Source organism: Apus apus, chromosome 1 (assembly GCF_020740795.1).
Source record: "Apus apus isolate bApuApu2 chromosome 1, bApuApu2.pri.cur, whole genome shotgun sequence".
NCBI lineage: Eukaryota > Metazoa > Chordata > Aves > Apodiformes > Apodidae > Apus > Apus apus.
Genome location: NC_067282.1, coordinates 110,738,252 through 110,882,430, shown reverse-complemented (window position 1 = coordinate 110,882,430; position 144,179 = coordinate 110,738,252). Strand labels below are relative to the sequence as shown.

The window sequence follows — 144,179 nt, the reverse complement described above, 5'->3', positions numbered from 1 at the left end:
TTTTGTAGCTTGTGGATGAACATAGTCCAGTCCACAAAATCAAGACAAAGATGGCTCCACAGTCATCAGGGTAAGATACTTGGGCATTCAGTGCCTTACCAAGTACATCAACTTTGGAACCAGAAGTATAAGTGTTAGCTTATCTGGAGCAATTTGTGTATTTCTTGTAATAAATTAATTAAAAGTCAAGTAAATCACTGATTAATTTCTGAATCAATACCTTGCACCTGATCAAATATCAGGCTGGTGCCTTCTTGTTAACAAGAAATCAATTGATTTATATTCAAAAATTCATTGTAATGAAAGAAACTAGGAAATATTTCATATCTAGAAAATAAAAGCTAGAAAATAATTCCTATTTCTAATATTCATTTATTGTCCTGAAAGCCACAGGTATATGGTAAAGATGTGAAGACAGATCCAACCTATATTCCTGGAAAGCTTAATCACTAAGTAACTCTTGGACAAATATTTGATCAACCAATTACATTAAGACCATTTTTGCCCTGGCACCTCTCTTTCACACACACTTCTAAATAGAAGAAATGTGTATGAATTGAAAGAGAGTAATTGAAAAGTTTCTAAAGGATATTAGCTGCATATGTCATAACTGTCAGGGAGATGATGTTAAATGGCATTTCTTTCACAGCACAAAGACTAGGAGTGAAATGTAACTGAAGAGGATGAAGTTAAACTCATGCGTAAATGCTTGCTGCACAGAAGCCTGGGCCAACACACAGAGGTGGTCACTGACACAGCTGGAGACAGTTACTTCTTGTCTCTCAAATATGGGAGAGTTCACTACAGTAGAATCGAGCAGAATTACAAGTATAAAATGAACATGTGTCTTGAGTTCAAAACTTACCTTGTCAGGCAGTTTTGAATTTCTATGCCTATGTCTGCCATCTTAAGGTATTTTTCAGTCTCTCTTTCAGTGTCAATCCTCCGATCTTGTTTCATCTCTTCAGTTTTTGCTTCTCCTGTCAAATTGCAGGGAGGCTATGGACTGTTCTGCTCTTTGAGTTTGCTTCCAATCAGACAATTACTGTCTCCCTTATACTAACTTCTTCGGCAAAAGGCAAATAATTACGACGCATCTCTCCAAGTCTCTTCCAGACCACACCATGTGTGGTAACAAGGGGTGTGGTTCCATTAGGCTCTGCACATGCTCTGCAGCAAGCCTGGAAATGATTTTTCAGTCTCTTATAATTTGTACTTTAAATGTTATTTAAATGTTTTTTCATCCTGAGGCCAAGTGATGCACACCCTTTTCAGTCAGTAGTATGTGCCTGCCAACTTTAAGAATTATCCAGCATCTGCCTCAGCCCTGTTCTGATCTGATCTGATTTGATTTATTTTGTTTTGAAGCATGGATTATTCTATGTTTGGGTGTTCCTTACTCACCAAAATCAGAGCACCCACGGTGACTCTTTCAAACTTCTAAATGAAGAAGTGAAGAACAGACAATTTTTGGTGTTAAGCCCCTCCTGTTACTTTAGATCTAAAAGAGGCTTGTTACAGTGTAAATCAGATGTCACCAGTCTGTTGCAAACAGCTCAAATGTAGACCCTGGGTTAAGCCTACATGACTTTACTGAGCTAGCACCAATTTATTCAAATCCTCAGCTCAAGGAGAAAAGCCTCAGAGTCTGTGAGGCGGTACCCTGGGTCTCCCACCCAAACACATTAATTTGTGGGGTGCAGCTTTAAAGAGAGGTGTTGCAATGTGGATGTATGGGGAAAAGAAGAGGTCTGGAAACTAAGAGTGACACAGTTACAAGTTGTTTGTGCCGCTGGCTGCTTTATTTTGCCCAAGGAACTTTCTAAATAGCTCACCCTCAGCTGGTAAAAGCAACTGTTGATAAAATGCTAGCAGAGTGACCTAGAGACTTCTGGCACAGTGGAGAATGGGCAGCACTCAGAGGAGTGTTTTCTGTTTCATTTTATGGAGTTCATCACTATGGAAATTACACTTGTTGGTATTGCTAAAGGGTGACAGTTTTGGTGAGGGAATAGTTTGTATTCAGTTATTTACGGTATGCTTTCTAGTGAGAGAACAGAAGGAACTGAAAGGGAAGACATGAATCCCCTGATCCCCTGTAAGGGGGGCGGCAGAGCTAATTTCTCAGTACATAAGGAAAGAATAAAAAGCAAATCGTAAAAACCCATGTTCTCACCACAACAGATAGCACTTTATGTTGATTTTTATCAAAACAGGGATATAAGCTTTAAAAAGAAGCTCCAAACAGCTTTTAGTAATGGCAAAATCAGATTTATCACCTGAAAATATAGCCAGTATCTTGCTTCTCCATTGTACGCAATATTACATTTCCATTTGGATCTTCTGAAAATATGGAAGAATGAGATAGAAATCCGTGACATACCTGGTACTGATCCTTTTCAGCCTATTTCAGGCATTTTTAGATGTAGGACTGAGATAGCCTGAAGCTGTATTCAAGGTTTATGGAGCAGAAATAACTGAGAGGCTGACTTCTCTCTGTGGTAACCCAGATATTAAAATTCAATGATTTGGACCATTTGTATGTGGAATGTACCCACTGCCACAGGCCAATATATATTAATGTGGCAAAAAAACACTGACAAAAACTTTTGCTGGTGATGCAAAGAAGAGAGCTTAAGAAATATTGAGAAAACATTGTTTTTAATAGAAAAGAACTGGCAAAGGTAACAACACCTCTTCTTTCCTGGCATTTTCATTCCTCAGCTAAACACAGCCCTGTCTGTTTCCCCTTCACGGAAATTAAGTTACACACTCCAGCAGCATTTGGATCCTTAAGCTAGAAGTACCATAGATTTCACAGTATCTCTGTTAATGCACCTTTCTGGCTCTCCCCACTTGGTGCTCTGGATTACAACACCAACATGACAAACAAAAAGTTTTGTAATGGTATCAAAATTCCAATTTATGTCTTTATTAGGTAAAATGACAAAAGTACAAATTAGACAATATTATAAATAACTGCATGTATGTCTGCTCCATGCCATTCTCATAAATCCTTTTCTCAGCATCCTCTCAGGATTTTTTTTTCCATACTTGCCTTCCCCATTGATTCACAAACTCATAAACAGCAGGGCTGAAATTAACATAAAACCATCTGGGGTACTTTGGCCTGAAGTAATACCAAATGCACCTAAATCCTTCTGAATCATGTTTTTTTTTTTACATCCCTTGAAGTATACAATACTATTCAAGCAAAATATTCCAGTTCTTCAGTATTCTTGCTACTAGAAAGATTGTCCATGTGTCTGACTTACAATTCCATTCCTGTGAGTCTGTTGCTCTTATGCAGAAGAAATATATAGAAGATGTTATCATTTTTCTTTTATATATTCAGACACTTTTATCATGTGTCTCTCATCTTCTCCTTCCTAAATTGAGTCATTTTTCTCTTCTCTCCTGTGAGGCTCTTAGAGTTCATCTAATCCACTACCTGAACCAAGGGATGTTCTCCAATATTTAAGTCAATGTAACTGACTATCTCTGTCCACATGCTTCTCACTGTGTTTCACAGAAGATGTGAAGTTCCCTTGTGGCCAAAGAAGATACAACAGCAGGTGCCAGTTGCTTTTAATGTCATTTATAAACACTTCTGAAGTTAATATAGTATTTTATCTTTGGTCCATTTCAGAAGCCATGCAGACTGCTTTTCCCCCTCTCTAACAGAGCTCTGCAACATTACACTGTGGTATTTAAAGCAAAGTGGACTTTATGTTTAGTGGTACAAACCAAATTTCAATGCTTTTGAAAATACTCCACAATGAGTTTTGCTGTAACTTACGGTTATGCAAAAAAAGCATGATAGTAATGTGTGACGCATTGTGCCCTTTCAGGATGATCCATGGAATTGACAGGTGGCTTTACCATTCTTCTCACATGTACAGCCCTAAAACAGAGACACTAACACAACATTTCATGTATAAACCCTGCTTAGAGCCTCCAGTGCCTTTCTGGTAACTGGAAACTATAATGAGAGGGACATACACTGTCCTGCGGCAAGAAGTGAGAAAATAAACTAAGCATCGTTAACATTGAGTCATCTACAGTAATAAAACATAAAATAATACAATCTAGAGAGGGAAAAGATCTATTAAGTAATCCACTCCATCTCCTGCCAAGTCAGGCTTCTTTTCTGCCATATATTATTAAGTGCTTTCTCCAGTCTAGTTTTAAATTATTCAAGCAATTTGATTTCCGCTATTTCCTTTGGGAGACTACCATTCAGTTCAGAAGGATGTTTATTTATCCCTTGCTATTTAAGATTTTCTTTGCCTACCTTCACTACTTTAAAGAATATTTTTCAAAATCCTTTTTTAAAATTTTAGTTTATTACTCTTGGATCTGTAGCATAAAATGGGTGATGGAGAGGACTTTGGATGAAACAAAGATACTAGGTTATTTTGGGAAAGTAAATAAAGGAAACATGTTTTCTCTTGGGTTGGGTTGTTTTTTTTTAAATCTCACACCATATCTTCATACACCTCACAAACCAGAGCAAAATATAATAGTAGCCTTTACACACTGTTGAACAACTTCTCCTCCTCCTGCTGGTAATCGTCTTGTGATAGTAACTATTCCAAATGGTTGTGGAGGAGACAGCATGGGGGTCATGCCCCAGAGGAGGAAGGGAGGGATGGCCACACAGCTCCCTGTCAAGACAGTGTGCCTCCACAGAGCTGCCCAAGGGGTGGTGTGGGCTGGACCCAAATGGGAAGGTGTTTCTAAACCTCCTAGGCTGCTCAGGCAAGTCCTGCTTACTCCAGAACTTCACTGGCTTCTGCATGTCTCTGGGTGGGCTGTTTCGAGGGGAAAGACTAAGTGCTAAATGTTCAAGACAGCAGAAAACATGGGTAAATTATTACAAGGAACAGTTAAAAGGCATGTGCATGGCATAAAAGAGTAAATAGTAAAGAAAGAAATCCTTAATCCCAGTTGTTCAGCTGTGCCTTGTCAAGTGCTTCAGCAAGCTCTTCCCCAACCCTATGCTCCAATACACTTTACAAGGAGTATTCAGGTAATGGGAGTTTAAAAATTAACTGGTGCGCCCCGTGCTGTACACTCAGTGGGCAGTGCTCTTTGAAGTGGGTAGAAAAATCTCCACCAATTTCAAAGGGCTTTGAAGCAGGGCCTGAGCACAAGGAGACAGTAGTTAATTTTACACTCAGACACAAAGACGCCCTGGAAGTGTGTGGGGTGGTGGTGGGGACAGAGAAAGGCCTGAGCCCCAGGGGTGCGAGTGGCTGCAGGGAGGCAGGGTGGGGCAGAGCCAGGGCACAGCCGCCTGGTGCCAGCACAGCATCCAGGCTGCAGCCGTGCCTCTGGTCAGCTAGGTTAAGTCAATGCAGAAGGATACGGGGAAAAAAATTATCTGTCCTTCCTCTCAGAGATTGCAAATGTTCGGCCTTGGGAAGAGCAGCAACTGCAAAGTAATCCCCTGAGAATCTACCTTTGCTTGGCAATAGGAAATGGAGAGGAAGGTACACATAATACAGGGACAGCTGAAATTCCTGTGAGTAGCAAGAAACACATTGAAGTGTGAAAGAGCCTGGATCTTGGAGTAAAGCACACATAATGTGAGAGCAGACTGATGTGTTCCCATTTTCGCAAGAAAAGAAAGGACCCCTTTGTGCACTCATAAGGAAAACTCCAGGGTTAGGTGGAAGCCAAGAGCAGAGGCTCCTTTGTTTAGAGCTCCTTTTCCTACCTTCTGACGATGAAGAAGAGATGGCCCTGTGCTTGGCGGAACCAAAAGTAAAAAATCTCACTACTGAGTATCTAGAGGGCACTGCAGAAGACAAAATCAGTTTCCCAGCCGGGGTGGAGGGGCAGGCACAGCAAGCTACCTTCTAACCTGGCTGCCAGCCCACCCTGCCCTATTGCCAGCCCAGGGCCTGCCTACCTCAGCAGCTTCCCTGGGGACAAGGCAGAGGGGGGCACCCGATTGCTGAGATACCCCAGCCTCCACACGGTGAGTCTGGGGGAGAAGGGCATCAAGGGCTTCTCCCACATCAGCCTGTCCAGGGCTCGCTCCCCACACTGCTGGGGCTCAGCCCTGGCTCCATGTCTATGGGGCGGGCCTGACTCCAGCTTGGCAACACCACCGAGATGCACAATGCCAGCTCAAAGGTGCTGGTGAGGGACAAAACAAGGCCAGGGAGTAATGCCTGAGCATCAACATGTGGATATCAGATTTGGATTCCATCTCCAGGAAGGATTCCTCGTGAACTTTTTCTAGCATCCCTTGCATGGCAATGTGGCTACCTCAGGATCCAGCACATCTGTCTTGAGACTGAAGGCTTCTTGTAAGCCATTTTCCTTTGTTATTAACCACTTTCAGTGTTTTAAGAAGGTCATCTGAATTGCATTGTGCTGTCGCTGATGTCCGATTATACTACTTAGAAGAGTTTTAGAAGAAAAAAATAGCAGCATATTAAAAATAATAATTCATATTATTTTCAAGTATTTCACTGGCTACCTTCAAAATATTGGTATGTGTTACAAGTATCCAGTTTGTAAGAAACCACAAATGTTTCCAAGGAACTCATTAATTTTTCCAGTTTTTGTGAATGTGCCTGAGCATGGTAATCAAAAAGGTGGGGTGTATTAAAACAGTATCTTCTTCTTTTAACCATATGAGCTCTAACTATCATTATTCATCCAAATCCACACAATTTAGTATGAGATTCCCTGAGGACAGCCGCTGTTTCTGGCATGCCACAGAAACAGCTGCGTTTAAGCCATCCACTTTGCGGTTCAGTAAAGTTTTCCTGAATAAGGCTTTGCCCACTCTAGCACCTGAGATGAACGCTAATAAGTACTTCAGGCCTTTTGAACTATAGTCTTTACTTGCTTCCTTGGCAACAGATAGGCTTCGACACTGCTTATGTGACAGCCACACAAAACAGTATGAGCTTGTGGAAAAAATGATTTGGCAAAATAAGAATGGGGCTAGAAATAAGAACTACATAAGAAGCCCACAGATTGCATATAAAAACTGCCATTACTTACAAATATGTTCAAAGTAGTCCCTTAGAAACACTTTAAGAATAGCTGACCCTGTCCTGGGAGAGCAGGATGGACTATAGCAGTCTCTTTTAGCCTTGGTCTCTCTACAGGTCTAAGACCTACAAACTGAGAGCAGAAAAATATTTGAGCAATGGAAAGTTCAGAGGATGGTGGGTCTTAGCAACAGGACTAGAATACCTTGCAAAAGCTACTTATTTCTGCTTGACCATTAAACTTCTCTCAAGTGTTTTTTGCTCTATAGCTGTTTCCTTATGAGAATTATGTAAACACATTCCTGGAGTAGTTAGTGACTCTATATTGCTGCCAGGCTATCTGTGACATAAAGTACTTTGTGTTTTAAGTATGTAACGTAGGCACATATTAGATGATGTAAAAGACATTTTCAGCTACCAGTTGAAAAAAAAAAAAGTTCTTAGTTGTGGTACATTTTTGAAAGGAAAAGAAGATAACTTTTATTTTCCAAATAGTCAAGATGTTCATGAGTTTGTCTTTTCTATCTAGATAAATATTTACAGTTGTCACAAAAATAAATCTTACCTCACAGTGTCACCCTTATGATGTTATGGCGATTCTATAGCAGCTTCAATTATCTCCTCTCCTATACAAACGTGGGAAGCAGTCACTTATATTTGATGGTGGTCCGTAGCTAAGTTAGGCTATCAGCAGTTCTAATACAGCTGTGTGGCACCACTCGCTCCATAGAGCTCTGTATCTTGCAACACTGCCCCTGAGGTAAATTTGTCCTACTTCTTAGTAGAGCTAATTACCCTGAGCAGGGTCCACACTGATGCAATACTGCCTTTGGTCCTGAAGCTAGCTGGGTTGCTCCTAGCCTGAGGATGTCCAATGGCCATGCTCCATTATGGAGTTTATATGGACCCGTATGTGGATGTTTTCAAGAGCTGCGAGTATTTCAATCCAGTGTCAGTGCGACTTAGCCAGTGGGTTGGGAGATGGAGACAGGAGGCTCTCATGAGGCCAGGGGCAGCTGCCGGCTGGGAAACCAAACGAAGGCAAAGATCTGCAATGCTATATCCAGTCACTAAAGTAATCGTATTCTGTTTTGTTTTGTTTTGTTTTGTTTTCCTGCAAATGGATCTCTTTTCACCTGACCAAATGCCTTTGTGGAGAGTAAAACAACTAACTCACTAATTAGACACGTATCCCTCTCTCTCCCCTGGCTTTGCACTGATACCAGGGGACTTTCTAGCAGGGTTACAGGACAATGGGAAGGCTTTCTTAGCAGGAGTGCCCAGCCACCAGGTGAAAACTGAGTGCCACCTTCAGACTAACACATTTTTTTCCCTTCCATTAGCTGTCCCTTGTGAGACAGCTGTCCCACATTATCCAGAAGAAATTATCTAGGCTAGACAAACCTAGGCCAGTAACATCTTTGAGTACTCCAAGGCCAACCTCATTTGCTAAATTACGAGTATATAATACAGTTAAATAAAATATACATACTTTGCTCCTGGAAGTGAGATACAAATATTTTTAAATAGAAAACATGAGCTGGTAGATTCTGCTAAAGACAATTTTCATTAACAGGAAAGTTTCCAATTAAATATAATTCCAGCCTCTTTTGTTTATTAAACAGAATGTTCAGTGCTTTAACAGGGATGATTTATGTTCTAAAATATCTTGTTCTCCTTCAGCCTCCATTGTAGTTAAATTTGAAACATCAGATATTGCTATAGCAACAGTTTGCTTTCAGAAAAACAGAATTTGTCAGGGAATATTTCACTTCCCTACAGAATTAAGGAGCTGGTAGAGATTAAAACAGAAATGTCTGAAATCACAGGTTAGGGAATATAGAAAGATGAGGTACTACAAACTTCTTATTCCAGAGTGTTGCAGACTTTCACAATTATTTAATATTTAACACCTCCAACACTTGCCAAACTTTTATTTGAATTATTTTGTATTATTTTAAAACAAAATCAGAAAGCAGCTTCAAGAGAAGAAATATACATTAGCTTTTGTAATTAAATTTGCTGTTTATAGGGAAGTATTTGCCTAGTTAAACTATCTGAATAAGCAGCTTGGGAGTACTAATATGCAATGATGACTACTAAATAAAGGATAAAGAAAATGTGTTTGACAAACTGAGGGGCTCACTAAAGTTGATGGATTATATGGGAGAAACTATAAAAATGAATACCAAGGGTTTATACAAGGACAGACCACCTGAAATAATGATTTATGCATATAAAAAGTTTTACATACTCATTTTGGAAGGCTAGTGGGTGTCATGCACATAAAACGCATGCCAAGGAGCTGAATACCTCAACTTCACACACCTTTCTCCTCAACAAATAAACACTGTCTCTGTATCCCATAGTTACAGATTTATGTATTTTTTCAATTACAAATGTCTGTAAATTGAGCACAGCACTAGTGTTGGAAAACTGGAGTTTATAGGCACACCTTTCAGGGCATTGATAAACAGAATAAAGCACATTTTGGAGCTTGACTACATGACAGTTGTAAAAAGCCAGCAATGAAAGAAAAGCCTTTCCCAAGGAAATGTAGCCTGTGAGCACCAGAGCTACTGCTGAGGATGAGACACAGCAGCAAGTAACACGGCACATGAGCAGAGCAAGCAGCTAGCACAGCATCTTCACAGGCCCCCGTCAGACAGAGAAGGCACAGTCAGTGCTAGCTGGAATCCCATCTAAAAGCACCACCCTGGTGCTGACTCATCACTGCAATATTCAAGTATCCTCAACTGCATTGTAGAAAAAAGAAAACATACCTACGGACTGTTGATTCTATGTGTACAATATATTTATATCCATATATATGTACATTTGATTTCGTATGAGCCGGGACATTGTGGACAGCTTCTGGTATGGTAAAAAAAAGAGAAGAATCACATAAAGACACTCAAGACACTGATGCATATTTAGCACTACTAAATGACAGTGTATTTCACTAAGAATGCATATACTGTCACCTTTAGAAAACTAGTTCAATTGAGAACTGAAAATCAAAACAGTGTATGGCCCTGACAGGGCATTCTTGACATAACTTGTCTGATGTGCCATAAAGCACCATTTTCTGTGTTTTATGTTCAATTTACAGTCCAGACACTTGTAATTGATAATATAACCTTTGTATTCATAGGTTACAGAGACAGTCCTGTGTATTGTTTGGGGCAAAAGGGAGCAAAGTTTGAATTATTTGCCTGAGTCTTTCTAACAGGGCACAATCAGAGGCTGATGTCTTATTTCCTGGGACTGCCTGCTGTTTAGAAGACACATGAAACAAAACAAACCCCCTCTGATGGAAAAATGGTTGCAAACAGGAGCTGTAACATCACACGCAGTTATTCTACATACAAGCATCGTAGGCATCTTCTCCACATCCCAGAAATGTGGGAGATAAAAAGAACAAAGCTGCTGCTGCTGCTACTGAAATCTAAAATGGGGGACAACTATTGCAGGCTGAGATGATGTGATAAGACCAGAGGAACAAACTTACCAACAACAGGAACACGGGCATCTTCGGGGACACATACTGATCAGACAAGTTCTGACTTGAACTGGTTGAAAAGAAATTAAGTGAACATAATTTGCTCATCTGAATTCAAGATTTTGTCTTACATAAAAATTGCTAATTATTTTCATTATTGTTGGCTTATTGTTTGGAACAGAAAAAGGTAAATTACTGAAGTTTTCCTAGGAGGCAGCGTGTGTTGAACACAGTGTATTCAATGGCTCCCACTGTCAACAGAGTGGTTATCAGCTCCCACAGATAGTAAGTGAAGCAAATCCCCGCCAGGCAGGGGAAAGAGTTGTATTAGTTGGAGAGAGTCCTTCCAGTCTGTTTTGCAGGAAAAAAGACACAACATGCCACCTACCCCTGTATTTATCAAGAAACTGGATGACTCAATAAAACTCAGTATTTTTAATAGTCTTTTTAAGTTTCAAGAGTTCTTTTCGCAGAATCTGAACAGAAATATGTATTTCAATCAGAAATATTTATTTCAATCCTATACACACTTCTGATTTCCCTAAATACTTGAAACTTGACAGTGAGCTTGTTTCTTGCAGAGTAAGCTAGATCTTCAGATGAATCATCTTTTGGATACCCCGCAGTACTACAGCAGGGAGTTGCTTCAGGGACTTATATTCAAAAGCTGAGAGAAAAGAATCTGAAATGTTACTTAAGACCTGTAGGAAATGTTAGCAGAGTTTTAGATGACTTCACTACATATTTAACACTAACTTATTTGTCCCTTAACTATACTAAATCTTTTAATAGCACTTTTTCAGGATTGGAACAGTCCAGGAAAATTCCAGACTTCACTTTGGCTAACAAAGCCAAGATGAAAAACCATCTGTAAAGCAAAAGTATGTTAGTAGGCAAAACCAGAAGTGTTCAGACAGTCAGGAAGGTTGGATTGATTTTCTCAGATAACAGGGCAAAGGAGAGCTATACACAGGTGCCTCTGGCCTCTATCTGAAGATTGCACCAGCTACTCTCAGTTTTTACGTTTACCTACTTTTTTATCTGGTCACCATTCGAGAATGATGCAAAGGCCGTAAAACATTTCTAGAGCACTTAAAAGCAAAGTAAAATACTGAATAAGAACACAGCGAACTTCTCCTAGTCATGAATGTTGTAAAGTATTACAGACCTACATTTTTTGTTCCATTTTTACTTTTTTATAGGGCAGAGGGAGAGACCTACTGCCTCATCACTCAAAAATATTCAGTCAAAATTGTTCTTAAGAATCAAAACTTTTCTTTCCAGTCCCACCAAGAGTCTTCACTTTCACAACTGATTTTACATGAAAAGTGCTCCATGGAGGTAGTTGCTCCTAAGACGACTCAAGTAGACACCTTCACAAAGGTAGGTATATGATTAATATAATACCTCTAGTCAACTAGGGTATATTTTGCCTTCTTGACATCTTGAAGCAATCATAGAATCATAGAATCATAGAATCATAGAATCATAGGGGTTGGAAGGGACCTCGAAAGATCATCTAGTCCAACCCCCCCTGCCAGAGCAGGGTCACCTAGAGTACATCACATAGGAACGCATCCAGGTGGGTTTTGAATGTCTCCAGTGAAGAAGATTCCACAACCTCCCTGGGCAGCCTGTTCCAGTGCTCTGTCACTCTTACAGTAAAAAAAATTTTTCGGATATTCACCTTGAACCTCCTATGCTCCAATTTACACCCATTACCCCTTGTCCTATCACTGGTCATCACTGAGAAGAGCCTAACTCCATCTCCCTGACACTCACCCCTTACATATTTGTAGACATTGATGAGGTCACCCCTCAGCCTCCTTTTCTCCAAGCTAAAGAGACCCAGCTCCCTCAACCTTTCCTCATAAGGGAGATGTTCCACTCCCTTAATCATCTTAGTAGCTCTGCACTGGACTCTTTCCAGCAGTTCCCTGTCCTTCTTGAACTGAGGGGCCCAGAACTGGACACAATACTCCAGATGCGGCCTCACCAATGCAGAATAGAGGGGGAGGAGAACCTCTCTTGACCGACTAACCACACCCTTTCTAATGCACCCCAGGATGCCATTGGCCTTCTTGGCCACAAGGGCACATTGCTGGCTCATGGTCATCCTCCTGTCCACCAGGACCCCCAGATCCCTTTCACCTACACTGCTCTCCAGCAGGTCAGCCCCCAACCTATACTGGGACATCGTGTTGTTCTTCCCCAAACGCAAAACTCTACACTTTCCCTTGTTGAATTTCATCATGTTTCTCCCCGCCCAACTCTCCAGCCTGTCTAAGTCTCTCTGAATGGCAGCACAGCCTTCTGGTGTGTCAGCCACTCCTCCCAGCTTAGTGTCATCAATTCCTCTGAAAGACGTACCTGTACAAATATATCTGTACAAATAAGATGATCACATAAGAAATACTTTATCAGTGTTATTTGTAGAATCACAGAATGGTTTGGGTTGGGTTGGGTTGGGACCTTAAAGATCATCTAGTTCCAAATCCTCTGCACGGGCAGGGACACCTCCCACTTGACCAGGTTGCTCAAAGCCCCATCCAACCTGGCCTTGAGCACTACCAGGGAGGAGGCATCCATACCTTCTCTGGGCTTCTTTTTCTTCCTGTGTCTTACCACCCTCACAGTGAAGAATTTATTCCTTATTTCTAAATCTATCCTCTTTCAGTTTGAAACTGTTCCCCCTCATTCTGTCAGTAAAAGCCCTTATAAAAAGCCCCTCCCCAGCTTTCCTGTAGTGCCTTCAGATACTGGAAGGCTGCTATAAAGTTTCCTTGGAATCTTCTCTTCTCCAGGCTGAACAACACCCAGTTCTCTCTGTCTGTCTTCATAGGAGAGGTGTTTCAGCTATTGCATCATCTTTGTGGCCTTATTATTATTTCAGGTACTCAAAATCTACCACAGTATTTCCATTATACTGGCTTTCAATACTGGTGCAAGAATCAGGCAGGAAATGTGATCATTACATTTAAATTCATTGACCATGAAAACATTCATATATCTCTATTTACTTTTGTATTATTTTCCTCATTTCATGCATTGAAAAACATGTGTGTAACAAATATTTATTCACACATGCATGTGTTTTGAGAATTGATATGGAAATCTTGGAGAATTTAGTGGTTTACCCCAGCATACATAGGAACTGTGAACAGTTGTGTATTTAGTTGCATTTGTAAATTGCTCAGCAGCTTTGTTTTGGATTTAATGCATACTGTGGTTTGTTGACATGACAATGTAGCCTCTAACTTCAAAATCAAGTCCAGAAAACATAGATCATTTTAGGCCCCATGCTCCAGGCTGTCAAACAGCCTCCAAACCTTTTCTAGTAAGGCCAGGGAAAAGCCTTTTCATAATCCAGGTCATGCTGGAGTTTTTATCTTCTGGAGGAGAGTGTTCCCATGAATATTATTAATTCTCCTGTTGCAGCAATTTTGACAGGAGGATGCAGCAGGATGTTTTGACTGGTGGTTTGGTAGGAACTCAAAAAATATTGTTATCATAGTAGTCCTCTCTGGCCTAGAAGCTGTGCATCCCTGCATCTTCCCTGGATTATGTTTCACATACAGAGATAACCCAAATTTTTGCTTTTTCCTTTTTCTGCCTAATGCTGTTCAAAGAGTGGACTTAACTTATTTTCAAACTAGTGCAGGATTTCCATAGTACCAGTCAACTGATGTGATTTTTTTCATTTGCAGTGACAGTCCCAGAGACTTAATAGTCCTGGTTTAACTTCAAACCTACAGGATAAACTCAGCTTTGATATTAGGCAGGGAAGTCTCCCCAGCCAACTGCAAATACATGTAAAGTGCTTACACTCATTCCATTACTGCACGCATTGGTTACTACATTAAATTCTTAATAAAGCTACGTTAAAAGGCTTGTAAGAGTGAGACAAAAACTTTCCACAGAAGGGAAATATTTCTTCTGTGTCTTTATTTCTTTTTATCTAGACATCACAACAGCTGTTAGACTTATCCTGCCAATATTAATAAAGTCTCTTGAGGATAAAGGTTAAATTAACAAATAGGGCAATAAAAGTAATGGGACGATAATTTCCTAACTGCAGTAATAATAATGATGATAATAATAATAATAACAACAATAATAATAATACAGCATATATTCATGAAATATAAAGACACACACATGCATACAAATACATGTACTTCAGGCACATGTGTGCATATATTAAATTTCCAAGCTAAAGCTCACATAATGCCATAGCAAGCCTGTTTTTCCACATAGATTTGTACATGCACAGCTCTTTTTGTGGATGGATCTGATAGTTAGGCCATTATACCAGACATATATGTATACGCATATGCTCACAAGGAGCCACATGAGGAGAACAAGAGGGGCACAAATTGAACAGGCAGAGGTTTAATCTTGAATGGAGAAGGAACATTTTTGCACTGAGAACAACCACCAGAAAAACCTCCTTAGGGATATAGTGGAGGACCATCAAAGGAGGTTTACAAGATGCAATTAGACACGGTGCTAGATGATCTCATCTGGGCTCCCTTTCCCATGAAAGGCTTGACCAGATGACCTTTCAAGGTCCCTTCCAGCCTGGGCTGTGCTGTGGTTATGAGATTTGGTTGAAAATCTTGGGTTCTCCTGACACGTCTAGGAGTTCCACATGTTCCACAGCTATAAATAGTTTTTTCACTATCAACTTTAAGTACAGCACTCTTCTAAAACAAAATGTGTTGAGAGAAGACAAGGAACTCAGGTCTTTCACAGCTGTGCAATAGACAAAACTGTAATTCCAGTTTTTAGCAGTGGAGAGATTGAACAAAAAAGGCGAGACTTGCCTGTAGTGAGATCTTTCCCTCATTTTTTATTGATTGAACTGAACAAAATAATCTGAGGGACAAGAGAAATGATAATCTCCTCCTAATGCAAGAGTCTTCCTTTTTCTGTATAAACTCTTCCTTCATAACCTCCTTTTCCCCCAGGCTCCATCTCCTTCAGCACAGAGCAGATAACAACCCAGCATCCTTGCAGTAATCTGAACTACAGTTTACACCTGTTCCATTGTCACTGGATTGCATCTGCAGAGCAAGGGACTTTTAAAAAATTTTCTCTTTAAATTGAGAAATCTCTACCTTTTCACAGAGTGCATCCCACACTATACCTTCCTTGAAATTGTTAATTAGTTAGAAAATGAACGCAATAATGAGGATAATTATGGCCTTTTTTTTTTTGTGAGCTTTTAGGGAGTTATTACCTGTCTGTTAAAACAATGCATTGTTATATTTATCATACCTTATTTTCCAAACACCCCCATTTAACTTTATAGTTGATTTTGGATCATAAAGCTATGGTGCTGGTTTCAGCAGCAGATGAACACCATATCAACAAGCTTAGTTTCTTTCTTCATGTACCACTCCAAAAGCCAGTGAAGTTTCACCAAGTTTAACTGTGGTTCCATTTGTTATTGGGGAGATAAAATTCAGAGTTGCTTGAATCATAGATTACAATCTGTATAGCTGCAGAGATTTGCAATATGTGTGAAACAATTTATCTGGAGGATACATAAATGGTCCTAGGGAGATAGTAAATGTTTACTTGAATGGTTGAGCCTCCTTTCAAAAGACAACAAAACAAGAAAGTTTTAAGCTTGGATGCTGTCATTAAACTATTCTTACTGGTCCTGTAAGAGTTAATGATTTTTTTCTGTTTGTTGGTCACTATTGCCACAGCAACTAACCGGTTCTATATGAAGTTACAGTGCAAGGCAGCAAGGCTGTAATGGAATACATTCCTTAGCATGAGTCAACGCCTGCGCTGAAGAGGAAGCACACTGTTTTGGAAATTGATTCTGAAATGGTGTGTTCTGCTCAGAGACTGGAAATAAGAAATTGTCTGGAATCAGACCTCTCCCTCCTCCCTGTATTTTTAATTATAACTGCTTCATTTAGGCTTTGTTTGCGATGGCTCGGTGGTCCTGCTCCTCCAAGGTGACTGCAGCCATGGAAAGAAGGGAGCTGAGGCTGAGGTTGCTTTGTGCCCTGCAGAACAGAGATCTCTATCGGTCACAGTGTAGGCTGGCAAGTATTTCCTCTATTAGTAGCCTTTGGTGCATGTCCCACAGACCCTTGGAGATTTGCTGACTGCTTCTGAAAGGTCTTCAAAACAGGACTATAAAACCAAAGCCTACTGGTATCATAATTTACATTCACTATCCAGGGTTCTGCATTTCCCTTGGAAAACTGTTAAAGGTTAGCAATTCCAAAAACCCTGAAATTCACTGATATGAATAATGGAATAATATCCACCATGTAAAGTGAGTCTCATTCTGCCTTCATAAAACCAGCATCAGTCTGGAGACATTCTGATTGCACTTGGAATTATGCTGGTGCAGATGCAGAGAGCCAAAACCTTTCTCTGGCCAAACTGCTTCAGCTCGTGTTGCATGAAAAAACTTTAGACATCAATTAATAAAGAATCAAATACAGGTTTTCATGCAAATTCAGGGGAGAGTTGTGAGCCAGTTTTTAGTCATTATAAAGGCAAATTTGAGGAAAAGTAAAATAAAATTGTTTGCCAAAGAGTGATTCACAGTAATTATTTAAATTAGGTAAATTATTAACACAGTATATGTAAAAAGATGCATTTGAGGTTACCAGTCTGTGGAAGGAATTGCACTAATTTTAGATTTTAATTTTAAAGTAACATTGCATTGCCAAGTTCACAAACTGGCATCCAGATGAAACCTCAGGGTAGAATATTTTTACACCAGTGTAATTCTCTGTACATTCAGAGCTACTTGGGACTTTTTTCTGAAAACAGAACGATAGCCTACTTTGCATCACAGATGTTATGTCACCTGCTCTAAAAAATAAACTACAACTCTTGCCACAGACTGTTAACCTCAAATGTAATATGTCACAGTTGTCTTAATAGATCCAACATTAATAATCAGAATTTTAAGAATGACTTCGTCTTGGAATTGCTGTTTGGAATATGATTTAATGTTACTTTCCCTCAAACTTTCCTTTCAGACTTTTATTACAAATGTCTTAAATTTGAGCCATAATTTCCTCAAAAAAAAACCAGATGACAAAATATACTTGATCCCTCAGCAGTCAAGCTTAGGGAAGGTTTAATGAAAAGCTTACATGAGATGTCAGAGTTAGATATAAATTGGTCAGTAAATATCTTATCTTTGTTCTCAGTTTAAAGTAACTGATTGGTCTCATTTTCTGACCTCCCCGAGTTGTATTTTCCCATATGACTCTATAAATCTTGACAGCTGTGAAGTATATTTTTATCCTACCACTAATGGGCAAACTGCAACCACAGTACCCTCATTAATATTTTCTAGTGGACTCGCAGGGGCCACCCTAACAAACTATGATTCATTGACACACTTGGGCAGAACACTTTCTCAGAAAATGAAATGAAAAATTACTTTCTATTCTCTGTTGCAACACATGGAGACAGCACAAAGCTAAAAAGAAGGAAATAATTTTAATTTATCTCTGTCACTTCAATAAATATTAAAAATGGTATTGAAATCTGAAAGAACATCCACAGGAATAATAAAGTTTGGCCAAAAAAATCTTTTAGATTCATAGACTAGTAAAGTCATTGCACCACCAGTCTAATTTTTGGCATATCATCCATGGAATGGCATCCAGTGACTCATATATTGAGTCTAATAACTTGTGCTCAGCTCTGGAAAGCATTTCAGACAGTTTCAGTTTGAGGATGAACAACTCCACACTTCTCTTGCTGATTTACTTGGGTGTCATTATTACCACTATTAAGCATACATGCTTTTTTCTGGCAGCTCAGATTTTCTGACCATTGGTTCTTGTTAGGTATTTCTGTACTAGATTGTCCCTGGTAGAAGTATCAGAAGTTATCTTTTTGCGTGAAAAGCTTATTTTGTGCATGTAAACATGTGCTCTTTGAATTTATCACTGTAAAGCATTATAACCATTTTGAGTTACTTGTTTTTCACTTTCCTCTCTTTCTGCATAGAGGTTACAGAACAGTACACAGTATTCCAGTATCAGCACTATAAACAAAGATAAAAACATTTTCCTTATTCTTCACGCTACTTCCCATTTCGTATTAAGTATTTCTTAATACTTATATCTTAATGCTTATCTGCAGTGATAAATGAAACTTTTCCCAAGCCTTTGAGGTTACTGACCTCAAGCACAAAATTTGCAGAAGTAACAATTTTGCTCTCACAGTGTCAGGGAGGAAAAAAGTGCCCTATGTTTCCAGGAGGCTTGGGTACAGGCAGCAGGACTGCTACCCAGCCAGATGTTTCCCAGCCTCTTCTGACACATGGGATTATTCTGCTTAAAGCGCAGGTGTTTGCACTGAAGTTTCTCCTGGCCCAGGTTTCTTGAAGTCCTTCTGGACCCTCCAGAAACTTGTGCCAGACATTCCTCCAGCTTAGTGCCAGCTCTAAATTTCCTGAGAACAGTCATCAATGAAAACATTGAACAATACAGGCCCTTGACTGAACTCCTGCTGTACTCTGCATGCTAGTGATGTATATCTACCAGTCTAATGCTGAACCATTGGCTGCTGCTTTAACCCTGACAGTCCCACCAGTTTTGATTCCACCTAACAGTCTACCTCCTCAGCTTCCAGATCCTCCATCGCTGTGTTCTCTCCCATCCATCAATGGGGACAGTTTCCTCAGCTTTCCAAAGGGGAGTGCTGAGGGTGATGGCATCAAATACTTGCTCCAAGTCACGCAACAAAAGGATTTGAGCCAAGGTCTGCATACCTCAGGCTAACATCTTAGTCACTCTGCTGTAAAGTGTGAGGGTAGTACCACCACTTCAACATTAACAGTGCTTCTGAATCTTGACTTAAATTTTCCAAATGTCTTTCCTTCTAGGAAGTGGTTAAAAGGTCTGGACTCAAAGCTTTCGACAGACTACCAAATATTAGATATTCACACAGTTCTGCTCAAAGTAACCCGAGGGGATGGTCAAGTCCGTTCTGTACCAGTTTCTTAATTTTCTGTCAGAAAAGGCAGGATGTTCCCTGTTCAAAAGGTCAGTTGGCTCTTTTATTCATCAGTTGTGTCCAGAAAGGGAACACTCAGTCATAACTAGATGTGAGCTCCGTGGTTGTACTTTTTCTTTTTTCTTCCCCAGAGAAGAAGGCCAAAGGTCAGGGTTCCTTAGAGAACGTTATCTTGTGCCAATTCACACATGTAGAAGAAACAGACTTCTTGTAGGTGTTGATGAAATTCATCCTGTTGCAAATTGGACCATATGACACATGAAAGCTCCCTGCAATTCAATTTGTAAATTACACAACAAAGGTGATTGAATCAATTTAGGATTTCCTTTCATCCTTCCTCTCTCCTCCCCCACACCTGTGCAATCACTAGACATGTGCTTGATTTTACTAAGATGAGCAGACCCTTAATGGGGTTCACTTTTCTGGATGTAAAGTTAAGCCTTTGCAAAAGTATTTACAGGACTGGGGCTAATTTGGCTGGCAAGTTAGAGAACATCAGTCTTATTTCCATGGTACTTAATATTTACCAGAGGCTGGAGATGTAAAGATTTTTAGAAATGGTATAATCTTCAGTTTAAAAATGCTGGTGGTATAGTTTTGTCAGATTGGAAAGCTATAAATCAGACATATCCTTACCTCTTGTTTACTGGCCCTCTGTGACTGGAATGACTTTATTTCACAAAGTACCAGCCTAAGAAACTGAGTCCATATTGCAAAAAGGAGAGTTTCTATAACAACAGTGATCCAATATATTTATTTCAGAGTGAGAAACCTGCCTGTTTTAAATTGTACTTCAGGAATCTCTCTACTGGAATGTGTAAAATAAAAATAACAGATAGGAAGTAAGTGTAGACCCTTGCCCTTGGCTACATGGAGAAGAGACTGTTCAAAATAAATGTATAGAAGTACAAGGAACCAAAATTATCTTAGCACAGCCTTCCCATAGATCTATTTTCCATTGTTGGCTCAAGTAGAAGGAAAATTGCAGTAATATTTTTAATAATAATAAGGAATGAACAAGAATTCCATACGTCTAGCAATGAAGCCAAACTCCTGGGCAAATTTCAGCCTATGTAGCATTTGGCAGGGTCAGAGCATGAAGAGACAGTAGAATTCCCCTTCTTTTTTAGTATGCTTAAAAAAATCTACTAGAGGTGTCTGTGTTATTTCAGCACTGATCACATAAAAGAAAAAAAATCTCTGAAATCCATTGGGAATTCAGTTAAAAGTTATTGTGAGTTTTGCTTGTTTAACAGGAGCTATGAAAAAGGAAATGAAAATGCTATTTCAGAAACTGCTGAAGTTGTTGCAAAAGATGGTTATCACCAAATTCTTGGATTCTTTTTGTGCTTCTTTTTCTCCTGAAATGAAAAAAAAAAAAATACAGCAAGAAACTTCAATATTCTCTGGTACTTTAATGAGTACAGCCACACCAATTAAACCCATCTACTAACCTTTCTTTGTTTGAACGTGGGCCTAATACATAATAAGTATGCATTTCTTTGAAGCTGACATTAAAACTAAGATACTTGTTATCATGTTTGAGAGGCTCCCTTTAACATTTTCTGGTTTATTCTGCTCAGCACAAACTAATGTCCAACTCCTGCCTTTCTTTCTATTGTGATCGTGTTACATGTGATTCTTCTCACCTAGATTTGGCCATTTCAACTTAAGCACATATTGTAAGCCAGTCTATTCTATAGGTGACATCTTAGGTTAAAGTGAACCGTTCTGTAGTATTGTTTACCCCTCTTCAGTGACCATAAAGTTTAAATAATGAGCTCAGACCGCATGCCTTACTTCTTTGTATGAACCTATGTAAGATGGCTGCATCATTTTTCAGAGAAACCTGTGAATCTTTTCATTTGGCGTTACATTTCTGATTTCTTGTTTGCTTGAATTTCATTTCTAATCTTAAATTGTTGTCCATAAGGAATTTCGTATTTATTTTATATTTCACTCCCATTTAAATCCTGTCTCTAGTATGAACTTTTACATGAAATCCAAAATTTAGTTGTCCATGGTGGATGTCTATTGCCATAGAATGGCCCCCAAGAAAAAAAATTATCCTCACTGTTACCCTTTAGACCTTGGCCGTGTTCAATTTCATGCACTGTACTTCCTGTACTCTTCCATCTGCCCATGCAGAATCTTAATGTACACATTTGTTTAGAGGCACAATTTGTATGTGTTTGTACTGCTGACATTCTTTCCATTTTTCACGACAGGCATTTATTGGAAATATGTTCTTCCTCTGCCTTTGCTCTGACTCAAAGGTCTGTGTGGATGGGACCCTGTTCTTGCCTGCTCCGTTTTTTTGGCATTGGACACTTCTCTGAGACAGTCTGCCTACAAAAGGTGAAACTTCTTATTAAATTGAAAACATAAACAATGGCACCTTCAAACTTGATTTCCCAGAGGGAGGTCGATACTGTTTGTGTACCATTTCATGTACATACATGCACACAGAAAAATGTGAGCGCCTACAGGAAAGCTGGAGAGGGACTTTTTACAAGAACATGTACAGATAGGATGGGGGGACGGTTTCAAGTTGAAAGAGGGTATATTTAGATTAGTTATTAGAAATAAATTATTTCCTGTGAGGGTGGTGAGACACTGGCACAGGTTGCCCAGGAAAGTTGTGGAGGTCCCCTCCTTGGAAGTGTTCAAGGCCAGGTTGGATGGGGCTCTGAGCAACCTGAGGTGTCCCTGCCCGTGCAGGGGGGTTGGAACTAGATGATCGTTAAGGTCCCTTTCAACCCTGACGATTCTGTGATTCTATGAAATATAGCAAAGCTCCCATGGAAAAATGCCCAAGCCAGCTCAGATTAGCAAGATAGGGAATGGGGTTAGCACATCTGAATTTCTTACGATACACAGGTTACTTGATTTAATTCTAGCTCAGTGTCTCCACATGATGCTGTTTTTCTGTGATCGAGTATTTTTTTGAAGTCTATTAAAAACATGGATTTTTCTTATTTATTCCTAATGTATCTCCATTTGGGGGAGCAATATAAATCAGGACCAACATTACTTGCATACATTTTCTTAAGACTTATTCCCATCAGCGAAAGTCGAAAAAGCAATTCCTTGACATGAGTGAAATTTGACTGATGTGAAACTGCTAAGAGAAAGAACATCCAAAAAGGCAGTAATGATGCAAGTTGGGCCCCACTCTCTGAAATGTATGGAGTCAGGTCTGCTACGTTTACTCACCCGAGTGACTAGTTCTTATAGCACTAGTCAAATTAGTATCATTACGTCCTTAGTTGCAAAGGGATTGTTTGCACTTGTATTGCATAATTATGGTTTTCTGAAACAAGTATGGATACTTTCATATTGCTTTTAATTATGTCAGATGTCAGTTTGACATCAAACATTCAAACCCATTAAGAATCAAATCAACTGGCTGCCTAGAGATTTTTCAAGAAGGCTTCAAGGCAGACAGGCAGATGTACAGCTCTTCTTGCTTCTAAACATCCCACTGATAACAGTGTAGTTCTGTACATGCAAGAAGAGGATGCCAGCTTTTGTTTTCAGAATTAAAGTTATTGTAACAATGGCTCAAAAAGAAGTATTGTCAGAAACTCTCATTTTTATGACATAATTCCTTGTGTTTGGATTTCTTGTAGACTCACTATACTCCTAGATTTGTCATCTTGTTCTACAGAGTTATAATTAACTGTGGCTTTCTTGATGCTGAATGAGAGTCTCGTTAACAAAAATCTCTCTTCTTGAAGTCTTGATCTGCTCAATGACAGCAGTTTTACAGCTATCAAGGGAATAAAGAGCCTCGCAAACCAGAGGTCTGGTAAGAAATTATACCAGAGAGTAACGCTCTAGATCAGAGAAGGCACCTGGGAGCTTGTGGGGTGATTTTACTCAGCCTCTAACAGTTGAGAGTTATCCTACTGTGACTGCATGTGCTTGGGCCCTCTCTTTAATGAGCAATAGTCCCACCTAAGAGAGTTGAAAAAGCAGCACAAATGGACAGCAGATGTACCCAAAACTGGCATCTGTCCCATTAAACTGTTAAGTAGCCCTGATCTAAGCAATAATAAATCTCAGAGGATGAGTGTCTCGCCCTGGCTTTCACAGGGCTGATACTTCATTTAATAACAAAATAATAATGAAAAGTGGTCTTCAATATAAAAAGCTACAGTAATAGCCTCGAGTGCTCATTTCAGTGTCATTGTGGGTAGCCCCTAGTACTGGCTTGTGACAGGGTCCTACGTTAATTCTAACATATTAACAAGAAAATTAATTACACTTATCAGGGCAGGATGGCACCTGCAGTGTCAAACATTTAGGCTGATCCAAGACATATTGTTCTCTGCAACTTGTTTTGGTCCTCTTAGTGATACATCTTTTGCAATCTGCAAGAGAGGCACAGCTGAATCAAAACTACATGTGCTGGGAGAAATGAAGAAGTTATTCCTATCTACTGTCCAGGAAAAGCTAATCCAGAGACAAACTGTTGAGTATTTTATTCCATTCCCTTCCTGGAATAATTTATACTCTTGAATGCCCTTTAATGTATAGCTAACAAGCAAACTTCAGACTTCATGAGTCTTTCTAAATATTTCAGTTATAAGTGGGTCAAGTGCACACTCTAATTACTAAAATCAGCAACAGATTAAGGCAAACCAGAAAGAAAATCAGCAGAATACAACACTCTGAAACACCACCATTTAATATTTCCACCTGTGGCCTTTCTTCTGCTGTACAAGCGGAAAGAAGTGTATATGATGAATAAGGCAGCACTTCAGCTTCCTGAATGTACGTGTTCAAAAAGTTTGGAAAAATAAGAGGAAAACTCACACTGGCTCAGATTTCCTTTGCTTCTGTTTTCTGATCTGCTCTTTCAGTTAAACTTCTCCTAGAAGAGCTATAAAAAAATGCACACTGGAAATCTACAACATTCAGCCTGCTTTGGGTCAGCCAGCTGGATCACTTGTCTCAAACGCTTTTCCAGCACTTGAGAAATGTTCTATCACAAATTCTGTTTGTCCGTCTTTCCTTACTAGCTTCTCAAATGGTTGGTGGCCACACTACCATGACCCCACATACCAAATTTGTAGAGTAGTCTTGTCTTCCTCCATTTCAAAAGCCTGCCCAAGTAAAAACAGGTAAAAATAATATTCTATTATTGTGTATCTCCTGGTTTCATTGTTGCTTATTCCTCACAGATAGCTGAAATTACTATCAGTGAGTTTTCCGTATTAGAATTCTCTCAGGACTAATGTTAGTATTGGAAATTGATGTGCAGTCATAATGTGTTCTCAGATGGGCTTACCTAACTCTTTTTTCCAACATAAATCAGATCATTTAAAGCATTGATTGAACTGGACAGAGGACTATATGTTGGCTTCAAATGTTTTTAGCAGTTAAACTCTGGGGGGGAAAAAACAACAATATATAAAATGCATATAAAAACCCAACCAAGTTCTATCCAGCCACCCTGCACATTTTAAAAATGTGTCTGTGCAAACCAGATCCTCAGGCTCCTTGTCTACTCTCACTGAAAATTAATGGAAAAAAATAATTTACACATTTCACAGGGAAAAAAATATTGTATGAGCCTTGCTGAAAATATAACCCATGAATTTTCCATGGCTGTACCCACTCCATCCAACTCACCCACTTTCTTACCTCACCAAAATGTACTTATCCCAGGTAAATGGGTTAGGAGAATTTTACAAGTTTGTTTTATTTGGCTAGTATGTACAACAAAACAGTCGACTTACTTGAAGTACTGGTTTTGTTTTAGGAGGAAAAAAAAAAGAGTCACCTGCAAAAAAAAAGGGAAATGTTTCAACAAGTATAATTTAAAACAAATGAGTGACTATTGAGGTTTCTAACAAGAAAGAAAATTTGCTGTCAGCTGCTTTATATGGCACCAACAAGACAATACTGGAGTCTAGCTGGCAAAAGATCTGGGAGAACACTGCTTGATGTATGAAATAGGAGACAAACAACTGAAAAAAAGTAGAGCAAAGGCATGTGGTACCATACAGTAAAAAGATCCAAGGCATTATTGTTGTAAGAATTTTATGGGACTCTACAGCAGCTGAAGGTAGTCAGACAAAGATAAATAAATTCTGCCTTATTTGGCAGATGCTGTAAAATTAACAAGCACTTAAACCCAGTTTGTATTCAAACATGAACTCATCTTCATGTTTACTCATTGTTTAAGTACAGCTGAAGTTAATTGTTTACTCCAAACTCTGAATACAGGAGCTTCACACAGTCTTAAAATCTTCTAATGATTTGACTGTATTATGTCAAAGTGTTACAGGCTTGTGTGTTTGACTGCAAGTATACACATATTGATGCCTTTAAAAGCTAATACACACTGGGTCTGACTGAAAACATACAGAAATCAATAGGAAGCTTCTCATTGATTTTGACTGAGTTTGGAGAAGATCCATACTCTGAAAACCAGTATGGAAAATCTTGTTTTCATCAAGATGGTAGACACAGAGGTAACCCTTCTTAGCCTCCACCAGCTGCTTTCTGAAGAGGCATTCCCCCCTCTTCCTCCCTCTCCTGTGGCTTCACAGTGAATTACTCTTTAGCAATATTTTTTTTCAAGGCAGTTTATGCTTGCAGCACATCTTGGCCCTTCAGAGAGACTCCTGGGGTTTGTAGGGAAGGGAAGCTGAAATAAAAAGCCCTCTTTTTGCAGGGTCATCTAGAACCATGAGGAAAGCTGGGATCTGTCTAGGAGAGCTGACTGCCAGAGACAATACAATGGTCATGGTCCTCCTGCCTGTTTTTCCTGTGCCAGGGCCCTGGAAAGCCGTGCTGGTTGCTGCTGCTGGCAGAGAAGTCCACAGGGCAGCAATGTTGCTGAAGCAGGTCATGGTGTCTGTGCTCCTTATCTTCACCCAGGCCTCTGGAGCCACAAACCCAGCTCCATACAGCTCTCCTTATGGTTTTATGGCTCTCTCCACTCCCTTCTGCCACTGGCCCAGGACATAGCTCCAAATTTTGCTTAGTCAAGTCAGCCTCCCCAAAACTGCTGAGAAACCTTAGGCTAGGACTGCCTTTGGGAAATTTTTCATGACTTGCCTGGCTGACAGTAATGCAAGAAAATATAATATCCAAATGTAAGTCAATAATACAGTCAAAATATCAGGAGGTTTTAGGCCAAAATTGTATGGAAGATCCCATCTCATTTTACTGAGAAAATAACATTTAGAAAAAACTGTGTCATCATTGCCTTGCAATGGTCAGGACCAGGTGACACTGAATTCAACTATAACAAAGTTGCACTTAATTTTAACACCTAGGAATGAAGTAATAATATGGGATTAATTCTGCTAATGCAGGAAGTCCTGTGCAGATTAGCAGAAGTGATTCAGAAGTTTGGTAAAAGTTAGCCAAGTTCACGCAACAAATTGTTGCTTTAAAATGCTTTTCAGTCACCCTCAAGAAAAGGAAAAACCTAAACAGAAAATTGTGAGATGGAAGTGACTATTCTTCACCTCTCTGGAAAACAGAAGTCTGTTTTCTTAAGTAAGTCCCCACTTTCCATTCTATTCGTATGCATTTGTAGCATAATCAAATATAATTTTGAATTCCTTCAATCATGGCAGAAGAAAATAATTTCTGAAAGTGCAAGATTAGAAAGATGAGTTTTATTTCTGAGTCCTTCACAAAGGGACAAGAGTATATTTTTGTATCAAAGCTCAGGAAGCCAATTCAAAGACCATCCTTAATTCTGTTATTTGTCTGATCTGCTTTCATAAGCTGAGCGTTCCCTTCTGTAACTACTTCCATGTTTTCTGCACATGGATCCAGATGCTGAAGCAAGTGGCATTGTGTCATCCCAAAAGTAGGGTAAGCAAGGGGTGAATCAGAATCCACTAAAAGTTATCAGAGACAATGTGGCTTAGTGCAAAGTTGCTTCGGATCGTATGAGTCTGGTACCAAGCGGTCATGACAGACACTCCAGGATGGGGGTTTTGTGTGATATATAACCCTTACTGTATGCTAGCTTGGATTTTACGGAGAGTCAAAAAGCTTTGCACCCAGGACAGCTGTGTTTCTTTGGTGTGGAGAGCATGTGTGTGGGGAGGGTGGTATACATGTGATTGCATTCAAATTTATGAGCTTCCTTAAAACCAGATAAACACCAAAATCATGGAAGGGCAAATCAGTTTAGATGAGCGAGCCAGGGGACTGGGGGCAATGGCAACAGACCGGGGACTGAAACACCCCTTCTTGTGCTGAGGCAAACCAACAGCCGAGATGCAACTAGGGAAGCAACACCAAGCAGTCCCACCCTTCCTAGTGTAAGCAGTTTATTTTCAGTTTGTTCCCTCAATATGACTTACCCTCACTTCACTTTCCTGAGTCGCCAGGCAACCTGGCAGGGCGCTGCTGCCCGAAGGGCTCTGACTCAGCCCCGGGCGGGCGGGAGGAGGCACCGTGGCCTCCCCTCCAGAAAGCTTCCCAAACCCCATCTTCCAGGAGTAGTTATCTGTGATTCTGCCAGCAGCACAGCACTGACGAAGCCTTGCTTTGTGCCTGTGCTATTCGTTTGTCTTTAGGCGGGGAAAAGGGAACAAAAAAGTCTCCAGTCCTGAGGGAAGGAGGGAAAACGGAGAGAGGCTGTGAGCGGTTAGGACTCGGAATTATTTGTGGAACTGGAAGAGCCGTCTGAAAGGCTAGTTGTCTGAAAGACAAGATGCAAATCAGTGGTTTCTACCTGGAAGCAGAGAGCAGAGCCCAGCAACCCCACTGTTTCAGGTCATGCACAGCACAACTCTATAGAGCACGAATGGAGGCCCCTGAAACGTGACAATGCGGCAGGGTTGTGGGTCACAAGTCAGTGTCTTTCAAAGATATTATACCACAGAGGAATTAAGTAGGTCTTACACAGAGCTATGTTGATAGGAATGTTATCCACAATATGCTGTGAAACAGAACACAGGAGAAGGGTGTCTGTGTAAAACGCACAAAGTACAAATGGTTGGGTTCTTTCAAAAGCTTTCTATGTATGCAGGGACTTCACAAAATGCTTGTTTATAGCATTTGCTTGAGCCTTGCAGACAAAAAGTTTTAGATCTTGATTCTGGATAAAACTATACCTTGGTGTATACCTGAAAGACATACACAATCTCAAAAGGCAGGACTGAACTGAATCCCAGATACAACATTCCAGTTTTCATATTGACAAGATCCAGAAACACTACAAAACATCTGTATTCTTCATAGTTTTCAAGCTGATCAGTGTTATGTTCAAGTAACAGTAGCTGGGCTTACCCACTGGGGTAAAATAACATCTTTTTTTCCCCTAGGGGTTTGCTATGAAAATAACAGCTTTTTCTCCAGCAGTGCTTCTTTGTATATTGTAATACTAATTACTCCTGGGACTTTAAATAAATAAATAAATTATATAATGGGAAGCACAGAGAGGAATGGCATAAAAGAGTGAAAAAATTCAAACATTAAAAACTACATTATCAATTCATTGGCATCTTGCTCCTTCAGTGTTTTCCAAATAATAATGCAGGAAAGCAATCAGAATAACAAACATAAATAATAATTTCTTAATCCATTTTTCTGTCACTGCTAGTAGCAAAACATCTGGAAGATCCTAGAAAACTAGTTCTCTTCCAAGCTCTGATGACTCCAAAGGAAACAAACCAGCTGAAGGATTTTGACAAGTGTGAGTAATTGTTCTAATCCCCCCATCAATGTTGATTGCATGTGTCTCCCAACAAGTGAGTTGGGAGCAGGGCTGCTGTCTAAGGCAAGAGCTACTATACAATGTAGGAGAGAATGGCAATTAGCCTAAAGGGGTGGGAGGCAAAAGAGCAAAATAGAGATACTTTTTGTGAGAGATGTAGAGGAGCAATGTGGACTTGAGAAAAGGAAAAGCGGAATAGTGACAAAAAATACATTTGGGCAAGGAAATCAAATGTGACAGCAAAAGACAGGAAGAAAAAAGGGAGGAGATAAAAGAAATTAAAACTGAAAAGAAGAAAAATGAAAGAAAAAGGATTGTTCCCGCTGAGCAGCTTCAATCAGTGTCGTGTATTGAAGGGTGCATCTGGAGTGAAGCTGAGATTCAAGTTTTAAAGATGGAGAAGAAACTAAGGCTACATCTGTTCTGCTTGATAACTTTGGTCCAGTCCCAGGACCCGGTCCCCAGTCATTTACATCTGAGTATGTTAATCCACTTGTGTGCTCTCCTTTGGAGATGACTGACTGCTCTGTCCTAGAAAGAATGCAGGACACAGTCCCAGAAGCTGCTGCCTATGACCAGCATGGATGAAAAAAATCAGGCAGCAAAGCCTCTGACTCCTGAAATTAGGCAAGGATTGCTTTCACATGGATGCAGAGAGATGGTGAGCTGGACTAAGTCCCAAACACTGGATGCTTCCCTCCATCCTTAGCCCAACGGCAGACATTTGTAACAGCAGCTGCAATCTGAAAAATGATAACATTTCAGGATCACACCCAGAACAACAGAAAACAATGAGTTTTGGCTGACTGCCATGCAACACACCCTTGATGGGGTAATACTAGAGTCACACATGGCAAGGTGCTCCATTATGAAATATTACATCTTTCATTAAATTATTTTCTAGTGTCATTCTCTGCTTATGATTTTATTATGTTTTCCTTTTCATTGCTTACCTCATTCATGAATTAGCTTTCTGCATTAGTTTTCTGTGGGACAGTTTAGTCATTTCAGGCTGTTTTGAGATTTTTTAATGGAGAAAATATATGAATATTAATGAATATTATGTAAAGCAAAAAAGTAATAGAATCATAGAACCATTTAGGTTCAAAAAGGCTTTTAAGGTCATCAAGTCCAACCGTTAGCCTAACACTGCCAAGTCCATCACCAAACTCTGTCCCTACATACTACATCCATACATCTTTTAAACATCTCCAGACATGGTGACTCCAACACTTCCCTGCAAAGCCTGTTCCAGTGCCTGACAACCATTTCAGTGAAGAAAATTTTCCCAATATCATAGAATCATAGAATGGTTAAGGTTGAAAGGGACCTTAAAGATCATCAGGTTCCAGCCTCCCTGCTATGAGCAGGGACACCTCCCACGAGACCAGGCTGCTCAAAGCCTCATCTAACCTGGCCTTGAACACCTCCAGGGAAGGGGCAGCCACAGCTTCTCTGGGCAGCCTGTTCCAGTGTCTCACCACCCTCACACTACAGAATTTTTTCCTAATGTCTTGCCTAAATCTCCCCTCTTCCAGTTTAAAGCCATTACCCCTTGTCCTCTCACTACAAGCCCTGGTGAAAAGCCCCTCCCCAGCTTTCCTGTAGCCCCTTCAGGTACTGGAGGGCTGCTATATGGTCTCCCTGGAGCCTTCTCTTCTTTAGGCTGAACAGCCCCAAGTCTCTCAGCCTGTTTTCCTAGCAGAGGTGCTCCAGCCCTCTGATCATCTTTGTGGCCCTTCTCTGGACCCTCTCTACAGCTCCATGTCTTTCCTGTGTTGAGGGCTCCAGAGCTTGTTACTTGGGAGAAGCAACCCCCACCTTATTACACCCTCCTTTCAGGTAGTTGTACAGAGCAATAAGATCTCTCCTCAGCCTCCTTTTCTCCAGGGTAAACAACCCCAGTTCCCTCAGCCATTCCTTCTAAGACTTGTTCTCCAGACCCTTCAACAGCTTTGTTGCCCTTCTCTGGACACATTCCAGCACCTCAATGTCCCTGTAGTGAGGGGACCAGAACTGAACACAATACTCAAGGTGCATCCTCACCAGTGCCGAGTACAGAGGGACAATCACTGCCCTAGTCCTGCTGGCCACACTATTCCTGATACAAGCCAGGATGCTGTTGGCCTTTTTGGCCACCTGGGCACTCCGCTGGCTCATATTCAGCTGTCAACCAGCATCCCCAGGTCCTTTTCCACTGGGCAGCTTTCCAGCCACTCTTCCCCAAGCCTGTAGCACTTCCTGGGGTTGTCGTGGCCCAAGTGCAGGACCCAGCACTTGGCCTTATTGAACCTCAAACAACTGACCTTGGCCCATCGATCCAACCTGTCCAGAACCCCCTGTAGACCCTTCCTACCCTCAGGCAGATCAACACTCCCACCCAATTTGGTGTCATCTGCAAACTTAGTGAGGATGCACTTGATCCTATCATCCAGATAATTGACAAAGATATTAAAGAGAACTGGCCCAAACACTGAGCCTTGGGGAACACCACTTATGACCGGACACCAACTGGATTTAACTCTGTTCATCACAATGCTTTGGGCCCAGCCAGCCAGTCCTTTGTTGCAGAAGTTATGTAGATCAGTGCTTAACTATATTTCCAAGGAGGACAGATATGGAGCTTTTCCCATAAAAAATTACTATTTCCTAACACTATTTCCTATTTAGTGTTAATAATGTATTGGTCTATTAATACATAATTATAAAAATTGCTCCCCTTTTTTCCTTCATGTGGAGGACAAAGGGGTAGATCACACTGAACTTGAAATAAGCTTGACTACATTTGTTATAATAATGTCTTTTTTTTCTTTGAGCAGGACCCTGTCTGCAGTTACTTGGTCATAGTTCTCTTCAAAACTTTACTTCATAGTGTTGCTTAGTGATGAAATGACATTTATTTACAAGTATTCTGTCTCACGTAAAAAAACAAAGAGTACACTTTGTTCTCCTGAGATAAAGCAGGTGAACCTCATCTATAGAATGTTAAAACAGAAGAATAAAGTGGTGAATCCTTGTTCTGTCATGTATCGCAGGAAAACGTGACAGCCTCACCACCCTCCCAAGTGAAAACTACCTATGCTGAGTATTGCCTCACCTCTGACCAGAGGCCAGTTTTCCAAATGAGAGGTGCTAAAAAATATGGAGTAGTAAGAATAAAGGCTGGGAATGAAGAAGATGGTAGGAGGGGTGAAAATTTTACACGGAGTTAGAGCAGTGGAGAAGACAGGACAAGAAACAGCTTGTTCAAAGTGACAGAGAGGGAAGAAACAGCACTGGGAGCCACAGGGAGAGGAAGCAGGGAATTTTGCTCTCAACTGGAAGATCATATATGGGGAAGCTGAACAAGGCCCGGGGACAAGAGAGGGTGTAAGCAGCAGGAGGATTCAGCCACAGGCACAAAGCACCATGTTCCGAGACACTCCTTCTCCTAGAGGGTCATTTTTCCCTCCACGCGAGAAAGCACCAGGGAAAGAGGAGAGGAGCTACTGTTGCTTCTGGCCCCCTTTGCTGCCTCCATACAGATGGGTTTTTCTGCACATCTCTTTCCAAATGTAGCATATCCTGTGAGGGGTGTCAGGAGATGCCGTTGCCTTCCAGCCTGAGCAAGGTTACTGTGAGGAATGCCTCAGAGCCACAGCTTCCCTCGACACACCTCCTGACTGTCCCCGGAGGGTGAGTGGCACCGGCTGCTAAGGCAATCCTGCCACCTGCAGACAGCAGCAGGCATCCCACTCCCGGTGCCAGCTGGCCTTGCTACAGACCTGAGTAGGCCAGAAGGATGCTGGCAGTGCTTGTGTCCCTTGAGTCACGCCAATGTAACGGGTGCGTGCATGAACACCACCCGTCTGCATTAATCCATCAGTAATTTTTCGAGAACTCTGCAATATTAATTGATAAAAGTGCAGGTTGTAAACTTCCAGAGATGTCTACACTGTTCAGAAGTGAGAAGAGACCTCTGGGGTAGTACCGTGGCAGCCATGGGGAAAGCCCCACACATATCTCCAGGATAATGCTTTCTCCAGCTGCAGAGCCTCTCCTTGCCTGCAGAGCAACATCTCCAGCAAGTCTGTGCTTGAAGTGATACACACTCAAGGTAGCCGAGGAAAAATGCCTTATCAACCTTTTTACATTGCTTTTTGTTCTCTAGGAGGGCAGCTGCTGTTGTTGCTCTTGTTACTTCATGAACAATGGCTAAAGCTGCTTAGTAGTGCAGAACTGACTTGTAAAATTCAAACTTCCTACAAGTTGCATTCAAAAAATGACTCCACGAGACACCTCTGTATAGACTTGCCTTTGTATGTTAGCAAGGATTGCTTTGTCCGTGGTGACAGCTGAAAACAGCACTATCTGTCTACTCACAGGTGGATTTTGTGATAGCAAAAGTGACACTATTCTCAGATTTTTTAAGGCTTTCATCCCTTAGATGTGAAAACTGGTAGCTGGATGTTACTTCTTTTACACAGCTCAGTCTGTGCCAAGGCACAGCGGGCCTTAGAGGACCTGCAGCAGCACAAAGGTAGGATGCTGAGTGCTGGCAGGGCTCTGTACTGTCACCCCTATTAAAGCTGAAGAAAAGCTGGTAATTTTCAGTCCTCTTAAAAGCTGATATCAAGCCTGGGTTTGCTTTTCTAATTGTAGCAGGACGCTCCATCTCTCAGTATGCCTGCCTCAGTTTCTCTCTGTGATTCAATTGCTTTTAGTCTCTCAGTTTTATAGGCCCAGGCCTGGAGTGGAGAGATGCGCATAGGAAAGGAAAGGGCCTAGAAAGCTCTGAGCTGTTAACAGCCTTGAAAGTTGTTGGGCCGAGTTGAAGTTCATAACACCAGCTGCTCTCCAGTGTTGAAGAACATGGAGCCCAGCCTAGCCACAACGAGTCCCAAAATGGAGATAAAGTAAGAATGAACAGATAAACAAGAGTTTGCTGTTTTCCTTTTATTCTCCAATGAGAGATTTTGGAGGTATGGCTAAATAGTTAAATGACAGCAGTTGATCCACTTTATTCTATAAAAACCTGGTTCCATCCTTGATTGGAGACACTTCCGTACACTTCTCCAGGGGGTGTGCTGGACCTTCTCCTCTCCAGCAGGGATGCCTGTCAGAGAGATCAATTCTTGAAAACTGAGGACCAGAACAAAGGGATACCCAGCTGTGGCCGTTGGAGGGTGAGAGATATTAACTCTCTTATTGTCTTTATTAGTTAATTTGACATTACGCAAACTTTTATAGTTAAGTTTTAAATGTTAGGATCCTTTTAAAATCCCTAATTAATGTTCTAGATCTAGTATAAGACTTGTTAATATGTAAGTTGCTAGCATTTAAATGGCATACTTTTATTGAGTGGTTTGACCATTAGTGGTACATTTTACTGTTAAGATACCTTTTGCATTATAGCTTCAACATTCTGTTCTGATCTCCTAGTTTCCCCACAGTGTGATTGTGCTTGTGACTTTAAAACAGTTAAGACCCCTGTGCTGTTTGCAATAAATCTTGTTCAGTGCATAAACATCTTGTCTGCTATCTCACTCCATTCGGGACACTAACCAACAACTAACCAAATACATAAAGAGTTAGGCTTCTTCATAACATCTGCCTGCAGAGGGGGTTACCTGTCTCTCTGCTTTGCATTACAGAGAAGATGAGGAGGAAATCACATTGGCCACAAGTGTTCTGCGTAGTAGAACCAGGTGAGCAGCCAAGGAAGGAGGTGAACGGTGCGGTGGGGATCCAGATGAAGCTACGGTTTAGAAATAGGTGCCCTCTTTCTGCCCTCTCTGATGGAGGCTGAGGGTGTGCTTAGTTGAGGAACATATTTTCAGTACCAATTATGCCTTAAGAGTTTACCACTTGCACTGCAAATATGCTGAGCTCTGTGCAATCCTTGGGACTCAGCATACACAAGCATTTGCAATACCAGAAGATGAATATCGTTTATTTTTCTGAGGGGAGCTGCTCCCTTTCAGCTCCACCGGTTCCGCGTCCAGCTACAGGGTTCTTACGCAGGCGCTGCTGTCAGCCCTGCTCAGGGAAGCGGGGCAGGGCTGGGAGCCAAGGGGCAGGTGTGGCGAGCAGTTCGCCTGCTTGGGGCGCTCCGCTGCAACCCACCCGGTGCGCATCCCCAGCGGGAGCCTTTGGGTGGGCGGGAAGAGCAGGGGAGACCGGCTGGGCAGCCCAGCAGGTGCCAGGGGGTGGGCAGGACTCTTCAACACGCGGTTACACCTCAGCCTCGCTGCGCGCTCCCCAGGGGTGGGAGGCCCGTGTACTGGTTTTAACACTTGAATTACGTTATGCCTATAAAAAAGCAGCTAAGGAAGAGCCTTCCGAAGCCCAGCTGGGCTGCAGCAGGAGCTGGAAGAGCCGGACCGGCGCTGCGGGCTGTCCTGGGTGGGCTGCGCCAGTGGAGGCAGAGGTGGCCAGTCCTTGGAAACCTCAGGGCGGGCAAGGGCAGCGTTAAGCCGGGTGCACCTCACAGACTGCGGGTTTGGAACAGATCGACCTTGCCCATAATTAATGCCCCTCCCTCTGGGGCGCGGGGTGGGGCGGCGGGGGCCGGGGCCCGCGCATGCGCGCCGCGGAGCGGGGAACCGCAGGGAAAGGCGTCGCTCGGCCCGCCCGCTGGGGAAGGAGTCCCGCCCGGCGGGACCCGACCCGGGGAGCGCGCCGTTTGGCCGTGGGCGGGGTCCGGCGGCCGCGGGGCGGCGGCTGAAGGAGACTGGAGGTCGGGCCCTCGCCAGGCACTGCCGCCCCTCCCCGCCCCATGCGCAGGATGCTGCTGGCCGCGCTCTCCCGGGTGCTGCAGGGCCCGGCCGCCGCCGCCGCCGCCGCCGGGAGGACGGTGAGGGTCGGGCCGTGACCTGCCCGCCCGGAAGGCGCGGGACCAACGGCCCCAACGGCCGCCGCGGGGCTGGCGCGTGCCCCTGGGCGCGGGGCGGGGGGGGGAGGGAGGAGGGAGGGGGGATGGGAAGGGGGGCGGTGCGGGGAGTGGGGGGGGGGAGGGGGTGGTCGGGACGGGCGGTGCCGCCCCAGCCGTTAACGCGCCGCCCCAGCCGTTAACGCGCCGCCCCAGCCGTTAACGCGCCGCCCCCCGCCCGGCGGCGGGTGCGGGCCCGCGGGTGGGCCCGGCCCGGCCCGGCTGGTGCGGGGCCGTCCCTAGGAAATAGCCCGCTCGCTGGGTGCCGGCGGTCAAACACGATAGAAGCGAAAAGCTTCCAAAGTAGGGGCGGGCGGGGGGGTGTGTTGGTGTTATTTTTTGACTTCATGTAAAAAAAAACAAACCCACCGCCTGGAAAAGCAGACGCTTGCTGCGGGCAGGCGCTGGCTTTCTCAAGGCCGTTGGCAGCGCCGAGGATGCCGGGCTTCCCCGCAGCGGAGGGCAGGGCCGGCCCTGCCCTTCCAGGCGCGAGGTCCCTGCGGGGCCCGTGCCGTGCGGGACGGAGGGGCCGGCGGCGGCCCCTGCGCGGGCACCGCGGGCGGCACCGGCCGCTGGAGCTGCCGGCTCTTGCCTTGCCCGGAGCCTCTGCCGCGCGCCGTCGCCTCTTTCCTGGCTGTATTTTTAGCGTGTCGACGAGGCTATGATTAGTTTCTGAAAGGCTTTTTCTGGGCCCTCGGGTTTACTTTATTTCTGTGTGCTCTGGTTGTCAGCACAGGTCAGATCCTAAACGAGGTAAACGTACTCCTCTGGTTCCATCCAGAGTTCAGCCACCTGACTTTTTGAGCTGCTGCACCTTTCTTTGTTCAAACAACAGCCTCTTCTCATCTTTTCCTGAATTTTATTTTTTTAATATTTTTTTTAAATTATTTTTTTTGCATTAATGTGTCATTTGTTGTGTTTTATCTCTTCAGTGTGAAAAATCTTCAAAACTTACTTTCACCTCTTCGTCCTCCTTATCCCATTATAATGGCTGGCCACAAGGAAAAATTAACCCTGCTGAAAAGCATTGTTGGCAAGATCAAGTCAGTGTTAGAGGGTACTTTTTTGGTCTCTTAAGTCAGCTGCCTGTCTGCCATCCAGAGCAAACCTGTTACTGTGCCTCTCCTCTGAAGTAGCTGGCTCACCTCAGCATGCACTTGTAGAAGAAGCAGGGGTGTGACTGGGTTAATGAGTATGACACAAGAGAGCAGGTTTACCAGAAGATCTTCCTATATACGTGTTGGGACTGTGTATCCAAAAGTATTTCCTAATTTACAAGTAAAATGTCTGTATTAAAATTTTCAAACATGGGTGCCTAAAATTAGTCCCTTACTACAACTACTTGGCCTGCTCCTGACATGCTGCATTTCTTTGGAATTCCAGAGTAGGCCTGGTTTGGATACCTTAACAGAGCTGTTTGGATCCTAGTGATTACCAAATATATAAATACTGGTCTTGAATTGTTCCTGTGCATTTAAAGTGAAGGTATAAATTAACATAAATAGAAACAGTTTAATCCATAAAGCCATATTTTATATATGCTTTGAGCATGTTGCAAAGCATAAAGATGGATTTCCATGACACAGAGCTTACGTGTAAGGAAACTACCTCTTACAGTGTTCTAGTTGGCTAATAACTTGCTCACTTGTCCTCCCCTAATTGTTACAGTTACTTACTCTTTTTTTTTTTTCTTCCCTTTTTTTTTTTTTTCCCCCTTCCAAATGCTGCTAACGTAGGGAGCTGTTAGTGAGGTAAGGCCTGAATCAGTCTTGTCAAGGTTCGTTTCTGATATGTGTACTGGCCAGGTACTAAACTTATATTCAGACTCCTCAGTGTTCTTTTATATGGTATTCAGGGTAGGGTGGGTGGACCAGATGGCCTACAGAGGTCCCTTCCAACCTCCGCCATTCTGGAACACTGCAGATCCCAAAGTCTTGATTTACTTCCAGCTCTGGAAGCAAAATTCCTTTTTCTCACTGATTATACTGCTGCATTGTGGTAAACAGTGTAGAAACTTGGTTTAAATTAAAAACTAATCTGATAATGGGGCAAGGGGAGGAGTGGATAGTGATATCTAAATCAAATATACAACAGAGTGGGTAACCAAGATGGATTGAAAATTTTTTCCTGACTTTTTCCCAAGCTTTATACCTATCAATACCTTTTTTTTTTTTTTTTTTTAGAGAGTGACCTGGTTATTCTCAAGATCTTTAAATAATGAAACTTCAGCTAAATTAATGTGATATCCATGGTTGAATGAGCTACTGAAATTTATGTTTAACTTAATTATCAATATGATTCTGGCAATAATATTTTGTGCATTCCTTATGCTATGGCCACAGTGCATGCAGGGACAGATGAGCATCAACTCTGCTGCTGTGATGAAACTTACTAAAGTGACCTAATAATACTAGATATTAATTAGTCAGTAGTACACTTTAAGACAGAACAGTAATGTATTTTTAAACATCCTTCTTATCTCTACCATTCCACCCTTTCTGTTGTTCTGTGTTTCATGTATCCTCAGGCATGTCACCCTTTATTTTTGTGTATTATTTTAAGTAGTGGCCATGCTGGAACCCAATTAATTTATAATCTCTTTCCTCATTATTATTGCCTTGCATCCCCCCAACTTCTACTCTTATTGAAAAGAAAGAGTAAGAATAGTTAATATTCCATAATTTATTTTTTTTTTCTGAAATAAATTTTCTGTTCTATCAAGGCAAATTTTCAGTCAGCAAAGAGCCATCAAAATCTGCATTCGCTGTCTTGTCTTGTATAGGTGATTCTGCCATGTGAAGGGAAAAATTTTTTTTTTTTTGTGGTTTTGATGCTCTTCACAGTCTTCTGAAAACTACTGGGTTTATTTTAGATAATCAAGGATATATACAGATTTAAAATTCTCTTTTAATTTTAAATGCTGGGTTTTAAAGGACTTCTAGCATATATAGTATTATAAGGATATGCCACTAGTGAGTTTAATTCACAAATTATTTCAATTTTCAAGTATTGTTAGAAATTGAGAATTCACCTACTTTTGCTTGATAATTATATTGTAATGTTGCTTACATTTTGATTTTGTCTTTTTGTTTTTTTAAGACATCTCGAGTGATGGTAGCGTCACGTAACTATGCAGACTTTGCAAGCGAAGCTACGTTTGAAGTTAAGGTAAAGAAGCTGAACATGAACATGGCATTCTGTCTTAAGTCTTTGTTGTAGATCTTGATATGATGGACTTGCTGCCTTTTCAATCAGAAAAATACTGTGTGAATTACAGAACCAAACCCTCACTGTCTGGCTTCATTTTTAAATGCAGCTGGAAGGCCTGTGCTTGGCAGTATTTAGGAACGTTACTTGTTTCTTAAGAATGTAAAGTTGTGATTCTTTGCAGCTGTGATACTGCAATGCAGCTGTGAAAATGGAGTCACAAAGGAGCTAAAGAACCTTTTTGGTTCTGAGGGGAAGAGTATTCATGTTTCCTTAATGCTTTTAAAACAAATAGCTGATGTTTGCTGCTTACCCTTCTTTCCATCTCCTTTTTATTTATGGAGTCATGGGTGCTGTATCCCAGATGTGCAGCTGATTGATTGAGGTCCATATAGATTTTGGAGGAAAAAATTCGACATCCTTTTTAATGCTTGACTTGGTGCTGCTCAAAAAATGTGCATTTTATTCTGTCAGCTTTCCACAGTGGCTAAATGTTAGGAAAAATTAATGCATCCATTGGCAATAGCTTTTGTGCTGGCCAGGTTTAATATTTGGTCTGTGTTGTTTACAAGACTTCTGAGTTTCTATTTTCATGTGAACTCTGAAGCAGAGCTGTCATAAGAGTAGCATGCATATGTGTTATATCAAATTCATGTAGGTGTCAGTGGATTTACTCTGAACAGTTTGCTTTATATAAACTTTGCTTTTAGTATAAACTGTCTTTGATGTGTGTATTTTTGTCATTTAATCTGCACTGGCAGAGTAATTTTTTTCGTCTGGCCCACTGAGCTTGACTAATTTTTTTTTTTTTTTTTTTTTGTATGGATATCTAAAATGGTCCCTCTGTGCAGCTTCCTTGAGTCCATGTTTTGGGGGCTAAGTGGTACTGTACACATGGAGGTTTGACTGGCAGAGTGGCTGGTGCTGCAGGGGTTTATTTATTGCTTGATTAAAACGGTGGTAGAAGAAGTGAAGTCCAGTCTCAGGACCAGATCTTACAAACGGTCTCTTCACTAAGTCTCTGAAGCTCCTACCAAGTATTTGGCATGCAGCAACTATGGAAGTGTGCTTTTCTAGTATTTTATGAGCACTTTAGTTTGACTATAGCTAGTAGGAACTACCAGGCTTCATTTTATGAGTGGAAATCTGTCTTTATTGAAAGTAAAGATATTGTTTGCCTAAATTTGGAAAGAGACCACAAACTTTACAGCTATTTTGAGCTATGAATTTAGGTTTTGCTGGCTTCCTATTGAAAGATATAGTAAATCTGAATTTGAAAATGGCACCTCATAAAAATATTACATGATATTCATAAACAGGATTAACAACATTCAATAAATTACTGCTTGTTGAACTTTGCAGAAGTGTGACCTTCATCGCCTAGAAGAAGGCCCTAGCACCACAGCAGTGATGACTCGAGAGGAGGGTCTCCATTACTACAAGACAATGCAGACCATCCGACGCATGGAGCTCAAGTCTGACCAGCTGTACAAGCAGAAGATTATTCGTGGCTTCTGCCACTTATACGATGGTCAAGTAAGGATTTCCTTCCCAAAACGTTTTATAATGTCTTACCTTACTGAATGTAGGGACTTGAATAGAGTGGAAAGTAAATCTAGAACTGAGTATCTCGCTATGGTGTCTGAAGTTGTAGCTGGACCCGTTATTTCATTCATTGTTTCTTTAAAAAAGAATGTCTTAGCACTCAAGGAAATCCCAAAGTTTTTGGGACAATAGGAAGAGAGAGAAGGCAAGGTACAGTTGAAGATCAGCTGAATGTGAGGAATGAACAACTGCAGCATATTAAATTCAACACATTTGGAGGCCTGCATCCTCCTCCTCAAGCTTCATTCCTGTTTTTTGTTCTAGTGTCTCATAGATCCTGTACCCACTAAAAGCAACAGCCAAGAGACAGAATTTCATGAGCTTGGTGAAATTTTGCCATCTGTCCTGGTGCCATTTTCAAATTGCCATTTACTCAGATGCTTCATTTGGGAGATGGATGTAGAAAAAGGCCACAGATCTCTGCATCTTCTGCCTCCCCTCCTGTCTGCTTTTGTTGATTGAAATCAGGACAGGTTGGAATTTAGAGCCCAAGGCTATTGTAGCTCAGTGTCCTGCAAACAGCAGGCCTGCTCACCTTGGGATTTAAGGCAGTCTCCTGTATCTTGTATTCTTCCCGTTTTCTGCTGTTACTTGATGTATTTTGAACCATAGCTAGCACTTGCCACACTTTTGCCTGTGAAAACAGTGTGCTTTTCTTCATTCCTTTGTAACAGGAGGCTTGCTGTGTAGGGCTTGAAGCTGCCATAAAGCCTACAGACCACGTCATAACAGCTTACAGAGCTCATGGCTTTACTTACGCACGAGGAGTGCCTGTCCGAGAAATTCTGGCTGAACTGACAGGTTGGTGCTGAGTAAAATGAAGATTCACAGGCTGCTCTACTTGGGTCAGAATTTTTCATTCAGATTCAAAATGATGTTGCTACACAAAGTATACTGGGGCTTCAGAAGCAGTTTAGTGACATAGCAGACTAAATAATTTCTAATTATTTATTATAAATTTAGAATGCAGCCACTTTTACTATCAAACATAAGTCATAAGGAATATTTAATATTTCTAAAGCACAAATTCATAATTCTTTTATTGATACCGTACAGTGTATTTATTGTGCTGCAGCAGCTTGTTTAAGTGGAACTTGCTGGTGGTAGGCATTTGTTCTCAATAGGACAGGGTATTACCCTCCCTAGGAGACAAACATGGATTTTCAGAATTATGCTGCTGAAGTCTTAGGAAGACTGGTAAACACAGCCTGTAATGATAAACTGAGTGGTTTGGGAAAATTTGACTGTAACAATTATGTTAAATGGTAATCTAGACAGATGTAAGAGTTTGCAGAAAGGAGAGATGTTATTCAAAATGGGGTTGTAGGTAGAGCAGGGAAGAGAGGAGTCGATCACCCTGCTGAACTCTCAGGTGTGTGAAGTTAAAAAAGAACAAGGAGTTTTGAAGGCCTTTATGAATCATTGATATAATAAAGTCTTTATCTCAGAATTTGCATTGTTGGGACAGTAATATAGGAAAGCACATTGGTATGCTGAGAATGTATATGTGTGTTAAGAATGCATATTAGTAATGCGAACAGAAGCCCAGAATCCAGTGGAGTATCAACTTGCCAAATGTCACTGGACACTGGTAAGAGAGAAGGCAAATGAGGAGACTGTTATGACTGAAGTCTGCTATGGGACCTGAAACTGCAAATATCAGTGATGGTGTGGGGGTTTTATTTTTTCTTTCCATGACACATATCATCATGCTTGGGTTTAGTGGGGTTCTTTTAATTGGGTAAGAGCAGCTGCAGTGCAGAGGCTGTTGTTCCAAGAAAAGACACTGGGAGCAGGGTTTTAGAGAGGAGTGCTGCTGGAGCAGATTCTTGCAAACAAAGATCTGGATTGAAAATGCTGAACTGAAAGACAGCCGGAGTTACAGTGACTAGGAAAGGACACAAAAAGTCTTTCAAGGAGCAGGAAGCAGAATCACCCAAAATAAGGCTAGTAGATAAGATCCTATAGGAAACGCACTACAGAAAGGGACACCCTACAAATGGTTTTGTGTTCTAAGCAAAGTAGAAAGTATAGCAAAAACTGACATCAGTGAATCAGGAATTCTTAGCTAAAATACAAGAGAGAATTGTACAGGAAGTGGACAGAGATTACTGAAGTTTAGTTACACTTAAGAAGAATAGTTTTCTGATTAAAATTAGAAAATCCTCTTTTTTTCCTTTTTTTTTTCTTTTTCTTTGGCTCTAGCTGGCAGAATCCATAAAAGCTCACATGAAACCAATTCATAAGCATACAAAAGGTATGAGAAAGGCAAATAATAAAAATTACCCATTATTATGAGAAAAAGAAGTACAAATTCCAGAAAGAGATCCAGCCTTAACATTCTAAAATAAACACCAAGGCTGAGGCAAAAAGAACCAACCAAACTGTGCTTTTTAGAAATAAAATAGAGGCCTCTGTGGCTATTAACTGTGGAGATAACAATAACAAATGGAGTGGGCTGATGAGGAATTCTGTATTGTTAGATCAGCTCATTTAATAGGGTTTGTTGTAATGCTTCATGGATCACCACTGTTCTTCAAACCACAGCTTAAATAAAGCTGGGCTAGGTGACTTCCTGATCTTTATCCTGGGGCAGGGAATTGTTTGGGATTTGGGGGATTTCTCTTTGTTTTGTGGGGTTTTTTTAACTGTATTATCTGTAATGTTTACTTCCAGTTACTGTCACAGGGAAGACAAGTGTAGATTATTGCAACTGATTTGAAACAGTGTTCATATTTTTCTTGCAAAAGCCAAAAGTAATAAAGACTGTAAATACTTCTTCTTACAAATTACATATATGAGAAATATAGGCCATGTTGGCTATTAAAAAAACCCAGCATATATGTATCAGGAAGTGCTTTTGTATAGTAGGCCACTGAAACTTCTTGGTTGGTTTTAAAATTTCTTCTTAATTTCATTCCACATGTACTGAATTATGTTTTCATTATCATTCTCTTTTTCCCCCTTCTCTTATTTGTTTTGTGATATATTTTACTGTAAACTCTTTGGGGAGAGGCCATTTTGTCTTAACTCCACATAGATCTAATGACAACAACATGGTCTTAGTGTTACTGTCTTTAGGAACTGATTGTATGTTCCCGTTTCTATAGCATTTTTCCTCCAAAAAATAAATTGCTTGTTACTCATGTTTCAGGTCGAAAAGGAGGATGTGCGAAGGGAAAAGGAGGATCAATGCATATGTATACCAAAAACTTCTATGGTGGCAATGGTATTGTTGGTGCTCAGGTACATACATGACTTCAGCTTTAAAGCACAGTTGAATTTGGCTCATGTCCTGTGCCAGTGTTTCCTCTTGGGCTTTGTTGTGTGAGCTTGTGTGCAGATACCATTACTCCGTGGCTATTAAAGTTGTTATGTCTTTATTCTGGTTTGCTCATTGTTTTGTACACTGGGGCAAAAATGAATCAAATTGAGCATATAATTAATGTTTATATTTGGTTGTAATACAGATTGGAACAAATGTACTGGCTTGGTGACAGCTCGTTTCTTGAGCAGATCTCTGACGTTGTAAATGTCTCTTTACTGTCCATAACCTGCCTGTCTCCAGCTCCCCTAAATATTGCTTTAAAATCCTGGTTTGTTCTGTACTCTGTGTTAGGTTCCTCTTGGAGCTGGGATTGCGCTGGCCTGTAAATACTTCGGTAAAAACGAAGTCTGTTTGACCTTATATGGGGATGGTGCAGCCAATCAGGTAAATGAGCTTTGTCTTGGGTGGCTCTGTGAGGGGAAGTGTGACTGGGGGAAATCAATTTTCCTTCTGTGAACTCTGCCTTTCTGTAGGGTGGTGGGAGAGCACTTTTCACCCTGCCTGTGTACACAGTACGTGCACAACAGGCAGCGTCTGACTTGGAGCTTGGCTAAGGTTGTTGTGTTGGGCTTTCTGCTGCAAGGATGCTTTTTTAAAGCATCTGGTACTGAAAAGAGAGAGAGAGAGAAGACAATGTACAGCTTCTGTCCTACAGTTTACTGCAGTTTTTCTTAGGGATTTTCTTGTTAAGTGCTCTCCACTGAGACAAACTTCATGTAGGTGGCTGGGCAACTTGCAGGTTTTCGGTACTAGCACCTCTTATTTGTGGCATCTTAGACATTTGAGTAGGAGTGCATTTCAAGTACTGTATAGTCCTCTGAGGAGTGATTGAGATGAAGAGTTAATTGCTAGATGCTCTTTATGTATCAGGAGTGTAGCATGTGCTTGGATTTTTCTGTCATGTTTAAAACCTGTGTAAACATCTGTCCTTCCCCACCCTCATTTTGAACTCTGCCTTTGTCTTTGGAGTGGAGGGAAAGCTTCTCAGCTCCTTCCCTTCTGTAGCACTCTAGATAGGGAACAGGCTGATAAGTAAATTATGTGAATACTACCTGAGTCATGGGAGGAGTGGTTCCTTAGTTACTGTTATCCTCTTTCCAGTTGCACGTGGCTCATCCAAGTGTGACACCCTGACGTCTCTGTGCTGTAAGCAGAGCTCTGAACGAAAGCAGTGAAGATGACATTGCTGCTGCATAGGGAGCAACATGTAACTTATATTTCTGAAGACAGAGGAAGGGACAGAGCATCTCGCAGAGCCACTTACTGTTGACATTCCGGCTGGTTTCTTCATGTTATCAGCAAAGACATGAAGCCAATTAAGAAACTGGTGGTTTAGAGTGTACTCTCCATGTAATTTACCGCTTTGAAAACACAGGTGGAGATCTCGATTCTTGGGTTTTCCCTGCCTGACTTAGAGAAGCAAGGCTGATGCAGTCAGTGTGGTTCAACCTTTCTTTTAGTTTGTTGTAGCAGCATCCTGTAAGATTAATCAATTGTGAACTTTTTGATGACCGTAGCTGAAATACTTCCATTAAAGTTGAATGTTTGGTGCTACCCTAACAGAGATGCTGAACTAGGTTTAAAAATTAAGTTCTAGAAATTATTTGTTGAGATGAAAGTTACTTTACGTTGTGTAGGTTCTCTTCTCTTCCTGCTTAGCTGTAGCAAGTGGCTGGTGTCCGATCGCTGTCAGTATTAAAATTTCTTCTAGCTAGACCTCTGCAACTAAATGGTTTTCAGTAGAGCCTAATGCTTGAAGGTGAGCTCCCTGTCTAGGTGTAACTTGCTCTTTTTCTTTCAGGGCCAGATATTTGAAACGTACAATATGGCCGCCTTATGGAAGTTGCCTTGTATTTTTATCTGTGAGAACAATCGGTATGGAATGGGGACTTCAGTTGAAAGAGCTGCAGCCAGTACTGACTATTACAAAAGGGGAGACTTCATTCCAGGGCTCAGGGTGAGGACAACTCCAGCCTTTATTGTGGGGGGGAGGTGAAAGTGTAGGGGGGGTGTGGGTGCACATACCTGCACAGTACTTACATGTGTATGTATTTCTTTTATTTATACATATATTTATAAATATTGTTTTTAAGTATAGCAAAACTTGAAACTTAATTCTTATTGCACTTGTGGAAGTACTGAAATTCAAAGTTCGAGGTTTGGTGGGTTTTTTGCCTCAACTTGTAGTTTCTGTTTATCAGGTGGATGGCATGGATGTTCTGTGCGTTCGAGAAGCGGCAAAGTTTGCAACTGAGTATTGTAGATCTGGAAAAGTAAGTCTTTAATCAGCATTCCTTTTCCATTGGTGGAATTCTTAGCTAAATTGTTGCTGCGTAAAATGCTCCTCATCTAGCCCATTTTCTCCAGTCACTGTTGAAATTCTGTTTTACCTTTATTTCCTTTTATTGCCACAGTATTGGAATAGTAAATAATTGAGGGGTTATTTAATTTTATATTTTTTAGCATTTATTAACATGCAATTGATATTAACCAAGAATACTCTGTCATCTTTTTCCCCGTTTCTACCCCAGTTAAACTCTGTTGTGAAAGGTATTCTGACTGCCAGGCAGTTGTGTTCTTTGTGAAGAGATTAATTAGTGGAAGCATCAAGGAAAACAGTAATTCTGTATTTACAACAAATGAAAAATGAAGTAAAAGCTCTGTTAGTCAGTTTTAGTGTCTCTCACCCAAGTATGATACACTGGTTTTGAAGATTATTGGTATCTGGTGAAATAATATTTTTGCTGAGAACACACAACAAAAAAAGAAAAGGGTTCACACAGAAGAATAAAGTTTTGTGAGTTAACAATCTTAAAGTGAAACAATAGGCCATTTGAAATAGTCTGAGTAAGGGTGGAATGACATCGGAAAGAAAAAATTGTTTAATGCTGCTCAATAAGAACATGAGAATAAATGCTTAAAATTTCAACATAGGAGTTCACTTGAAAAGAGTGAAGTTTCACTTTACTAGTTGTGATAATGTTACCTAAATTAAACTGAGAAAAAACGTGGAATGGGAGTAATTTATCACTACTGTAGTTCACCTATAGCAAGTACTTGCTGCTGTAAGAACAAAGTCACTTAAGGTGGTAACGCTTTGGTTTTTTTTTTCTTTCTTTCTAAGGGTCCTATTCTGATGGAGTTACAAACATACCGTTATCATGGCCACAGTATGAGTGACCCTGGAATAAGGTACTGTGGTGTTCTTTCTTGGCATTCACTGAAAACAGATAATTATTGATGGCCAAAATCCTGAAACTCTCTGATTCAATGTTTAAATCCACTGTGAGGTGCATATCATAGACTCATAGAATGATAGGGTTGGAAGAGACCTCTAGAGATCATCTAGTCCCACCCCGTGCTAGAGCAGGATCATGTCAAGCAGGCCACATAGGAATGCATCCAGGCAGGTTATAAAGGTTATTATGAAATTACTATGTGCAGTCTGATCATTCTGCTCAGTACTCAGTTTGATAATCCATGGCCGTGTAACATACTTGCAGTAACTTTTTCTTGCAGTATCAAGAGATTTAGTTTTAGAACAAGCACAAAGTCAGTTGGTAAACTTCTGTACTTCCTGTTAATAGATGCTGCTTTCAGTGTGACTTGATGGTGCTTTCTAACTAAGCTGTGACTGAAAAGCAGCACACTTTTACAGGGTTTTTAGAGTATTGAACATCTTGCAAGCTGAAATTATAGGAACAGTTTGGACTGTCCAGTCAAATGGAACACTTCTTAAAAATACAAATATACAAGTGCCAGAAAGACTCAGGCATTGTACTGGCTGGCAGATCTGAATTGATCTATGTGAAATAGAGGTGTATCCCAATGCATTGTTCAAAACTTGTAGTGAGTTTTGGAAGCACACAGCAAGTCATCCAGCCCCCTTCCTCTGCTTAGAGGAGATGGGAAGGAGGAAATACAGCCCCTCCTGGTAACTGTCTCAGGCTAGGATTGCTCCCCTTTCCCAGACTACATTATAGTCAAGGGTGGAGCTACTTCAGTTCATTTACTGCTTACAGATCTAAGTGCTCTAGATGTAGCTGTGCCACCCTTTGAGTGATCAGTGTTGTTGTATTGTTAATTGCATTCCTGACAATTCTTTGGTCACACCTTTTTCTACAAGTGAGCTGTGTCCAGTATCTCACCTCTGTTCAAGGATACCACTGTAGAAGTTAATGTCTTTCCTTGTCTTGTTCCTAGCTATCGTACTAGAGAAGAAATTCAAGAAGTAAGAAGCAAAAGTGATCCCATTACTCTGTTGAAGGACAGAATGGTCAACAATAACCTTGCTAGCATTGAGGAATTAAAGGTATGGCTTTTAATTGCTAGTTGGGCAAGCTCTTGAACATTCACACTCTAATGATCTCTGTAAAGTACGTCATAGGGCAGAGTGCATTGCTTGTTCTTTGAAGTGCTTTATTAACATCCCTTTTACTGGTGAAATTTTGTTGCAGACCGACTAGTGAAGTTGCAGTCTGTGGGAAGGGCAATTTGCTTTTGGGTACAAGGCTGTGTGTATGGGTGTTAAGATTTCAAATAGAGCTCTTGTCATATAGTAACCTGTAGAAATCATAATTACCGAGGCTCTCAACTACCTAGGAAACGGGTAAGTCTCTCAAAGGGAAATTATCAATAGTGAAGAATCCCAGTGAAGGATGCAGGAACCCTCTAAGCAAATAGTGTAAATACTTTCATCAATTCTGTTTAAAAAAATCAACACTCCCAGTATTTTGTGGACTTCATCCTTGTGTTTGAATTAAAAAATATGCTGCTTTTGCTGAGCTGTTTTATGATAAGCATCCATTTTTTATTTAGGAAATTGATGTGGCAGTAAGAAAGGAGATCGAGGAGGCTGCTCAGTTTGCTACCACTGACCCAGAGCCACCAGTGGAAGAACTAGGTAACCACATCTACTTCAACGAGCCACCCTTTGAAGTGCGTGGTCCAAACCAGTGGATAAGGTACAAATCTGTCAGCTAAAGGCCTTCCTCTTGGCATAACTTATGAATAAGTGAATGTATTTACAGGAACTATAATGACTCAGAAACAAACCTTAAGCTTATTTAAAAGCTCTTTCAAAAGAGGAAATGTGTAGGGAAATTCATCCCAGTATGGATTTTCTTAAACATACTGAATGTTGTTTCAGAAGGAGCTAAATTAAGAGAAAGCAGTGGTTTATTTAAATTGCTATATATTTGCTTTACTTACTTTTCTTTGGACTGCTGTATGTGTTATGTACAGTGTAAAAAAAAAAAAAAATACATACTATACCAACATTTATCTGGTAGTCTGTTTGCTTTGTTTCTTGATGAACCACTTTCCCCAAAAAACACCAAAAAACCCCCACTCAGATGTCATGTTTCTGCTGCAGAAAAGTTACTAAATGAAAACGTTACACCAGGCTTTTCTTAGTAGTTCAGTGAGAGTAGCTTTAATACAAAAAGCTATATACATTCATATATGAAGGGGCTGACATGCTCTAAGCATATCACCTCCCTGCTCAAACCATCAGCCAGCAGTAGTGTAACACATTTTAAGTTCACAGTTTTCACAATGCTGAAGCCAGTTCAGGTTTGTGCTCCCTGTTTTGCAGAAAAGGGTTTTTCTTCCCTTGGCTAATTTTTGGTGTTACATTGATAAGCATTTCATAAATAATTTAAGTGCACTGACACTGACTTAAAAGCTGTTACTATTCACTGTGTATTACACTGATGGTCAAACAAGCTACATAATTGTGCAAAACCTGCAAGGCCACTATACATACATACATATGTATGCATCTAATAATTAAAGAGTTAGGAATGTTAGGAATCTTTCATTTGTTTATTCCCATTACACATTCTCCTTCCAAAGCATTAACCTGCTGCACTGAGGTCTTACCAGATGTTTGGCGGTGATTTAATATTGCATTCCAAATTCTGCAGAGAAGACCACCCCTGTTATGAAGAAGAATGGAGAACAGTTAGGGACAACTCACTCATCTCTGTTACTTTTAAGGTGAGCAAGAAGTAAAATCTAGAAATCCCACAGATACACCAGTTATGACAGTACATGTAAAACACTACACTTGAAGGCTATGCCTAAAACAACTTCTTCCAGGTTAGCCATGGGTTAACTGAACAATGATGGAAGGACTTGAACCAGGGGGTATGAAAAACAAGTTATTTGTGCCCGTTTTCCATATGATTGCATCATCCTGAATGGTGCAGAAATAGCTTCCAAGTGTGATAAAAGCCAAGACTTGGATGGCTTGAAGCACCCTAGGTGGAGTTGTTACTCTGCATCAGTTAAGACGTGATAAACTTTACCAGAAAATCAGAGATGAAATTCACAGCAGTTGCTATGGAACTAGCACCTATGTGAATAACTGCTAAAAACATTTGTTTTACAAGCTACTTTAATTAAGCTCTTAGCAATAAATTAAGAAGTACTTTCTTACCGCAGTTGAAGACACCGCAAATCATCTTTAGTGATATCATTAAGGACAGTGCTTAGTGTATAATCTTCTTCAGCAAACTAAAAGGCAAATTTATTCCTAAATTAATATTCCTTCTTTGAAATCAAACTGCTACAATGACCTTTTTTTAAAAGGTGATTTTTGCTTGTGGGTTTGTTTTTTTTTACCCTCTTAATGGCGTCTGAGTCTGCTCCTTGTTGCTTCAGCCAATTCATGAGCTCAGGGTCTGCATTTGCTTTAAAGGTTGCTGCAGACCATTGGGTGTCTTTGACAGAAAACAAAAGTACAGGTTAATACACCTCTAAACTAGGAAAAAATGGTGGGTTTTTTCAGACTACAGAAGCTTAAAATAGTCTTTATCCTTTAAACAAACACACGATCCACTATATTTCTGTGCAACTGTCAAGGTATGCAGCATCTCCTCATACCTTCAGGTTTAAGTTTTAATCGAAACAAGCGTAATTCCTGAGTTCTTTGCTCCAAAGATTGTCGTAACAGCGTCTGATACTCTTTCTCTTTCTGAACAAGGTTTTCCAAAAGCCTGTCAGCATGTGAGAGAGATAAAACACAGTCACACTGAGAATAAGTATAACTGAAAAAAATATTTAGCATTTTTAATGGCTACCAAAGGACAGAGACACAGGAGAGATACTGTCTTAAGTAACTTCAGGGTTTACAGATTTCATTTTGGTTGTCTGAGACTCAGCTTGGTGGCACTTAAAAGCTTTCATCTTTGTGGAATTTAGCAAATAGCTTGTAAATTCTATTCCTATTGTTTTGCAGCCTCCCTGGGCCTTTATACTGTGATTTGCTGCTGAACAGTGTAACACTGATGTTTTACCAGGGATTTCCTGATCACAGATTTACATCACACCCATACAGAAGAATGGGACACCTTCAGCTGCTAACGTGCTGGCAGCAGCATACAGATGTAACCCTTGAGAAAAGGGACAGGGGCTCTGTCGAGTGCTGCATGTGCCTGTTAGCAGGCAGCCTGTCCAGTGGACCAGGACAGAGCTGTTGTGGCCTTTCCTTGCAGAAGCAGCTTTGAGGGCACTGCCACTGTGTCAGGTGACATCCAAGGAAGTAGGAAGGAAACCAGCACAGTTGCACAAGGCTAATTACTTACCACTAGCAATCCAACATGACATTCTACAAATAAAATATTAATTACACAGAAACAAAAGTTGCACTGAAGGCTTGTGAAAATTGTTGTCATACCTGTACTGCCAACTTACTCTAAATCCATTTGTGTTCCTAGAAGGTCGGCATTAATATGAGACAGTCATACCAGGTGAGCATATGTACATGTCACTGTAGAAAGCAACAGCTGGATTTTTCAAAGACTGCCTGAAAATAAATCCAGGCTTTATTGGAAGATTACCTTGAGGTCTCTTGTTTAAGTCTGCCCAACTCCAGGCTCAGTTGCTGTTGAGTCTCATGTGACAACTCAGAACTAAGGGTGCCAACTCCTGATGTGATGGTGGGATCCTCAGCCCCATTTTGTTCAGTGGGCTGGTGACCATCCTCCACTTCATTGCTGTCTTTGTCCCCACCTTCAATTTCTAATGCTGGCTCAAAGTGAGCTCGAAGCTCTGGTAAAAGGAAACAGTGTTAGAATAAATTTTTTGGACAAGTCATGTCTTCAGAGATACTACAATTTGTTCTTTGTTGCTGCAGGGGGAGGAGCTTGAGCTGAGGAACTGGGCTGTTGGCATCAGGTGCTTTATTGCAGTACTAAGCAGGGGAGTAGCAAAGCCTCATGCAGCCTGGGCCACAGATTCTCTGGCATCAGTTCTAAAATGGGTGGCATTGTAACAGTTCACCTGTAGTCTATCAGTAGAGACAGATAGCTGTTGATACAGCTGTAGACGCAAAAAATACATTTGTGATGAAGTCAATAATAAGATAGTTAATAAAATGTATTAATGAGAAATCCCTGAAAGCTTGTTTTTTTTAGAAGAAAAAAAAGAAGGAAAAATGCCCTGGGCAAAGAGTTTACGAAGCCTTCTTCTATTTCCAGGTAGCATTTCTAACCCCAATTCTCTCAGAACTTGCTGTATGTGGCCATCTTTCCCACCAAAGAGTAGCTGGCATTCTTCTGCAATTAAGTTCTAAAAAATTTTGCCGATGTGGCTTGAAAGCCGAAGTGACTTCGGTCGGAAAGGGCTCATCATCAGTAAGTGCTCTCAGAACAGTCTCATAGAATCATAGAATCACAGAATGGTTTGGGTTGGAAGGGACCTCAAAGATCATCTGGATCCAGTGCCCTTGTATGAGCTGAGACACCTTATACTAGACCAGGTTGCTCAGAGCCTCATCTAGGGATGGGGCTTCCACAACTTCCCTGGGCAGCCTGTTCCAGTGTCTCACCACCCTCACACTAAAGAATTTCCTCCTAATGTCTCACCTAAATCTCCCCTCTTTCAGTTTTAAAACATTACCCTACTGGAAAGGGTGCTCAGCACTTCAAAGAGTTACAAAATTACTTGCAACTTTTCAATGGAGAGTTATTCCTAGACAGTTTAGTCATTTCTTCTCCTCCTTCTCAGTGGTGGTGGTTTTTCCTACTATACATCTGTAGTCCAAAATCATATTCCTCCTCGTATTAATAGCGCCTCTTCTCTGCATCTGTTCCACAGCTCAGTAATAATTTTTCAGAACACACAGCCAGACCTGTGTGGTGTTACCCACCTTGGATGTCATTAAAATGGTGCACAGAGTCATTTTCTTTCTTACTAGAAAAGCTCCAGCATGAACTGAATTTAATTTGCCTTTTATTTCTTCTGTGGTTGGACCACACTGATGGTGCAGAATCACTGGTTGTCTCTTCATTATGTGCTTTGGTGCTGCAAGTACAGCCTTAATCCTCCAGATCAACACTTCTTTCTGTACTACATTCTGACACTGTGCCTTTGATGTAGTGGCAGTTAATGGCATGCTGACAGATGAAACATCTGAACTGTTTCATTGGCTGTAACTCTTTGATAGGCCAACCATCTTCTCTTTTGTCTTTTTTTTTTTTTAAATACTATTTTCAGCTGCTTTGACTTACCTGGAATAAGAATAGTGACTGCTGCTTGGACAGCACGGCGAATTATGTTATCCATTGCAAACATCCAGTGGGGCCTTATTAAGTGATTTCTTAATACTTTGTTTACCTATAAACAAATAAGCACGTTAAAGTAGCAGCAAACAACATTTGCTTATGCCTTAGGAAAGAGAATCATCTTGGTTTTTAATAGTCAGATGAAGTTTTATAAAACAACAACTGCATGAGTCACTAAAACCCTCCTAACTTTGGAAGTCTACATAACAGATTTGACAGTTCTAGGCTACAGCTTTGAAATGGTACCCAAACTGTGGCATGCAAGCCTCTCTGCAGTACAAGGAGGAAGAGGTGTGAGGAAGAGTAGAGGAGCTGCAAACCCCTGGGGTGAGGCTCTGTCCAGGAACAATTCCTCTTCCCCTGCACTAGGCAAGAAACTCACCGCATCCTGAAATCCAAACAGCACCAGGTGAATCTGATTGATGGAAGTGCTGTCAAAGTCCAAATCCATTTTCAGCTTGGATATGGTAGATGCCATCACTCTCTGCTCTGGAGAGTGTATGAAGTCCCTTAAAATCCCAATAATTTGCTTGATGTGGGCTACTGAAAGTTGCAGTTCTTCAGAGCTCTGGAGAAAAGATACTGAATGTGTATCAAGGAAATCCCAGCATCACTGAATATCTAATCAGTAGCATTAGTATTTTTAGGGTTACAATTTACAGCTTTGCCCATGTACATTTCCCACTGATGCACAGAAATCACAGAAATTTTGGTTCTGCAAAGCCTTTATATTCTACCCTTTCCTAGCTATTTTTTTAAAATAGTAATTCCTGTTTTCCAAAAAATAAAGTCTAGTGTTACTGTGGCTGTCATAAAGGGAAGCGGGTCCAGATAATAGCCACACATTTCTGCAATGTGCTGCAGAGGGCAGCTCTCCTCCATGAAAAGAGCAGAGTGAGTTGGAAAAAGACCCAAATTTTTTAGATGCTATCCTTTCAAAGCTACATCTGGACTTATAACTAATTATGCAGACATTTTATTTCTTTAGGCAAAAATATTGGTTTATATATGCATTTATCATGTCAGAAAAAGGCCTAAGATGACAGCAACAGAAGTCAAGTATTCGTTCTATGATTTGCAGTCCATAACCCCTACAGTTAAAACCGTCCAAGTGCCTGTAAGAACAACCTGTAAAATTAAAAGGTAAAGAGAGAAGCATTACAGAAATAATGGAAAAGATTATTACAGCAGTGCTGCAAAACAGCTGGAGACTGAGGTAGGACTTGCTGCTACTAAATAATCCTTCTTTATCCTGGAAAATATTTAGAGCCCTGGCTCTTTTGCAGTTTAAGCTCAGAGCAGAAATCTACCCCAACTGCTTCTCCAGCCTGAGTTTTTGGCCTTTTCTCTTTGGCCTTTAAAGCTCTACAGGAGCCCCCAGGGTGTGGGGCGAGCCAGTCTGCACCATGAGGCAGTTGGCGGGGAAAGTGAGTCATGGGGTAGAAGAAACCCCTGCACTCTGTGGAGCTGGCTGCCCACACCAGGCTGGGCTGGAGCTGCCCCAGGAGTTGCAGGGCCCCTGACAGCAGTGATCCAAGTGTCTGTGCCAAGAGCCATGGCTGGCTCAGGACACCACAAGTCAGCAGGCTGCCTTTGAGTGAGTGTAGTCCAGGCAAACAAACAGCTTTGTTGAGAACAGACAACATCAGTGGCACACTAGAAGCAGACATTAAGAAGAAAAGGCTAAGCAATCAATCTTACTGGTGTGTGGCACTACTTGGCTACTGGTTAACCAGGCACATGATTTTTCTTGCTCCTCTTTACAGTCACTAAACCTTCCCATGCAACCCTTCCCTCCACAGAAATCTACCTTAGCTTTTTTGAGATTCATATGCTGTGTTCATGGCAACTAGTTTACATATGCTTTGAATTAAAAACTATTAATCAGCTCTCCACCCTTAAAGCGAATCATACCTATTACTACCCGATGTTCCATTTCCATGTCCTTAAAAGCCACAACAAAACACAACATCAAAACCACCCAATCCACCAACTTCAACCCCCCCAACCCAACATCAAATGCCCCAAACCGCCCTCTCAGAAAAAAACGAGCTCAGCAGCTGGCAAAAGATGGTGTTTGCTCTCCACGCACACAACAGCAAATGGCTCACACAGTTACAGCCTCAGAGACTAAAGATATTCAGAAGGTACAACCCAAGCACCATCGTTAAGCAGTTTTCAGAAAAAGTAATACTACTTCCCGGCTTGTCATTTTCCTTTTGACACAGGAAAAGAAGAGCTGAGGCGGAATTACCTGTGCAATACAATCCTGCAAATTGGAAGCAACTTTATCCTGCTCTTCCTTAAGGATTTTGTACAGGATTGCTCGGCGTTCGCTGTCCTTCCGCAGCAGAAACAGACCAGAATCCTTATCCTCAATGGAAGGAAAGGTGTTCCTGTCCTCTGAGGCCGAGCCCTCATCAGGCACGCTGCGTCAGCAACCGGGCCGAGGTGCAAGAGAGACCTCAGCATTAGCCACACGGCAGTACTGCCAGGAGCAAGCAGGGGTACTTGGGAGGGTAAGAAATGAGTAGAACTACAGCAGCAGATTGATCAGACTGGTAAACACTGAGACAGAAGATGGCTGAGATCCTCAGCTGGCCTAAACCCCACTGCAGTCAAAAGCACAAGGCTGATTTCATCCCTCTCAGCATCTGGCATTGGTGTCACCCAGCACTGGTTCAGTTTTGGGGAGGAAAACTGAAAGCCCTGGCCGGAGATAATGATTTTTTCTGGCCCCATACTGTAATATACTCATTTGAAAGTATTGCTTTGGGCTGTTTGAGCAGCAGAACTGCCTTTCTGCTGCCACTTTTCCACATTTTTTCATTAGTACATGGAGGGGTTAACTCTTCTGCTAACTCCTGAATCCATATCCACGCACTCAATAGGACAACTGACATTTATTCACTGGCGGGGGGGAGAGTATAAAAATATGTGGAAACTCTAAGGAGAAATAATAATTGCTCATTAAAATATAAACAATATTTAAATTAACTGGTAACTTGCCTATGAACTCACTTGCTGTTTAGCACACCTGTTTATCTAGTCACTATATGAACAAATCGCCCTCAGATGAAATACAATGTGAATTAAACCCATGTAATCCCTCATGGGTGTCAAGTAACAAGCAAATACTTTACCTCAGTAAATGGGAAATGGGATGCTTTGTCTGAATTTCTGAAACGGATCTCTTTGGCCTTTCAAAAAACATGTCATGCTGTACATCAGAGTCTGGTGAAATGGAGCCATGCTCACTGCTGCTACTGCCAGCCTGTTCTCCATGGATTGGCAGTGGGAGGGATGCATTACGAGTATAATCTAGGAACAGACATTGTAAAACATTTAACAGAACTAGGCAGAAAAGGGCAAGGTGCTTAAAACAGCTGTGATCATCTTCAATGATATCATGACCTCATTTTGCAAAACTGCTGAGAGGTAACCTTGTTGATAGAAAGCAGCAACACAACTCAAAATCGTAATACGTACAAGCAATAAACGGTTTGAACAAAAGGTTTGAACAAGCTAACTTCTGAACCCAAATACAGCAAAGCAGCTAGATACTCATAGCAAGTTCCATTTTGTTACCCTTTCTTGCACTCACACACATATATACACATGCTTCTTTGGTGCTGGTCTCACAAGTGGTACAACTGGATATACAGCTGTTTAAAGAGCCTGAACCAAACCAATATGTTACCATCAGCTGCTTCACCACAGCTGTATCTCTAAGCAGAGAGCATTCAGCTACCCACTTTCCTCACCTCTGACTGTGTTAATGGACATAGAGATCTGCTCCAACACCCAAGGCCTTGCTCACATGTCCCTTTGCCCTCAGTAAAGACCCTCTCTTGGCACTTTCCAATTCATCTTGAAAGTAAGAAGAAATATAAAAATAACAGATATCAAGAGGTTGCTATAATCAGGATTGCCAGTTTGCAGCTGTGTGATAGGAGAGGCAAGGAAGAAGTTCTGTCAACTCAGAGTGCACAAATCCATGGAGCTCAAATATCACAAAAGTTTCTGATGCTTGTCACTACAAATTATGTGGAGGTGGGGAGAGAGAGAGCTACAAATTAAAAGGTTTTCAGAAAGCTCTGACATACTCCATGATACATGGACTGATGTTCAAAAGGTTGAGGTTAAACAGTCACAGAAATGAAACAATACATGTCACCTTGTGAGAACTGGTTCAAGGTGTCTCAGTAGTACAGGAAACTGAAAGTTGCTGTCCCAAGAGTAAAGGCTGCCATTTGCTCTGGGCTGCCTTTATTATTGGAAAGAAAAAAGGGACAGAGTCAGGATGGAAAGATGGTGACAAAGCTGAGGAAACTGGCAGTGAGAGAAACAGTAGAGGAAGGAGACAGAATGAACTGCTGAGACTGTGACAACTGCTAGGCCAGGGCCTGCCTTATGTCCCTAAACTCTCCTTGGAGGTGGCTGCAGCAGCCAGCACAGCTCCTAGAAAGGTTGGACCTGATGATCCTTGAGGTCCCTGCCAACCTGGTATTCTACAATTCAGTGCAACGAAGCACATGCTCTGCTGCAGCCATTTTTCCTCTCCTTCCACTCACTCAATAGTTTTCATAGCATTTGCCCAGTTGGCTCAGATCTGTGGCCATCACTGAGCTTGCTTCTTGCTGCAACACAACACTTAACCCTGCAGAATTAGATTCTCAGGTCATCTGAAGGTGCTTCATAACCTCATCAGTGAGCAGGAGAAAAGAAAGGAGGAAGGCAGGAGGAGGGAGAGGGTGCAGAAGTCAGCTGCATTTCCCCTGGTATTTGACAAAGAGCCAGGTGTTCCCAAGGCAGCTAACAAAGCAAGCTCCACTTTTTCTAATGCCACACAAATTTTCCAGGAAAATGTCCTCAGGCAAGGGCTGCAAAGGCCACAGGAGAGAGTAGCTGAGGTGGGGCAGAAGGCTGCAGCCTGCCAATAGGTCCTAACTGCCCTGGCTGAGCAGTGTGAGCTCTGCCATTACCCCATGTAACTGCAGGAACTTCAGTCCTCAGTGGCCCTCAGGTCAGGATATTATGCCCATTTCCTTGCTTACACCAATTCAGCCAGATCTTATAAAGTCTTTGCTAGTTTTGACCCTTGGCATTCCATTATTTCAAATGTTCCCTGCTGAGAGGGAAGGAGCTCAAGAAGAGAAGCCAATCAGTTTGCATTGGGAGTGTGTGCATGTGTGTGTGCAGACGGGAAAGAGGCAGCAAGATCAACAACTTTGCTTGTTTTTAAACTGACAGTTCCTTCAAATACTAATTATTTACTTGGCAGGTCTATGTTAAGATTTGTTACACTGAGAAAGTGGCTGATATATTGAGTGGGGAAGAAGATGCTAGGCAGATAAAGTAAAACAACCTGCTAAACAGCTACTTCAGCACCTATGTGCTGAATTTCCAAATTAATTACATATCAGATTTGAAAATGCTGTCCCTTGTAGACGCAAACAGCTAACAGACCCGTATTTTCAGGTGACAAACATCTACTCTATAAAACTCAAGGCTCTGAAGTGTATCTAACTGGGAATTTAAAATGCAGAATTGCTTTAGAAAGTCTTCACCAAATGTAATTTTTCTAATTTTAATTTACTATAAATGAGGCATTTGTTTTTGGGGAGAGGATAAATGAGGTCGGGAGGTTTCAGTAAGCAAAACACAAATTAAGCAGGTCACCATATTTTGTGGGCATTGCTGAATTTAAATATGTCTAATTACAAATCACAGGCACTTTCAACAGTTGAGTTCCTGCTGCTTTCCTGGCATGAGAAACATCCTTAGTAAAAGAGAATACTTAATTATTCCAATCTTTTATAAAAGCTTAATGATGATGTTGACTTGCATTTGGCTGATAATTCCTTACCTGAAGGCTTGAATGCAATTCTGCTTTTCTTGCCCTTGTTTACTTGTTTCAGGAAGGAATCTCTGAGCAAATGAGATGCTGTAACACGTTTACTAGGATCAGGTTCAAAACAGAGCAAAATAAAGGCCCTTGTTTCAGCAGAAAGTGTTTCTGGAATTTCAGGATGTATCTTGAACATCCCAACCTGCAAGTAAAACACAAATATTTTTACTAAACAACTACCAGGCAACCATGGGCCAAAACTTTCTCAGAATACTCTCACACTCTTACTGACTCTCATGGAAAAGGAGCAATCTGGGTGCCTACAGAAAGCAGTGAAGTGACAACAAGGCTCTGATCCTGCTATTGTAAACATGGTGTGAATGGCCATGTGGCATTACACAAATGCCAAGTTATGCATCTATCAAACCATCTACCCTCGGGCAATCTTGGGATCTGGACATTAGTTTCAAATGCTGCTTCTCCTATCAGCCACAAATCCCTCCAGCTACTGTATATGCTTTCCATCACTTCTGCCCAGTACTGTCCTCCTCCATTGCTGACTCCTCCAGTACATTTGTGCCCAGGAACAGGAATAACTTCCTCCTCCAGCACTGACTGCCTGGGGCTTGCACCTGTTCTACTCCTGCCACTGCCAAATTTCTGTGTATGAACACTCACAATGACCTTGCCAGACCTTGTCACCACCCCTGGCACTCAGGCCAGATGTCTTCCCTAGCCTTTCTGTGTTATTTAACTGAAAATCATATGATGCCCAAAGGTTTGACAAGACTCCTCCACATTCTTTTTTTAAGTAACAAAAAATGTTCTTCTATGGGTTGCTCCCTAGTGATTTTTCTAGTTTCTTGACTGCCACCTTATTCTCCAATTCCAATCTGGCATAAATGTTGTGAAGCCAGAGTTGTGTAATATGTGCACCTTATAGCCTGTATCTGGCAAGATTCTGGCTTGTCTCAGCATCTTTACAGAAAACAGGCTCTGGAGAACAAGCAGAAAGACAGTGGCCACAAGGGAGATAGTCATCCAGCAGTTAAACAAGTGACAGCTGCTTGCTAAAGTGAAGAGTTGTTTAAATAATATCATTATCCAGCTGCATTAACACACTGTGGCACTATTAGGCATTCACAATGGTGGTTCGTCTTCAATGCAAGCTGAAGTAAAAAACGCTGAGCAGTCATGCTTCTGCTCAAATGACAGTGAAGAGGATAAAATGCTAATAAGGCATGAATCCCTTCCAAACCATGAGTCTAAGCACATTCAAAACTCAGTATTCCCTGCATGTAACAATATTTGCAACTTGCTAATTAAATTCATTTATTTAGTAAATAAATATAATAAATCAATAAATTGATATTTGTATCCTGCCAGCAGGATGTAACATCTATACAATTACCTTGTCTGATGGAGCATCTTTGTCTGATTTGGTAATTCCCATGCATATTTTGGACAGGGCTTTATGAAGAGGGTACACAATCTCACCTCTTCAAAATGTCAGCCTGGCAAGATTTTTGCATTGAAGCTGAGAGAGAAGACAGCCACCTGCTTGCTGTGCTCTGACAGCTGCTTTTGACGTGCTCATCTCAGTGGCCAGCCCTCTCCTCCTTGTGCCCTCTGGGGACAGGCTGACACAGCAGCTTCAGCTGGGGCCCTGTCAGAAGCAGAGAGCACTGTGGTGCCAACTTATACCCTTATGCACCAAACAAAACCCAGGACAGCCAAAATGAGGAGCAGGAAATCTGAATGCATGGGTCTAATCTTATATCTCTGTGGCTCAAGGAGAGTTCTTGCAAGCATCCTGAAACTCTGGCAACATTAGTTTACTTTATCTCCATTCAGTGTCATTTGTCTGCACTCCTTTCATGTAGATGCACATGTTCTGTGCTCATAGATTAAACACCAGACCGGGTACACTCAGCCAGGCATTATTTCCAGTTCTGTTTGCTCTAGACCCCTTCTCTCTACTTTGTCCAACTCTGGTCTCTTGCAATCACTGTACTGCATTTACTATACTGACTGCACATCAGGCTCAGATCTTCCCTTCACACATACACCCTCTGTCATGCATGGTGCAGGTGAGGACCTCCAAAGTTTGATATCCTAAGTTTTCCATGACTGTTTTTACATGCCTGACCAGCTGGCCTGTTTAATTCCTGGCTTCAAACCCAGCTTCCAGCTTCCTTTTATTACACAGCAAAAAGAAACTACAGTTTGCAATTTATGGTGCCCAGCAAAAAGCAGTAACAAGCAGGTCCCAGAAGAGCCAAGAAACGGAAAACAAAACCAAATGCTTGACTGTGGGACATGAACACAGTCTACAATAGCCATGCAAAAATCTCTGCCACATCCTTGAAGCAAGAAGGAAAATTAATTCATTTTTTAAAATGTCAATTCTGAGGCTTCAGAAAACATTTCTTCTGTGGCCTGGAGATGCTTATGGGAAGGACACAGAGACGTACACAACCCTGCCAGAGCTCACCGCATGAGCCTGTGCAGAGCTCATCAAGCACCCAGAACTGAACCAGCACTTCCTGACAGTTCAATAAACTGTGCTGAAAAACATGACATGTAACTCACTGAACAGTTCAACTACGTGCCAGATATATAAGATGAAAAGGCATCTGCCGACAGAACAACGTCTGACATTTACAGCAATATCGAAAGAAGTCTCTTTCCATGGCTCCCTCAGGAAAGCTTTAGTGAACCAAAGCACGTTCACCCAGGCAGCTTCTTTTGTGGAGTGTGTCACAAATTAACAGCACCAAGGTGACATATTACATGGCTAAAATAACTACATCAAACCCCGTAACCACTCCTGTCTTTGCCTTTAAGCTGTGGTGTGTGGGACAACTCACAGGCCCAGCATGACACATGGTGTTATGTGCCATTCTGAACTGCAGCCCAGCTTACTATACTGATGGGTAAAGATCTGATTTTGTTACTGTGGTTCCAGCAGTAATTATACTAATGCTCACACAGTGACTTTCAACACCATACACCAAAAAATTAACAATATTGATAAATTTAAGCAGTTTGCTGGGTTATGGATGTGGTATTTTCTCCATCATAAGAATGAGGATGCTAAAACATGAGTGAAAACTTAAGCACATTACTATAGGTCTATTGCAAGCCAGTGGAAGAACCAAAAATTTCCAGTCTGCATATTTGACACATTATCATATCATAGGTTTTACTCTACTGTTAATTTTAGGAGTTAGAATGAGGATTTTTTAAATTTTTTTTCAAATACATTTAATAACAAAACTACCCAAAGCATTATCCTCCCAAGTGTTAATCTGGGCATTTGAAAATGGATACACTGAAAGAAATAAAAGCATTAGAGACAACAGCTTATTGAGGGAGTAGCTTTGATCCAAAGGAGTTAGGATGTAAAATACAGAGTATTTCAGTATATTTCACTCCTTCATTATATACCAGAGATCCTGGAAAGTCAGCCTCTCGCTCCCCTTCCACCATTGCTTCCTACCATGTTGCAGAAACTGGGCCTTTGACAGACAAGGCAAACAGATCCTCTGGGAGGGAGGCTTATTAAAAACAAACAAACAAATAAACAAAACAACTTAAGGGAGCAGAAACATCTTGGTTGTCATCATTGGAGAGACTGGTTGCCAAGAAGGAAATCATACACCAAGAGCAGGAGATGATAGAAGTAAGAGGGTAGAGAATATTAATTTTCATAAGTCTTCAGTAACTTTTCAGGTTGCTGCTCTGAGTCATGACCTATTTCCAGCACTAAAATAAATTATTACCCCCTAAAGCAATACAGGTTAGAGCAAAGAAGGCTCATTCAGTGAGAAAGAAGGACATAGGTCAGACTGTGGCTTCATGCAAAATAACCCATGTAACAAAAAGTTACTACCAATTAAATGAATATTTTAAAATAACTATTTGAAAATTCATAAACTTTATAGCAAAAAAAGCTGTACTTACTTTAAACATTGCTGCTTGGGGCTCCCCTAGTTCATGAAATGGGGGTTTGCCTGTTGCCATTTCAATAATGGTACAACCTAGTGACCAGATGTCAGCTGGTGCCCCATAACCTCGTGGTCCTTTATCAATTATTTCTGGAGCCATATACTGCAAGGTTCCTAGTCAGGACAAAAAGAATAGTCAAGGGTTATAGCCTTCATTGTTATTAAAGAGAATTAACACACCACTAAGCAACCTAAAAATTGTCAAATGCAACCTGTAAAACCAAGATACTGGTTTTCCAAAGTTAGCACTGAAAAATAAACAGAAACTTATGTTTTAACATCTTTTCTATAAGCTTTTTTCCCCTCTTCAAAATATGAGGCTTCAAACTGCCAGAAGTATATTCACCACATAATCCAAAGGCTTCTTCAGAATCTAAAATTCTATCAAACAATTTTTGCAGACACTAAATTGTAAAGATTATGCTTGTAAGATAATTAAAACCTGCAAAGTGGCAGGTAGTCTTCATGAGAGTAATTTTTCATACCCTTACCCCTATAATGAGAATACTAATGGCAAGGAATTTCAGAAAGTTAGTTTGAAAAGCTATTTTTGCAAATAGAAGAGGATAAAGATTGTTGGGGTTTGTTTTTTGTTTTTTTGTTTGTTGGGTTTTTTTAATCAGAAGTTTTACACAAAAACTATCAAGGTTATACTCAAAGTAAATCAATCACATGATGAACAGAAAAATAAGGGAAGCCATCATAAACTGCACTTCCAGAAAGTCTTTTAGATGTGCTTGGCATTTCTGACATCCAAGGTTAGCAAATAAAATAAAATAAAATAAAATAAAATAAAATAAAATAAAATAAAATAATCTATAGAAACTCCTAAAGCTATACATGCTGGCAAAAAAGACTCTGCCTAAGCTTATAGTTGGTTGTTAACAGGTCAACTTGAATGTCTCTAAATTTTGCTGGTAGACAATTTGACTGTAATACCAGTTATGGTACTGACAAACAAAACCAAAAGTAAAAATGAAATAAAAGACAGTCAGATTTGGATTCACTGATATTCAATTGTTTATTAACACAGCTAACATGAGGTCTTTACTGGAAGACATCCCCCACTAGCAATGGAAAACTATAGATTTTCTGAGTGTCTCAAACACTACAGTATTTTCTCCACATGAATTCCTACCAACTCTGTTATGACATCTTTAAATTGAATTGCTTTTCCTCTTAAGAATGCAGTAAAGTAACATTGTGGTAAATCTGTGAACTGTTAAGTAAAGGACATCTGATGAAGATCAAAGGGACTGGATATTATTATGTTCATTAAATATGACTGCCATAGAGCAAAAGTTCAAGCCACAGCTTTGCCCTCAGGCTGCGTGTCTTGAATGGAGGAATTTAACGGTAAAACCACTACAAGTCTGATTCTTGAATCATGTGTTTGTATTAAATCATGTCCAAAATCTGCAGAGTTTACGTATTGAATTAAGTAACAAATTTCAAGGGGGCCTTCTAAGTCCCTCTGGGCTATAGCTACCAGCTTACTGATTTTAAATCCAAAATGAGATCTTAAGTAACATATTTATTCTCGTGATAAATTGCATCTCTGAGGCACAAACAGGGCAGCAAAAGTGCAGCAGAGCAAAGAATAAAGGCACAATGAAAGATTTACCTCCTTTTATTTCAGTACAGTGATTTTTTTTTTTTTTTTCAGATACTATTTCTCTGTGTATCACCTCCCATAACAATTAGTTGCTAAAAATCCACTATGGAGTATGTAGAACACAGCCAAGAACTGAGTGAATTTCCCCTATTATCTGTTCCAGCCATAACAGCGATCAGCCTTAATAGCGACTTTCTGGGACAAAATTAGATTTTGGACTACCACTTCGAGTAGCTGCAAAAGGGTCATCTCCCAGGACTTCATTTTTACCTTCCTGAACTGCTTTACATACTAAAGATTCCACAGCAAGCTGTAGAAATGAGAAGCACAGCACAGCTTCTGCACAACATATGCACCATCACGCCACCTGGGAGTGCATCTCTCTCCCATGGGGTGCGACTGCATCGAACCAGTCTAACAAAAATATGCTTTTCCAGATACCACATGAGACCTGTAAGCATTCGAGAATTGTTCATCCAGTGCATAAACATGATGATTAACAAAAAAAAATCTCTGTTGAATAATTTGCTTGGAAAAACAGTGCACTTGCCTAAAGGAATGCTTCAGCATTTAACCAGCTCTGCTCAGATGCACAGTCATTGATGTATTTGTCTGCTGTAGCACCTATAAACTGAAGAGAGCTTCTTGTAGCTCTTCAATCTAAACAAAGCATTCAAGTGCTCCATTTATGATTCCAAACTGGACAAATATATTTTTTTTTCTTCTCTTTAGAGGACTCCTAACTTAATTTGTTTCTATCTAGAACCCGTAAAGCTATTTGAAACAGATTTGTTTCAAATGCCTGCACCTGATGAGACAGCAATCTCATGAGATATTGATGCAGACATCATATGCTGTATACAGATAATGATCTAATATAGCTCCACTTTCCAATTCATGAGCTTTGCTAAGAAAGAGTTTTAAAAGCTTAGAAAGCTAAGTTATTTTAGAACATTAAATTTTTTGTTTTATTGGTTTCCTTTGTAAGGAAGCTGGAGAACTGCAGACTCACCACCAGACAGGTAATGGGAAGCCCTCATTATCACTTAAATGGATGTTGCTGCCTTCTCTCTTATGCACACATGACTGTTGGCTGTGGCTGTGTACCATTTACTTAAACTGCCAGTATGAGGCCTGTATGATCTGTGATAGCAGCCTATGCACATGACCATATAACAAGTGAAAATGTCATGCTACCTATAGCTCCACTACCAAGAACTGTATGTGGAGAAAGATAAAATAATTGAGTAATGATATGACCATATATTCATTTTTCAATGTGGAATTTCAGCTGTTACGCAGCAAATTTTGTTTTCCCTGAATATTTCTGATTTTTACTACCCCGTTATACATAAAAGCTTTTCTGTAACATGCCAGTCTACTATTTTCATGTGAACTGTTCTTTTTTACTGCTGATAACACCAAGTTAGTCAGCTGTCTGGGTTTTATAATTAATGCCTCAAAACTGAAAGAATTCCAAAGTTTGTGTTTGCTTTTCTGCACTTTCAGACATACTTCAAGAAAGTGTGCATGCCTGAGTTGCTAATATCAAGATTATTTAATCAAAGAGTTGCTGTACTCAAGTGTTTCCAGATGTAATTTCAACAAATCAATTGCTACTTAATGAAAAACATGTAGAAGAAAAATGGAAGAAAATTACTTGGGGAAAAAAAAGAAAAGAAAAGAAAAGAAAAGAAAAGAAAAGAAAAGAAAAGAAAAGAAAAGAAAAGAAAAGAAAAGAAAAGAAAAGAAAAGAAAAGAAAAGAAAAGAAAAGAAAAGAAAAGAAAAGAAAAGAAAAGAAAAAGAAAAAGAAAAAGAAAAAGAAAAAGAAAAGAAAAGAAAAGAAAAAAGAAAAGAAAAGAAAAGAAAAGAAAAGAAAAGAAAAAGAAAAAGAAAAAGAAAAAGAAAAGAAAAGAAAAGAAAAGAAAAGAAAAGAAAAGAAAAGAAAAGAAAAGAAAAGAAAAGAAAAGAAAAGAAAAGAAAAGAAAAGAAAAGAAAAGAAAAGAAAAATCATGTTTTCACCTCAAGTCCAAAGAACGTCTTGGCTCTAACTCTGTATCTATCATCAAATCCCTTATAAGCTCTGCAAAATTAGTCTTACCTGTAAATGTTTCAGTGCTTGGATTGATTCCTGCCAGTCGTTTGGATGTACCAAAATCAGATATCTTTACCACACCACTGTAGGTGTTCACCAAAACATTATCCCCCTATGTTTGGATGAGAGAGAGAGAGAGAGGGAGCAGGTAGACAGATGAGTACAGATCCCAAATCTCAATCTCAACACTCCTTCAAGTTAGCAGTTATCTTTGTAATATACTTTTCTACAAAGGAATTTTCCAGGAGCACCACAGAGAAGAGTTTATTTTATTCTTTCATTTTGTTTTAAGCTTCCATGATATCCTGTTACAAATTCTACTTCAATTAGAGTAAAACTAACAGAAGTAAGTTAAAAGCAAAGACACATTAGACAAAAATTTACCTTTATATCTCTGTGTACAATCTGGTTCTCGTGGAGATACTTCAGGCCTTCCAGAATCTGCTTGGTGTAAAATTTAATTGTAGGTTCTTTCATTGGGCCCCACTTAGATCTTAGGAGAGCTGAGAGGCTGCCTACAAGAGTTAAGAAGGAAGTGTATCAAGATGGCAAAATCTGCAAATTAACACGAAACATTTAAGTCTGGATAAAGTCTTTGCTCAATATCCTAATACAAGAGAAATGCAGTACCTATAATTAAGCCAAAATCTTCCTAGATCCCTTAAAGCAAGTGACTTGCTGCTGCTGCCCTTGATATTATTTCTTTCTTGTCAGCTCAGCTTCCACCTCTGTGACAGCAATAAATGTTACAACAGGGCTGGATGCATCTGCCTCACTTCAGTCTCACAACTCTTGAGACTAGGACTGGTAACCATTCAGTCTTTAATGAAATGAAGACTAAAGGTAACACTGTGTGATGTTTTACATTCGTGAACCCCACACATGGGCAGAGAAGCTGATTGACTTGAGGTGGGAGGGAAGAAGAAAAAAGGAAAGAGTCTTTTCTTTGCAAATATGGGATCAACTTCTGGAAATATTCAGACACAGAGGAAAGAAAGCGCCTGAAATAAACTAAATATAGGATGTTCAGAGTAGGAGACAGATAAATCACACTTCCCCGACTTGTAATAAATCTAATCCTTTTTAAAATAACACAAATATTTGTATCATGAAGCAAAGTAAAAACAGTTTTCTTTTGTTTGCTCACAATAAATTAAGTGTGGTGGGTCTACTTAATGCCAGACAAATTCAGCTAAAGGGATTTCCAACCCACACCAATACCTTTCCTAAGTGAAGTTTCCTCATAGAATCCTTCATAATCTGAACAGTTGGTGTTCCTTTTTAAGACTGCAGAGCTTGAAATATCTGAATTAGTTCAGTAAGAGCTTGACATTAGTAAGCAATCTCAGTACACACGACTGTGTGTATATGAACAGGAAAAAAAAAGTATGTAAACAACATCAGCTGATACTTTTAATCAGTGCAGGAAAACAAGGGTAAGTGTTGGTATAAACTCATCACTAGGAAAAAGACAGAGAGAGAGAGAAAGAGAGAGAAAGAGAGTGAAAGAGAGAGAGAGAGTGAAAGAGAGAGCAAAAGAGCAAAAGAAAGAGAAAGAAAGAGAGAAAGAGAAAGAGAAAGAGAAAGAGAAAGAGAAAGAGAAAGAGAAAGAGAAAGAGAAAGAGAAAGAGAAAGAGAAAGAGAAAGAGAAAGAGAAAGAGAAAGAGAAAGAGAAAGAGAAAGAGAAAGAGAAAGAGAAAGAGAAAGAGAGAGAGAGAGATTGAAAACTTCCCTATGGCCCAGATGTATTTAATCACACTTTGGATGTCTGTGTCCAGACCTTTCCAAGAAAACCTGATTTCTTTCCTGTTTTCTTATTCCTGTTTTTATTTTGCAAATGATATTAATTTAAGAACTTAACACTTGTTCTGAAACATACTTGCAACTGAAGAGCAAACAGCAAAAAGGAGCTACAAATGTAACCTAGAGAGGGTTTACAGGAACTTCACATCTTAAATTGTAGAGAAGGCTGGAAGAGCAAAACTGGACATTATGGGCAAGGGATCAAATAACCTTTATTTCTAATCTACCGAGGAAATAGCACTGCCTTGTATATAGCAATTAAGAAATACTACTTAATTGCTCAATCAGTGTTACTGCTCAACAGACATCCTAAACACTCCAGACATTGTTCAGATGCTCATGCTAAATGGACTATACCGCTCTAACTCCACTAGTTTATAACACATCAGTGTTTGACACCAAATACTTCTAATGACTTTTGTCTAGGTTTATAATTATTACAGAAAGGGGAGAGGGTACTGGGACCTGTACACTTCAAATCTATTTTTACATGATTCTAATGCCACCTGTAGGTGATATCTCAACAGAAAAGCCATATACAATGCACAAACATTTAAGTGCACATCTGTTGGCTTTCACTGAGTTCAGAGTCCTGACTGCTTTTGATTCCTTTGAGAGACTAAGCTCAGAATGATACAAACCTCCTGGCACCTGTTCCATAAAAATCTTAATGTATCCATCTTCTGAAACAGATCCAAGATACTGGACAATGTTCCGATGCTTTAAATATTTGTGCAGAGCTATCTCTTCATGAAGAGGTTGAGAATACCTATTAAACAAACAAACAAACAAACAAAATAATCTATTATTATGCATCTCATCATGCAGGAGAAGGCTCTAGGCCACACTTATATCCTAGTCTGCAAACATAACGGATTTTAGGGATGCTGATCCAGTTCTCCACAAACATCTTGTCCATGACCCTTAACATGCAGTGCAACTGGCTGCCTATTCAGAAAAAGTGCAGAGGTGGATCTCAGAGGAACCCTGAAGGAAAAACATGCCCTGAAAGATTTCATACATGCTTTTCTTCTGCATCTTTACATAGTACTGTCTTTGGCTCCGAGAATCCTTTTATGCATTTCCCCCTCCCCAAAAGGATACAACAGCAATTTTAAAACCCAAAATGTCTTGCTCTAGAATTTATTATATACATATAGATTATAGAATCATAGTATGTCTTGGGTTGGAAGGGACCTCTAAAGGTCATCTAGTCCAACCCCCTCTACCATAAGCAGGGACATCTCCAACTAGAACAGATTGCTCAGAGCCCCATCAAGCCTGACCTTGAAAGTTTCCAGGGATGGTTCCTCCACCACCTCTCCAGACAACCCATCCAGTGATCCACCACTGTATTATTTATTACATATATAATGTACTTTCAAAAAAATAAAAAGTCCTTATTCTCAAAAGGGTACTGTTGAATGCTAGGCAGAAAATATAATTGAATTTTAGTATGCTAGGATTTTATAAACTAATCACACAGAAATACATACAGAAAAGCAAAGTTTTCAGCAAACAACTGCAGTTTCATTACAATATATACATAACAATAAAATAGGACTTACCTGCTGTCTCTTTCAGGTATTTCTTTGATGGCTATTCGGACCTGATTACTAAGGTCTCTTCCAGCATAAACTATTCCGTAAGTACCTTTCCCTAGAACTACCCTGTCACCATTCTCATCATAATCATATTCATACTGCAAGCAGAAAAGATAAAAAAAGCAGCATGGAAATTGTTATCACTGACATTTGACATCACAGAGTGCTTTAACAACAGTTATGTACTATCCTGAGTGAGGACAGCACAGAGCAGTTACTGCAGTGCAGCTGTGGTAGAGTAGGTTACCCCCCTGCCTGGCGCATTATACCTCCTGTAAATTTCCATGTTACTTGCTTTACAAAACAATCTTCCCTAACCAACTTTCAAATGCATTCACACCAATAAGTTGAATTCCTTGAATAAACCAAATTCAATGAAACAGTGCTGTCAAAAGAACACATTCAGTTGTCATCTCTAAAAATTCTTGACTGAGCCTTCAGAATATGTAAATGTATAGAACATAACCTACAATTTTGAAACCAATGATTTAAACAGAATGTCACATTCTCATTACAGTGAGTGGGCACTGTTTTCAGATCCTAAACACTCATTTGAGCTTAGCCACAGCAAAATTACTTTCTGACCTATTCCCCTCATTATGAGCTTTTCCAAAAAGTGCAAAAAAATTGCTCATCTTCTCCAAGGATGATTACATGTATGAAGCAGTGGTTTCCACTGCTGCTGAAACTGTGCTGGATCATATTGCCACCTGAATAAGTCACTGCCGGTTCACTGACTTCAGTAAAGCTACACTAATTTATACCACCTTGTGGTCTTGTCTCGTATGGTGATCTTAACACAGAGCTGCCCTACTGTAAAGGTCAGTGAAAAACCTACTAAAGAATGATCACAGAATCATCAAGGCTGGAAAAGACCTTTAAGATCATCAAGTCCAGCCTATGACCAACACCACCACATCAGCCAGACCATGGCACGAAGTGCCACATCCAGCCTTTCCTTGAACACATCCAGGGATGGTGCCTGGGAAGTCCATTCCAATGTCTGATCACTCTCTCCGTGAGGAAGTGCTTATTAATATCCAACTTAAACCTCCCCTAGAGTAGCTTGAGGCCATGCCCTCCTGTTCTGTCACTAGTTGCCTGGAAAAAGAGCCCAGCCCACACCTGACTACAACCTCCCTTCAGGTAGTTGAAGAGAGTGATAAGGTCCTCCTCTTCCCCAGGCTAAACAACCCCAGCTCCCTCAGCCTATCTTTATAAGACTTTCCCTCTAGTCCTTTCACCAGCCTTGCTGCTCTCCTCTGGACCTGCTCCAGCACCTCAACATCCTTCTGGAAGTGAGGGGCCCAGAACTGGACACAGTACTCAACGTGAGGCCTCACCAGTGCTGTGTACAGGGGGAGAATTACATCCCTACTCCTGCTGGCCACACCATTCCTGATACAAGCCAGGATGCCACTGGCCTTCCAGAACACCTGGGCACACTTCTGGCACATGTTCAACCAGCTGTCAACCAGTACTCCCAGGTCCCTCTCTGCTGGGCTGCTCTCCAGCCACTCTTCCCCAGCCTGTAGCATTGCCTGGGGTTATTGTGGCCAAAGTGCAAGACTCTGCACTTGCTCTTGTTGAATGGGCCTCAGCCCATTGACCCAGCCTGTCCAGGTCCTCTTGCAGCTTCTTCCCACTCCCCAGCAGATCAACACTCCCTCCCAACTTGGTGTCATCTGCAAACTTGCTGAGGGTGGACTGAATCCTCACATCCAGGTCATCAATAAAGATGTTGAATAGGACTGGGCCCAGTATTGATCCCTGGGGGGATATACAAAAGTATATCCCAGACACAAAATAGTCTTAAATTCCTTTGAAAGTTGGGTTAGGCAGCACACCCCTGATTCAAATCAGGCAACTGATAAAGGATATTGAAAAAGCACTTCAGCAAAGAATTAAGACAGGAATTGAACTGTTTCACAGCCTCAGCTATTATCAGAAGTATGCAGACCTCCACATATATCTTCCCAAATCCAAGAGGATGTTCCATATGGGAAAACTGGAGGGTATTCTCTGTATCTTCCTAGTAATTCTCAATTTAAAACCAAAACAAAACAACAACAAACCGAACCAAAAAAAACCAACCAAACAAACCTTTTTACAATGGCCATAACTACTGACTTTTCTGTCATTGACCACTTTTTCTGCTTCATCCAGTAAGACTCTCTCATGCACAATGGAACCTTGAGATCTATTTCTTCATAGTGTCTTCCCAGTTTGGATTGCAGTGCTGGTACTGCAATGTCCATGTGTCATTGACAGTCCCCCTCTTCACCTCAGCAAAGATGACAAGCTTCCTGCTGCTGTATAGAAGGTGCTAAAGAAAAACCGTCTGTCATTTATCCTAACAGCATGTTCTGCTCAGTGGAACTAAACTGGAGTTAGCACAGCTTTAGTACAGTTTCATTTTCATGTTCCAGCACTTTATGGTTCATAACATAATCTTGTTATATGATAGACGTAACTGACCCAAAACACCATATGTAAAACTTCTCAGGTTCTTTGGTAGGAGCATATCCTCCTTCCAGAGCTACCAGATGATATGAAATGGTGTAGAAAAAAGCAGTCACACTGCAAAATTTAAGATTGACAGCAACCTTATCTGCAACAGACTGGTACCAAGCCAATTCTTTCATTACTGTGGAGAAACCTGTGTTCTCTAGTCTGTGCCCCATGATACACGGATTATTGCAATTTTAGTTCAATGCTAGTTAGTAGACAGTTTAATAGACTTGTACATACTTAACCCCTCTTCACATTTGCCTCCTCTCTTTCCAACAGCTACAAAGATTGAATAAATCACTGTTAGTTGCCAAAAGTCTGAATATGTGATCCACTGGATGTGCAATTCAACCATTAGGTATGAGTAAAGAAGTGTTTGTACCTGACCTTCTGCATGAAGGCAGTAGGGCAGAGTGGGATCTCTAGGATATCCCATTTGAGGTACAGCCAGTACTCTTAAAGTGATAGGAACTTCTTCAACATCAATATCCCGAATCAAATACCCTGAGGTATAAATGACTGCAAAACTCACTCCTCTTCCAAATCCTAGTCAGCTGTAGAATCAAACTGTAGTTGCTTTCAAATAATACTACAATCCCAAACACATAATCCTTTGGGAAAAGCTTCTCATAATAATTCTGACTGAAATAATATTTTCTTCTGTCAAACTGTGCTCAAGGCTATTTCTTCCTCTTCCCCAAATATAAACAGCTGCTTTATTAATGCTAAGAACTTCTGCTTTCTCTGCACTTGTCAAGCCCACCATCAAGATCATACAAAGCTGTTTTCCATGTTGTCTCTTCTTAAATGTAAGATTCCATGCTGCAGAAAGACATCAAGTGTCTTAGCTCATTTACAAGCTAAACAATTCCATCTTCCCCTTTATGTATCTTGATTTCTGTTTTAATGTCCTGACTCAAGACAGGAAGTACAAGGTGATAATTGCGAAGACTTCAAGAGATGTAGAACGATACAGCTTAAAGATTTAAAATTAATTTCTGTAGTCATTCCTTCCTACATCACTGATTCGTGCAGGAGTGTTTCCTGCGGTGCATTCTCAGGTGATTTTTGCAGTTCAGTTTTTAAAAGGCTCAAGCCACAGTGAGCTCACTTCCTATGAGAGACTGTTACGCATTTGAATAGAGGGTGTTTTTTTGGAGATTGCCCTGCGATTAACTAAGTACTAAGTATGTAATGTAAAATCTACAGCTGGATAAATCTATAGACTGTTTTTGCCCAGGCAGAGCCCTGATATCCTAGCCCCAGACCATGGATGCCTGTATTAAGCTGTGCTTAATAGGTGTGCCTATCTGGTCCTTTTCACCAGAGGAGAGCGTGCTGTCGCCACTATACACAAACTTCAGTGCAAAAACTCCTCTCCCCACTATATGCAGTTACATTCAACGGTACAGTAAAGGATCTTCTACTTTCCTAATTCTCTTCTGAAGCCTCAGGTACAACAAAATGTTCACCATCCTAAAGAGCTCCTCTCAATCCTAAGTGTAGAAGAATTGCTGGAACGAGAGACAGTCAGAATGATACCCAGCTCAAACAAACCACAGTAGGGCTTTTACACTCATTAATTGGATTCACTGAATTTGCTTGACCAATTAATAAAAGTTACAACTCATTTTTATGACGGTTTTTCAGATTAAAAATGTCAACGTAAGCACAAGAAACATACTTAGTGCTACAAATCTAGACATTTGCTATGAGGTAGTGTGTCTTATGAAGATATGGATTCACCTACCTGAGTTCACATAAAACGTAAATAACCCTTTCCAAGTTGCCTTTCCCCCCCTCCCCTCTGTTGTACTGGTTATAAAGAAAGGCTACAGTTACTAGGTTTCTAACATGGATGTTACTGTGATCAGTCAAAAGCACAATGGATTAATCTGACCCTAAATATCTGCAAATCTCTGTGACAGAAAACACCTGTTAAATGAAATTACCTGGAATTGTAATAAGGTAGCTGATTACTATTAAAACTGAAGTATCTTCACTAAATGGCTTTTTCCTAGAATTTATTTGATATCTTTTATATCTACTTAAGCCAACTAGTATCAGATGATTCTCATCTATAGATTGTTTGCAACATAAATACAAGGTCAGTAACACCCTTCATTAGGGATATATGCAATTTACAGTAGTAACAGGCTCACTTTATTAAAATATGTTTTTTCAAATGAATGCAACTCTTATTTACAAATAGTTTTGTAAGAGTTCAAATTTCATTATACAATTTAAGAGTTGAAATGTTATTTATTATCTTTCTAGCATACTGATATGAAAGTGCAGGGAAGAATGAGAACAAGTTTCAGAGTTCTCGGATCTTTTATCCTTGACATACCTCCAGTGTGTCTCCATCTATTTCTCCTTCTAATTCCAAAGTATTGCCAACTGCATCAGACAAAATTTCTTTCACCAACCCACAGAATCTAAAAAAGCAACAAATAGCACAGGATCAAAGAAAAAAATTCCCTTCCTTTGGAAGGAGATTAAACAGATTTTTCACAAGGTGGGCTTTGCTTTCAAGCTAATAAACTGACTAGCATGTTCATAGGTTTCTTTCATTATTTTCTATGTCTCTATTTTTAAATGAGGAAGAACATCAAACACACACTGATAAGCCTCATTATTTAGGAAATTATTTTATGTTGTGTAGCAGAAACCAATACTTGCTTGTAATTGCATAGTAAAATCTCAGTAGAAGAAACTTAAATATTTCTGCTGTGCACCTGTACACTTTGATGGAAAGTGCTTAGTATGGCCTTGTCTTAACAAATACAATTAAGAGAAAAAGTTGAGATATTAAAAAAATACGTATTGATTTTCAGTGGTTCAGTTCAGTAGTGCTAAATTTGAAACTTCATATTGGGTGGTTCTCCTTTTGGGTAGGGATGAGTATGTTATTCCCTTAATTTTAATTTAAATGATCCTGTGGATTTCGGTTGCAAGTGTGATTACTCAATATTTCAGAAAACCAGATTTTGTGGTTTCCAGAAAGCCAAGAATACAAAAGTAGTAACTGTTTTGAAGAACAGAGGTTTGACTAATTTCTTCTAGTTTTCTGGATTGGAGATCCTTAAGTATAAGATCATCATTTCCTGTAGTCACTCAGGCCCAAGCCACTCACTTTTTTCCAAATTGCATAACAAAAGGTTAACCATTATTAAAAATTATTATAAAATATTCTCATCTCTTTCACTGACTAACAGACACACCTCTGGAACAGTAAGTGTCCTGTTGTGCACTGAACAAGGCATAATAAATAGGACCATTTTTCATAACACAAATTGCCATGTGAAATTAAGGCTGAGCAGGTAACATTATTTTTGGGTTTTTTCTGTCTTTTACACACTGCACTCTGCAGAGCTAGTAATTTTTTTAACCTGAGTTTATTCCACATAATACATAAATAGTAATAATTGCAAGAAAAATAAATATACCATCCAACTCCAAGTATTAAGTGTATTACAAATAATTCCTACTTCCTTCATAAGGTTTATATGCCAAATATCAATCCCCAGAAAAAAAAAAAAAAATTGGTCTGTAAAGATCCAGGCCAGAAACTGAGTTAGCATTCTTACTGTTTAAAGACAACGTATCATCAGGAAGTATTTGAATACAGGTGCAGACATTAAAAGATACCTGTGACACAATACAAACTAGAAATTCTTATTATATCTAGTTATTCTTACTATCAAACTCAACAGGTACATAAGGAGATCTAAACCAATATGGTACCTTACATGGCATGGCAAAAACAAAGAAAAAGAAGAAAATAGTTAAGAATTAGAATAAGCTACTTAAAGCTTTTCTTAGACCTAGTGACTTGTAGGTAAACTGACCAGAACCAACCAACTGGAGATTGCTCTCATCACCTGAAATATCACTGCATTTAGCTCATTGTTTCCTCATCAAGAAAAAAGGAAGGGAAGAAATAAAGAAACAATTTCTCAAACAAAAACGTCAGCTTTAAATCTTCACTAAATCATTCTATTTGAGACCTAGATCTCAAATGCAAAAAACCCCCAAAATGAACTCACCTACTGCATTGGTTTTCTGTAGAAAAGTAGATCTGAAAGTCATCAGAGTTGTCATGGACATAAAGAAAACAACATCGTTCATCAAATTTGGAAATACTGTGAAATTCATATTAAGAAAATATTATTTGGGATGTAACTATTAGAAGAAATAGAGCAAGAAGGAATTAATTTTTCTGAATTACAAACACTTAACAAATAAGAGTTATTACCTCAGAGAGATGTTACCTCAGTATGCAATTAATTTTCCTTACAACTAGGAGCTTTGTGTTTATTCATATATTCAATAATATTATTTCCAGTTTGCTAAATTATTAAACTACTGCTTAATTTGATAAAATACATATTTACCTGGGGAGTTCCTGATTGGACATCAAGAAGAAAATGTGAACAGTCAGACTTTGGAATACTCTCCCCAGGGAAGTCATGGCTTCCCCAATACTGGACACTTTTAAGACACAGCTGGTCCTGGGCCAACTCATCTAAACTGTGTTCCTACCTAGGAAGGTTGGATCAGATGATCCTTGAGGTCCCTTCCAACCTGGCATTCTATTATATGACTATGATACTTGAACTGTTTTGAGAGTTGTTTGTTGTCTGCTTCCCCTTCCACTTTTATGCTGTTCTGCCAAGATTTCTCAGTATGATGACAACTCTATGGAAAATTAATTGTTTAGACCCTAGTTTAGCTATCAGGAAAACCTTTCTTTCAATCTTGACAAGTACTTCTGCTTTTTGTATTTCCATTACTCTTACAGTAAAACTGAACTGTAAAAAATCTCTACAGTGTAGCAGACCCTTCACTGTATATAATTTTTATGGCCTTTATAGTGATAAACAGGTTTTGGGATGACCAATATTTACTCTAAACTGCAGCGATAATTCTGATTATTTATTGCATATTGTGCCTTGCCACTGTAATATACATCCCATCTAAATGCACTGAAGCAAAAAGTGAAGAGACCATAAACTAGCATCAATAGGAAAGGAAACCTAGGAATCAATCCCTTATCATTCCAAACACTTGTGCTTTAGTATTATTCTACATAAATGCCAAGTTGTTACTCTTGTTAAGGTACTGTCACTATTTTTGTGCCTTAAATTAAAAAAAAAAAAAAAATATATATATATATATAATTGCCTTCTCTGTTTAATCAAACTCTCAGGTTTTGCTTCACCTCTCTTGAGCCAGTTAGTTAAAATACATGACAGTAGACTATAAAAAAGTTGCAGAATGTTGCCAAACCAACTTGCTGCAGCATCATTAAGGGCTACATGGACAAATGTTCCAAAAACTTAGAAATTTGCTAGAAGATTATTTTTTTTTCCCCAACAAATAAAGTGAAAATACACTATGCCAATCTGCAGCTTGGTTCTGGCATAGCAGTTTCTGGTGTAGCAAGGTGGATTAACCTGACATGAGAACCAAGAAACAAAGGGCAAATTTGCCTGTCTTCCAAGGGCAAATAGGATAGAGAAGACACTATCGAAATAAAAACACTGTAGTACAAACAGTGTAATCCACGTGCTATATAAGCTGAACTGGTTAGTATAAACATAATTTAAAGAGTTTGATGCAGTTTAAGTTGACTGAAACAACTAATATTTTTTTACTAAAACTAATGCAATTTCAAAAGTATAGCAACTCTAAGTTTTCACATACAAAGCAAACATCTAGTTCCAACAGGTTTAAAAAGATTGCCTCTTTGAGCTTTGTAATTCCCAGCAGTGATTAAGAATTGAAGAAAATTAATTGCTTGCTTCTATCTAATTAAAAGCTCTCCATCTCAAACATTAATTCATGTGCAACGCATTGACTGAAGGTAATTAATATTTCAGAAATGTTATGCTGAGTTATGGTCAGTCAGTTCCACCAAGTTCTGTGATTACAAACTTCACATCCACTCATCTTGCACTGAAGTAGTAAAATAATACTATATTGAATTAATTTAAATAAAAATATGCTTTTTTTCGAAGACAATTCTACCATAACTTCAGTATTTATGTCAAAGTCCACAACTGTAGGCTTTCAGAGCAATCACCACTCACCTTCTTCAGAGAAATATTTTTCCCTGAGCTTATCTGGTTAAGCAAATTATAAAAGTTCAGAGAAGACAAACTTGGAACCTAAAAATTAGATGCTTATGGTCAAAACCAAAGCCCAGAAACCCTCTGCTTTGAGAACTACAGAGGTCACAAAGTATCGGAATTTATGCTTACACTAGAATCAGAAGTTTTTCAAGCACTTGAGCTTATGCACTCACACAAGTGGCCCCAGCCATTTATGTCCCTGGAAAGACAGGATCCACCAAAGCAGTGACTCACAAACTCAGAGAGAAGGCAAAAACCCACCTCCTGTGCCCTGTGCTTACTCTGTTACTCAGCTACAGCCTGCATAACACAGACAGAGAGCAAGAATACCACGGACACACTGCTGGGCTGAACGGATGGGTTTAATTTTGTTTTCTCTCCTGGGGCTCTATCTCTCACCTTTCTGGCAGCCAGTGGCCCAACTAAAGAGATATAAATTAGATTTTAAATGTAGTCATGTGTTTTGCAGCTGTTAATTCAAAATAATCCCATATGATATTTTTTTGCATCCTTCTAGTATTTAGAACAATCCATTTATTCTGATCTTCTTTCATACTAATATTTGTGCAGACTCAATTACTTGTCAACAGTGTTTCCATTAATCAGATATCCCAAAATGGAACTACTTTAACTATTTAGTTATCTCATTTAAGTGAAATATAAAACAAAACCAAAAAAACACTTAACCATTTTCAGACACTGACCTTATTCCCCTAATGGAAGAAGCTGTAAAATTCCATTCATGAATCTGTTTCTGTAAAGGACAAAGAGCTGTAAACAACCACAGTTTAACCATGACTTAATATTGAAAACAAAGTCATGGCACGGTAAGCAAAATAAAGTTTTCCCAACATGTTTCTTTTCCTTTCTTTCTGCTCAAATTCCAAATAAACTTGATGTATAGGTGAAGAAAGGCCATATATCTCTATTTTACTCGCTTGAGGAAAAGCTAATATAAATGGCACAGGGTGCAAATAAAGGCCACATTTCCTCACGTAAAATTAAATTTGAAGAATAAACCTTGAAGCAAAATTTACCAAACATTATGGTTTTACTCAATACATCAATATATCATCTTAAAGATGGAGCAGACTATGCCCTACTCGTATCAAGGCTTGAAGGGAAAGTAAATTTCATACATCTTCCTAAGAGGTTCTGAGCCAACAGCTTTGGCGTAGGCAGCACACTGGAGGCAGAACAGATGAAGGACAGGCTGTGCCTAGAAACTTAGCTCTCCATAAATCTTAAGCTAATAGCTGGATCTTATTTAGCACTGCCAGGTATGCACCAAGAATTTGTTACATAAAGAAAAGTTGTGTCAGACACTTCCACTCCAAGTAGTGAAGCAGAACCATGTATTGGAAACGAAGTTCATAGATCCAGGTAATTGTGTGGTCTTCTCTTGCTCTACTGTGCTTCTTTTCCACACTTTGCCCCTCTCCATTTTTAGTTACCTGTATCGGTCTGATATTAAGAAGGGGTGGGGAATGACATTCCAGGTTTCAATGTGAAACTGAAATTATTTCTCACTTTTAAGAGGTTACACTGTCTATAACTGTGTCTACTCCTTTCCTGATCTCCTGTGCCTTACCCAGTAATACAAGGTACCAAATATTTAATCTCTTGACATTTATTTGTCACAGGCTGCCATTTTTTTTTGTTTCAAATCTTAACAAAAAATCTCTACTTTCAAATTTTAAAATTTCTACAACATTAAATGCAGTACTAGGCTTTATCTTTACTTTTTATCTTGATTTGAGCTGTAACTTAATAAACACCACAAAATTCTACCTATAAATATTATGAAAAATAACCCAGGCACTTCTAAGACATAGTCAAAATAAGTGAAATCTGAACTTGAGATAAAATAATTGTTTTAATCATAGTCCCTCCTTTTACTTTCTTTGTAAGAAGTCAACTTTCACATCTGCACATAAGAAATACTGAGGCTTGCTTCACAGAAATGTAGCAAACCTTAAATGATTGCAAAGTGCTCCAAAATCTACATGTGAAAAAGGTACTTTAAGCACAGTGAACCAGAATACCTTAAACACATCTTCAGGTAGCTTTACCGTTTCAGCAGGAGACACATGCCACAAAGAGAGAGATCTCTCATCTGCTTCATTGTTGATTGAAACATAAGCAGGCTGGTAGACTTTAGTTGGTTCTATCACCAAAACCTGAAGAGAGAGAGCACATTTTTTTCTTAAAAAAAAGAGCAGCCAATACATGACAGTATCTTGAGAATAACTACTGCTCTGAGACAGATAATTAGTAATCTCAAAGTAAGACCTAAAACATTTCCAGTGGGAGAGACAGAGGGCAACAAGACAAGGAAGAAAATGTGTTCCTATGTACAACAAAATGGTATCAACATGATTTGTTGTAGGATACTTAAAGAGTATTTCTTAGAATGCTTTTAGGGTGGTAGGTTAAATGTTTTTTAAAAAAGTAAAGATTAGCAGAATACAGGGTTCTGGCTCATGCAATGAAATAACTGGCAGTTAAGTATATAAGTATTGTATTCAGAATCTTTCAATTCTTACTACATCCTATCCAGAAACACAACACATACAAAACTTGTTTGGACATAACATCTTACTGGAAACCGCAGTCCATTAGTTTTCTCTTTTGTTGCCTCAAAAATTATATCTAGCCAGAAAGTCAATCTTTCTTGTCTAGGAGAATGTTCTATGGTGAGTTTCTTGAAGCGCTGAATTAACATCAGATTCTGAACTAATGATTTCAGGTACCTAGAATGTATTGAATTAATGAGTTAATAGAGGGGAAAAAAAAAAATAATCAGACACTAAAAGCACTTAACTGACTTATACATTAAAAAACAAAACTACAAAGTTTAAATGTACTTTAAAAGCTTGTGTAACAGAAGTTATTGTGCTGCATTTTACAAATTTCTGGAGAGAACAGCAAGTTTAGTCAAAACCTTAAGTCGCACGTTCAAGTAGATTTTAATGAAGAATGTCTTCTTGCAAATGTGTATACTTATGTGGCAATTAGACATTATAAGCTAGATGATGGTGGGGGAGGGAAGCAGCAGCTAGCTAAACTCTGAAAAGAACATTTTCACAACCTTTTTGCAATTCTTTCACAAGGAATCATCACCAGTTTCCAAAATCTTTCCTATAAAACATAAGCTTCAATGTGATCTAAATCCAACAATGATGGGTAACGTTTCTTACCTTCTCCCTTACTTCCCAAAACAAAAGAACAGAGTATAAAGGTAAAGTTACAAACAATCTAAGAATTCAGCTGAAGTGTCTACAAGACTTTTTAATTTTGTGTATTTCCCCATTGTTGGGTACTTGAGCTACAGCCTTCTACCACATACCATACTGGAGGTTTCAGCTTAAAAAGTTTCTCTGCTGCTTGTACTGCTTTACCAACATCATTAGCCAGCATGCTCACGCTGAAGAACTGTCCCACATCCCAGTAACTGTTCATTTTTTCTAGGCTTCCTTTTCTTCCCAATAAACTGTTTAACCGTACACCTGTAAAATTTCAATTAAAGAACATATTTTTCTATCAGTAAAAAGCTAGTGTGTTGGGTTTTTTTTCTACTGGCAAGACTATCAGTAAAAGACTAATAACACTTGATTACTGATAATAAAGAGTTCAAGTTTTCCTCAGAAAAAAAATTTAAATTGCACAGCACAGAGGCTGGGTCTGCAAATAACATCCCAAATACAGTTCAGACAGTCAGAACTCCTACCACACACAGTGTTGAAAAAACCCATGTGGTATCTGTCTGGGCTGTCTGCCTCCTGATGCTCAGCATAAGCTGCAGATCTTTGCGTCCTCGAGACCTGCATCTCCTGTAAGAGATCAATGGCTAGAGGCTTAGACAAGTCCACCCCAGAGGCAGGAGAATGATTTAAAGCCACCTTTGCATTCTTCCCCTTTAAGGTTCAAGTATGAGTTTCATACAGGATCTGATTCCAAATAGAATTTTCAACTATTATATTTCTAGGAAGAATTGCATATCTGTTTCTATCATATGATTTCCTCATGGATGTAGAGCGGTGGGGTTTAGTGAGCACCTACATGGAAGATGCAAATCACAGAATGGTAGGGGTTGGAAGGGACCTCTGAAGATAACTAGTCCAGCCCCCTGCTAGAGCAGGATCATCTAGAGCAGATCACACAGGAATGTGTCCAGATGGGTTTTGAATGGCTCCAGAGAAACTCCACAACCTCTCTGGGCAGCCTGTCCCAGTGCTCTGTTACCCTCATAATGAAGGGTAGACAACTAGTTACTGTTCTGGTAGATCCTTCCAGGTGATATTCCTGTGAATCCCTCAGTCCAGAGACAAAATAAACCCTGTGGGTCCTTCTCTGGCATCTCTGAGGAGAGCTGGGCCACACAGTGTCACTTGCTGTTTTGTTCCATGTTGACAATGCAATGCGATAATCTCTATGGTGCAGTAAGACAGTTTACACATGGTGCTAGAGCTGGTCTCTCCATGTTCCTCTCCCATTTCTGGGACCCTTTAGATAGACCAAGTTAGTAGAAAGCTGCTCCAAGGCAACAAGAAGAAAAATGGTCTTTCAAGATCCCTGTGTTTTAGACTGCCATCCAGGATCTGTCAACTAAAAAGCCTTAACTGCCTTTCCATCTGTGTAACCCATTGGCATAGGCATTTTGTTTTCTTCACAGGAAGGGGGGGCAGAAAACTAGGCTGTGGCACTGTGTGGATATTTACCTATTTTCCTTAGTTCCATTGAGCTTTCAAATTGTTGTCCTGCAACAAGCAGCAAAACTGCAAGGTTAATTCCAGAATACAGAGTTGACTGGAGTTCAAACCCTTTGCGATACCTGCAGAGAAGAGTCATTATATAAAAGAACTGCAATAATGCGAAATTTTGGTAGGTGTTTTAAGCTATTAATTTACTGTAAGGACTATATGGCTAATTGATACCACTAGCACTCTTTGCAAAGAGCACTTGAAAGAATGTCTTCTGGAAAGAAAGAAAAACTTCTGCTTAGCTTTATGCATCTTGCCACCTTGCGTGGTTTTGTGAAACTAAAAACAGTTACTGCAGAGCTCTTAAATGCAATAGAACATCATTTTAATGTATTATTTATATGAGAGAAGCAACAAAAATATTAGTCTTTGGTGTGTTTTACAAAAAGACCAAAATCCAAGCCCTTTGTTTTAAAGCTTCATGTTCATTAAAGGTAGCCAAGACACAGCTGACAACAGCTGAATGCATGCCACCAGCTGGTGCAGAATAAAGAGATCCATATGAAGCCTTTGAGGTCACTACTACCCATGTTGCACCAAGCATGTTGAGGTGATTTGGGGGGAAAAATAAGACAGACAGAGGTATTTTCAGTTACAATACAAACCACCCATTGCTAACGTTACTGCACTCAGCAGTGGTCTCTATGATTACACAAAAATACATGTGTGAACAGTATGTCAGCAAGAGCCTGTGTGTACAGGCATGTCTTACTGTCTTAAGATTAATAATGCAGTTTATCAATATTTTTCCTTACATACAGTAGATCATTGAATTTCCTAGGGATCATTGCACAGAGGACCAATGTAATTCCTATGACCACAGCTGCACTTCATTTTGGCCTTGAAGCAGATAAACTGTGTATTTTCTCTGCAAAGAGGTGGGTGAGTATATCCCCCAATAAACTATGTGTATCATTCCATATTTGTGATGGTCTATAAAGAGAAGCAAGGAAACACATATCCAAAGAACTGGTGCTCAGTAAACAAATTACAGAAACAGGATCCTGAAAAAAAGACAGATCAAGTAGAATATTTGATCTTCTAGTTCTCACAGCCCTGATTTTCCTAGCCAGAAGTAAAAGTCTGAAAGAGTTTTTTTTCTGTTACCATTCAATGGCATGATCTCTGCTATTGGTGTCTTTACAGTCAGAATCAAGAAACATATCTTTGTAGATCCTCCCACATAAGCAAAACATATCTGGAGCAGGGTGATCACAAGTTTGTAGGACTTGAAGCATAACTTGTAGTGCCTTCTCTCTGTCACCTGCATTATTTCTTCTGAAATCAAATACAGAGAATAAAATAAATTAGTACAGATCTGAAACAGTAACTGCAAGATGGTGGAATAACATTATCTGCCATCTGTCCCATAACACATCCATCTTTATTTACACTGATATATGATTGTTGGTTGATTGATAAAAATCAAATGTATTCTTCTATCACAGGATTATAATTCTAGCTCATACAAGAACTGACTTAAGCCCAGTAACTCATGTATGAAAAATATCTGCCATCTCACTTTATTCCTCCCTATATAAGCAGACAGACTCTGTACATCCTGCAATGAGAAACAAGGGCTTGTTTAGTGTTTGCTCCTGATGATACTTGTACAAAACTAGCCATTTTCAGCATTCGAGCTGACTCAGTTATGCCCAAGATCTGTAACCTTGAATCCAGAGGATCCAGAGCCAATACCAGGCAGTACTGACTAAACACCAGAGAAGCCAGGTCAATCCTATTTCAGCAAAAAGAATTATGGAGCTCAATATGGGGCCTTTGAACTACAACAAGAATAAAAGGGCAAAACTGAACTGTATTTCTTTCTTAATTAAAATTCTTCAGATTAAAAAAAAAAAAGAAAAAAAGAACAAGCAGCTGTCAAAGCTCCTTTTTGCAAATATTTAACAACCATATCAGTAAGAAATCTGTGATTAAGCAACACTTCTTATTATTAAACACATCAGAATTCTTGCTTGCCCTTACCTTTTTTTTTTTAAGTTTAGAACTCACTATTTACTGCAAAAAGGCACTTAGAACTAACCAAAATGTCTGTTTGCAAGAATAATGTAAACACAATGGTTTAATAACCTCTTCAAGATATTTTTAATTACCAGGGAGGTTTAAAATATTTACCAACCCCTTTTCAGAACTGGTTACTGTTTTTTGATCCCTACTTAAGTAACCAAGTACTGTGGTTACTTTGTCAGCAATACCAGTAGCAGGTAAAGGTTTATGTATTATTTACATGCCCTGAAATGATTAATATTTACTGTAAAGTGGCTCAGTTCCTTAAGTAACCAGCTGATGACGTAAGACCAATAACAACACACCTGTAGGAACTTTGAGGCTTCTGTACATGTTAGGTGATGGAGAACACCTAATTAGATTAAATAGACTTGTAGGTGCTTGTGCACATGTTATCCTGCCTTTGATGTCACTGGTAGAGTGTAACCTTTCAAAGCAAGTACCTGAATATTTTTTAAACAATTTTTTTTCTTCAGATTGATTGTTGTGCTGAAATTAATGCTTGTCTTCTCTAATGAGCATATTAGCATTTTCCTGCTTCTTGGTTACAGGCCAGCTTGCATTAAGAGGTTCATCAGAGAAGATAGTGATAGGACAAGGGGCAATGGTTTTAAACCGAGAGAGGGGAGATTTAGGTTAGATATTAGGAAGCAATTCTTCACTCTGAGAGTGGTGAGGAACTGGAATGGGATGCCCAGGCAGGCTGTTGATGCCTCATCCCTGGAGGTTTTTAAGGCCAGGTTGGATGAGGTTTTGTGTAACCTGATCTAGTGGTAGGGTTCCCTGCTCATGGTAGGGGGGTTGGAACTTGATGATCTTTAAGGTCCCTTCCAAGCTTAATGATTTTTGATTCTATGAATGAAATATGTTCTTCATGGTATCACACAAACTAGTAATTTTGTAACAAAATACAAGTTTGAAATAGGCATTTTTCATTGGTGCATCTCAACAAACTATCTGTTAGCCTGCCCATGTTTGGGAAAAGCTGCATCCTACCTTAAACACATCTGCACACACATGCAGTGAAAATATGATAGAACCATATGGGCTGGAAGGGACCTTTAAGATCCTCTAGTTCCAACCCCCCTGCACAGGCAGGGATGCCTCACACTAGACCAGGTTGCTCAGAGCTCCATTCAACCTGGCCTTGAATACTCCAGGGAGGGGGCATCTACAGCTTCTCTGGGCAACCTGTTCCAGTGTCTCACCACCCTCATGCTAAAGAATTTCTTCCTAATGTCTAACCTAAATCTGCCCTCTTCCAGCTTGAAACAATTACTCCTTGTTCTCTCACTACAGATGCTGGTAAAAAGCCCCTCCCCAGCTTTCCCGTAGCCCCTTCAGGTACTGGAAGGCTGCTATAAAGTCTCCCTGGAGCCTTCTTTTCTCCAGGCTGAACAGCCCTAACTCTCTCAGCCTGTCTTGTTAAGAGAGGTACTCCAGCCTTCTGCTCAGTTTTGTGGCCCTCCTCTGGACTTGCTCCAACAGGCCCATGTTCTTCTTGTGTTGGGGGCCACATTCTTCTTGTGTCCAGAACTGGACACAGTACTCCAGTTGGGATCCCATGAGAATGGAGTATAGGGGGGTAATAGCCTTCCTTAACCTGCTGGTCATGCCCTGTATCTGTGCTTGGGATTGCCCTGACCCAGGTGCAAGACCTTGCACTTGGCCTTGTTGAACTTTATGAGGTTGGCATGGGCCCACCTCTCAAGCCTGTCAAGGTCCCTCCCTTCCCTCCAGACTGACAACCACACCACACAGCTAGGGGTTGTCAGCAAACTTGCTCTATTACACTGTCCATGTTGCCAAAGATGTGAAACAGCACCAGTCCCAATACCGACCCTTGAGGAATGTCACTCATTGCTCGTCTCCATTTGGACATCAAGCCTTTGACCACAACTCTTTGAGTGTAACCATCCAGCCAATTCCTTATGCACTGAGGGGTCCATCCATCAAATCTGTTTCTTTCCAATTTAGAGACCAGGATATCACACAACACAGTACTGACCACTTTGCACAAGTCCAGGTAGATGACATCAATTGCTGTCCCCTTGACCACCAACACTGTTACTCCATTGTAAAAGGCCACCAAATTAGACTCAATTTGCCCTTGGTGAAGCCATGTGGATTGCCACCAACCATGTTCCCATTTTTCCATGTGCCTTAGCAAAGCCTTCAGAAGGCTCTGCTCCATGATCTTGCCAGGCACAGAGGTGAGAGTGACTGGCCTGTAGTTCCCAGTTATGAGTCACACTTCATGGTTTGTCTGCGTTTGGGGGGAGCAGTTTTAAAAATCACTAATCACGATCTGAAGATTCTTTCAAAATACAGTTTTACCTTTACATAATACATTTTAATGGTACATGAGTTAAAAAAAAGTAACAGTACTACAATTTTTAAAAAACTACATTTAAAAAAGCACATGCCACGTTAATAATACTATTTTTCCCCCATTGCGTTTTTTTTGTTAACACAGTTTTTTCCCTCTGCCTTGTGAAAACTTGCACAGAAACCAGAGAAAATCAGCTTAAATTATGTGAACATGAGAACTGCAAAAGTGAGGAATGAGATCTCCAAGTTACTTCTAAATACTATGGTGATTCTGAAAATATCCTAGTGTTCAATGAAACACAACCAAAATCCCCCCAGAAGTAAAACACTAGGAATTAAAATAAAAATGGACAGAGAGTAAAAATTAAAGCTGTCATGGTGGCTTTTTACAAATACCCAACACAGGAATCTTCAGTGCTGTGTATAGTTTCAGGCTGTATTTGAAAAAGAAACTAAACTACTAGAATTAGGAAAAAAAATCAATGGGAGAGAAGAATGATCAATGGCATGGAACGGTTTCTGTATGAAGAAAACTTCTATGAACTAAGGCTTTTTGGACAGAATTGACTATGTAGAGATTGTTTTTTCCTAAAAAAGAAAGAAACTAAATGTTGTCCTGTAGAACACCTTTATAGCTTCTAATCACCTTCTCTAAATTAGTCTCAGTGTTCTATTGCCAGTTTAGTTTTGCCTGATAGTTTGCATCCTCCAGAAACTACTCACTGATTCACTTGCCAATTTGCTAATTTGCTCGTTGCAGCACTGCCACGATTTATCTGTCTGCTTACTCTACCATGTTTCTTTAATCCCAGAAGCAGTCTTCTCACTTCCCTGTTTACACAAGCCTGTTCTATCTGTCTCCTCATCCTGCCCAACTATCCACTTCTCCCTTGCCTCTCTGAATCTCCCTGAAGGGCTGCTAACCTGCTTGAAACAGCTTAACACATAATAAAAACAAATCTTTAAACATGCATATGAATACATACACTGAACAAGCAGAACTGAATTATGAGCAAGTCAGGATACAACTTCAGTTTTGTATCACATGTTCTATGCTCCATCTCTCTGTCACATTTTGTCTTAATCCAGTGTTTTAACTCAAATACTTTCCTCTGAAGCCCAGAGACAAGTTGTAAACCAGCAATATTACTTCTTCCAAAAAGCACAATACATTTAGAAACTTTTCACTAGTAAGTTATGACAGGATTTTTTCCATTTCTCCCCATCCCATTCCCACTCCTGCACACTCTTCTCCCTCTCCAAAACAAGCTACTGTTCAATAACTTGGCAACTTTAGTCACTGGAGCTGTGACTTGGATGTAGAAGCCCGAAGGTAATCTACGTTGCTGAGACACATTTGCTTGTTTCCATGGGGGAACAGCTACCCCACCAAGCAGTAAGTCCTGAAGGATGTGCACATGCCCTTCCTTTCTGTTGTACGCACAGCATCCTCCTCAGCTATTTGTAGATAAGGGATATGAGACATTCTCAGATTAAAAATCTGTAAATTGCTAACAGCACCAGAAATACTCCCTCCACAAATCAGTCCTGTCCCCATCCACCACCCCCACAGTTCTCTAGGCCTCTCCTGCTCCAAAGTGCAAGAATAATTTCCTGAGGTTTGCTTCAGTTTGTTCAAATTTCCTGAGTTTGTACTAATGGAGAGAAGTTGCAAAAACAGCAATTGATTGCTGAAAGCAGAATCTATTTACAAATCTATCCTCCTTTTCCCTTCCCAAATTTACTTGACAAACACAAAAATTACTACAGCTGTCTCTGGAAGTCCCTGAGCCACAAACTGGTGGAAGCAGTGAGAATATTTAAGGAGAGTTACCACTACGCATTTTCCTGTCTTTGTCCTCTTCCCCAGGTATCTGATACTGACCACTGCCAGAGACAGGGATCTAGGCCAGCAGGAACTATGCCCTCAGCCAGCATGGCCATCCTTGTGCTGTGTGCTGTTTCTCTGCCCTAACTCTCAAACATCATCCAGAAATCAGTTACATCGCAGCCTCTCCCCTGGAGTAACAATGCCTTACAGCAAAAAAGAAATTTATCCCCTCCCCTCCTCTGTTTTTTCCTTCTACCTCAAAGGCATTATCTTCTCCAAATGCTTCTCTCCACTGCAGTTAATATACTGCGCATCCTACTTTCAAATATCCCTACGTCAAAAACTCCTAATGCTTCCTAGGCTGGTTTTACCAGCTTTAAAACATTAGCATGGTTAAGGAGCCAGAACTATGCTCAGCAAACCAAGCCTTTGCACAACAAAGTTAACAAGAAGAGCATGGATTTTACTGGGATGAGAATTATCTCAGTCTGTAAGTAACAGCTGATAGATTTTTAAATATTTTTTTTTCACCTTTTTGTTCATGTCTTTCCCTGTATGGCTTGTTTCCATCTGTCTAGGTGGAGAAGGCTATGCAATATAGAAAATTCTATGTCAGTAAAAAGGAATTCACTCAAGGGAACCCACCTTTGGTTTCCTTCATATGTGTTGTTGACGTTTTGATTTGATCTTATTACTTTAAGGCCTCTAATCAGCAAACATATTTCTTAAAAACCAATGCCCAGGGAAATAAATCAAACCATAACAAATCACCCTGAAAACGTTTCTCATAGAATAGTACATTCAAAAAGTGTAACCCATTTTTTCCACTCTATTTCTGCATGAATCTTGTTTATCTTCTGATTCCAGCCTTAAAGCAGCTATCAATACTTTACTGCACATGGCACGACTAGAAAAAACCCTGATCTCACTGTCACATTGCAGAGGAAATGTCAGTGAGACAACTTAATGGGTCAGTGTAAACACAACCATTCATAAAATAACTGGCCTTCATATACAATAATGTGCTCATTTATTATCATGTACAACTCCTTTGCTTACAGTAATGACACAATTAATAATAAAATGTAAGTTTGAATTTTCTTGCATAAAAATTGGACACTGTTAAAGTATGCCTTAATGACTCCATAGCAGATGATCTGAACTGCTACTAACCATATAGAAATCTACAACAAAAAAGATTTGAAAAAATTTCTTCATTATTGAGGAATACAACAACTAACTAATTTGAACTGGAGTTATTACACTTGCAAGCTCACTTAACTCACAAACTAGTTTCTTGTTTTAAGATACATTTCACAGAGGATGCAATTTGATGGCAGAGCCCTCAATATTTGAAACAGAGAATGAGGAAAACAAGACCTTAAATTGGGCTTTGAGACTGGCACTAAATTTGCAAATCTCCAATTATGTATGACAATGGAAAAAACAGCTTGATGGGTTTTTTTCCCCTCACATACTCTTCAGGTGCTTCATGCAAGACACTCATACAAAATGAGGAACCACATGATGTGTTTTTTTACTAAATCTGAGTAATTGCAGAACAGAACATTTTAAATAACCCAGTGTTTTTCAATGGGAATAATTTCCTCTGGCTACTATTATTCACAATTACCAGTGATTTTCTACTTGCACCCTGTTATGCCCCTCACTTGCTAATTGCCTTTTTTTATTACTGTATTGGAATATGTTGCTTGTTACAACACAGCATGCTGAGTTAAATAATAGTGGCTGCAGCTGCCCTTGTCTTTAATGTAAGTGAAGACAGAACTGCCTTGGAAAGGGACTGAAGCCTTCACAGCTCTGGCTTCATGCCAGGGCTGGGTTTGGTTTTACTGTCTACTCTGTTTTGAACAGAACTTGGCATACCCTTTGGCCTCATTGCAAGCTTCCAGAACTTGGTAACTTCAGGCCTGGTAAAATAAGGCCAACAGGAAAATACTCAAACATAAGTGTATTGTGAATCATCAGAACCTTTGCTATGCAGCCCTAAACTAGGGAAGTAGATCCTAAGCAAACAGCCAGCTAACAAGCACACTTAGCATTTTAATTAACCATAAATACCTGTACTTCATCTATCTACTACATGCATACAACAACAACATGAAATAAAACAATACTGAACTATCATCTTTTTTATCACTCAACCTGGTTACAAGCAAGTACAGTTCACAGAGATGGATTGCAAAACTTTCCTGTCCCATTGGTTTCGAGTTTGATTTGTACTGCTCATGTGACTTGTTCAATGCTTTTAGATAGTTTGTGGCAACATAAAACACAGAGCAGGAAATTATTTTATTCTAAAATAAGATATTCTATGAACTTTTTTAAAAATGCAATTGTCAGTTAATTGCTTCTCAGTGGAAAACAATGGTGGGTTTTTAAAATAACCTTCTTTCACTATTTGCTTGTGTTTTTTTCCAGATGAACCAAAAATGTAACTGTTGATCCTATTTAATCATCCTGGTACTTTAACATATTGAAATATTGTGATTCCAAACACAAAAGGTATGAACATATCTATATATAACACATTACAGGAAAGCTGTGGAGGGACTGAAAGGAGGTGGAGGAAAGGCTGAAAGAGCTGGGACTCTTTAGCCTAGATATGAGAAGGCTGAGGGGAGACCTTACCAATGAATACAAGTATCTAAAGGGTGGGTGCAAGGAAGATGGAGACAGGCTCTTCCCAGTGTCAGAATGAGGGGCAACGGGTACAAGTTGGAACACAGAAAGTTCCATTTAAACATAAGGAAAAGCTTCTTTACAGTGAGGGTGACAGAGCACTGGAGCAGGCTGCCCAGGGAGGTTGTGGAGTCTCCTTCTCTGGAGATATTCAAAACCTGCCTGGATGCAATCCTGTGTAAAGTGCTCTACTTCAGTGGGAGAGCACTAAACGACCTGTAGAGGTCCCTTCCATCTCCAGAAATTCTGTGATTATGTGACTTTTTACAAGGGCTTGTAGTGATAGGATGAGGGGTAGTGGCGTTAAACTGGAAAAGGAGAGATTTAGGTTAGACATTAGGAGAAAAATTTTTTAATATGAGGGTGGTGAGGCATTGGCACAGGTTGCCCAGGAAGGTTGTGGATGCCCCCTCCCTGGAAGTGTTCAAGGCCAGATTGGATGGGGCTTTGAGAAACCTGGTGTAGTGGGAGGTGTCCCTGCCCATGCAGGGGGGTTGGAACTAGGTGATCTTTAAGGTCCCTTCCAACCCAAATCATTCTGCGATTCTATGATTCTATGACATAGTAAATTACTTTAGATGTCCAACTCTGTTCAGAAGAATAATGGGATTCTTTAATTTTAAAAAAGGGAAGAAAAAAGCTGTAATACTTGCCATACATCCAGGTAGTACTTCTACCTTCTTTTCATTAATAAAGACAGCCATTGTTCTAGCTATTCAGGCAAATTACTTATTGGAGTGGTAGCTGGATGTATTCACACATTCAGATTCTGAGAGACATCAAATCTCAGGGTGAAAGCTTCCACAAAAAAAAGGATCATTGGCCATATACCCTGTGTGTGAACCCAGAAATTAATCAATAAAATCACTTAGCAGACCTCGGCTATAAGTGAAGTACATGAAAGAGCCAGGTCCTAAAAAGCAAGCAGTACTAACCTAGGTCAATCCCATGAACTATACCTGTAACTCACACAGGAAAGCAGAGCGGACAAAAGTAATAGTGACATGCAAACCATGGCACAACACACAGGAACACTTTTTAAAAGTGCAAAACCCTCAAAATTTCAGAAGAAAAATTCAGATCATCATTACAACGTCAATTCAGGCCCAATATGTGTACTTGCCAATGTAAAATTAAACTGTGGGATCAGGACAGGAGTGGTGGGGTAGTTTTTGGTTTGTTTTTTTTGTTTGTTTAAACGGAACATGACCACTGGTCATCTCATACAAGAGCTGGTCTTACTGTGAGGTTCTGTCATGGACTTGCATTTACTAGTGGTGTCCAGGCCCCTGCCTTGGGAGTTGGGATGCAGGTAGAGGAGCTGCAGGAGAAAGGACAATCATACACCTGAGGCAGCTGGAGGACATCCTGTATCACTGTCTTCTAGCTTTACACCGGTCCCTTCACCCAAAGGCTTGCCACAGAAATGTACATTCCTCATTTTATAGGAGTTCTAGCTTGTGAGCCTGAAGGCTAATTAATAAAGGTGCATTTACATTCATTGCTAAAGACAATGGGATTTTAAAATACTTTTTATGATGCTTTACACTTCAAAAGAAAAATCACAGTGTAGACACCTCAGGCTAAGAACCTTTAATTAGTGACTTTTATGTATCTCTGTGTTAGCTTCACATCTGTAAATGTAAGTAAACACCATTGCTCTATTTCTCCACGGTAAGGTGAAAAATTACTCAGGTATTGCAACAAAAATTTGAAAGGACCCACAAGGAACTAATGATACTGCAGGAGTGGGGTGGAGGGCTGTGCCATATAATTTATGTGCATTTATAAATCATATGGCAGTGTTGCATCTTTAACAAGCAGATTGATACAAAAAAATTGAGGATACTGACCAGCTGACCTCCAGCTATTCCAGTGCACCACACTAGGCAAAACTCTCGAGGGAAAAAAATCAGTCAGCCTTCATTTAGACACACATTTAAAAAAGGAAATAAAATGGCAATCTTAAATAATAAATTTCTTAGCTGTCAAGAATCTGGGACTATGCGAACATCCTTTCATGACAGCTCCCATATGTCAACTTCTCCTTACACAGTGCTTGACTCCCAGGCTAGGCATACCCATGGGCTGGAGCCAACAGTCATCTACATCAGAAACACCCAGCCCTCAATTCCACAGCATCTTACTTCATACCAGTGTTGTGAATACAAATACTGAAAACATACATGGTGCACACTTGGGCTGAACCTGTATCTCAAGATGTGTTCCATCCCATGCCTAAATTAAGATACAGTTAGATCTAAACCTCTGCTGGGAGGCAACAAAGAACATCTTAAACTAACCCACATCTGTATAAAAGAGAGCACTCTCTGCTCTGCTTGTGTGTGGAGTCGAAATTTGTTAATTAGCTTAAGACACTAGTAGAGGTATAGCCTTTTGCTCCCTAGGACTTCTAAACCAGCAGCCAGGAGGGTGACCTATTTAGTTAGCCCAGGCCTGGAAACAAGCACAAGCCTGTCATCGCAAGCATTCATTTTTAGCCTCTGGTATTTGACATAAGACATGCAAATCTAAGATGCTCTCAATGGTCTGCTCTGAAACAGAAACTAGGGAGGAAGACACTGATCTAGGAGAGGGGCAGAGGTTAAAAATCTGTTATGTGAATCAGGGTACCAGAAAGTAGCATGAAAATGTCTGCCTCCACAACATGCTTTAGTACATTTCTGCAGGCAGGCCCAGACTTGTTCTGCTCATGATCCAAGCCAGGTCAGACCCAGAATGGCTCTGAACCAGAAGACATGCACCTAGGCTGGAACACTGCCAAGTCTAAAGCAAAACATCCCCGTCCTTTCCCTTAGCAACACTTGCTAACTTGGACCCAGAACTACACACAGCTGTAGTTTGAATTTGGGCTTGTGTCCACCTGAAGCACACACACACAACAAAGACCCAAGGCCCCCAGAAACAACTGTCTGCCACTTGCCTGCCACATGGCTAGCTCTGCACAGCCCTGGAATAACACTGACTTGAAATTGCTATGCAAAATTAATTCCCAACAGACCTCAGTTACAGAGTCCAAATAAATGAATTACTTTCTCTGTTGACTATGATCACAGTTCTGCTACACTACCATAAAGAAATTAAGCAAACATTAACTTCTGTAGGGTCAGATACTCCTACAGATGCTAATTCTTTTTTTCGTACAATCCGTTTTGTTCCTGGTAGGCTCAATCAGTTGTACAGAACAACATCAGAACTGTTCATTATGCTGAAATTAATGGAATACTAAGTGAAAACACTGTTCTGTATTCTTATAAACAGATTCTGATATAACTTTCTGGAAATAATTTATTTTTAAAACAGAAAAAATTAGTTATTCCAAAAACCCACAGAAGTCAGATGCTAAAAGCAACACTGTAGAGGCCATTTTAAACTAACTGGACTTGTTCTGAAAATATCCAAGACTTAACTTTTGACTTTTGCCCATCATTTTGTTTCAAAAAGGCAAAATCATCTGTAGAAGCTAAATTCTGCATTCTTACTAATGTAAAACTGGTCATTTATTTCTGAAAAACATTTCAATAGCAATGTTTAATTTGGTCCCAGAAGAACTGGTTCAGGCTAGTGATAGATTTAATGAAACCTACTGATGGGGAAAGAAAGTGCATGAGCAATTAATTTTGTCTTGTCTTACAAGGGTGCTGTTGGCACTGCCAAAACAGAAGATTTAATGGCATGAGATTCATATGATGCTCAAAATACAAAGAATCTGAAGACAAAAAGATCTTGTGTTGTACATTAAAAATTATATAACAAAATTGCTTTTTTTCCCTTATTTTCAAGCAGTCTGAGAAAATTTTCTTTCATTAGGTATGATAAATACCAAAGCAAGTTATGTAAAAGGATTCTCTGTGTCTTTATGTATTCAGATAAAAATTTTCTGAAAGACACTTGAGCAAAACAGGTCAACAGACTCAGTAGATGGTTCGTCAGCTAAGATTTAATGGTCTATGATAGCAGAAGTGGATAAACAAATACTCAGTGTTCACGTCCAGTCTTAAAAAAAACCACACCTGCATAAGCTGGATTATATGTAGGAACTGTATTGACATATTTGGTATCATAGAATCATAAGGGTTGGAAGGGATCTCTGATGATCAAAGACGTTTTTCCTCATGTTGTGGTGGAACTTCCTGTGCTGTAACTTGGTGCCATTGCCCCTCGTCCTATCACAGGGCACCACTGAAAAGAGACCAGCCCATTCTTGACATCTACCCTTCACATATTTATAGACATTAATAAGGTCCCCACTCAGACTTCTTTCCTCAAGATTAAAAACCTCCAGGTCTCTCAGCCTTTCCTCATATGACAGATGTTCCAGTCCCTTAATCATCAGTTGGACTCTTTCCAGTAAATCCCTGTCCATCTTGAACTGGGGAGCCCAGAACTGGACACAATACTCTGTATGTGGTCTTACTAGGGCAGAGTAGAGCAGGAGGAGAATCTCCCTTGAGTTGCTATCAAGAGCTAAATATTAACCACTTATCCTTCTTATTAAAAAACTTTTGTCATCATCTAAATTTGGGTTAGTGTTCCAAATATGGGTCTAGTTATCTCTTTCTGGGAGAGATTATGGCATTGTCTGGCACCTGATACATTTCTTCTCCCAGAGGCAATTCTCATTGTAATCAATTCACTCCTCAGAACATAGTAATTTTCTTCACTTATTTATATATAAAAAAGCCATTTTAAATAGGTTTAATTCCAGCCATCAAAAACATCTCTATAGCTACCTGTCATAAAAACGTGCATTAGAATTATGTACAGGATATTCTATATTACTCATTAGTACGTTATTTTAAAGATCACTTCAAGCTACTTGCCACTGCATCACTCAGATGATCACTCAGCCTATTAAAAAACCACCAGATCCTTTTCAAAAATCACTGTTTTCTACGAAACTTCCTGGGCATGTACTACATTCTTTGTTCCTATGTCTATGACATTGCACATGGTTGCATAAGGATGATTTGTTATTTTTTTAAGAGAAAACAGTCTATAAAATGCTGTGAGAAAACTGTTCTTTGACAGAAAAATGACACAATGATATCCCATATTTTTCTGAGTAATCATTTTGCATTTACTCCTAAATCTAATGAAACTGTCAAATGGCACCAGTATTACCACATTCCATAAAATGCCACAGGAACAGCTTTTCTAGCTGTATTATGTTCTTAATCCCTCTGATATATGCCATCCTCATGCTGCCCACTGCTATTTTTCAGTCGGATTGCAGGTCACATTTTTTAATAGCATGTGGATTGCATCTAACCAGTTAACTTTTATTGTTACACTTCATTTGTGTAAGGTTTACTTTCTACAAAACAATCTTAAGATAAATACTTTAGAAATGAAGTAACTATTACACATAGGCACTACAGAAATCTGTAGCTAACTAGAAGAGTTCAATAATATTGTTGTGCTTCCTAATCTAGCAACCTGCCTGTAGGTCCAAATCACCTTTCAGCCTTTCAAGGAAGCTGTATCATGAATATGTATTCATGGATCAAGCACAGCTTGTTACCTATTACTTTAGTAACTCACCCATAGCTGTCCTATGCTAAACTTTTCAAGATGCTTAGAATAATCAGTGACTCAGAACAAACAATCTCAGCCTGACCAAGAACCCATTAGTATCATTGGAATATTTTAGAATTACTCAAGTGGCCTTCGGAACCGACCCACTCTTGTCAGGTTAATGACAAAACATGGGTTGTTGGAAAACAAAGACTTCAAAAGTAACAAGCTGTCCTGGTGTACAGGAAGCATGGGGTTACGGAAAGATGACTGGGGTGAATGCCAGTGTGTGCAGAAGGGAAAAAGAATTTTATATTATTTGCAGTACAAATTTATACATAAACCCATCTGGAACAGCAACAAAATGAAACAACCTCAACGCATCATCCTTACCGATTTAATGCAAAAGCATAATGAAATTTAATGTTGTGTTGATCAGCCAGATCACAGGTAGGAAGCATTTCTAGTGTTTCTACCAGCTTCACCATAGCATCATAGTCCTGGTTTGATTTAAGAAAAAAAGGAAAAAAAGAAAGATAAAGGAAACTGCAAGCAGAGGAAAGCATCACTAAACTAAAATGTATCATGACTGCTAGACAGTATCTCAGCTGACTGTTCCTAGCAGAGTCAGTGAAACATCGACAAATGCTGTGTATGGAATTAAAGAGGAATTTTGTCTATCCACATCAGTACTTGGCTCTTCCTCACCTCAATGCTACTGCCCAAATTACTGAATCCCTCTGGCCAGTTTGATCAATCCCACTCCCAGCACCAGGAAGGAGAGGTGATGAGTCTGGCTCTTTCAGGTCTTATTAAGGACTTCTGAAGAATGACACTTCATCAGGTCATCACAGACTAGAGCACAGTTCATTCTGGGGTATGTCAGCTGGCTGCACTCATTTTGATTTTGCAGGGGCAACCCACATATACATTGCTGAAGAGGCCAGTTTACTGGTATCACAAATGGCCTCACATGATTTAATCTGGTTGTTTAAAATGGGTTTCCAGATTACTACATTTCTCAAGGGAGAGTATCTTTCAAAAGGATGCAAATTATCACCAGAGGCAATCAAAATCAAGTTGGGTAAAATTCTGCAGGAAAATATGCATCTCAGAATGGAAAGTTGGGTTATGCAGGATGATGTGGTCACCACTGCTCTCACTACCCATTTATACATAGGAAATAACCAACTTAGCTTCTGATGGGAAAAAAAAACAACAACACTGAATGGTTGGAATTATATTTTAAAAGGGATGTCTAGCACACTGCCTCCTGTATGCAGGCTGTGTTTTAGCAAAAGCAGAAGTTACTTAAAAACAAATTTAAGAAAAAAGGTGCAGTTATATGTTAAAAACAAATTAATGCTTCTTAGAATTATGGTTCCCAACTTGGAAAACTCTTGTTGTGACAATGGTCACAACAAATGTGTTTTCTTCATTTCTGAATACATTTGACTTTTGGGGTGCAGGAGGGGAAAAAAAAAATATAAATTTTCTTTTAAAGGAGGTTAAAATGACTAAAAACAAAGGAGAAGACCTCAGGAAGACACTTAATCTGTCTCTCTTGTTCTTAGGCAAAATAAATAGGCGTCTAAAGCCCCAAAAGTTGCCCAACAAACAAATCGAACTGTTAAACAATGCAACAATTTATTGTCACTTGTGAATCACTGTTTAAGAAACAATGAAGAATAGAAGAACAAACAAGAGCAAAAATCCCATGGCAAACAATCTTCCCTAGCCTTTAAAAACATACCTGAATATCTCTGTAGGAAAGAAGCAGGTTTATGACAATGTCAGAAGTCAGCACTTCAGTATTATCTATCCGAAGCTTAATCCTGGCCAGCTCCTTAGCCAGTTCATCTCCTTGATACTTCTCTCTTGCTTTTCTAATATCATTTAGCAATGTTTCTTTGTAATAGGCACTAAAGAAATACAAGATGGTAAGAAGACCATTAGATATTTCTTATGAAACATGATTATATTTTTAACAAAAAGTGTAACTTTTAATTGGAAGTACCACTTCTTCAGAATGCGGTGCACATCAAATGCTTCCAAATTTTTCATTAACTTATACTTACTCCACCTTGCCCCACGTCAGATTGTGGAGCTATGTAGCACTACATTTACAGCCAGGTTGTGAAATTATTTTATCAACACAATAAAACCGGGCACTTATTTCCCCATTACTGACCACAACAGTCTGAAAATGGGGAAGAAAAGTGGCTTTACTGTAGGGCTTCACAACACATTTATCAAACCAAAATCACCCACAACCCTGGTCATAAATGTCAGAGACAAAGGAGAGCAATAGCTGGGGACAAGTAGTGCCCAGATGACCATTTCGAAATGACACAAAGACTAAGTGGTACCAAAATTTACTACTACCAGGACCAACTATGCTACTAGTTTCCTAAGTGTGCACTTCCAAGCGTAGCTCTCCTGTATGCTGACCAACTTCAATGAGTTTCTGCTCCTTCTATTGTCCCTCTCCTCAAAGTGGGCCTGTGTTGCCTCTCCTCTAGCACTGCTTTGGAGAAGCAGGAGGCAGCCTGTGCTTCTTTGGGTCAGGAATGTCCCAGTGGCCCAGCAAGGTGCCAGAGAATAGCAAACCTGCCATGGATGGAGATGTATGGGACAAGGGTCATCTGTGGGATCTTAAGAGTGGGACTAGGTGAAAAAAGGAGTTTTTTAGGGGAGCCTTTCACTGGCCCTCAGTGCTACCTCACGCTTCAGACACTGGGGACAAAAAAAAAAAAAAAAAACCAAAACAACCTAGAAGCTCAGTCTCTCCTGGTGTTTTCCAGAAATAAAAATAAAACCAGACTAACTGTAGAGTACAGAGTGTCAATCAAGAAAGATTTCCATCTCCAGCCCTGATCCTCAAAACTCCAGCTGTCTCTTGTAAAGTGGATGAACAGTATCATGTTTATAAAGTGAAGGCTAATATTAAAAAGAACAATCAAACAAAAAAAAAATCCCAAACAAACAAACAAAAACCAAATCATGGAAGTTGCAATTGATTGCCCATTCCTGCCATATATATCTACAGTTGTGTGGCAACGGACAAGGACAGCCTTTGGCCTTGAGGCTGTGATCTTATATCCTATTACAACCTTATGCACTGTAATTAATACTTAAGCACTTTTTAGCTTACCCATGGACTGCCTTTGCCTACTGATATTTCAGAAAGTAATCATAAATCACTTTCTAGCATAACATTGGTTAGTTAACTGCAACAGCTGTAGGACATCAATACAGAAAGCAGTAAAGTTACTAGCTTCCTAATGTTAACAATGTTTCTTAATGTTCACCATGCTGAGTGCCAAGAAAAATGAGACATTTTTTTCAAAATCATTAATAATAATAATAAAAAAATCAGTTCTACTAGAGATTCTGTATCTTTTTTTCATATCATTAAAAAGAGACTATCAAACATTCTGGAGTTGTATGTTTTGTAAAATTACCATGATGTAACATGAACATCCTTGAGAAGGCTGATAAACTTGTCCACTAGTGGGACACAAAGTGGCCCCAGGATATTATCCCAGCTGGGTTGCATATACTCAGAAGCTCTTCGCTGGGCATCACTTTCACAGCAAAAGCAGTCAGCACAAGGTGTGACGATATATGGAATAAAATAATAATTGCCACTGGAAGCCTAAAAGAAAAACAGGCACAGTTTATAAAACAAATAAAAATGGAAATACATTAGTGTATACATTGAGTCTCTTACTGTCAGAAAAAACAGCTAGATTAGGGCTGGTGCACCATGAAGCTTTAGCACACTGTTTAACACAAGATTTGCAAGCATTAAATACAGGGAAATTTCTGTGGATGAGTTAAAAATATACAAGAGTGATGAATAAGGGTCTGGATGTGCTTAGAGACAATGCAGCAAAGCCGTTCAATTTTTCCTGAGATGCAGTGATGCTGTTAGGGTCTTTCAGTTACAAGCTAACCTTCTGCTCCCCAGTTTTTTGAGACGTACTTGCATCCTTGAGGCTCATCCTGTGCTAGGAAAGACATGAGGCAGAACTCCCCACAAAGAGAGAGAAATGCACAAATACAGGCATCGAAGGACTTTCTGGAGGTGTTTAATCTAGAGGAGCATATAACACATCTGGAAACTAACCAACAAAACTTTGAAATATTTTGTAGTTTATGTAAGACCTTCAACACAAAACTCTAGAAGTAAAAACCAAAAATCCTTAATATGTCACACAAAAAGTGTAGACATGATCAAGGTGCTGAAAGGGAAGAGGAAACAGAAAATGCCCTTCAGAGCCCAAATCCAGCAAGCTCACAGCGCTCAGCTCCCGAGCTAGACCTCAAATAACAGACAACTGTCAAGCTTCCCACAGCTACTAGAAGCACTAGTATTCCATTTTGAGCTATGACAATTCCCTGCTGTTTAAAAGAAAAGCAAACTTTGCATTTCAGAGGACTGAAGAATGGGTCAGCGTGATACTTCTAGCACAATCAACTACCACGAAATATCCTTCAGCTACTACCTTGGGGATATCAAGGCACCAAATATGTACACCAAAAAGAGAACTCTCGTTTTTTCATATCACCAAAGCCTGCAGTAAACAGATACAAAGACTGCATATTTTTATATACAATAAAAAACTAAACAAGACAAATAAGCTGTTCAAAGGAAGTACCAATGTACAGCATGTAATTACTGAAAATACAGACAGAAAAAACCTGTATCAGTGACATCCTGTTGCTCATCTGAGACTGTAAGGATTTTTAATTTTTAATTATTTCTAACAGATAAAGATCAAGCCAGATTCCTTCCTCATAAACCCTACAGTACAGTATCTGTTGTAATGTTACCATTACCTGTTTAAATGTTATCTTCACTTCCTCCTACAAAAGACAGAAAACTTGCTACCCAAACTACCAGTATGTTAAAACAATTTAGTCCCAGCTTCATTCGAATAAACACCAAGTTCAGTCCAACACAAAAGCTTCTTGTGCATAAACTCTATTATTAAACCTGTGGCAGTGAATTAGCTCTTTCTGCAATAGAAAAAAAATCCAATTTGAAAGCATGATGTATCTCATGACACAAACAGAACTGCAGTTATCTACTGAAAAAGCAAACAAGCTTTTAGAAAATAAAATTAAATTACATATACAAAACACTGTATTAATCTTATTCAGCCAACCTCTCATCTGTTTGACTTCCCAATTTCTGGACAGTGCAATCTATGCAATTAAAACCACATCTTTACCCATGAGAGACATGGGGTTTTTTTGTGCAGAAGTCAGAAACCCTGCACATATTTGAGCACATCACCTTGTCTGAAAAGCAACCATCTCCAGTTTTCTAGCTTCTTGTGTCCCATATTTATAGACCATAAATTATAAAGCCCCTTCACATAGAGTGTGTGGCCTTTCTAAGAGCATCTGTCTTATCTTCATTACATGAAAAAACCAGTTCCATCCATCTATTTTTCTCACACCATAAAGAGCTAGAGATGGCTGAAAGTATCATCCTTGCTTCCTCAGGTTGTCTACTCAGGATGCTGGTCTCTGACCCCAAAAGCTAATAATTCTTAAGATTACTGTCCTGTCATTTACCAACCATTGCTTTTTAAGATACTGAATAAATTACATGGGAAAGAATGAAGTAACATATATAGCAATTCTAGCTGCAAATATGCATAATCTATAAATTATTACTCATTTGTAATAGAATTACAACTTCATAGTTTTATAAAGACTGTATGATGAATTGGTTTATTTCAGGATTAGTAGTTAAGCTATTTTTATTTTTATACATTTTTAAGTTTAAAAATACAAACAAACAAGCAGACTGAGCAAAAAAAGCAGCTCTCAAATCTTCCAGCAAATGGTGTATGCTTAACATGCTAGCAATGAAATTTTTGGTTTTAATCATAACACTTTAAAAACTACCACAGAAAGAGCCAGAAACTTAAGAATTTTTAAAAATGTGAAATAAGTGCAAGTAAGTTGAGAGAGGGACCTGTTCTTCAGAGGAAAATGGCTAAAGGTGTTAAGAACAGAGCCATGCCTTTGCTGAAGGACTGAAAGAGTTAGGACCTCACAGGCCATTTTTAGGCTCTTAGGCAAGACAGGCCAAATATAGAGTGCTTTTCATCTTTAAAATACTCCTCTACATGCTATTTAAAGCAAACCTGTGTCCTTAATAATGTAAACAGTTTTGTGGTTTTTTTTCAGTTGTACTGCTACAATTATTCCAGTGCTACAGTAGAATAAATGGGCTTCACGTTTCAGATAAATAATGACTGAGTAAAATCTTCGCATTTTTAGAAAGGCAACTATACCTGCACAGCTAATAGTGCAATTATTTTACTTGAGCCATGCACTTACTCAAGCATCAAGAGTAATAGGGGTGCTTACCCTAGTTACAAAGAAAAACACGGGATAACAGAAAATTGATTGCATTCACTCAAAGAAGTCACTAACTCTTGAGTTTTCAGGGAGTTTAATCCACTGTTCTCTTAAGAATTAAGGTTTCTACGGTAGTTATCAATGACTTCACACTCCTATCCACCTTGTGATACAGGTATAAGATATTATTAGCTTTTAAAAAAAACCATCCTCTTCTGAAGTTGGATATATGCAGTATTTTTTTGTAAAGACTGCAAAGAGAGCTTATCAAACATTCTAAATGCTTGGGATCTAGCCTGCAAGGAACAGGTATTCCACAATAACAATAACTTTGAAGGAAAGACCCTGCCAAGCATTATTCTTAAGGTATCCTTATACATTTTTAAATGCCTAGAAACACAGTAATAAGATGGCATATCTACTCAACAGAAAGCAGATTTAAAGGGATACATACTTTGCCTATCAGATTAGCACTGCGGTATTCGGGAGGTACTTGAACCGGAAGAAAAGCTTTGCAGTTGGCAACCTACTCCGAATTGAAGTAAAATAACAAAAGAGGAGAACACCACCACAAAACAGCACAAGATTCAGAAAGACAGACATGACACATTAACAGAAAGAAACAAGAGAAAATGAATATAGACATGTACAGCGAGTTCATATTTACAAGGCCAAGAAACCAGTGTAACACTTTGCCACTCAGAATGTGACATTCCTCTATCCAGCTACATGATTTGTCTATACATCTCCTTGTGTCATCATTAAGATGCTTTCAAGTCTACTTTTTATGAACCTGTCAGATCATTACCTGATCAGTTAACTTAATCCAACCTCTACAAATGTGCATCCCCTGAGATAGTAACATTTCCATAAAAACTACCTTTTATAGATAAATTTTAAAACCTTTAGTTTCCATTCTATCGACAGTAACATACAGTGGCATATTTCATTATTAAAGACACTGAAAGTAATAGCCTCAGATTTTTTAGAGATACACCATTAAATGATTGAATCATACAAACTTTTATATATTGTATAAATAATCAGAAAATAAAAACAGAGAGCTACTCTGCAATATTACTTCTGCAGATTATTAAATTCATATAATGCAATCACACTTTAGAGTCTTGGCTCTCATTTCAATCCATTGGGGCTACTAAATTGGAGAATATCAGTGCAAGTGCCAAAATCTTTCTGTTTAGTTTTCTTAAATGTTCATTGCATTGAAATAATAGATTCACTCTAATTTATACAGCTACTGAAACTCTGAAGAGATTTTCTGCCAGTTACAATAAAAGGGATTTTTCAACATAAAAATTCCTTGTGGCAAGGATAAATTGCAATCCTGTTCCCTTTAGATCAATAAGAATTTTTGCTAATGACTCCTTCATGGCCCAGACATTATTATCTGCTTACTATTAGAGTTGCTACTGGATTTAATGAAAAAAAACCGCCACAGACATTAAATCTCTGAAAATAATTCATCAGGCCCACAGAGGTAAGTATACAATAATAAACCTTTTGGTTTAATAGTCAGCTTACTTTCCTTTAAATACTTTCCCTAAAAGCAATTAATAACGTTACTCAAATTTCATTGTGTATACCAACAACTAAAGAAACATTAACTATTGAGTCTTTCTCTTTATATTCTGTACTTGCCATAATATTTTTTCCAGAGTGGGAGGTTCTAGTTTGTATTCTCAGTGCCACATTCAAACAAACTGAATGGATGGAAGGATGTATCTCAAGCTATCTGCAACCAATGCTAGACCTATTGCCAGAAGGACTATATATTTTGCTTCCTGATTCTAGCAGTTTTTCTAAAACCCCTTTGGTGCACTCTTTCTTTCACTCAATCTGGGACTTTTTTTATGCTCCATTCCTTAAAATTCTTTACAGGGAGAGAACATCACTCTATTGGGGGCGGGGGGGGAAGTCAAGGATAGCAAAAAATAGTTACACCAAAATAGGAAAACTTTTCCATGGATTTTGTTGATTACATTGGTTTGGGAAGAGTACTTTTAAAGCATTTTTTGCTTTTGAAAATATTTGATATTTAATTTCTCCAGTAAATCAGTGTTTATCTGACATCTAAAGAAACTCCAAAGCACAAGATCATTTTCCCCAGATCAATTTATTTTCCACTACACTACAGTCCAGTAGCATCCATTGTTCTATCAAACCTTGATTTTTCCATAATGACAGAGGAAACAAACTGTTCTGCAAGATTGCATGTTTGCAATTTATTTTATCAATGATAATTTTGACAGAAATAAGGAAGCATATACCCTAAGTAAAACTGGCAGAAGATAGTAGTCCTCAAAGCTCAGAGGAGCTCTATAGAAGGAAACATAATTGGCTGGACACTGAACCTTGACCTTGGATTTCATGCCAGGGCAATTCTTTATTGGGAACTGAACTCCCATGGACAATATTTTTTTCCTTTTGTATCCCTGTATGCAATAAATTATCAATACAGATTTTTAATTGCTTGTTTGGGGGAGGCAAGTAAAACTGAATCACATCCCACATCTTATCCCTCACAGCTTCATTTCTGGGTGACAGAAGGAAGGAATGAAGGAAGCTCTCCTCCTCTTACACTTTTTTCAGACAGTAAGCTATTTAATCTCTCAGATTCACACCACTACAGCATGCTGCTGTATAATTTTCTCTGTTAGATCAGCTGTAGTCAGGCCAAATCCCAAATGAGTTCCTTATTGTTTTTCTACACATTGTTTTCAGCTGTTTCCTCACTCTTGCCTCCTTGATCATGAATTAGAAGAACAGTTTTCTTGCAAGGAGAACACGAATTTTCTTCAAGGTTTACTTGTAATAAGAAAATCACCACAGAGGACACACTAGACCTTCATTTTCTCTGTGTCTCTAACATGGCTCCACACTTATTCTATGCTATGATTTTTTTTGCACCTTTGTACCTTGAGATTTTCAGGATAAATAGCAAAGGTGAGGGCAGGAAAACCTCAGAGAAAGCTCCTAGCTACAGTAGCCTGCACAGAAAGCTTCACTCATGCTGCTGGAAAAATGGTGAGTTGTGCCTGGTAGAAATCTCAGCTGTCTCCCTGCCCCCTCATACACAGTTGCAGGTGTTTGGACCCAGAACTTGCAGCAGACTGCTCTTCATAAAACCAGCCATAGTATTCCCGAGTCTGTGTTGCAGGAAGGCTTAGCAGTTAAGGTATCTATTCTCTTTCCAACATGCCTGCAAAGCCTAGTGAAGAATGCATTTAAGCTCTTTCTGTTCCACAGCTATGGCAGAGGCATACCCACTTTTCAATCAATACAAAACCATAGCACAGGGATTTTAATTGTTGTTTCTAATATTCAGCATTTAAACTGGAAATGCTAATTTAAGTATGTACTTGAGTGGACACTGTAAATTCCCACCATTTCTGCAGCAACTAAACTAGCACGAAAACCCTCATTAGCAATTAACTTCAAACAAGACATTGTCCATACAGATGTGAAATACTTAGCCAAGCAATGAAGCAGTAGCATCATGATGCAGCAGCATCAAACTGCATAGCTCTCACAATAGCTCTTTGGGTCTGAAAGGAGGGGAAAGCAATTGTCTGTTTGAAGTCAACTCCAACTTAGAAAACCCAAGTTTTAACCTATTAATTATTCAGCTTGTTGATTAGTTTGTCATAATTTCTGAGATAAAAAACCTGATAAAAAGAATGCAATATTGGAGTACATTTATCTAATAAAAGATTACATGAACAATTTCAAATAACACAAAAGTAACCATGTCACCAGATCAATCTTTAGCTCTCTTCCACATGAAGGGAATTACTTCCCTCTGTGGGAGAAAGAATCAGCCAAAAGAAGAGACTGAAGGCTGCTAATCTGATCACACTAGGTGGAACTTGCTACCATCCTCTTTGCCTTTACTCCATTTCTGGAAGTACCACCAAATGGCTCAGCCAGTTCTCCCTCTTCCCCTGGAGGGCAACACACATTGTTTGTGACATTTTAATCATCCACCAGCTGATGGACAGCAGCATTCACAAGTAAATCTTCTTCAGTATGAAACCTCCCTTCACAGACCCACTGACCAGTATATGAAGTTCACCCCCATGGGTGAAACTAGTTCAGAGATCACCAATACAGACAGGAAAATGACCTGGATTTACTCATGTGCTCAGCCTGGTTCTATCTTTAGCCTACATACAGCACTGTGGCCAAGCAGCTCACAATAAAATGCTGTGACTAATACATCATCTCTTCTAGTTCTATTTTAACTATATTCCTCAGAAGAAAAATAAAAGTACATAGTGAATGTGAGGAAACAGAAAGGAATAAATGGAAGTTTACAATTTTTGCAAATTCAGTAGACCTCAAAATTAGTTTAGAGCATTGTAATGAAAATAACCACTAACAAGTTTGTTCAAGATATCATGGCATATTGAAAGGAAGCCTAAAAAACCCACTAAATTTTATCCTGATTCAGGCTTGCTTGGTTGGTTTTATTTGCACTAAGGGTAAGAATATTTTTACTTTGGGAAATAAGATTTTTGCATTCCTAAGTAAAATCTGTGAATTTGCAATGAAGAGGATGAGTGGGTACACAGTAGCCAAAAGTGACTGAGAGAAAAGAGTAAGGCCTATAAGGCATCACACACCCATACACATTTGAACAAATGGGTGAAATGGTAAAGGGAAAAAAAGACTATGAATTTCTGAGTTTACATTGTGATCTATCAACATACATATATAACATATACCTACTGGCATTTTTCCAGAACTTCAAAATGAACTTCTAAACAAACATAATTTTTTAATCTAGCTTTACTTTGGAAAGGAAGTCAACAAGATTTCCACTAGTTTGAGTTGTATATAGGTAAACCAGACTTCCTTCTAATCATATAGAGCATATACATGCTTGGTAGCTTTGTTATTAGAGTTGCTTCAAATGTAGTATCTTCTACTTTGTGTTTTAAAATGAATGTGGGTTTAATACTTACTGTGTTTTTCTGAGATACCATATCCTAGGGGGGAAAAAAAAAAAAAAGACAGATAATTAAAATATTTTTTACTGGGAATTAATATTTCCAATAAAAATAACTGGTATACATATATATACACATACACAGATATGTTCTTCACAGCATGACCCTTATTTCCTCCCGCAGCAAATTCCAGGTAAACAGACAGAAGTACATCGAGAAAAGTCTTGGTATCTCAGGTTAGGAAAAAATTAATGATCCAAAGAAGAAAGTTCTCAGAAGATTAATAAAGTTGTATTTGACAGAAGTCAGAGTTTCTCAGGCTGAGCACTCCACATACCCCGTCACACTCAGAAAATTTGTGAGATAAAGTCACTTAAACCTGGAGAGTTATTTTTTCCTCTGAAGGAGTATCCTTAAGATACTTAGGCCCCTTTCCTACCTGGAAAAGCACAAACCAATCCTCTCCTCCTACACTCTATTTCTTCTCACTTCAAAATCTAAAGAGAGATATTGAAATTATGAGGCAGATTATAAACTTAACGGGCACTTAAACCAGATGTCAAAGATTTCCGGTTGCCGGTCAGCAACCTCCACTTCCTTCTACTGATAGCTCACATGGCCAGTTAACGCTGCCTGGTGAAACTAAGGAGATCTTCAGGTAAGTCTTGCTACGAATTTAAGATATAGGCTTGTGTCTAGCAAGGTTATTGATTTAATTTTAAACAGAACTACTGATTAACCTAAACTCCTTAAACCAAATAAAATACCTCAGAACAAAAGTGATGGAAGGTTTAGACATCTGAAATATCATCTGAAAATTCATATGTCTACCTAGCTAAGCAAATATCTTCACTAGGGCTTTATCTACTGCAGAAAAAGATCCTTCTCAGCAGGGAGAAATTAATTCTTCTGAGAATGATCCAGCACCTAAGCCATGAATCCGTCTTAGAACCATAGACTCATAGAACACCAAGCTGGAAGGGACCACATGAATCATCTGTTCCAGTCTTTAAATTAAATGTGTCATGAACTGTTCTTCACTGAAATACCCCAAGAACAATCCCTATCTACCTTCTGAAGTACTCTTTAGAAAGGTGTATTAGCATTTTCTAATTGTATCCAATACTGAACTGGGGCTGAATTGCAGAAGAGGTATAAATGACATCAGGGTGGGACTGAGCCATGTCCCAGTGTCCTGCTTAAACTACTCCAGCAATTAATATAGAAAATCTCTTCTACTTGGTTCCAGCAACTTAAATCAAGCCTTCTGATCCCATAGTAAGATATGTTAGGGCCTAAGTAGGCCAATGATACAACTGGGAGATGAGAAAGAGATCAGTGACACTGACAGAGTTCCTAGCAGAAGAGAGATGAAGGCAGAAAGTAGCTTTTCTAGCCTTAAGTGACCCAGTCATGCTCCAGTGTTCCCAGGTCCCCAGACTTGTCAAACAGTCTTAAGATCCAACCTGTGAATAGATGTAACCCTGGAGATCATCCAGCACTCTAGTTATGGAGCAGGTGCTTGCATATGTGCTTGGAACAAAGTGCAGAAATCAAAGTCATTCACAGAGGTTCTCATTGGGTACTGACAAACAGAAGATGACTGTGCTTCCCAAACTTTGGCACATCCTTGGGACAACCAAATTGATTAGAATATCTGAGTAACAGCTTAAAAGAAAGTTTAAAATGTGTAAATGAAAAATAAAAATGAAACCTTTCTTTGCTGTCAGGTGTATTAACAATGCAGGATGAAAAGTTTAAGCCTACCTATCCAAATTAGCTAGAGGAATGGAGGGCATGCAAGTATGCCTTAGCACATATCCACATGGATAACCTCTGCGAGCAAAGCATGTGAGAGGCTCCAACTCTGAGTCCTTGCAACTCCAGGTCACATGGAATGTGAATGTGTATGTGGACCAACACCTGAATTAAGGAAGTATAAGATACTAGACACGAGAGTAAACTCAATGACATCAAGAGCAGAAAAGAGGAAAGTAAGGTTGTGACAGAACAGAGTTTTTCAGGGAAAAGAGGAGACTCATATAAAATTATGATTAAACTTAATATTCTTATAGGATTAAGAGAAGTTGGAGAATTCCAAAAAGGATTTGTAGACACTAACAGTGTGAAAAATATAAAGCAGTTAGGAGCAATAACACAAAACAAGTCAAAAACCACACAGCCTGAACAAGGCTTCTCTTAGTGAAGGTAGCAAGAAATTGGATGATAGTAAAAAGCACCAGAAGGCAATGATACAAGAGGATGAAAATCTAAATGTGTTCTGAAACAAAGAGAACCTGCATCTAGAAAGACAGAAACATCCACAATATATGACCTGAATCTGGAGCAGCAACTTCAGGACTTAAGTGTATAACATGTATTATCCTACTATAAAAATGAACAGCCAGCCTATAAAAAGATTTATCCACAAACAGTAATAAAAATGAGATTACTGAAGTCTTAGCTACTCAGCACCTAGGAGATACAAGCCTCATCTGACAGAAGTGTTTCCATAGCAGATGTAGGTTGCAATTCAGCCCTTACCCAAACTTTGTCATTATACAGGCTGTAACATTTGATATTGTATCAACTAAAGAGAGAAAGGAAGGGAAAACTCAGACCAGTGCTCTCACTTTCATGTCTAACCATCTGGAGCAAAACAACTATCCTATTATGGACCTTCTCTTAAAAATAAGCTTTTATACTATTCTAACCATTACTATTTTTGCTAGCAGCAGTTTCATCAGGATTTTGTTATGTAGCTCTCAGGGAATCACATTCAATGGAAGTTCCAAAAAAACCCAAACAAACAAACAAAAAAAACCCCACAAACTTTTTCAGGATCAGCTGCTTAAGGATATTTCTGAAATGAAGCAGATTTTTAAGTGAGAACCTTACCTTGAGAGACTGAGCAGTGTCAGCATCAGTGTCATGGTAGAGTATAACATTGTTAGCCATGTCAAAGCTTTCACGCACACCAAGGTGGTAAAACAGTGATGGCTGCTTGGAAATATCACTCATGTCCACAACTGCAACATCTGAAAGGAGAGAGGGGGGGGGAATTGCTAAAAAAAAAATAAATCTTAAAGCCAATGTTATTCTTATATGGTATTTAAAACAAATCTTGAAACTACATATACATTTGGACAGACAAAATCTATATATTCAAATAAGGTTCATTTTTGCATGTTACAAGTATATTTTACCATTCATATAAAGAACATAGTCAGAAAATTATCGCAGTGTTACAGTAACTGGAAGGCAGAGTTTATTAATTCTGCTTGAAGGTCTGAAAACACTGCATCAGGAACACCTCCAGTGAAGCACTAGTTCTGCATTTGGTCTTTGAGCTAGGCCTGACAGTCTGGAAGCCCAATAGGATGGAAGGTTCCAAATCTTCAGGTGGAATCTCTTAAGAACAATCATGTAGCAGACAATTAGGGAAAACTGTGAGATTAAGTTTGTCTTAAGAGGCTGAGGTTTGGAGAACAGGAAATTCCTAAACAGTAGACAAAAAAGTAACTGTGGAAGTTGACTCTTAAAAGCTACAGGCAAAATGTCCAATGTGGGGAGTGCAGGAATGAGGGATTCAAGTACAAGCAGCCAGAAAGCAAGACTTCCACTGCTCTTGATTAGTACTCCATTTGGAAATGGAAGTAAAAAAACTATGTCAGTGGAAGATGACCTATACAAAGAGCTAAGGAGAGGGTAGTGGGTAGAACAATAGGTAATGGTTTTAAACTGAAAGAGGGAAGATTTAGGTTAGACATTAGGAAGAAATTCTTCACCATGAGTGTAGTAAGGCACTGGAACAGGTTGCCCAGGGAGGTTGTGGAAGCCCCCTCCCTGGAGGGGTTCAACCTTTGGAGGGTGTTCAACCTTTGTGCAACCTGGTCTAGTGCGAGTATTGTTACCCCTACATCTCTGCAGGGGTAACAGTGTCTGTACCTATGGGGAATGACAGAGGAGGGTGAGCTACTAGTAAACAAGAAATCTAAAAGCAGATCTGAGTGTAAGACTCAAACAAATAAGCCAGTTTAGCTGGGCTTCAACAAGGTTACACATCACAAGAATCAATCCCCATTACTTAGAATGCAAGTTCTTGAAAAGTCTGCAACAAATATACATTCCTGTACAATTCCACCAGGCTGTGCTAACATACCACACAGGGGTCAGACAGTACCTCTAGTTACTAAGGGATTCCCTGTTAATGCACAAGGAATGTTTTGAGTCCAAAGACAATGACCTGCCTTAAAACCAAAACATGACCATTCAAGAAAGAAAAAAAACAACAAACAACACAAAACCCCCCCAGAACAAAAAACAAACAAACAAACAAAACCAACAAAAAAACCCAACCAAAACAACCCTTGAACCCAACAAAAGAACCAACACAAAAATTCAAACAAACAACAATAACAAAACAAAACCAAAAACCACACAACAAAACAAACCCCAACATAAGATAATAGCAATATGAGGAAAAAAACCCTCATCCCTGTGCTATCTCAAATCCTGCACCACCTACTGATGATCTTTCCAGCTTCTGTTTAGCCAGCTCTCAACAGCAGGGACAAAATTCTTACTATTCTGCACACTGTGGGGTCATACAAACCAAGCAGGCTTGAAGCAGTAAATCCCAGCTCCATGTACACATCCAAATAATAGATTTCCCCAATATTAGAAAATAAATATGGAAAACATAAATTATCTATAAAACAAAGTTCAGACAAACTAACAAGCAAACCTAGAATCAAATACCATCTCAGGGGAAGGAAAAAAATAAATACAAGACTTTTGAGTTTTTAGTGCTTGTATAAATTGTTTCTGTGGAACTAGAGTGCTGTGAAATCAAAATTACTCTCCTGGTAAGAGAATTTAGACAATGTGTTCACACAGCACACAGATACTGCATTTTGCAATACAGTGATGAGCAATGATCTGTAACAGTTTATTGAAACAAGGTTATACACAGTTCATTGCCAGATGTACTTGCCTAGAACTGAAATTTGTCTTCTATTGCCTGCTACTAGGTAACAATGTAAGTAGCATCAGAAACACATTAAATGGACGTAAGAACAACAGTAAGCACCTGCATTCAAAGCATCATCACTTAGATATTCATTTACACTAATAAATAGAATTAGTTTTTCTTGTGTATTCACAGCTCATGGACACAGGTGTGAATAAAGTAAAATAAAATAAAACAAACTGAAGACTAATGGAGGAGATGAAGATGGTATCACAAAAATAAGCATGCAAGAGAAAAAAAACACCCAGGAAAATAACTGAATGGATCCAACCTTATAAGAGGAATCAAGGGATGACAGAGAAGCAAATGAGAGCAGACAGAAGAAGAGCATCAGAAGTGCTAGTGGCTGTGGACTAGAGCAGTGGTGACAGGCTGCATTCCCTATGAGCTCTCCAAACCCCCCTCCAGCAGGAACGGCAGCAGGCTTGGACCAGGGAGGAAAGATATCTGCTTACAAACCAGCTATGCTAACATGCTAATAAAACATAGCTTGAGTCCAGTGGAGCCAGGAAATAAACACAAATTTGGGTGGAGAACAGATGACCAACAGAAACATCTGATAAAAGTGGCAGATCTCCAAGACCTACCCAGCACACTGGATGCTGAGAGCAGGGTGTTCAGTGCCACTGAGTCTAAGCACAGTACCCAATACTACTGTTTTGGTGTAGGCAGCTTTGTGAATCACTCAGTGAGCAATGTGACACCATAAATATTTCCGTTTCTTTTGTCCTGCATTTTTCTTATGACTTATGCTAAAATCTTTCATCTACAGTTCTTTAAACACAGACATGGCGCTGTATCACTTATTTAGTACAGCTGATAAGGAGATAAGAATTTCCTTGAACTTCCTGAGACAGATAAAAAGAAATACTACAACACTAGTATCTGCTTCACAAAGCTTGATTTATGAGTAGAAACATAGGTCAATCGCACTTTGTCCTCAACTCCCATCAAAATATACTTCTGGGTCTCCCTTCCAAATTTAGGTTCAGCCTCCTTCATTACAAACAAGTTTGAAGCAAGAGCCAACTTTAATCAATTATTTTGACAAATGAGGAATTTTATGCAATAATGAAACATTTCACATAGGTCTAAAAGACCAGTGGATATTGTCTCCTATGTTCAGAAGGAAGGAGAGCAGGGGAAGGTACAGCCCTTCTGTATCAACTCAAGGCTTCCAAGTGAAGTATGATGCATCCACCAGAGGCTGTGGAGAGGTGGAGATGTGCTTAATGTTGCACATGACCAATTTTGGATGATTCTGAAACAGACCATTTAAACCAATTGCTTTGTTTCTGCAGCAGCAACTCATTCAAAAGAATCAAAACGTGTCCTGCCTCTGTCTTTCCTCACTTCTTAAGCTTAAGAGATCGTCTCAACTTTTTGCTCTCTCTTACTTGCACGTGAAATTATTTCAAATCTGAAAAGTTATCTTCTGTTAAAACCCAAAAAGTGATCTCACTTTATTAAGTATCTGATTGCAGCTCATTTGTCTAAGCTTTTCTTTCTGTTGTAAAACAATTACGCTATGTGTATATTTTTTAGTGCGTTAAGGTAATTTATCAGTATTACTCGTACAATCTTCATTAGATCTCTGCATTGTTGCAGCAGATGGCACATAAGTAATTTCTTTTATTACAGTTTACATATTTTAACACTAGCTTGTCTTTGGAGACCAGACAGGGTAGACATATATAACTATGACAACTCAAATTAAGATTAGAAATAATTAGCTGTGGTAAAACAGGAGACAATTAAACTAACAAATAATTGACAGGAAAAACATTATAACACAGGTTTAAACCAGAGGACTTGCTTTTCTATCTGGAATGCACATGAAGGCATCATATAATTGAATGATCTAAGCAAATCACAGGTCTTCATGTGACTGTTGTATGATTTATAGCATTGCTAGCAACAAGAAAAGGAAAATTTTGGCAGGAGAATTGGGGATTTTTTAAGTTAAAAGTAGTAAACAAGAGAAAATTAAGAATAGCCTGAAATATGAAGAAAGTCAAATGGAATCTGGGAGGCCTAACAGAAGAAGAAAGAGTCAGAAAAAGTCTGTACTGCTTTCAACTTCTAATCTAAGACTCAATGCCATCCAGCCTTATCTGGATGGAGAGCAAGAACCTTAGTCCATTATTATAGAATCATTATTTTTCAGCAGTTGGAACCAATGTGTACAAAAACAGATTAAAAAACAAAGCAAAACAAAAACCTTACAACCTTAACATGAGAGCAGAAATCTTTTTGCAGGAAAATGCAGAACTCTTCTACTTTTTGTTCACTAGCATCCTGGTAAGTTATGAACGTTCAGGTTACTACTGCTTCAGATTATTGGCTATTTGCATCAGTGTCCTTCACAGTACATGAACAAATTTGTCATCCATTAAACCCACTGGAGGAAACTGTCAAGGTTATTCTTCTGAAGAACAATGCTTCTAAGAAAAAAATTCTTAAAACTATCTTCAAGAATCCACAACTTAAAGATACATAAAGTTTTTAGAGGGAAAAAATTATAGTAAAATTTGAAGTGTATTTGAAAACCAGGAACCCTCTGCAGCTTTCACTTAAGGCACAACACTCTCAGCTTTAATATATCCTGTACTCCCAGAAACTGGGAGAAGGAATAGCTCAAGGCAATAAGGCATAGCAGTAACTACCAACAGAACTATTATGGCAGTTTTTCCACAGTTTGTTACACCAGCAAACTCTCAATACCTTCCATTAGGACTTAAGCACAAGCCAATTTTAGTGTAAAACCACTGTCAATTTCTACAATGCTATTTGGCTCTCATGATGCTGCAAGTTTTATTAAAATTCAATTGCTCTATTCTGCAAGAATCTGCTTTCTTTTCTTTAAAAAATAAAAGTTAAAAAAATTGTTCCATTCACAATCACGTAGTGAAATACAAAAATATAACCAGAAGTTGCCTCAGAAGATAGAAGTCTCATGAGACATAAACATACAACTTTTTATAAATTTAGGAATTCCTGGTGCAAACCAAGAGTATTTCAATTCAACCTCTTCAAGTTTGCAGTATTATAGCATGAACTTTGCTACTGGTTTGCTATAGGGACAGAAGCTGTCACAAAAACAAAACCCAACTAAGCAGGAATGATTTATCCTGCCATATAGACTTGTATAATTATAATCACATTAAACAGCATTTTAAAAGCCCTTTTACATACTTCAGACTAGGCTTAATTTCTTCTAGATTAAAACCAAGTGCTGCACTTTTGTATCAATACTAAATTTAAAATTAACTGTAATAGTTTAGATACTACAAAGTACTTTTTAGAAGGAAAATTGTTATTATAATCTGCAATCAACATTTGCACACAAATTCACTTGGGGCTGGAGTCTCACAAAAAGTTTCAGGCTACTTGCTACTTAAGAAATGGAAACACAAGCTGCAAACTTGAGGTCTGAAACTTTTTTGATACAATGAGGGCACTTCCTTTGGAAAGAGTGGTTAGTTCACAGGCCAAAGGAATTAAGAACTTAAAGGACGGGAAACTTAAAAATTAAATTAGGTAAGAATCCCCATAATAATCTGGGAACGAAGATTTCTTTCTGTTCACATAGAGTAAGCACTGAAGAAAAAACAGTGAGATTTTTGGGTTATATTAATAAGACACCAATCACAAATTTGAGAAAGAAGACAACTTTAATTTTGGCCAGATAATTTTTAATTCACTTTTTTAAACAATTGTTACCCTGGGAAGACAAGAGAGAAAATTATTCATCCACACCCACTCTGATTATAAAAAGAATCAAAATCTAAACTTAAAAATATCTCGTTTTTGACAGCTCCAATCAATCTGTTGAGTGCATTAGAAATTCTGAACACCTAGAAAACAAATGGAAAAAAACGTGAAATGTGCTTGTCCACTATTTGCCTGTTTGCTCAGGTAAACGAAAGGACTGCTGTAAAGTAATTATTTCAGGCATGTGTTGTTCTAGCAAAAATAGGGCAAGACCTCTAATTTGTGTTCTCAGCCTGAACTTATAATTTGTCTTTTATTCAGTTGTAGCTTCAATCTTACCTTTAGCTACCCCAGTTTTTGTTACAAAACGATTACAGGAAAGACACGGAGCTGTTGGAGGGCCACGAAGATGACCAGAGGGCTGGAGCACCTCTGCTACAAAGACAGGCTGAGAGAGTTGGGGCTGTTCAGCCTGGAGAAGAGAAGGATCTGGGGAGACCTTATAGAGGCCTTCCAGTACCTGAAGGGGCTACAGGAAAGCTGGGGAGGGACTTTTCACCAGAGAGGGCAGTGACAGGAAAAGGGGCAATGGTTTTAAACTGAAAGAGGGTAGATTTGGGTTAGACATTAGGAAGAAATTATTCACCATGAGGACAGTAAGGTGCTGGCACAGGTTGCCCAGGGAGGTTGTGGATGCCCCCTCCCTGGAAGTGTTCAAGGCCAGGTTGGATGAGGCTTTGTGCAGCCTGGTCTAGTGGGAGCTGTCCCTGCAAATAGCAGGGAGGTTGGAATCTGATGATCTTTAAGGTCCCTTCCAACTCAAACCATTCTATGGTTCTATGATTCTATGATCTACTGGTGAGAAAGGCACACCACAAACAAAAATGTATTAGTGCTGCTCCTCTCACCTAGCCAAATGGAAGGCCTCCTTGGAAGAAGCCTCCTTGGGGCCTCTATAAAAGCTAACATTTATCAGAATAGCAAACACATGGAGGAAAGTCAGACCTTTCTTTTCCATTTTGCAGTTTCACAGCCTTCCCTGTGAAGTCATTCAGCCCTGTCAATGTGAATTCTGAGTGCTGAAGAAGTAATTTTAACTATGTATTAGCCAAGCAGAAAATTCAGGTGTTAAATAACTTTCCTGAAAGGATCAGGCAAATCCAGACCCTTGGTGTTGCTAGGAAACTGAAAAACTTTACTTTTCACATGAGCCTTTCCACTATATGACAGCATTACTGACTATAACGATTAGGATGATTGCTTTGCTCCACTTAACATACAAACAGTAAAACTGGCAGTGTCCCACATCCAGAGGTGATTCTGGGAACAACCATGTTAAGCAAAGAGCTCCAACTGGCACTTAACAGGCTGGATCCAGCTGACCTCCTGTCTTTGTTTGGAAAGCAGGCACATCGGCACAGAGGAAGAAGAGCAAGAAGAGCTGGCATCCAAGTTTTTTTCTATCCACAGCACTTGGGTGTATGCTGGAGTCCTTTCATGTAGCCCTGCAATGCATCTCCTGCTTCCTACACACCTAAGTAGTTTGGAGCGCTCAAACTCAAGCCTCTCAGCTCTCAAGACGAAATGCTGAAATACAGCAGTTTTCAACTACTAAAATGGTTAGAATCTATGAAGCAAAGCTGTAGCCTAGAATACACTCTGAAGCGGAGATAAGGAAACTGGCACACTTGCTTTTCATGTATAGATCACAAAAGTGCTTCATATAGCTTTATTCAAACCCCTGGGAGAAACTTCTCAGCAGCCTGAAATGGCACAGGAAGGAGTGCTTTTTGGATAGCTATCCTGCAGTTGGTAAAATGTGAAGTCCAAAGAAGCAGTTAGTAGAATAATCAACTGAAAAAGATACCAAGGCACAGGCAGCTGGATTGAAACCAGTAATGAAAGCAACCAGCACAGCAACACATACAGAGCCTGAAAGCATTTTAATGTAAGGAACACAAAAAATGATATTTAATTATATATTGTAGTCATAACCAGAAAAAAACTTTTTGTTCATGAGATCAGTTCTCACCTGTAATGTTTTGTCCCTTCTATTTCAAATACTAGCTGCTGGCATCAAGATTTGAAAATTTTAGTCTTAGACTGTCTTTGTAACATAAGACATTATAACATTCACTGGCAATTACCAATCCAGCAAAATCAACCCTCAGGATAGTGTGAAAACCAGACAACCAACTGAACAAACAGCATGGGCAAGTCTGAGGAGCCAATGCTGATCTTTGGCTTTCATAATTCTGTATGAGTACAGAGTATCATACCATGAATTCTGCGACAGGGTTACATTCAGACCCCAACATTACAGCCACTAATGAGGTTAGCACTGTGGTGTTACTTTACAGTTATACTCAGATACTGCATCTTTCATCTGTCCTCTGGTACACAGAACACACAGTAAAAATAGAATGAGAACATATCTTTCATGCTGCAGAGGCATTTATTGTAACTCAGGAGAAACTTGTATCTAAAACTATTCATTTTTCTAAACTATGACAAAGTATTTGTGCCATATTTATAACTGATACATATTGCTTAATATTAAAATAACCATCTGTTCCAAAAATTAAACCTCCCAAGAAACTGCACTTTAGTTAAAAGGAACAGAACAAATCACAGCAGGTGAGCAGTGCTGCCAAGTTCTAGGGGTTGATCTGTAACCCAAGTTCTCATTTATTTTTATGTTTGGGAGTTTTCTTATTCACTAGACACATCGCCTGAAGCTTTCAACTATTTTTCCCTGCCATTGCCTATTAGAAACATTTTGTTAACTGGAAGCAAGGATTCTTCAAAAAACCTTGGATATCAAAAGCAAAAGCTTTAAGAAATCTTTTACATGTTTCTTAAACATAATTAAGTTCACAGTAAAACTAAGTTTAAAACAAGGCAAGGCACTACATTGAAATAAGAATGTAGTTCTATTGATCCTGAAAAGCAAAAATTGTGTCAAGAGCATGCCTGTGCTTATTATTTCTGATCTTTTTAAAGAGAGTCTCTCAGAAGCTGTGAAAACAGAATACAACCAGCATCCATGAGGACTGGTGTGTGAAGAAAAGCAATGCAGTTAATGCAGTGGGCATCCAAACTTAGAATGCATTTTTAATGCTTTTGAACAAGGAAAAAATACTGCATGATTGCTAAAGTGAAACAACTGGAAATAACCTGTCATTCACACAAGAGCAGAAAAAGTTATTATTTTTCATACAGTTGGTAGTTAAGGGAAAGAAGGAAACAAAGAATTAATCCTCATAGAATTTTCCTTGCAATACTGAATTGCAGAAGTTAGGAAATACATAATTCCCTGTAAGTAGTGTATGCCTAAACTCAGAAGTTGCTTAGTTTTTTTCTAGGACAAAGCTTTGCTTTCAGTCCTTTTTAACTTTGCCAGTCTTTGCTTCAGGTTGTGGTTATAGTCAATGTAATTAAACAGATTATATGATGAGCAGCAGAAAAGTGTCTGGGTTGAGAGAATACATACAGAAACACCTCTTAAAGAACAGTCATCCACACAGTTGTATAATCATATTTCTTGAGTGCCAAAACAAATAAAATCATAAGATGGTATTCACAAATGAGCTCCCAATTTATGGAAAGCTCAAGAAAGAGCTAGGTGTTTCAGAGACAGAATCTGTCATTTCTCTGCCCTATTTAACAACAGAGAAGAAAATAAGGATGGGGTAAATTAAAAATCAGGCACTTCACACTTGCCTGCCACACTAGCAGTTTGCCAAGCGTCCCATGAGAAAATTTCCACTGGAACGTTTAATAGGGCTGAGCTAGACAGTTGAGAAAGCATACAGAGAGAACACCCGAACCCTGAACCTAATTTGAACCTTGCCTGTAGTTTGGGGGGAAAAAAATGAGAAAAGTGAACTTCATTTAACTTTTCCTACACCTTTGGACTTCATACACTGGGTCACAACAGGCAACGAAAGGGAACAAAGTATCAAAACCAAGATCTCTTAAGGGATAATCTGTCTTAAGTGAAATTAAGAAGAGTAGGAAATTGAACAAGAAAAGCTGTCCCTTCCTCCCCTACTGCAGGCAAATCAATTTCTAGCCCAGGGAGGTTTAAAGTAAGCTCCAAACTTTTAGACATTTATCCAAACTAAACCACTTGAGAGTCACCCATCATTTAATGTTGAATACCTTGGCTGGGGAGCAGAAAAAAAATGCCAAATCTGCACATCTCCAACAGGTCACACACCAGCCAACAACATAAATCAAAAACATTAGAAAAAATAAAATTATGCAGAGCTTTATCTTTTACCCAAATAAGCATCAAGAGATAATTATTAAAAATAAAAATCACTACAACAAAAAGAAAAAATATTTCAGTACACTAAAGTTCCTAAGTCTGGTTTAAACTAAGACCTTCATTATTTTCTTTAAGAATTAAAAATACAGTATATGAAGATAAATGAGACTTCCATACGCTGAATCCCTTATTTTTCCCAAATTCTTTTTAAAAGACAAACATCGAGACCTTTCCATCATAAAGTCTGGGAATTTATACCTATCAAATTGAGGTATCAAACCTTTTAACTAGATTACAGATTTCCTATTTATGTTGACAGACTCCCAGACTGTTATTTAGGATCCATATAAAAGCAAAATAAATTATGCCCAGGTAAATTCTTCACTGTGATAAGGCAGTATTATACAAGTGCAAATTAAAATAAAGTTCACATAAAGCCACAGCATCTTCTGTGAGCCAAGAGACTTGCACTCACATTTAGATACAGAGCTCTTGACTTAATATTCTGGATGCTGGGCAGATGTGGATTCAATCTGCTACTTTTAACTTTCCTGTAAACTGCATGAGCTTGATGTGCCAGCCTAAAAGATTGTGCTACTGAAAAAGTCCTTACGTACCACTGAACACTGTAATTTCAAAAATGGGCAACATCTATTAAAAAGTTAGCAGAATCTATTTCAAGGCACTAAATAGTGACTGATCTAGAATTTCAGTAGAAGCTGTCCTTCCCAAAGTAACCACCACTATCTACTTAATCTTGAACTATCCTATAAATACAGTACACATTATTACTTCCACCATGTAGACAGCGAACATTAAGCATGAACACAGCTTGTTTGTTATCACATTGGATCCATTCTAGATTTCCCTACTTTAACTAGGACTATATTTAAGATACCGAAAGCTAATCATCATAGGATCTCTCTAGAATCAGAGGAACATTAGTAATTCCAAATTGGGATTCATAATGAATCACACAGCCTCTAAACACCATCCCCAGCATTTATTAAATGTAGTTTAGGATGGTTCACCTCAAAATATGCATACATATGAAGCTGTCACAAGATAAATCCCAGCATGGATGCTGACAATATCTCCGTTTAAGTATTCAACGGTGTATTTTTTTCTCTTTCTAATAAATCCCAAGAGAGATTGGCTTTTTCATTGTAAATTTAACTCTGTAAGTATTGTTCTGAGGCTAATTTAATGCAACATTCTATTTATCACACAGCTGAAGTTTTTATACTGTTGTTCAAATCAGCAGCCTAAGAGTACTTTCATTATCCACAGTCCCAAACAGACTTAATAACATCTCTGGCTCTGTCGGAGCATCCTTTTCTTCTTATTTGGGGAAAGATCATAGTCAGACTTGGGGATGATCAGCAACGCAGAAGGTAAAAAAAATAAAATTAGAAATGGGTTGCAGAAACAGTGAACACCTTTATAAATGTGCAAGCTTTTCTACTAAGTAAATTTTCCCTTTTGAAGATTTCCAGATTCAGTGTATTGCACCTTCTGTAGACAGGTTGGGTACCAAGCCATAATGCTAAGGCAGACTCCTCTATCCTGGGTTCATGAGTATTCACCCTAGGACCAATTCTCTGCATTGCCCCAGTGATTGCACTGTAGTGTGGTATAGTTCACATATCAGAATTCCGTAGTATTTGTTGTATTAGTCACTCTGAAAAAGAGTTTATGACATTAAACTGGAGAAAAAAAATTGCAAATGATTGAACGAACTCACAGGCCTGTGCCTGCAAGGAAGGCTTGAGCGTGGTAAGACCCGAGCCATGGAGCAAGGAGAACACAATTTTATACCACTAGGGTCTGTGTGCTGGTTTTACAAGCACAGTTAGAGTTGCAGTGAGGATAAAAAATATAAATATAATAATTACTGCAGTGAAGTTTTCAGATTGCAAGCAGTTTCTAAGAAAATGTTTTTGAAATTTGTATTATCCTGTCATCCAAACACTGTGCTGAGTTCTGAGGTGTTCTGGTGTACACAGGCTGTGTAATCCCAGCATACATCAGCAGAATCTTCCCTTCAGTTCTGATACTGCCTGATTTGACTTGACTAAACTAGCTTTCATTCAAAGATTAAGTTCTCAAAATCACAGCAATGGTATTAACTGTGACAGAATGTACGTAAAAAAACCCCAACAAACCAGCATCACTGGGATGCAATTTGGTAACTGAGTACATCTCATGTTTATCTATTATCTAACCTCAAAGATATGAAAGAAGACAATGTACTTCCCTGCATTATGCTGCTTTCAAAGAAAGTTACTAGTCACAACCATTGAATACTGCTGGAATATATGGACCAAGCCAGAAAACTGAGTCTGTGTCTTTACAGCACAGTTCTTATTTGTGGCCAGGCCAGGCACTGTTGGAACCATCTTTTTTACTGTGTTCTGGACTGCAGCAGCATGATGAGACAGGCTATCAAATGATGTCAAGTGCTGCTGCAAGTGAGTATTTACTGCTTTTTCCTTTGGAACTAGAGTTAGGCTGCTGCTGTTCACTAGCTGGAAATTCAGTATTAGGCTTGTGAGACAAGACTAAATAAGCATCTTTTTCAAAGGATTTTTTAAAAGTGTTCAGGGAGTATTTTCATGAAGGGCAGCATATGCTCCAGAAGAAAAGGATCTTTTTGCCACATTGCAGCATTTCTTTTTCACACATCCTTAAAGCTTTATCAGCTTTGATGAAGTACAAACCAAAGTTAGGGTTGAGCAACTACCATAGCCAGATCTGAGGCCCCACAGATACATAAAGCAGACAGGACAGGATAGCAACCGCCGCCTCTTTCAGAGACTAGGGTGGAAACTCAAATTTGAATATTGAATGAAAAGGACCAACAGTGCACTCCTAATCTGTACCTTCTGAATGTCTCACAGTGAGAGTATGCAAGAAAGTTTAGGTTCAGCATCCTAAATTCTGAATATTCATCTTTTAAATTGTCCAAGATAAGAAAAGATAAGGAAATTAACTTGTTATTCTTCTCTATATCTTCTAAGAGACAATCACTAGTGCAAAACTAGTGAAAAAAAAAGTGCAAAACATTAGTGGAAAAAAAAAGGAATATGAAGGGACATTAAAGGGAAAATATTAAGAATTTAAAACAAAACCAAAAAAAGAGCATTCTTTTGTGCCCTGATTGCAAGCATTTTGGTTTTCCAAAAACAGTGTGAAGATTTACCTGATTTTGTACTGTAGTTACTATATGAAAAAGGGAAGTTTATAAACTCTGAAACTTAATTACCATGAAAACAAATTCCATCTCAACCATTTCAGTCTTCTTTTCATTTTGATTCAGATAACCTGACAACCACCCATAATTTGTCAATTATCTTAAGATGTATGAAAAACAAACAGTAGTAGGAACAGGCACAATGTCTGGCTTTAAGACTGGTAATCAGTCCTCTCCTCAAACTCAGTTTAGAAAGACAGAAGCATGTCAAGCATCCATTTACAAAGAAAATACCTGAAACAAATAATTCAGTTCCACAAAGACAGAGATGATGCTGAGAAAAGCAGACAGCTGCTGTGTTAAACAAGGCTGTGCACACAGAAGCTCTGCTAAGTAAGGAAGCCCGGTGCCAAGTAGTAACACCATTGCAAACATTAGCTTTTCTCCTGCTAATTTTTATAATCGACTACGATTAGAGCAGAGAGATGAATGGTCTGGCACTGCTAGAAAGCAACACACAAACAAAATACACCCTTGTACGGTTTTAATTTACCAATTCCCAACTCCCAATTCATCTTGTCACTCTTAGAGCAAAGACAAACCTAAGAAATCTCTCCCCTCGATATGCAGCCAAATTAGCAGGGGAAAAAAAAAAAAAAAAAATATATATATATATATATATATATATATAAAATAATAATTAAAAAGCCCCATCAAACAGAACAACCCCACAAAATTTCTTCTTTCTCCAACTGCTGTGAGTGAAAGGCAGTAACAGCAGAGTTAATGCAACTAGTCACACCTGCATGAAATTGTTATGGGCAGATATTTTTCTGCATTACACAAAACCTGCAGCCCTTCTGTGATTGGTAAGGCAGACACTTGATACAATTTCTTCTGGCTGAGCTAGTTACTACATATTTGTAACAAACTTAAAGGAGAGAAGGAGAGTGGATGGCAATCAAGTGGCAAGTAAGTCACTATCCTAACTATAAACAAAGCAAATCCCATTATTTTCCCCACAATCACTTTCATGAATCTACAACTCTGTTTTCTACAGGCTTGGAAGCAAGTGCACTACAACTCATGGAAAGCACTGCTGACACCAGTAGGAAACTGACATTTTTTTGGGGAAAGCTCATTATCATGCTGATATACATGGGAGTTTGTTTTACAGAACTAATGTATTTTGGGCTTAGACTTTAAAAGCTTTAGATACTATATGAATGGTATTTCTCAAATCGTTGAGAGGCCAGTGACCATCAGGGGGTGAGCTACACTGGAGCTACACTCCAGCTTACTTCTTAAGCTGGAGAAGAAAAAAGAGCAGACAGTCTAGACATTTCCTTTCATAACTTGATACAAAGTTAAACAAAAAAAGATAATATTGAGTAAAACAGGGTTAAAAAGCACCTCAAGATGATTCTTTTTACAACTACACAGCTTCTTAAAGACATAGAATAATTTTTAAACATAATTTAAGCATAAAAGCAGCATATACTACAGTTGACACAACCGTATGTGCACAAGTTCAGCTACGATAAACAAGAGTACTTCACTTAATAATTAATTTATATCCCAGATCAGTAGAAAGCAAGGTACGTGGTCTTAACGGTGTAACTACTGTTTTGGATTGGTGCTTGTTACCAGAGCCTGCGTCAGCCAATGGAAGACCATGCTTACTAAGGCTGGGATCACCTACTTTCAACATAATAAAAGCTGGGGTACATTTTTTAATGTTGTGAATCCCATTTGGCTTCAAGCTCCAGGGCATAACAGCTGCTGAACTACTGACTTAGACTGAACTTTAAAAGCTCAGAAGCTCTACAAGAGAATATCTGAAAAGTTTCAGTTCTACCATGTTGTCAGGCTGAATATTATAAAGGATGAAAAAATCAAGCACCGTTTACCACGACACAGTGATCTGATAGTTTTAAGTGTCATCATTTATGTCGCAGCTTTGCGTTCCTCCTTGCAGATGATGATGCAGCTTTTGCTCCTGGCATGTCTCTATAGTCACCCCAGCTTCCAAAAGAGGTGAAGGTACTTGTAGCACTCCTGAGAGAACGAAGACAGGCTAGGTGAAATCACACTGTGGGACACGTTTGTCCCATCAGCTCTCAGCTGAATCACACTGACCTCAGCAGAGACTGGAGCTCTGCTGTTTATAGCAAGCTTGTGCCTGGGAGCAGGATAAAGCAACAGCTGCACTCCCTCTCTTGGCTCAGCCTCAGGCACCCACATTGCTGTTCAAAGGTAGCCTAAGGACAAAGCAATTCACATTCACGATGAAGTGCAAGGCAAGTAGAGCCTACCATGATCACCAATTTCACCTGCAAGTGGGAAACCACGTTGAGGTCCTCCCAAAAAAGACCTTACACCTATCTTGACTGCCTCATTTCCACCACATATCACTGCAGTGTGAAGACACAGGAGCTAGGCCAAGCAACCCCTGCTGGAGCTGCTTCATGTGTTGAAGTAGCAGCATCCCCTGAGTATCGACTTAACACAACTTTGCAGCCAGTGTGGACAGACAGCAAGTTTGAACTTGAGGCCATCTTATTAGCAGAACATAGAGGAAGCAAAAACCCCCTGCAGTTCTCAATTGAGTTTTTCACCAACTCCTTACACATCAGCAGAGTTTCACCTCAAGCTTCTAAGTCTGCAAACCAGGAACATTAGTTACTTTTTAACTAGGGAGTAAGTACATCCATGCATTTGTTAACATGCAAGTTTAATCTGACTATTAGGAAAACAATGCATGATTACAGTGATAAAAGCAGGACATTACTGCAGAAAATAAAATTAACTACCCCACATCTGTCATAATTTGTCTGCTTTATGGGAGGATGGAAATTATAACAATGTAACCAACCCATGTTAGCAAACATTTTTTTAATTATTTTTTTTTCCAACTAAATCTTAGAGTAACCTCAAATCTTAGAGTAACAATTCTTCAACCTATGAAGAATATGCTACACACAGCACAGCAAGACTGAACAAGAATGCAACCACTGCAAAGGAGATGAGTGGCCAGGAACCAGGCTCCCACATAAGCAGCCTCACGCACCCATCTGGGCTGGCTCAAGCCCCTCAGCCTCATGTACAGCTTCTTTTCAGGAGCCCTCTGGTATCACTGACAGTCACCCAGAGATCACCAGAGATCTGCTTGCCAACATCTCAAGGTCAAATGGCACAGCAGATTCATTCAGAGTAACTTAGGAACTATGTTGAATAATATGTTTGCCTAAGTATATGATTATTAAATAAAACAAACAAACAAAAAGTGACCTTTAGAATTCCCTGACTGGTATGTAGCCACCACTTTGTTCTTCCATCAGTAATCACAGCATTGACTTATACGAAAAATTCCAGAAAACCCTACAGAAATGCTTCCTTTCCCAAAAACCATTAAAGCAACATTTTAAAAACAAATTTAAACAATTATCAAAAAATAACCAACTAAACCACTCTAACAGCACCGTTTTCAAGGGCCATAAAGTGTGACAGCAATTGAAAATCTATTTTCAAGATAGACATGGTCATTCATCTCTTCAATAAAAGCCTAATTGCTCAAATATTCTAAATAATTTTTAATTGTTGTAATGGGCCTAAAAGCTTCTAAGTCTATTTAGCAAGAATCAGTAAGACTTCCAATCATATGGTGAAAACCATTATTTGCATAGTACATTAAAACACAACAAACACACACTATTTGTATTATAATTAGGGAAAAGATTCCTTCTCAGCTGATTCGACGTCTAGAAATCATCCGATGTGTCCCTAGCTACAAAACCCAGTGGACACAAGGTTTATAGTTAGATTCTGGGAAGCCTTCTCAGATTTAAGGTTGAAACTCAGGAGAAGAGAAAGGAAAACAGAGAAAAACAGAAGGTTGTAGGTTGGATTGTTTTTTGGCTTTGTTCTTGGGGGTTTTTCTCATGCAAGTAAGTTTCACGCAGAGGAAAGAACAGGGGTGCAAAAAAGAACTGTAGTCCTAATATTTTTTTTTTCTTTTATCCAAAAGACATGGCACAGAAATGAGTCACTTCAGATAGACAGTGCATGCAGATGTACATACTCTCACCTTGGAACAACAAAAGGAGTAAAAATGTGTATGGCTAGATTTTTAGAGACTGCAAACAACTCCATTCAAATCTTTATTAGAAGGTTGCACTCGAGTACAACTCGAAGGTTGTAGGTATTTCTTTCCATACGACCCATCACAACCAAAAAGAGATGTTAGTTTCAAGAAGGAGAAGTAATAAAACACAATCTCCCTCCATTAGATAATGAATGTATAATTCTTCTTTTTGTTTTTAACATAGCCATCATTCTCTGAATACAGCTCTGATTTTGCATTTGACCCATGGCAACATACCAGAGGAAAGTTCATTAATTCCACATAACCTATTTATGGTTATTTGCATAACCAACATATGGTTACTCATTTGAATGTTTCTAAGCTTGTTCAACTGGCATTAAGGGAGCTATGCCACAGAACTCATGCAAGCTGAGCCAAAGTGAAGCCTTCCAGATTACACACAAAAAAAGAAATAGAGTGGATACAAAATTTTTCACGGGTGACAGAGAGAAAATGTTCACTGCTGAGTGAAAGCATGTAAATCTCTGAATGCAAATAAGCATTGCTGCAAGACCTCAAGTTGGAAATTGACTCCAACTAATTTAATTAAAGCAAAATACACCTCTTGACGGATTGCATCAGGCTTGTTACTGTTATTTATTACTCATCTCATTCACTTGGATATAAAAGGGTTACAATCCTGTAATATTATAGGATCTTGTTATCAGAGTATTTAGTTTGATGGCACAATGCAGAGTTTTGCTGGAGACACCTGTGGTCACTTTAGATGTGCAGCACCATGCAGAGATAAAACATAGGTTCTGATAGCTCTGCTGTTGTATTAAAGCTGCCCAGTATCCAATCTATTCAGCCTTAGCCCCTCAGACACCACCTTCCCATTCTGAAAAGGGCTGATTTGCTTCTCTTCACATTTCTGTGTTCTGTGGTACATACACCTCCTCAGATTTAGGGAAAACGCACTAGTTGCGGGGGAAAAGAAAGAAAAATTACTAAATATTCCTCAGAAAAACAGCAAACCCTGCCTGCTGAGTTAGGGATCAAAGAGCTAACCCTTAAACCCCTCCCCACTGTTCATAGTCACACCCAAAGGCAAAGATAAACTGCAGCAGGAAGGTTTGTTGAAGTTCATTACCAAGTTATTGCACTCACCTCTCATCCTGACCTTCCTGTCAGAGCTCACAAACCCAGCAGCAGAGTCAGCAAGGCAAGGATGTGCTACCAGCTCAGCTAGTACCATGCTCCCTAGTTACCATGCTATGTGTTAGCTTAAACTAGTGATATATGTTTACTGTACCCTGACATACTAGCCTTTGGGTTGAAGTCAAAGCATCCCTGCCAATTCTGAAGTGGAGACGCTGCAGAGGGCTTCTGGGCAGGAAGCTGGGTACAGGCAACAATGAATCATTCAGTGGCTGCTGGAGCCTGAAAATTAAGATCCAGAATATAAATTTCCTCATTCCCCTTTCAGGGGGTCATCATAAGGAAAAGGAGTTTCAGGAACAAGAAATTAGGTTTCTGTTCAGAGTGGGTCAACCACAGTACAGAAGTAAGGAGCACCCATGTTACAGTCTCTCTCTGGGTCCCCTCCCAAGTCTGACTTTGGTTCTGAGTGCAGATGGGGCTGCAGAGACAGCTATCAGACAATGCATTTTGGAGCTGCCCTATTATGCAGGATGTTGGTTAGAAAAGTTCATACACAGCAAATCAACAGAAACAGACTTCAAAATATTTCACAATACCCACAAACTATCTGACAATGTTTCCTGGATTGTCAGAGGAATACTTATTTTTTCTCAGGCAAACTTTTAGCTTTATCCCTCAATACTCCAGTCTCTCTCTAGCTTGACTTCTTTTCAGTCAGCTTTCATCCTCCTGACTTCAGTGACTGCAGTCATCTCTAAATGCTGTGGTCAAATGGTCGAAGAAATATTCCAAGCCTCAAAACAGACTGCTGTACATACTTCACAACATAAAAAGATGATCAGCTACAGAAACAGGATTTCACAGAACCAAAATAGAAACATCCAAAACTTAGGTAAGTGTAGAGGCCACTCTTTCACACAATCCTGTAGCCAAACGCTGGCACTTCAGGCAATAAGTTTCAGGTAAACAAGTACAAGTTAAATCTCTTACTAAATAGCATCACGCTTCCAGATGCTGAACTTTGACATCATGTTTGCTTTCTTAGTACATCCAGAACAGAAAGATCCTTTGCATCTATAGTAAGAGCACAAAAAGGATGAATCACTATCTGTAACATCAGTAAATCAAGCCTTTTCACTATGTCCCCTAAGCTATTTATGAAGTCACTACAGTGCCTGCAGTTTGATCTTCTGCATGGGATAATGCTGGAGAATTAAAAAAACCCTCAGTTAGCTCCTAGACTCACTGTTCCTGTATAAAATTGCTTTTATTTTGTGCAAAAAAAGCTTCACACTAATGCTCATTATCTATGATTTTCAGTCAAAAAATACTGCCTATTTCTTCCCAGAGATACAGTCCATGTATGCAAGCATGCTTGTTGCTTCTCTATTAGGCAGATATCATTACCCACTTCTGCGTAACATAAATTACTTTGTTGACAGCTTGTTTCTAGCACAGACTGAGAAGAGAGACCTCATATTTCTGTTATCAAGCCCTTATTTCACAATTTAAGTTCACTCTTGCAAGTGCTTTAGTTCCCCTTTAGCAAGGCAGACAGGAGAAAAGAGACATCATACTCTTGTTATGGAGTGTAGGCAGCTTTGCAGCTCTCCTCTCAGTGTTCACTGAAAATTCATCTACTAGAAAAATCTGTCTGCAGACAGGAAAAAGAAGTTCCTGTTGACCCATTTTCTTTGTACTCTGTCCTTAAAGTTTTCTGGTTTTGTCATCAAAGGTACCAATTCCATAAATAATTATATTATAGATTCACAGTACTTAAGACAGATAAGCTTGCTTGGGGTAGGGGATGTGTTATGACTTGAAGCAAATGGCTGTAATTTCAGGGAGAATGGTGAAAAAAGGGCTAATGGTTAGCATTTTTAACAAAAACTTCCTTGTCACTATTCACAATGAGATAAACCTCACTGCTCAGTCTTTAAGCATTAGTAGATACTTACTGGTTAGTTAAGGTTTCAACTAGTAAACCAAGAGATGACTATGGGCCAGCACCTTTTAGAGAACTCTTAGAACAGAAGAGTTCTGTTCTTATAGCAAGAGTTCTTCCTATACCAAGAAGAACTGCTTCTCAAGGTTCTACCCATGGTGTACAGAAAGTAAATATACATTATAATAGGTATCTTTGGTATGGGAAACATCTGCTGGGTATCTTATGCAGGCAGTAATAAAGCTTCTTTAGATTTTTTTTTTTTTAAGTAAACAGACAGTAATTTCCTAACAGAAAGTTCATCATGAGCCATAGGATCTCTCATATTAAAAATCATTCTTAATGTTGTTCTTCATTAAGAACCGAATGGATGTCAACAGACCCAATCCAACACACATTCCAGAGAAAGAATATGACAACAATGAATTATATCTGTAAAACATAGAAATGTAAGAGGACTGATTTTTCAAATATTAAAGAAACTGTAGGGTAGCAGAGTGTTACATGTAAATGAACAACTATCAGATTCACCATTTTTTGATAACAGCTTGATGTGTATTCAAAAACATGAGGCAGGAAGAATGCACCAATAAACAACACAGAGCAAGAAAACAAGAAGGATATAACAAAAAAAGGAAACAATGACAAATCACTGCATATAAAGAAAACTTAAAAAAAAAAAAAAGATGCAGCACCTTAAAATCCATGGTAATGAAAATCCAATATGAAACTTAGAACCACTGCTAGATGACACCAGAAAATTAAAAAAAAAATAAAAAAGGAGGAAAATAAAAAGTTTTTAAAAATCAAGCAAAACAATAAAGTGAAAAGTTTAATGGGCACTTTTTGCCCCTTCACAGAATGACGCAAGAAGACGCAATTACTCCATATGACACTATTTAAAAACCCCCAAAATTTCACCATCTCTAGCGTGTAGGATGAGGAAATGAAGCTGCAAGTACTAAGACAAATACACATTTTCTCAACATGCCAGCATAGAATCATAGGGGTTGGAAGGGACCTCTGAAGATCATCAAGTCCAACCCCCCTGCTGCAGCAGGAACACCCAGAGCACATCACACAGGAACGTGTCCAGACAGGTCTTGAATGTCTCCAGAGAAGGAAACTCCACAGCCTCTCTGGGCAGCCTGTTCCAGTGCTCTGCCAGTGCTTCACCCTCCCAGTAACGAAGTTTTTCCTCATGTTGAGGTAGAACTTCCTGCGCCGTAGCTTGATGCTGTTTGCCCTCGTCCTATCACAGGGCGCCACTGAAAGTTTAAATATAAATTAATTTAAATGAGAAGTTTAAATTTTAAAAGCTTAAAGGTTCTGACTGAGGACTTCTCTGAGCATCAGTTTTAGACACACCAGAAGGGACCGCAAAAACTGCAAGGGATGGAGCAGGTGTCAGTACAGACACTGTTTTTAAAAAAGATAAAAGGGATGAGATGTTCAGTTAAACAAGAGACAGTAACTGCAGCAATATAAGAACAATTAACACTAAAAAAAGATAGAAAGTATTTGCTGACTAAATCTGGATATAAGAGTGTTGCAGGAGCAGCCAGTAACAATGCACTTCAGTATTACAAAGTGATAGTAATCACAGATAAATTGATCTTGGTCTTACAAGATGACTTGGATGCAAAAGACTGCAAAGTAGGTGAGATTCCTAGCCGAGAGACACCTACTTCAGAATGCAGCAGCTTAAGAAAAAATTTTAAATAACTGCCTCAAGCTCTCAGAACAAGGCAGAGCAGGTGTGTGCACAATATATTAATAGGACTATTAGTAGAAACTGAAATAATTTTCCATTGATGAGACCATCAGTGCACTATTATACTTATCTTCCAGAAGGGCTACGAAAACACTGGTGATACACAAAGAAATTGTTAGTTCATGCTTGTGTGCTAAGACATGCTTGCCAATCTTGCTACCAGAGATGTAACAAAATCCCCTGACTGGGAAGTTAAAAAACAACAACAGTAACAAAAGATGTGAGGCTCCTCAATATCTGGGTGACTTATGAGGGGATGAAACGGACTCATCATCATATGAGAAAAGTGAGACTAAAGTTTTAAGGAATATTCTTTAACACAAGAGCAAAACAAAGTTCTTCTTGTGAAAGATGGATGTCAGCATGGACTTAGGAGGACTTTCTCTCCATGGAGTTTGTGAATGCCCCAGTTTCCTAATGCCCGCTTCTAACGAGATGGGAAAAATTGTGTCTGTAACACATCCACATACCTTGACTAGTGTTAGAAACACCTGTTGGCTCAGGCTTGCTCTACTTGCTCAAAAAGCTCCAAATCCTCTGCTGTAGTGCCCAGCCAGCCAGGTGTTTTTTGAGTGGAGAAGAGAGAGTAGCTTCTTTTGAGCCATCAGACAGAAGCCACCAGCTGAAGCCTGACAGGGTGAGCAATACTCACCCCCCTCATTCAGAGCAATGCTGGATTGCTCCGTTCCTGGCAGCATGCAAGACATTTTCACTGTCCAGGTCTGGAATTAGGGTGGCAAACAGGAGGCGTCTGGCCAAGCCAGAGCAGATACTTCTGGCTGGCTTGTCTTCATGCTGTGCCTAGCTCTAAGCTCCCAACCAGGCTGGGAGCAAAACACCCTAGCAAGAGTTTTGCTGCTCCTTAAGGCTCGGCTGGTACCATAAACCCCACAGTCCTGCTGGGGCAACACGCCACGGGGATGGGAAGATCAGGCGTGAGGCCCCGCATTTTTTTCTCATCCCTCCACCTCCAGGAGCAGGGTGCTCCTGAAGAACCGGCGTCTGACTCCCCTCACACGAGGTTCCCTTCCAGCGATGTTCCTGTCTCCACACCTCAACACCCCCCCTCGCCGCCTCACATCTGCCCCGGTCCCCCTCTTCTCTAAGCTCTCCGACACACCCTTCCCGAGCCTTCCCAGGCTCCGCCGCCCGTGACCCCAGACAACCCAGGAAGGTGGCACCCGGCAGGGGCCGAGCCCGAGCCCGAGCCCCGCCGCCCTCCCTCAGCCCCGCTCGCTCACCCGCGTCGTAGAAGGCGTCCAGCACCGCCGTCTCCCCGAAGTCCAGCTCCCCGAAGTGGACGGTGCCGAGCTGGGCCCCCTCGGCCTCGCAGGCCCGCTGCAGGCACTGCCGCGCCCCGGCCTCCGGGCTCCGCGCCCCGGCGCCCGCCTCGGGCGGCTCGTTCAGCACGTAGACGGCCCGCAGGCAGCGCGGCCGCGGGGCTGCCCCGCAGACCTCCGCTGCCTCCCCGCCTCCCGCCGCCGCCTCCGCCGGCAGCTCCGGCTCCGCGCCGGGGCGCGCAGGCTCCGCCGCCGCCGCGCTGCCGCCCGCGGGGCTCTCCATCGCGGGCAGCCGGGGGTGCCGGCAGGTGCTCAGGCGGGGCCGCGCCCCATCGCGAACGGGCGGGCAAACTCCGGCGGCTCCCGCCTCCTGACCGCGCTGCCTCCCCCCTTCCCGCGGCCGGGCAGCCCCGCTCCCGGCGGGACCGGGGACGAGGGGAGGGCAGCCGGCGCGGAGCTCGGCGCCTCCTCCCCGGACGGGCCAGCCGCGGGGAGCGGCTCGGAGCCCGGCTCCCCGGCACAGCGCGCCCTGCCCTGCCCTGCCCTGCCCGCCCGGGGCAGAACGCGGCCAAAGCGGCACCGAGGGGGAGGTTGCCCCGTCGGGCCGACCCCGCCTGGTTTATTACTTCCCTCCCCCGCCCCTCCGGGGCGACGGCCGCGGCCGCTGGAGCTCGGGCTCAGGCGGCGGCACCGCGGGCCCCGCTCGGCTTCCGCGGGGGGTGACGCGGCGGGTTACGGGGTGTAGGGTGAAGGCGAGCGACCCGCAGCCGGGAGCGCTCGGCTCGGGCTGTCACCGCCCCGCCTTCCCGGCGCTTCCCAGCCCGAGTGCGCGGCCCGCGGGAGCCGTGAGGAGCCGGCTCGGCACCGGCTGGGCACCGGCTGGGCTCCCCGCCGCCGTCCCCAAAGGGTACTCCTTGCGGTGCTCCTCCCGCACCGCGCAGACCCTTCGTAACCCGGGGTCTCTTCCTTAGAGCCTTCCCGTTTTTTAAGAAGCGAAGGCAACTGCTACTGCTTTTTCTTCCCCCGGCTCACTCATAGCTTTCCCCCCAGTGATTCTTCTTTCTGTTACTGTTCAGGCGACTTAGACCACTGACAAACTCTTATCAGAAGTGTGGATGATAGCTCCTCCTTCAAGTCCCTCTCTTTAATTCGGTATCTCCCACCATCGTGGTAAAATCGGCTCCTACAAACTCTGCGGCATCTCCTGGCCTCTTCGTAAGAGCAAAATCAGTTTAGAACATCCCATTTGCTAACACATTTTTCTTATTAGCTAAACTGACAACGGCAGCCTCAGCTTTGGCACTGCTGTTGGCCACTTGCTGCTTTATGCAGCACGGGAAAGTGACAGGCAGGCTGCCTGTGCATCACCTTCTATCTCAGCCTCCTACTGCAGCTGTCAAAAGGACACCAAAACCAACACACCCTGCCAAGACCATGGCCTACCAGTGATGACAGGAACACTGGAGAACTGCAGTCCTCAAGCAAATTGGATTTGAAGTAGAAAGCCTGTCTGGAAGGGTTTTTTATCTCATTTTTCATTCACTATGACAGTAGAGGTTATAAACAGTGTCTTCACCTTCTGCTGCAGCGTGGATCCTTGTGGCTGTTGTCAGAGGTTCATATTTTTACTGTCTACTGTAATACAACAAAAGCAACAACCAAAGACTTGCAGCACAGTATTTTCCTCTTGAGGTGTCTGGCACCATGCTTTGGTGACTGTAGTAAGAATGGCAGTAGCCAGTCTTCCTGAGAAACACTCCAGAATGAGGATAAGATAGCACTGTGCAGCTTCGTGTTTGCTTGGGGGCTTGTAAAGATTTCAGCTAGAGCGTGGAGAAATAATTTAAGTGGCAAACCTGTTTCTCATTTTGGAGAATTTGGAGCAGATAAACTGTTGGATTTGGTCCATAGGTTGTATGTGTGTCTGGTTTTTTTTGACAAAAGCACTAGTACATGAGACTTTGGAGGAATGAAATACCAGAGATCCCACTCATTCCTGGCAGCTTCCCTCTTCAGACAAGAGAAAACCTTTTTATACAACTCTAACACTATTAGCCTTGTCCAGTAATGTACCAATTAGCAGATGTAACACGAGAAAAAAAAAAAATCTGCATTTAGAAGATAGTGTGCATATTGAAACCTTTCACCAACAAAAGCACATACATTTATGACCCTCCTCAACACAAATCCTGCTTTGTATTTTTTGCATTATAAGAAAGTTTGGTTTCAGCAGCTGGTACTAGAACTTGAAATGAAAAATACAGTACTGTTAAAGTTAAGGGATTATTTGCACAGGAAAACATTTATCTTGCTCAAGAATATTCTCAGGCTTTCAGCAACTAACATGCAAAAAGATGTTTTAATTTAATTGGTTCAGAACAACAGATGCATGTATGGTACTTTCTGTAATCCTGACAATTGTTGAAGTGTTGATTCAGAACCAATAGGCAGGCTGGGATTGCTTAGTGGGATGTCACTGAGATGTAATAAATGAGCCTTTTCTGTCTTCTAGAGATTGCGAAAATCTGGTTTGTTGCAGATCTCAGACACATCTTTGGGTTTCATTTTGCAGTTTTTAACACTTGGTAGCATTTAAAATTGCTTGCTGAGAGGTCTGTCACTTGGTCTTGAAACAGAGTGACAGTCACTCTTAGTAGACACTTTATGTGAATATAATTAATAAAAGGGTATTTTCCCCTTTTCTTACTTACATCCACTTGTATTCCAAACAGAATCCTCACTACTCCTTTGGCATTTTTTCTAACAAGCTGTCCTGTTCTGAATATCTATTTTCAGTAGTTTAACCTCGTGCAATTTGTTCAGAGTTCACAGGTTTGTTTGGTTTTAATTGTTTTGTTGGGGGTTTTATGTTGTGTTTTTGTTTGTTTGTTTGTTTTTTAATCTAGAAACAAGGATTATTTTTAAAGGAAGAAGCTTCATTTTTTATATATTACAATTAAATCTTCGGAAACTCTGGTTCAGTGCTGGTATGCCTGACACTTCCACTGAGCAACAGTATTTTCAGATCTTGCAAGTCACCTGAGGCAGAATAAATGGGAGATTCAGTTCTGGGGGTATTTGAACTATTTCTGTGCAAACCAAAAAGTGTTGAATGTGGAAGAAAAAAAGTAAGTCATGAAACACTTTTTCCTCTTTTGGAAATGTGATCCAGTAACAAGGTTATTAAAAAAAGCCACTCTGCCCACAGAGTTGCCTGTTCAAAGGTCCAGGCCAGAAGTGGACATTCAGCTTTCATACGCCTTTCCAAGAGCTTTCACCTTTGCACAGAACCCAGCCTAACAAACTGGGGCATTAACCCAAGAAGTCAACATTTGCTCTTTTACAGTAACAAAAGACAATGCCACAATTTTCAGGCAGTGCTTTGCACCTATCAGTTCCATTTCAGTGCAGAATATTAATTACCACTTAGACACCAGGGTCAATATCTCAGCTGCAATTCGCAAAGACAGCAAGTGCTCCAAAGAAAAGAGATGTCCTTGAAACCACCTATTTTTTTTTTTTCTGTTGGTTTTGGTTGGTTGTTGTGGTTTTCTTCATTTTGCAAATCCCTAAGCAGCAGTTGTTTCTCTAGACATAACAGGGCTAAAGTAGAGCAAGCCCTTCCTTCCTTCCTTCCTTCCTTCCTTCCTTCCTTCCTTCCTTCCTTCCTTCCTTCCTTCCTTCCTTCCTTCCTTCCTTCCTTCCTTCCTTCCTTCCTTCCTTCCTTCCTTCCTTCCTTCCTTCCTTCCTTCCTTCCTTCCTTCCTTCCTTCCTTCCTTCCTTCCTTCCTTCCTTCCTTCCTTCCTTCCTTCCTTCCTTCCTTCCTTCCTTCCTTCCTTCCTTCCTTCCTTCCTTCCTTTTCCTTTTTTTCCCCCCAGGGTTACAAACTAACTGTTCAAACTGTGAAACTGAGCTGTACATTTGTACAAAGTTTGAACCCACAGCATATACAGCTACAGCAGTCCTTGGCTTCCCTTTTTTAAAGAACACACACACTAGAACTGGTAGGATGAATGTCAGGCTGGAATTTCATTGCGCTGTAACATTTTCAGCTATAAAGGGCTCCTCCCTTTTCACCTAGCTTTCAGAAAAGCTCTCATCTCTTGGTTCAGGTAGGTATCAAGCAAACCAGAAGACACCCAGGTTTGCAGGGAACCGGCAGATCTGAGCTGTTCTTCCAAAGTGCAAGTCCCCCATGCCCATGCAGCATATTCCTACCAGCACAGAGTCCTGAGCACTCATTACACCTGGTGCAGAGGTGCCCAGAAGGCTGTCCAGGAGGTCCTGGCACTGACAGGCCTCACACACAGGCACATCCTGAGCCATGATCACATCTCTTTCCTGCTCCTGTGCCCCAGGCAGAGAGCCCACAGCTGGGGCCATGCAGCAGCTTCCTGTACAGGCTCCCCCAGAAAGCACTTTCAAGGCGACAGCTGCCTTGCACGGACATGCATCCAGAGAGCCTGCACTCTGTATCCTAGGTGTGAGAATTTTTCCTGTATTGTGCAGATTAGACACTGAAGAAAATATTTTGATGTCTGAATTCTCTCCTGGCAAGCCACTGTCCCTACCTTCCACAAGACCATGCAATCTGTGGTGTTGCTTGGCCTTGAACACCTCCAGGGAGGGAGCAGCCACAACTTCCCTGGGCAACCTGTGCCAGCATCTCACCACCCTCACAGGAGAGAACTTTTTCCTAATGTCCAACCTGAATCTCCCCTCTTTAAGCTTCATCTCTCCTCTTCAAGCTTCAAAATATTAAGTCTGTAAATGGAAACTAAACAACACAGATGGTTCTTGAAGAAAAACTTCATTAAGAGGAGGCCTAAAAATGCTACAATCTTTAAAAGTCGACTTGCAGCAGCTCACACCTGTTTTGCAAGGCAAAACTTGAGTGCCTTTGAATTATACAAAGTCAAAACACCTTGGCCACTAAATCAACATTGGAACTGGGTTTAGATGTCTAAGGGATTCCTCTTGCCTTTCTTTCACTGGAGAGCATGAGGCCTCACAGCCCATTTGACCTTCTGACAAAGAATGAAGTAAAAGAAAATGACTGCTGGGTCAAAGAACATAATCCCTAGCACAGCTTTCAATTCAGATCTGCTGTTTTGGACAAGGAAGCTTGTTGCACACAGCATCTGCTCGTCATCACCCCTTGCAAATCAAGGAGAGTGAAATCTTGTATGAAACGCAAAGTTAGTCAAAGGGTGATCTTTCTCTTCCTTTCCTTTCGCCTCCCTTGAAGAAAGATAATTTTATACTTAAGCTCTGCATGCTCACAAGTATCTGGAGCAAAATGTAATCAATTTTAAAACTGGCTTTGATTCCAAATTCCTCATCTCCTTTAGTTTTCAGGACATCCGGCACTCTAATCAAAAGTTCTTGCCCTTGGATTTTGAGTAGTTATAGGGCAAGTCTTTGGGAACATGACTGATTAAGTAGTGCAGGCTAGCAGTGAAGAAACTATGCAGGTCTACTCAATCGCTTCTACAAAGCCAGAATTTCACTTATAGATGACTGTGTGCATTTATAATAATTTTAAAACCCCACCAACTGACAATCCACCAGTAAATACAGTAACAAAGAGCATGATTAAAAATCCCAGTCTTTCATGAATATCAATGCAGAGCGCTCACACTCTCTGTAGGATTGATAATTGGCATTATTTACATTATTTCTCTCTATCAATCAGCTAGATCAGATCAATGACACAAGACTTCAGCATGTGCATTTATAAAGTCTGCTTAAAAACTTTGTTCTGATTTAAGTACCTGTGGCTCTCTGGCCTTCCTCACTCAGTTCACGAAGTGAGGAGCAAACAGCTTAGAGCCAGAAGTTAAGAGAGGTTCTCCAAAACAGCTTTAATCAATTAGTCAAACAGAAAATCACTCTCCAGTTTTCAACACATTTCCAATAACTTCTAGCTTATACTTCAGACAGGAGAAAAACAAACCAGGCCACCATCCAGAAAGATCTTCCTTAGACCCTGACATTTCTGACCTCCCCTCCCCCACCCAGCTTACTAATGCTAGAGAACACCTCAAGAAAATCTGGGGAAAGAGAAAACTTTCAATTTAGGAGGATGGAGCCCTCAGCTGACTGTCTATATAGTTCTTATTTTTAGTATTTTTAGTATTCAAGTATTAGATACCAATACATTAAATATATCAGGCCTGGATTTGTTCACTCATACAGCATCTTGACATGATGAGTATTTTTTTCTTTCACAGTCCTAAACCTAACAGATTGCTCCTCGTGTTAGGTCTCTCTCCAATTCAGCAGGCCCTAGGGGTGAGAAATACACATTTCTTTGAAGAATAAAAAGCAACTTAAAGAGGTCTGGTTTACAATGTTTGCACAGGCAGAAGATTAAATATTATTAGTGGGCTTGATTAATTTTCCTGGTTCCAGCCTGGTCAAAAGTATCTTTGAGTTTTTTATATTTCATGGCTCAGTGCTTTCATTGCAGTTGGTCTTACACAATGTTTTAAGACAAGATTATCACTTCTAACCTTTCTTAATTTTTTTCTCACTGGAGAAATATTCATTATAAAGGCCACCTGAGGATTCACTTTTATTGCAGTTAAACAGGCTTGTCCTGCCTACTGATTAACAAAAGTCCAGCAAAATCATGACTATGGCAGGGAGCACAACATGGTTATGCACACATGTTGTATAAACAGTGGAGAGGACTAGAATACATGGTTCATTTTTATTCACAAGTAGGCAATTTTTACATTGCTGTGGGTGCCAGATACATGAGGATACAAGGGGCTTAGAAGCTTAGCAAAACCAAAGCTGTCAATGCTGCTTAAGAGTATTTTAAATATTGGTTTTGGTATTACCAGTTGGGACTGTGAAAAGTAAAGGATTCTTGTAGAGGCAAAATTTGCATTGAAGTGAAAAGAATATTTATTAAAAAAAAACAACCCTCAATCTGTTATGTCCCTTTCATAATAAGTACTAATGAAAACTTAATCTATTTAAGCAAATATGGAAATTTAGTACAACTTCACTAGGAATCTTTAAATTGCATCTGCATTTTCTTCTTTTTAAGGCTGTCAAGATATTGCAGGATTGATTAAATACTAGCTTGATATATGAAGAAAGAAGTCTACCAATGTCCAAAATAAAAAATGTATTGAGTTAATAAGTAATTCACATTCATGAGCTAGCAGTGTGAAAAGTCACAGGAGAAGCAGGCAATAATTAGTAGTAGCACAGCTAAGGCACCTAGCAAGACAGAAAGCAACATCAGCCTTTCTCAAAACCTCTGGCAAATATTTTTCTCTGCTTGCATGATGCCCTTGCTTTGTAAGTGTGAGTTTATTAGCTTGTAGTCTGATTTTTATATTTAGGTTTGGCTAGGTGCAGTTCTTGGTACTTTTAATGATGGGACCTGAATGGACATAACTCTGCAACTGGTCCTGACGCTCTCCTGGTTACACAGCGAGACAAGGTGCGATGCCAGACACTTTGTCTTCGCTGCTTTGTCAACTTGTACTACAGCTATTCTTTGCTAGAGCACTGTCACATGCTCAAGGCTACTAAAGCCACTGCCAAATAACACGTCACTCTTGTACAGTAAGAAAATTTTACGGTCAGATACATTGTCACTCAAATGCATTCCCTTTTCAGATATCTATCTGCTAGTATCATAGGAATCATTCCAGAAAAGTTTTATAATGCT

General features: G+C 39.8%; 2 protein-coding genes across 7 annotated transcripts; one reads left to right on the top strand and one right to left on the bottom strand.

Moving 5' to 3' along the window:
• Window positions 1–35,898: 35,898 nt before the first annotated feature.
• PDHA1 (pyruvate dehydrogenase E1 subunit alpha 1) lies at window positions 35,899–49,566 on the top strand. Of its 2 annotated transcripts, XM_051611366.1 has the most exons (12): window positions 35,899–36,068; window positions 37,880–37,894; window positions 39,243–39,311; window positions 40,713–40,886; window positions 41,630–41,756; window positions 44,110–44,201; window positions 44,575–44,667; window positions 46,085–46,240; window positions 46,485–46,556; window positions 47,408–47,475; window positions 48,487–48,595; window positions 49,102–49,566. In XM_051611366.1, exons 1-12 carry the CDS (start codon window positions 35,991–35,993, stop codon window positions 49,264–49,266), a joined length of 1,218 nt encoding a protein of 405 aa, XP_051467326.1. In that variant the 5' UTR covers window positions 35,899–35,990; the 3' UTR covers window positions 49,267–49,566. The 2 variants fall into 2 exon arrangements, with proteins under 2 accessions (XP_051467326.1, XP_051467336.1); XM_051611376.1 differs by lacking the exon at window positions 37,880–37,894.
• Window positions 49,567–49,689: 123 nt separating this feature from the next.
• MAP3K15 (mitogen-activated protein kinase kinase kinase 15) lies at window positions 49,690–136,990 on the bottom strand. Of its 5 annotated transcripts, none has more exons than XM_051611313.1 (30): window positions 136,448–136,990; window positions 112,926–113,065; window positions 110,043–110,066; window positions 105,512–105,583; window positions 102,138–102,331; window positions 100,427–100,595; window positions 99,067–99,173; window positions 85,350–85,520; window positions 84,201–84,313; window positions 82,829–82,988; window positions 82,082–82,232; window positions 81,525–81,659; window positions 80,184–80,233; window positions 77,392–77,487; window positions 75,693–75,780; window positions 70,796–70,929; window positions 69,869–69,996; window positions 67,809–67,939; window positions 67,431–67,536; window positions 63,670–63,827; window positions 59,722–59,905; window positions 56,996–57,173; window positions 56,107–56,281; window positions 54,235–54,420; window positions 53,799–53,904; window positions 52,128–52,338; window positions 51,172–51,284; window positions 50,911–51,008; window positions 50,726–50,802; window positions 49,690–50,222 (listed from the first exon to the last, which is right to left on the bottom strand). In XM_051611313.1, the coding sequence occupies exons 1-30, from the start codon at window positions 136,767–136,769 to the stop codon at window positions 50,102–50,104; spliced, it is 4,098 nt and encodes a 1,365-aa protein (XP_051467273.1). In that variant the 5' UTR covers window positions 136,770–136,990; the 3' UTR covers window positions 49,690–50,101. The 5 variants fall into 5 exon arrangements, with proteins under 5 accessions (XP_051467273.1, XP_051467283.1, XP_051467311.1 ...); XM_051611323.1 differs by having other exon boundaries at window positions 81,552–81,659; XM_051611351.1 differs by lacking the exon at window positions 136,448–136,990 and adding an exon at window positions 115,331–115,362.
• Between the last annotated feature and the right edge of the window lie 7,189 nt (window positions 136,991–144,179).

Coding starts and splice junctions, on each gene's coding strand:
- PDHA1 (XM_051611366.1), top strand. CDS start 35,991: ATGCGCAGGATGCTGCTGGCCGCGCTCTCCCGGGTGCTGCAGGGCCCG. Junction 41,757..44,109: donor AATTCTGGCTGAACTGACAG/GTTGGTGCTGAG, acceptor CTCATGTTTCAG/GTCGAAAAGGAGGATGTGCG. Junction 47,476..48,486: donor ATGAGTGACCCTGGAATAAG/GTACTGTGGTGT, acceptor TCTTGTTCCTAG/CTATCGTACTAGAGAAGAAA.
- MAP3K15 (XM_051611313.1), bottom strand. CDS start 136,769: ATGGAGAGCCCCGCGGGCGGCAGCGCGGCGGCGGCGGAGCCTGCGCGC. Junction 81,660..82,081: donor CTAATGGACTGCGGTTTCCA/GTAAGATGTTAT, acceptor CTCTCTCTTCAG/GTTTTGGTGATAGAACCAAC. Junction 57,174..59,721: donor AATTGCATTCAAGCCTTCAG/GTAAGGAATTAT, acceptor GTCTGTTCCTAG/ATTATACTCGTAATGCATCC.